The following is a 110,798-nucleotide window of genomic DNA, read 5'->3' as shown; positions in this document are numbered from 1 at the left end:
CGAGGCAATTGGACGGCTTAGCTGGGAGGTGGCTGGCGGCTGCCGGTCTCGCGGTGTGTGCTGTTAGAATCAGCCCAGGAAGACAAGAACAAAACTCTCTTTCTCTCACCCACAAGAACGGCTGGAGGTTGAAGATGAACAGTGGAGTTGCAACGACGAACGCCGCGGAGCCGATGCTCCTGTATCTTGGCTTTATTACTGGACTTAAAACAGAACTGGCCTGAGCAAAGTAACAACGGAGCACTGGGGCTACATATAGGCCACACCTGCGAGGAGCTAACCTCCACGACGTCCGGCCTCTTCGTGCCACGATTCGCACGTCTAGCTCGCAATATCCGAGAGCCTCTCGCTCCTTCCGGATATCACTGCTCCTCCACGCGAACCGGCAACCATGCGCACCACTCCATCTAACTAAGCTAGCTAGCTAACTAACTAACTAACTACGACATGCACGATCACTGCATGCAGCCTACATGCAACACACTTGCATGCAGCCATGCATGCGTACAACCTGCACCTTCACTCGCACGGCAACACTACTGGACGGACCGAGCTAGCTGAAGCAACCGCGGAGCTAACTAGACACTACGACGCGTCGCGGCCGCGACACACACGACGCGACCCATAGACTCACACGCGCACGGCGCGACACACACGCACGGGAGACGCACGGGAGACTCTCCACGGCATGTTTATTCCTAACATGTGCTGGAGCCTGCAGGACACAAACGAGACGTGGGTGTAGTTCGTTACCGCCGACCTCTCCCCGATCCAGTTCGGTTGCTGCAAGCCTCCCATGAGCTGCAATTTCACCTACGGCGATGGCACGCGGTGGACCAAGACGGCCAGGATAGGCTCGATCGGGTGACCCCGACCCGGATTGCGACGAGTGGAGCAACGACGCAGATGAGTTGGAGCTCGTGCACATGAAAACTGAAACAGAAGAAGAAAACATGCTGAAACAGAAACATGCGTCATGCAGCTATGAGCTATCCTACCTATAATTACTTAATTAGTATGTGCAAGTATTACTAACAGTGGTGGCCATGCTCAAGAAGGACTGCAAACGCGTGGCCATCATCAACGTCATCTTCCTGGCTTTCTTCGTCGTCGTCTACTCCGTCGGGTGCTGTGCGTTCAAGAACAGCAAGCGGGACAATGTCTACCGCCGAGCCGGCAGGTAGAAGCAGGCTGGAGCAACGAGATCGAGGGAGAGATCACCGTGGTGATGTGATCCTACACGTGCCTAAAGGCCGCCGCCGGCGCGGACGACCCGAGGCTAAACCCGCTGGCGCCGGCGAGCCGGCGATGGAGAAGCTCCCGTGCGAGAGGATGCTGGTGTACCGTGTGTTATATCATAAAGAACTAGAACCACAATCAATTCCAAGTTGGCTCTTGTTGCTTCATGTGTAGCATTCTGTATTGCATGCTGACAAGCAAGAGGCGCTTGCGAGGCTCATCGCCGACGAGGAGTTCATGGGCGCCACGAAGGCCACCGCCGGCGAGGTCATGGACAAGGGGCTAGGGTGGACGGCGTGGCTGCTGAACCGTGTCGTGGTGTCGGTCGACGAGTCGAGCGTGAGGGGCATGCTGGCTGCGTGGCCGCATGGCAGCCTGCCACCGCACATCGTTGCCGGCCGTGCCGGTCCGTCCGGGTCGCCGCAAGCCACCGCCTACGCGGCCGAAGCCCGCACCGACTATCGGCCGCCGTCGCTGCCAACCCGGCCACCACAGCCCCCGCCACCGCCGGCCGCGCTTTGGAGAAGCAGGGAGAAGAGACGAAGAAGAGAGAGAGGAGAGCAAGGGAGAGAAAAAAATTGAAAAATATAACACGTGGAACCCACCGGACGCCACGTCAGCGAAACCAACGAAAAAATGAGTCAAAACTGCTAGGGACATTTTTTTTAAACGGATTATACGAGTTTAGGGTACATATTTCTGGTATTCCGGTTAAAGGACGAAAAACAAACTCACCTTCGATTAGGGACCTATAGTGGACTTTTTCCTTGCCTGATTATTTCATTTGGGCCAAGTCCAGGCCCTTATAAGAAACGAGCACTTGTCTCAGTGTGATTTTCACCCCACAAATGGAAGAAGTCCATATGGCCTCCCCCAACTATCGGTAGAGTATGTTTTACCTCCCTGAAATGTAAAACCGGGTATTTCTCCTCCCTCGGTGGTTTGCACAGTTATTTTCGTCACACGTGGCAGTTGACCTGGTCAAGCTGGGAGCCTGGGACATAGAAATATGTGTACATATGCAATCGTGGTTACTCCCAATTCTCCATTCTAAGAACCCTAGATCCAGTGATATTCAAGAGGGCAGCAACGGCGGGAGCGACCACGGCCGGAGCGGCAACAACGCGAGTGGTGGGAGCAGCAACGGTGGGAGCGATGACGGCGGAGCAGCCACGGCGGCGGAAGCGGCCATGGCGGCGTGAGCAACAATGACGAAAGTGGTGGGAGCAGCGACGAGTCATCTACAGCGGGTGAGCGTAGTGGGTGGTTTTGTCATGTGTTTATTTGGATTTTGGGATGGGAATCGCAAGCTGGGTGGCTGCAATTTTTTTTGCTTGGTATGATGGGCCAATGACTAGCTTTGTGAGAAATTTGTTGAATGATTTACGGAATTGTGTGTGGTCGCTGAGAAGGGAGAAGGAAGAACTAGCAGCAGGGATCGAAGAAGTGAACTTGAAGTTACATGAGCAAACAATCAAGCTTGATGCAGTCCAAAAGGTTGCAAGTGACAAAGAAACAGAGATTGTTGAACTAAAAGACAAAGTTAGTAGGTTAGAGAATGAGGGATATGTGCTTTTTGTAGTGGTACTCACATGTGCTTCTGTTGCCTTTGGCATGGTATTAGGCAAATGATTTCATTGTTAGAAAACATGCAGCTGGTTATGTGTATGTATGTATCTATAAATCAAGTTGTCTTTCTCTGAATGAATGAGCTTTTAGCTATCTGGATGAATGATTAAGCTTGTGTCATATCCATTGTATATGTATGTATCAATGTTGTTCCGCTCCTTCCTAGCCGCTGCGCTCAGTCTCGTCCTCACCGTCGCCTACCTTGCTATCCTCCTAAATTTTAGGGTTTGGTAACGGAGAAATGGCGAAAGAAGAAATGAGCTTGCCTTATATTTTTAACTGGATGGCTGACTCAGCAAGATTACAAGGTCAACTGGCCATGTGAGCGTCAGACGAAAATAACTTTGCAAACCGTCATGGGAGTATATACGTACTTGTATAGACAGTTGAGGGATGAGAAATACCCGGTTTTGCATTTCAGGGAGGTAAAACATACTCTACCGATAGTTGGGGGAGGCAATATGGACTTCTTCCCCCCACAAATCTATGGAATAAAAACTGGGCCTTTGTTTAGGGCAGGGCAGCGCATGGTGGTGGTAACAAAGGCCGAGACAACCGGCGGCCCGGCGAGATAGCCCTCCTGAATCTGCATGGAAATCGCTAAACACCGGGATGTTCCCTGGCTTTGCTCGATACTGTCTGTAGGATCAGTCTCGATTAGGGCCGTGTTTGGCAGCACCCACAAGTTAACTTAACACTCTCATTTTCCGTATGCACGTTTCTCGAACTGTTAAACGGTATATTTTTTGTAAAACTTTTCTATACAAAAGTTTTTTTAAAAAATCATATTAATCTATTTAATAATTTTTAATAATTAACAATTAATTAATTATGTATTAATTTATTACTATGTTTTTCGTGCTGAATAAGTTAACTTATTACCCTATCAACTGAACGCGGCCTAGGTATAGGGAGTTTAGTGGTACTGCACGGATGGCTGCACGCGCACCACATACTCGCACACATAAGAGATTGGAAGTTTACGTGTGTTCTTTAGATGTGTTCTTTTTACCGTGGAAGGATAAAAGATAAAAGATTATATGATTTTTATAGCTATTTAACGGTGTAAATGATAAATTTAGCTACTAGAAAGTTAAAAATCTATCTTAGAGGATACAATGAACTTGTATTTAGAAACTTAAAAAACACCGTTTAGAAACTCAAAAAGCATGCGCGTAAAAGTTAAAAAAAATCTAAGAATAATATGTGTAAAAGAATGCAATCTTTGGTTGTACCTCACAAAAAGTTAGCTTAAGTCTGATTATGGTCCCACCCCACCACTACAAAAGTAGTTAAATCACCTACTTCAAGTATTAAAACCAGGTTTGTGTCCCTCCTTGGCTAGTTTAAAGGGTGTTTTTCTCCCGGTGTGACACCTAAGTGACATTAAGTTGGACATCGAGGCAGCAAAAGCACTTAAATTTGGTGACCCTCACTTGTCAGTGTGTATCTTAGCTTCACCTTGCCCACATGTTCTCCACCTCTCCCATTTATCTCCTCTGGCAACATGCACCAATGCGTCATCCTAGATCCTTGCAGCACAACTCCATCCTATTGTATTAGTTGATCACCGAATCCGTTCCCCTCCCTCCCATAGAAGTAGAGGCATGAGAAACTCTAGATCATTGTTATCTTTGTGATTATTGTCTAATGTTTTGAGGAAAAGGGACACGACTGATCTATAATATCTTGAGCATCTACTTCTGTAGGAGGGAAGAAAACATATCTAGTGATTCATTATTATGCTAATAAATGTTGGTTTGCAGCACATCCAACGGTGGACTTAGACCCCTATGAGGTTAGAGAATTCTTTTGTGAGCCTTCCCCAGAGGCGTCTCTCTCAATTCCTATGCGGTCCACTACATGAGAAGGCTGGAATTGTACATGGAGACCTCCTTTAGTGGGCAACCAAATGATATTACTTGTGAATGTAGTGGGATAAAACACGTTGGCCTAGACCATGATTTTGACGAATGTATTGGGCTGGAGTTGGAACGATATTGTATGATGTTCGCTAGGTTGGAACACGATTGTTAGGGATGTGGTGGGCTAGAATGGCTACTCCATGTGGCCCATATCAAAACGGTTGAGGCCAAATCTATCTTCCGTTCTTCCTATTAGGCCCTATTTGATTTGAGGGGAAAATATAAGATTTTTTTCACATGTCTCGTTACAACAATGTGTTGATTGTATGAATGCCTCAATTAATATAAGTTTGGGAGGAATTTTAATACAATGTCTAACCTCAAGGAAAGTTTCCTATAAATTTCTATCATTTCTCAAACTACTGTGTTTTTACTGGAGGCCAATCAAATTGTCATTCCCGTATCTTTTCTGTATTTTGTAATATTATATATTACTCATGCATTTCTCATCAAAATCCCCCCTCTCAAAGGAGCTGTTAATTATGCCTTCTATTTTTACTAATATATGCTTTTGCACTCCTCCATCTCAAACCAAAGGAAGAATTATAATATAAACGAGTTGCTTTATTTATGTACATTTTTACTAATACAAAATGCCCGCATGTTCACCGCGCGGTATTACATACGTGCAACTGGTCTTGTGGAAGGGAATAATGATAGCTACTGTACATTCAGAGCATCACTGCACTGTGCTCCTGTCCTATGCATGCTCCCAGAGACGTATGTCATGCCATATATTTTTTGTTTTTTTATTCATGTTTATCATAGGCATATATTTTAAAAAACTTGCCTTATTTCTGTCAAAGAATTTCTTTGTCACAAAATTATGACATGTCATGACTTAGCTATAAAAAATAGCAATATGAAATGAGCAACCAAACAACCCCTTATCCATATCATGGCAAGACTAAGGAAAGTTTGTCACACGTTTCTGAGTTATTGACATGTAAGACCTAGTTTGCTAGAAGATAACCTTATTATAAATATTATTGCTATAACCTTATTATAAATATTATTGCAAATAAAAGGCTATCAAGTTGATCAAACTTGCCTACTCTTAGGTATGATAGTGTACCTGGCAACCAAACAACTCTTGTGTATTCTACATGGTTATAGACACCCTCTAATAGTTGAGCAAATAATTGTACTGTATTACTTGATTTTGACAAAACCATATTAGGCCATGTTGTTTATTTTAGCTATCTCAAAATTTATTTTTTTCCTTTTCGGTCAGAAGTTTGTAAATTAGGTTTTCAGCAATAAAATGATAGTGTTCAATCAGTAGCTATTATTAATTGATCTCCTTTTCACATCGGCTAATTGTAATACAAACTTGAAGGTTACAGTTACTTTACGAAATAAATTCAGGGCAATGTAGCCGATTTGGAAGATCAAACCGGCCATCTTAAGATAAATAGAAGCCCATCGATTCTAAAGTTAAACACAAGACAAACATAGGTGTTGGTCGAAATAGAGAAATCCACTCATGCTTGCCTAATGTGACGCCTCGGTGGAGAAATTGGAGCTCTGGGCTAGAACATGAAGATACCACGGGATAGGAGGAAAGGCGACATCTACTAATCCTTCAAGGATCTGGACAATCTCTCCCATCGTTGGCCTTATGTTCTCGTTATCTTGGACGCACCAACAAGCCACCTTGCAAGCCCTCTCCACCTCTTCTAAGTTAGCATCTGGAGTTAGGTCTGGACCTAGCAAGTCCTGGATCTTTCCTTCATGCAGTCTCATCGCCACTAGAACAGGGAAGAACGTGTCTGTACCTTGCTGATGCCAATCTGTATTTCGATTTCCTGATATGATCTCAAAAAGCATCATCCCATAGCTGAAAACATCTGCCTTTACAGTGATAGCCACACCGCTTATCCATTCAGGAGCAAGATAACCTATGGTGCCTCTCATGGTCGTCAGAACTCTGCTAAAATCCCTTCCAACGAGCTTAGCAAGCCCAAAATCCGCGATCTTTGGCATGAAGGCGTCATCCAGGAGTACATTCTCTGGCTTTATATCACAGTGTATGATGAGACTCCTGCATTTCTCATGAAGGTAAGCTAATCCCTTGGCAATTCCAAGAGCAATCTGATATCTAGTCTTCCAGCTCAAAGTCATCGGAGTGCTTCCAAAGAGGCAACGGTCCAACGACCTGTTTGGCATGAACTCATACACTAGCATCTTCATTGATCGCTCTGAGCAAAATCCCAGCAACCGGATTAAATTCACATGCTGAATAGTGCCAATTGTGCTAACCTCAGCTCGAAACTGCTTGTCTCCCTGAAAAACACCATCAAGCTTCTTTACAGCAACAAGTGTCCCATCAGGTAAAATTCCCTTACATACAGAACCAAAAGATCCTTTGCCCAACATCTCAGAGAAGTTTTTGGTCGCATTCTGCAGAAACCTGTATCTGAATACGACCAACGAACCCTCCACTTTGTTCACTTCACTGAAGCTCCTCCTCTTGAGAATCACGAGTATGCCGATAATCACAATGAGGGTGAGAAGGATAGCTCCGACGGTTGAAGCCCAAATCATAGCTGCCTGAGTTTTTGCTGAGCTAGAGAACTCTGAGGCAGCGAGCCGGATATAGATGCTTTGCCCAGTTGAACCATCCGGAGCCACTATATTGATTAGATCTCCATACCACAAAGAACAACTACCAGAGTAGGAATAAGCGGTACAAGAGCAATTATTCAGACAAGCCTTCTCACATTTATCTGCACTAACAGTTGCCAAAACCCAGGCTTTGTCAGGCAACTTGGCAACAGCTAGTGCATAGAATCCATCAGCTTTTGCCTGCCTAGAGCTATTGCCATCACACTGTAGTTTGGCATTTCTCGTGCAGCCTCCACTGGGATTACCATACCTCCACTCGCCATTGTACTGCTTGCTGAAGCCCCTAAGACAACTGCAGAAGGTGACATCATCCTCAGTGCACATGGCGAAAGAACCACAAACAAAGTACACGGTGCATTGTGCTTTTGGCATTGCCAAGAAGGGCACCCAGTCTTTCCTTCCCTCCATCCATTGCACTGTCTTGACCTGGCCTGAAATCTCCATAATGAGCATCCATGTGACTACGGATGCATTAGTGTGATACATAAGGTAAGTCTCTTGGTTGTTAACAACAAATTCATAGCTTAGATGATCTTTAGGATACATTGCAGTCTCAGGAACTCCACTAAACATATGGCCAGTCCATAAGCCCGTTTCCCAGTAGATGGCAGAATTGTTCCATCGATGGATGCACTGATTGCTACCATCTGGATCAATCTCTAGCGTATAATACCCAGGTGATGGATCAACAGAGCTCTGCCATGAGATGAATCTTGCGGTATGTCCAGTAATTTTGTTCCGTCCAAGTTTGGCCCCAGGGAGCCACACATTGGTCGGTTCATCAAAACTCTGCCATTTGAAATTGGAGGTATTAGATGTAGGAGCTAACACAAAGTTGCCTGAATCAAGGATAACACCAACTGTGGAGTTGGTATTACTAGTGATATTGGTAGACCAGATCAAAGACTTTGCTTGATCGAGCAGCACCAAATTGCCATCTTCCGATACTGTCAACTTTGATGAGTTTGGATCAGAGATTGGAGTCGCCCGATTTGCTATCCAGACAGGTGTGGTCTTTGAGATCTTGTTGTACCAAATGGCAAGATACCATCTGTTAGGCGCTCCGTTATCTGAATGAAAAAAATGTTTGTCGACCACTCAAATTATAATAATCTTCAAAACAAATAGTTTTCGGGAGTGCTACTAGTAAAAGGAATTGTCCTTGTGGAGCTTAGGCTAATATATGAATCGAGTAAGAAATAGTGAAAATATGGTCTTGGTCAACGTTATTTCTCGGCTTTTATACTCATGCTAACCGAACGGCTAAACGTTGTACTTTTTGCAAAAAGTTTCTATGCAGAATTTGATCATCTGATATTTGTAAAGTAGGATTTTAATTTTGTAGTAGCTAGTTCTATTGATTATACCATGAAATATATATATATATTCTACTTGCATCACTGTTATATATATTAAATTCAAAGATTTGGACAAGTAAAAGAGGTAAATGATTTTACCATTAAATGAGCATGCTCCCTCTATTTCATATTATAACTTGTTTGTAATCTTGTTCTTAACACAGTCAAACTTCTTTAACTAGTATGACAGTGTAGAGAAAGATACACTATTATCTAAAATATGGTAGGTGGTAATATATTTTTTGGTGTAAATTTTGATACCTCGGTTACCTAATAGCTAAAGGTACTAAAGTTTTATATGTTTCCTGGAATTGGAAAACTGCTTTTTTTTTCTTTAAATAAACTAGTATGATGACCCGCACGTGTTGGAGAGCTAGCACAAATTGTATCTATACATTTTTTTATCTTAACATAAATTATTTTTTTATTTTTAATTTGAATTTCATATATTTTTCTAAATTTTATTTCTATGTGGCACCTTAATTTAGTTTTCTTTATTTTTCAATTCCAAAATTTGTATTATATTCATATTCTAAAATTGTACCTGTACATAAGCTCTTTTCTGTATAATATTTATTTTTTATGCAAATTTTAGATACTTCTAAATTATATTTATACGTCAACTCTTTCTCTTAATATTAATTGCTTTTATCTTAGAATTTTAGATGTTTCAAACTTATATGTATAGATGTTCTCTTCACTCAATATTACTTTTTTGAAATTTTTATTCCGGATTTTGGATTTTTCTAAACTGTATTTACACCTAGACTTAATTTTTAGTTTTCTTTATTAGTAATTCCGAAACTGTATTTCTAATCATATTTCATTTTTGGTTTTTCAATTAATGTAGAATTTTGTAACCCGTGAGTTCGAACCTGGTGGCTTATTTTCCTATTATTCTCTATATATAATAGATTTAGTCAAAATTAAAGAAACATTTCCTAAGTCCATTATATCCAATGCAAAAATTCACCTATTTCTTTGTCCTCACAAATATGTGCTTAGTAGCTTTTCACTTCCATCCGATACTAAGAGGTTTTTATCATGCTTAAAATGGTAACATCAAGTAACATATTTTATAAGGAGGGATTGCTTGACTTTTTTAGAAAAATAAAGCCAAACAACATATTTGTAAATAAAAATAGTTTATAGATAAAAGTTTATATACATGCTCTTAACAATCTAAAAGCAAATGTTGAAAAAAAAACATAAAATCAACTCTAAATTTAAGATTGAAAATTCAAATTTTAGCTTATAAGTAGAAGTAGAAGAAGAAAAAGGATAATAATGTAAAAATTTGTTTCTCGAGACATCAAAATTTTACGTTAGAAATTTAGTAACATACTTTCTCAAGGGCTGAAAATTTTCCCTAGAAAAGAAAGTTTTGACGACCTACAATCTGTCGCTTACATCCAAGATAAACAGCTGAATTTTACAATATTTGTCTCTACTATCTCTACGTCACTTGATCTCGACAGGAGTAAATATTACCATTAAATAAAACCCAAAACATAGTTATAGTTGATACTTGCTACAAGATCAAATTAAAATAAGTGGAAGTTTATTAAGTAAGTTTTACTTCCATCCTTTCTTTTGTACCTCAAGGTACCGGTACCTCGAGGTACTAAATCGTTTCTCATCATTGGATTAGTTAATTAGGATGTGCACTGTGAATCAACGATCCTAAACGATTTAGTATCGCGAGGTACCGGTACCTCGAGATACAAAAGAAAAAAAAGATGAAAGTAAAACTACGAGGAGGCTCATCCACTTTACCTGGGCGGAAGAATCCCAGCGCGAAATAGCCGCCCGAGGAGACAAGCCTTTGGCCGCCGGAGAGTGGCCGGTCCCGGGAGACGGTGTCGGCCGCTCGCGCGAGCGCGTGATGGGCGCAAAGGCAAAGCAGCAGCAGAAGAAAGCACGGCAACATCGACGCGCCCTCCGTGAACGAATGACCCCGAGGTAGTAGCTTGTTTGCCGGGCCGGTGGGAATGCGAATATATGGTTCAATTCATCCTTGGCCTTGGCAACTTCAGGTTTGACTGGTGCCACGCCTGTCTTCGTAAAACCTGTGGTGGGGTGGTCAGCCTTCTGCAAACTCCCGTTTTGACCGCCTGTGTGATGATCTTGAGCTCTTGATCGCTGTAGTGCAGAGACAGTGAGAGAAGAGTGTTGACTGCAAGTTTGGGGAGTGCTCCTGTAGGCTGTAGCTGTAACCCTGTGTGCTCTAAACCTCCTCTATAAGTACCGGCTTCATTTTATATTATATATTACTTTAGTTTTTGTTCCAAGTTAAACCTCTCTATAAGTTTGATCAAAATATAATAATATTATTAACACAGAATAAATATACTGTAAAAATATATTGGATAATGGATTTAATAAAACTAATTTGATGTTATAAATATTATATTTTTTTCTATAAAGTCGATCAAATTTAAAGATGTTTAACTTAAGAGAAATTTAAAGTGATTTATAATATGATATAGAGGGAGTAATATAAACATAGCAGTTTCTTTGTCCTGCTTATTGGTTTCTGTTGAGTAGATAGCAAGGAGCTGGTTAAGCTGGTTCGTCAGTCTCATACTGAGCTGAGTTTTCATTGTCTAAAAGTTTGTCAGCTTGTGTTTTGTGTTTAGGAGAGCGTATTTTTATTTCTGCTGCGGTTTTGTAAGCCTGTCATCTTAAACTGGTTTCCCCGGTAACTCTGTTTTGCTATGTTGGTTGGCTTTATAAAAGTAGGGCTTGTTGAGTCTTTTTTTTATAAAAAAATATAGAGAGAGTAATACATAAAAAAATATACAGAGAGTAATACATCGTGCAATATTTCTCAACTCGGATAAATGTGATTGATCCAAGCCTTATTAAATTCGACCAGAATTTATCGCTGTGACGAGTCATCCCCGGCAGTAACTTCTATTGTCAAACTTTTATCACATTCTGTTAGTGCGTGGTCAGTTTTCACCGTAGAAGGACCGTCTTTTGTCAACTGCTGGACTGGTAGGTTTGGTTGCTATCAAGCACAGGCTCGGGCCCATGTTTATCAATCACGACGCGCACTTTCGCTTCTTGATCAAGAGGGCATGAATTCCCAGGGATCATCCAAAGAAAAAGGGAGAGAAAGCATGTACTATCCTACCCATGTTTATCTTATAGAAACTTTCCAAGAATTTTATGGAAAATAGCTCAGTTACTATAGAACTAGAGTGGTCGTGTATTTTGCACGGCTAAATTTATTTGAGTATCATCTCATATAAAAAAGGCTTTCGATATACCTAACATATGGACCCAATAAGGGTTTTATTTTTCCTTTTTTTCTAGTGTCACGTAAGACTGGTTTCTATGGAGGAGGGAGCCAGCAATGGAGGTGAATAGACTCGGATCATAGTTGAGGAATGCCAACTGGACTTTTTCCACCAAACAAAGTTACATTTGGCCCAATAAATTGGATCGCTACCTGTGGGTTGGGGAAGGAGCCCAATTTCATGAGATGCCTCGGGCACTGGGCTGGCACTGTCGGTTTGCAATCGCATCTAGGCTCGACGTACGGGTGATAGAAGTCTACTACAAGGGGCATGCATCCGTTTGAATTTTAAATTTAAATTTTAAACATAATTTGGATCGATATATACACGTATATAAAAGTTTTACTCATAAATTATTTTATACCAAAACGTGATTTCACTTTTTCTTCGTTCGCCTTGTCTTTTTTTACCAGCGTTCAAGAAGTTATAAATTTATAAATCGCCGGTGATATCATCACACACAGTGACGAGATATTCCAATAAGTTGATTTTATTCATTCATGCGAAAGCACTAACGACACAGTAAATACAGAGTACAGTTCATAGGACTCGTACAAACCATGACAGACAAAGCAGCGGTAGCACACACCAAAGCATGCAGTTCACAGCGAAACACGACATGCCTCGACCGACGAACGTATTCACCATTTCATTGGCTTAATTAGCCGGAGATCTCGATGGCCTTCACCTCGGGTTTCTTCACCTCGGCCTTGGGCACGGTGACGGTGAGCACGCCATTCTCCAGGCCGGCCTTCACCTGGTCCACCTTGGCGTTCTCCGGCAGCCGGAACCGCCGCATGAACTGCCCGCTGCTGCGCTCCACGCGGTGCCACTTGTCGTTCTTGTCCTCCTTCTCCTTGCTGCGCTGCCCGCTGATCACCAGCACGTTGCCCTCCTCGACCTCCACCTTCACCTCCTCCTTCTTGACGCCGGGGAGGTCGGCCTGGAAGACGTGCGACTCCGGCGTCTCCTTCCAGTCGATGCGTGCGTTGGCGAAGGGGGCGGTGTCGTTGTCGGAGGTGGCCGGGACGACGGAGCGGAACACGCTGTCGATGGGGTCCCAGAGGTCGAGGGAGAAGGGGTCGAACACGCTGCTGCGCCTCACGAGAGACATGGTTGCTCAGTCTTGCGCTAGTTGTGATGGGAGCTTGGGACGTATGCAAGTCTGGTTTGTTGCGTCTTCCTTCCTCGGTGGATTTCAGCTCAAGCGTGTGGTGCAGGTATTTATAGGATTATTACGCGCGGCGGGACGTGCCGCTGCACTGCACGTTCTTGAGGCGTCTCGATTCCTCTGCTTCTGTTCGGTGCTCCCGAGGGTCCTGATTTCATCCGTTCCCTTCTAGAAAAGACTCGTCTCTTTCCGTCCAGACTAGTCTCCACCCTCCAAAATGCTGATCTGGATGAAATTAATGATCGTTTACTTCAAATAGAGAGTAGTTAACGGAAATGGTCTCTAGGCCCATCTTTTCGCTAATTGCTTATAAGCCAAAATTTAAATTTTAAAACTTAATATTGGACTTGATTTTATGGTCTTTTTCATCGTGGTTTATTTTACACATTTCGCTTTTAAGTCACTATAGACACATATATAAAAGTTTTACCTATAAATTATTTTTCGTTTACAAAAACGCATTTTCGCTTATTTCTCAAAAAAAAAAACGAAACGATAGCCTCTAACTCTATTTAGGTGTATCATTTAGGCTGCGTTATTTATTCTCCCTGATTATTTTCGATTTTTCCGCACATGTTTAACGTGAGCAGAAAATCGAGAAATAATCATTTATTTTATTTTATTATTTGTACTGTTAAATAGCTACAAAATTAGTTTATCTTTCACATTTCATTTTGAAACCGAACGCAACCTTAGGTTATAAATACTTTTAAAGTGTATATATATAGATTAAGAAAAGAGTGAAGTGCACCAGCGGTCTTTAAACTTGTCTGCATGTGTCATCTAGGTCGCTAAACTTTCAAAATATATTTTTGGATCCTCAAACTTGTTCGGAGGTGTCATAGAGGTCCAATCGGGCTCCGACCTGCTCCATCCGCTGATGTGGCATGTCGCTCGTGAGGCGCGGCAACGTGTTCGACCCCTTCTCCCTCGACCTCTGGGACCCCATCGACAGCATGTTCCGCTCCGTCGTCCCGGCCAAGAGAGTTCTTTAGATTGTTTGCTTGATTTCCAACTGCGAGTTTGTGATGTGATCACTAGCTCTGGCTTGAGTGGGGAGATGCGGTGCAAGGTAGGACTATTTATAGGTTCATCATAAGCTGGTCTTGAAGCATCTGGAGTGATCTCCACTCTCTAGCTGATGTTTTTTTTTCAAAAAAAATTTCCAGATCAGATTGTTTCCTTGTCTTTGTCATTGTCCACGAAGGGCCCACTCTTCTCTAGATTAGTCTACCGCTTGTTGGAGCCTGCAGCTCTCTACCTTTCTCTTTTTCTTCTTTCCAGTAAAGGTTTGCATGCAGTGAGTCACTGATTAATCCTTTGTTGTGGAGAATGTTGCAGCTACCTGATTATTATGTGACTAATACTAGAGGAATAGAAAAATTAAGTCCGACTGCTCTTCTAAATAGGGAGGGTGATACCTGTGAAAAGACATATACTCATTGGTTCTTATGGGTTACCGTCACCTAAGTATTACCGTAAAGTGATCTGAGTAGCGTTAAGGTGCTTAGAGTATGTTTGGATCGCCATACTTTTTTAGTCCCTGAATGTTGGGACACTAATTAGAAATATTAAATATAGATTATTAATAAAACTCATCTCACACTCTAGACTATTTTGCGAGACGAATCTATTGAGCCTAATTGGTCCATGATTAGCGAATGTGATGCTACAGTAAATATTTGCTAATCGTGGATTAATTAGGCTTTAAAAATTTATCTAATGAAATAGCATTTATTTATGCAATTAGTTTTATTATCAGTCTATATTTAATACTCCTAATTAACGTCAAACATTCGATGTGACAAGTGACAAAAAAAATCCCTAGATCCAAACAGTCCCTTAGTTTAAATCTCTAACTTAGGGCTAAGTTCCTGCATCTACCAGGTTGGATACAGAGAAAAAAACTGCATATTTGGTAGGATGTAGAGAAAAAAGAGAGGGTGCCAGCGCTTCGCTTTTGCATAAAAAAAGTCAAACAATATATTTATAAACGAAAAATAATCTTAAATAAAACTTTCACATGTTTCCATAGTGATCCAAACACTAAGATCGAAAAATAATACGATAAAACCCTAAAATTAACTCTAATTTAATATAAAACATAATCAAAATTTAACTTATAAATATAAGCTAAAGAAAAAAACTTTGAGATTAATGTACACCGAAATCAATGACCTTGTAGATTTCTATACCATCACAATATATCCGGGTGATTGTTGTTTGGTTTCTATGGAAGAAACCAACCGACATATTTACAAATAAAAAATAGTATATAAATATTTTTTATGCGTATTCTTTGCTATCTACAAGGTCCCAAAACTTGAAACGTGCCATTTCAATCCTAAATTGCCACCGCCGGTTTGTAAATTCACAGTACGCTAGCGTGGCATCCCCTAATCATAATTTTTACACTCTTTTGTTTTTACGGTTCTTCTTTCTTCTCTCATTTCCCCCTTATTTTCTTTTCTCGTTTTATATTCTTCTACATGAGCGTCAAAAAAAGAAAAGGTGGCAAGTTGTTTGGCTGGCCAAATTTAGCTAGTTCAGAGACTGGTTTGGCCAGCGGGATGGTTTGGCCATCCGGTTGCCCAGTCTATTGGAGTGCTCATTTTGCAGAGTCTACTAGCCATGTTGTTGGAGAAGCCCTTACCATGTCAATTACCATGTCAATGTCACGTGGAATTTTAGAGAGCCTATAGCGGGTTAGAACCAGAATGATATACCGCCAGTATTTTTTTAAGAGTGAAGTGCACCAGCGGTCTCTAAACTTGTGTGCATGTGTCATCTAGGTCGCTGAACTTTCAAAATGCATTTTTGGGTCTCCGAGCTTGTCCGGAGTGTCATATAGGTCCAAACGGGCTTCGACCCGCTCCATCCACTGACGTGTCATGTCACGGTGGCGCCTACGAGAAGGAAGAGAAAAGAATAAGGAGAAGAGAGATACTGACATGTGGAACCCATATGGCACCACCAACACGTAGGCACCACCGTGGCATGCCACATCAGCGGATGGAGCAGGTCGGAGCCCGATTGGACCTCTATGACACCTCCGAACAAGTTTGAGGATCCAAAAATATATTTTGAAAGTTTAGCGACCTAGATGACACATGCAGACAAGTTTAAAGACCGCTGGTGCACTTCACTCTTTTCTTAATCTATATATATACACTTTAAAAGTATTTATAACCTAAGGTTGCGTTCGGTTTCAAAATGAAATGTGAAAGATAAACTAATTTTGTAGCTATTTAACAGTATAAATAATAAAATAAAATAAATGATTATTTCTCGATTTTCTGCTCACGTTAAACATGTGCGGAAAAATCGAAAATAATCAGGGAGAATAAATAACGCAGCCTAAATGATACACCTAAATAGAGTTAGAGGCTATCGTTTCGTTTTTTTTTTTGAGAAATAAGCGAAAATGCGTTTTTGTAAACGAAAAATAATTTATAGGTAAAACTTTTATATATGTGTCTATAGTGACTTAAAAGCGAAATGTGTAAAATAAACCACGATGAAAAAGACCATAAAATCAAGTCCAATATTAAGTTTTAAAATTTAAATTTTGGCTTATAAGCAATTAGCGAAAAGATGGGCCTAGAGACCATTTCCGTTAACTACTCTCTATTTGAAGTAAACGATCATTAATTTCATCCAGATCAGCATTTTGGAGGGTGGAGACTAGTCTGGACGGAAAGAGACGAGTCTTTTCTAGAAGGGAACGGACGAAATCAGGACCCTCGGGAGCACCGAACAGAAGCAGAGGAATCGAGACGCCTCAAGAACGTGCAGTGCAGCGGCACGTCCCGCCGCGCGTAATAATCCTATAAATACCTGCACCACACGCTTGAGCTGAAATCCACCGAGGAAGGAAGACGCAACAAACCAGACTTGCATACGTCCCAAGCTCCCATCACAACTAGCGCAAGACTGAGCAACCATGTCTCTCGTGAGGCGCAGCAGCGTGTTCGACCCCTTCTCCCTCGACCTCTGGGACCCCATCGACAGCGTGTTCCGCTCCGTCGTCCCGGCCACCTCCGACAACGACACCGCCCCCTTCGCCAACGCACGCATCGACTGGAAGGAGACGCCGGAGTCGCACGTCTTCCAGGCCGACCTCCCCGGCGTCAAGAAGGAGGAGGTGAAGGTGGAGGTCGAGGAGGGCAACGTGCTGGTGATCAGCGGGCAGCGCAGCAAGGAGAAGGAGGACAAGAACGACAAGTGGCACCGCGTGGAGCGCAGCAGCGGGCAGTTCATGCGGCGGTTCCGGCTACCGGAGAACGCCAAGGTGGACCAGGTGAAGGCCGGCCTGGAGAATGGCGTGCTCACCGTCACCGTGCCCAAGGCCGAGGTGAAGAAACCCGAGGTGAAGGCCATCGAGATCTCCGGCTAAGCGCCGGCGGATGAGGTCGAGGGATCACGGTGGTCGGTGTTGGAAGTCGTGTTTGGTCAGTAGTTCAGTGATGTGCTTGGGAGGTCTTGCGTGCATGTATGGTCAGATGCTCGTGTGTCGTGGTCGCGTGAGTCTGTCGATTGCATGTATTCCTCTGTGGGTACTTGTGTAATCGCCTTCTTGGAATATAAATAAAGAGCTTTTCAGGTTGCAAACAGCTTGTAAACATTTTGAATTTCGATGTGATTCACATAGGTAGCTAACCTTTCAGATTTCTCCCTTTTTTGAGAAACCAGATCACACCGACTATGATAATCTTGTATTAACTATTAAGATCAACGAGATATTTTGCTTTAGAATCTCTCTTTTCTAATGAACGCATTTTTCAGCATTTTTCAGTTAGGTACAATATTTTTTAAAGTTCTTAGATATAATATTTGGCTCTCATCTTATTAAAAAATTTATAATTAATATTTTTATTTTTAAGTAGATGATAAAATTAATATTTTTATTTTAATAGATGATAAAATACTTTACGTGTAATTTATCTTTTGTAAAAAATTTAAATAAAATGGATGGTCAAACTCTGGAAAAAAATAGAATTATTATTTTTGGAACGGAGTATCATTAGGCCATCCCTTAACCTGCAACCCAACAGGAAAACGTCCATGGGTGTTCATGTTTTCAAACAAAATGTTTTTACTTAGAAGGAGTTTATGTTTTCGAATGAACTTTTTCGAGTTGAAATTGGTCTTCCTTTAAAGAGAGAATCGCTCTATTGGTCATATTTTCGATCCTAAGTTCCTAACTAACGAAATGACCGGCCTAAAAAAAAACTAACGAAATGACCTAATTTGCTTATTTGATCCTCAATTTCAAAAATAAATTAGCCATTTGACCCAAATCCGTTAATGCTTGTTGACTGAATTAATATAGAAAAAAAATGTCACTAATGTCCTTACTCATTTTATTTTCAATCCTAAGTTCCTAACTAACGAAATGACCTACTTTGCTTATTTGATCCCAGTTTTCAGAAACGAATTAGTCATCTGGCCCAATTCCGTTAATACTTGCTGACTGAATTAATATAGAAAAAATGTCACTAATGCCCTTACTCATTTGATCTTGCTTTATACGTTGATTCAGATAGGATTTGTTCATTTGTAAACATGTGCATAAAATTGAGTTGTTTGGAATATAGGTGATACATTATGAAAAAAATGAATTATATTTGAGATATTTTCGATATGTATTGCACAAATTTGAATTACATTTTTGATAACTCAAATTCTTGCAAAACATATCAAATTTAAATAATTAAAATTTTATCATGATGTATTACATATATTTCAAACATTTTAATTTTATACACATACCAGTGAACAAATCATATCTCAATTAACATAATAAAGCAGGGTCAAATTAGCAAGCGCGTTACTGTCATTTTTTTGGTTATTTTATAGGATCGAATCAGAGTTAAACAGACCTACCAGAGGAGGGTGAATGGTGGAGAAAACCAAAAGCCAAAAATCTTTCGTGGAATAAAAGATTACCTCTGTCGAAAAATATCTTAATCGCCTCGCTCCAGTGCCACCGCTACCTTATCACACCGCTCCTGTGCCGCCGATCAGATCGTCGAAATCCAGAAAATCACCAGCGCCGATCAGATTGTCAGAATCCAGAAAATCACTAGCAAATAAAAGCCGAAGACGTAGATCGAATGAACTTGACTTTATTGCATCAACTAGAATTTTCAAAGCGCACCAATAACGCTACTCTCAAAATTGTTGATCTAGAATCAACGACTAAATCTCAAAAAAGCACACCAGGGACATGCCCCTCGATAACTATTTATATCAACAAAATCTATCTCTGACTAGGAATCAGACTCTTTGTCCCAGTAGGACTCATCTCAAAAGTTATCTCTGATTAGAATCCAAAACCAAACCTCGGTCCTACAGAACCCGCGTGCTACAGTGTCCGAACATGAACAGTGCACGGTCGCTACAGTAATCCGACTCTAACCTCCCGGGTACTGTAGCGTCTCTTTTTTTTCATTTTACCTGCATCGGTTTCCTTCCAATTTTCTTAGCAATTTCCACCGTATTTTTCCGGCGCTCACAAACACAACATGTTAAGCCCATTACGATTCCATCCCACACGGTGTTCTTCCACCATGTGTCACCTCGTATTCAATATCGTCACCCGGCATGCTCGATCGTCCGGACCTCAGCTCCTTCCTGAGCTTAGTCACGATCACACCGTCGTTGACCGATATTGATCTCCGAGAATCACGACTCTAGTCCAACCATGTCACATGGCATCCTGACCATTCAGACCTCGGTTCCTCCCTGAACTTAGTCATGGTCCTCGCCATTGACCACAGTTGACCTCAAGTCACCTGCACAAATAGAGACAAACAAACCGTTTCCGGGCACAGATATCGTAACATGACCCACATTAGTCACACACACTCCCACCAACACCATAACATGACCCACATTAGTCACACACACTCACACCAACACCATAACTGTTTTCAAACCAAATTCTATCAATTTACAAGCTAATTGTTTATCACATAATACAGATCATAACTATGATCTTACAATCTCCCCCTTGATGAACACATTGGCAACAACTCCAAAATGCACATTTGTTTTTTAAAAATAAGACAAATAAATATGTCAAAAAGCATAAAATCGACTATACTAAAAATCGAAACAAATTTTTCCTCCCCCTTTCAAGATGCATTTTGTATATTTCTCCCCCTTTGACAATGATTCATCAAGAATTTCAAAAGGAAAAATATCAAAACATGAAAGTGTATATGTCATGCAATATTTAAAACTTGTCACAATTTAATTTTGAATTTTTTCTGAGAGTATTTGCAATATACAAAAGTAATTCAAGAGCATGTATTGCAATAACAAGTTAGATAAAATGACTAGTTAGCTATCAAGCATGCATTCAAGTTTAAACATGAATCATATCTATTACAATTAAGATCAAATCAACATTAAAGATTCATGATTTCAATGATTTATAATACAACATATCTACTAGTCTAACAAGGAAAGAATGACAATCACATATAGACCAGAAGATTAAAACACTCTTTCTCAAATTGACGTGCTCATTCTCAAGACAAACATATTTCGGGTACGTCCTTGTCGTAAAAACTGTTTCCAAGGATTCGGCACCCATTATTTTTTCACACTGAATACGTCCTTGTCGTCAAGACTGTCCAAAGATTCGGTATTCATTTTTTTCTTTTCTTTCTTTTCTTTTTTTTTTCACCACTTGAGACATTAAAGAGCATATGAGGAATGCAAAAATCATTAAGCATATATATGAACGCCAATCATCCAAATTAGTGCTAGTATCAACATTGCATGTTTACTTAATTCAATTCAAGTAAAAGAATTATATGTCATGTATCATATCACTTAAATGTAAAAGCAATGACTCATATCAAAAAAAAAAACATACAAGCTAAGCCAGTAGCCACAAAACCTAACAAGTATTGCTACCAAGCACAATAATATACTTAAAGCATATAACAAAGCTCTCTTTTTAATTTTTTAATTTTTTTTATCACACCATGTATGCAAAAACGAAATCAAAAGAAGAAACAATATACACACTACAAGGAACCAAAAAACCCCCCCCAATTGATGTCAAAAGGACGAATAACTCCAAATTCTCCATGAAAATAGGCAACTGAAAAGCCTACTACAAAAGCAGATGTCGAAGCCTAAGTACTTGGGTTAGACAATAAAAACTTAGGAACACAGTACTAAGACACACGACCAGAACCAACAGAAGCAAAACCAGTAGAAAATTCAACACGTTTTCCATTGGAAGAAACTGCCTGAAGCCGGTCTAACCGTTTATTTGGTCTAACCGCTAGTCGGTCTGATCGCTGGTACAAAGTCGGTCTGACCGTCCTCCGAGAAGAAAAACTTGATTTTTGCCACTTTGATTTTGCAAAAGCAAGTTCTCTTGCTTTTTTCTGTTTTCGAGCCAGTCTAAAACAAAAACCAACCAAGTGTCCATCTTTTCTACAAAAAGTGCATGTATATTTCTGACGATGAGCATAAGGTGAAACAACAGATTTAGCACTAACAATAGATTTAGCACTAAAGAACAGGTTTAGTATTCACAACATGTTTGGCATTCGTAACTTTTGATGAAGATGCACTCGATGAAGACATGATGCTAGCAGATTTAAAAATTGTTTTTTCACTACTTGTTTTTGTCAAAGTTTTGAAACCAACACCGCTATTGCAACTAGTCACTTTAGATTGATCCAAAATCATGTTAAGTTGTTTCTTACCATCAGAAAATCTTTTTAAAGAATTTTTCAAATAAGAAACCTCTTTTTCAAGACTAGCACAGTTTTTACAATCAACCTTGACACTTTTGCTATTACGACATTTGGGGCAAGAAAGCACTTCATCAGATTTCACAATATTTTCCATGTACTCAACATGACCCAAAACAATGTTTAACTTCATTTTGTTTACGGAACATGTTGAGCAATTTTTAGACTTTAGAACACCATGTTGTTGTTTTAACCTTTTAACACAAAGTGTGTTAAACATCAAACTAGCATAAAAAGCAATTTGATATTTTTTCAACATCTTTCTAGTTAAAAACAGCTCATCACAAGTGTGTGTAAGTAAAGCAAAACCAAGAGCAAGAGAAGATCTATTTTTCAAATCATGTGAAACATTGACATCTCTAATTTTTGAAATTTCATGCATCAAAACCTCACAATTTTTGCAATCATCATCATTAGGAATAAGAGATTTTAATCTAGCAATTTCAGCATTAAGAGATTCAATTACAACTCCTGTTTCTTATACATCTTCTCACATTTTTTATTTTTTGCACTTAAAATAAGAATAGCTTGTTCAAGAGAACTTACCTCATTGTCCTCACCCTCTGAATCCGATTCATCACGCGACATGAGGCAAACACCGGAGATGTGCCTTCCTTTATTTTCATCTTCTTCACTATCTCCATCTACATCGCTTAGTGGCTCATAGGCGGCGCAGACTTGATCCAACATCTTCTTGAGAGATTCCTTTGACCTCCTTCCTCTGAATGAACTCCTCGGCTTATCATCCTTGAACTTGTCTCCATTGTCGTCCTTCTTCGCTCTCCCTAGCTTGGGACAATGAGATTGGATGTGATCTAGCCCTCCACATGCAAAGCAACGAACTGAACCTCCTCTTTTCTTGAATCTGATATTATTCATACCTCGAGACAACTTGTTAATAAGCGCAGCCAAGTCCTCCTCCTCGAGTTGCTCGAGTTGATCATCGGACATGGCATTAATCAAATCAAGAACGGAAGGATTCGATGATGAAGCACCAACTTGCAATGAAGTTCAACGAGAAATCAAAGCACTAGATTTAGAATCAATTTTACGAGAGAGGATATTCATCTCGTGTGTTTTGAGTTTTGTGTAAAGAGAATCCAAAGTCAAAGTAGACATGTCTACAGACTCCTGAATAGATGTAACTTTCATCTCTCAAATAGACATATCAATACCATTCAAAAAGTGTCGAGAAACTTCAGATTCAGAATAATTTGTTTCAAAAGAAGCATCAACAGATCGAAGATTGCTTAAAACTTTATTGAAACGAGCAAGATAATCATCCAAGGACTCTCCAGATTTCATCTCAAATTTTATGTACTTTTTTTTAAAAACATCTTTGCGAAGTTCCTTAATATTGGAAGTCCCTTGATGAAAAATATTTAGGGCTGTCCAAATCTCATTCGCAGTTTCAAGATGAGAAACACGATCAAAATCAGAACGAGATATTCCATTAAGTAAAATATTATGAGCTTTGCAATTATTTTCAAATTGAGTTTTTCGAGCAGCAGTATTAATCTGATCAGGAATTTAATAGGGATTTTCAACTTTTAACCAAATATCATAATCCTCAGCCATAATATAAGATTTCATCTTTTTGCACCAATAGGGAAAATCAGTACCATCGAACACATGTGGCTTAGTTGAAAATTTATTAGCCATAGCAACTGAAGATCAAATAATCCAAAACGATGCAAACAAGGCTCTGATACCACTTGTAGGATCGAATTAGAGTTAAACAGACCTACCAGAGGGGATGAATGTAGAGAAACCAAAACCCAAAAATCTTTCGTGGAATAAAAGATTACCTCTGTCGAAAAATATCTTGATCGCCTCGCTCCAGTGCCACTGCTACCTTGATCACGCTGCTCCTGTGCCGCCGATCAGATCGTCGAAATCCAGAAAGTCACCAGCTCCGATTAGATTGTCAGAATCTAGAAAATCACTAGTAGATGAAAGCCGAAGACGTAGATCGAATGAACTTGACTTTATTCCATCAACTAGAATTTTCAAAGCGCACCAACAACGCTCCTCTCAAAATTATTGATCTAGAATCAACAACTAAATCTCAAAAAAGCACACCAGGGACACACCCCTCGGTACCTATTTATATCAATAAAATCTATCTCTGACTAGGAATTAGACTCCTTATCCTAGTAGGACTCATCTCCAAAAGTTATCTCTAATTAGAATCCAAAACCAAACCTCGGTACTACAATACCCGCGTGCTACAGTGTCCGAACATGAACAGTGCACGGTCGCTACGGTATCCTCCTAGGTACTGTAGCGTCTCTTTTTTTTTCCTTTTACCTGCATCGGTTTCCTTCGAATTTTCTTAGCAATTTCCACCATATTTTTTCGGCGCTCACAAACAAACATGTTAAGCCCGTTACGATTCCATCCCACACGGTGTTCTTCCATCATGTGTCACCTCGTATTCAACATCGTCACCCGGCATCCTCGATCGTTCGGACCTCAGCTCCTCTCTGAGCTTAGTCACGATCACACCGTCGTTGACCGATATTGATCTCTGAGAATCACGACTCTAGTCCAACCATGTCACATGGCATCCTGACCATCTAGACCTCGGTTTCTCCCTGAACCTAGTCATGGTCCTCGCCATTGACCACAGTTGACCTCAAGTCACCTGCACAAATAGAGACAAACAAACCGTTTCCAGACACAGATATCATAACCTGACCCACATTAGTCACACACACTCACACCAACACCATAACTGTTTCTAAACCACATTCTATTAATTTACAAGTCAATTGTTCATCACAAAGTATAGATCATGACTATGATCTTACAATTTTAACATCATTACCAAAGGTTAACTGAATAGGTTAGACGTCTTATTCTCTTTTTATAAAGAAAAGTGTCAAATCAAAGTAAAAATATATGGTCATTTTTTTAAATTAGGCTTTAAAACAAGACCAATGGAGCAATTGTCCTTCCTTTAAATTTTTCAGAATGATCTTTTGATGCATTCATCGGCTAAACATGTGAGAGAATTTGAGGGGGGTGGGGGGAATTAAGGAGAGGTAGTTTTTAGTTGAAGAAGAAAATAAGAATATGCAGTTTCGATGGATAAATGTGGGACACGGTCAAATTCATGGGACAAATATATTTTCCTCTTTTATTATATATTGTATTTTCTTAGCAATTATATAAAAATTTTATTCATATTACCTATTAATCGCTAATAAGTGGATGCGTTTGCAACAATAATATAAACAAAGCCATGCTGCAAAGAACAAAATGCACGAGATCACTCTAGAGCAAGTCGAGGGACCCGCTTTCTAGAGGCTGGTGGAGAGATGGAAGCGCAGGAGCAGAGTTGTGCTGTAAAGCAGAACACGCGAAAAAACCAGATAAGTCGAGATGGTTCAGGACAGGTTCGTGGTGAACCTATAAATATCCCGCGTCACTCCCAACCTCCATCCACCGAGGCATAAGCAAAGCATTCGATCGAGCTCGCAACGAACACTCGTCCCAATCCACTCTCCAAGAAAAAACCCAACCAGCTAGCGATCGTCAGCGACAATGTCGCTCGTGAGGCGCGGCAACGTGTTCGACCCCTTCGCCGACTTCTGGGACCCCTTCGACGGCGTCTTCCGCTCCCTTGTCCCGGCGACCTCCGACCGCGACACCGCCGCCTTCGCCAGCGCCCGCATCGACTGGAAGGAGACGCCGGAGGCGCACGTCTTCAAGGCCGACCTCCCCGGCGTCAAGAAGGAGGAGGTGAAGGTGGAGGTCGAGGATGGCAACGTGCTGGTGATCAGCGGGCAGCGCAGCAAGGAGAAGGAGGACAAGAACGACAAGTGGCACCGCGTGGAGCGCAGCAGCGGGCAGTTCACGCGGCGGTTCCGGCTGCCGGAGAACGCCAAGGTGGACCAGGTGAAGGCCGGCCTGGAGAACGGCGTGCTCACCGTCACCGTGCCCAAGGCCGAGGTGAAGAAGCCTGAGGTGAAGGCCATCGAGATCTCTGGCTGAGAGGGAGAGCGCCAAACGGAGGTGAAATATGGCGTGCTGTGCTCGGGTCAGGTCGTGTTGGTGATTGTGTGGCCTATGTGTGTCTGTGTCAGTCGTGTTGTGGCCAATGTAGTGTTCTCTGGTCCTAGACTAGAGCACGATATTGGTCTACTTTGATGTTTGGTCCTTGGAATTGTCCATGCCCCCATGGCGTCTACATGAATGGGTAAATAAAGTGTTTGACCATTTGAACTTGAGTAAACTCCTTTCGCTGAGATGTGCAGATTCTGAACAACTTCCTTCCGGAAAAGAAGGCTTAGGTGGTGATCGTTTTCACTTTTCTTTTTCTTTATCGTTATATTTATAAATGAGAATACTCCTAAATAACATGTTTATAGCGATGTATTTAAAAATAACCTAGATTAGCATCATGTATCTTGTTAGAATATGATTATTAAGATTACCTATTAAAAGTTGGAAGTTAAAAAATGAATTTATTTTATTTTAAAAACGTTTATATGAAAATGTTATTACAAAACTCATCTTTTTTTTTCCAAAACTAGCTAACAAATAGTATCAAGGGAGGGGATATTGGGTAGAAAAGAACGTGTTGGGTACAGACTTCAGGCTTGGACAAAACCCAGTATGTATAGCCTTTTGGTTTCTCTAGCCCAGTTACCGTCGGACGGAAAAAAGAATTATCTTAAGCCCACTATCACGTCACACATCCTTAAGCGGAAGCCTCCCTCCCTCCTTCCCACATTAGACAGAATGCGGCCCTCGTTTAAACGGGCTTCAACGTTTCAGCCGTACCAAATAACGTGCATCCCGTCTCGTGCCGTCGTGCGAGCAGCCGGCAGCGCGTGCAAAAAGTTGTTGCCGCCACCACGACACCCACGTGCACCCGCACCCGGTCGGTCAACCCACAATCGTCTCCATCTTTTGTGTGTGTGCGCGCGCTTCAACTCGTTCCCAAGTCCTCAATTTGCTCCATTGTCTGGATTGATTAATCGATTGACCGACCGACCCCACGACGATCCGATCGGCACGTCCGCTCGCAGTAGAGAGAGATTTTCGTGGGAGCAACGCTGGCGTGCGTCCCCCGACAATCCGTGCTAGCTTCCCGGTTGGTGTAATGGTGCTCTGCAACTGTGCGTCGCTACCTCGCCCATTAATTCCAACTTATATTAGCGCGACGCAAATTGGTGCCGGCTGGAGTACTTGCTGCGAGGCCATTCACCGAGGTCACGGGACAGGGCCCTATCACCCAACTACTAGTGCTTTTCACGAAACAGTCCACCTGATGCACACGCTTCAGATCTTTTTTGGCTCCAGGTCTATTTGTTCCGGATCGCTTACCCCCGGTTGATTAGTAATCCATTCCGTTTGATTATTCTTATAGTTTTAAACAACACTATAATCTTCTAAATATATATTTGGACATGGTTTTCTATTAAAATATATACAATAAATAAATAATGTTTATTTTAAAGTATACTTTATGACTCATCTATATATGTTGTTCTAGTAATTTCAAAGCACATATATTAAAAGTTTTTAATAGTTTAAACATATTTTTATCTAAAACAATAATAATTATGAAATTAGAAGGAGTACTAACCGAAATAGATGTTATTTTTCCTGATTGCTGACTCCAGTAGATTAGTAACATAGTACTGTCCAAATATATAACGTTGGTCGGTTTAAAATTAGTTGCAGGAGGAACCGAGGGAGTATTACTACTGACCTGTGATCATGGGCAAATCTACATCAGGAAATTAGGGAGAGTTAATTGTCTTCTTACTCTTTTAGCCCTCTACTCTGTACATTTTTCTTCCCTTCCTCTCTTTTGTTTTTCATGGTTATCCAACAGGTAGGTAGGGGGCTTGAGCTCCCATATTTTTTTTATTTTTCTTCACTTCCTCTGTTTTATTTTCCATGGATATCCAGCAGGTAGGGGGCTTGAGCCCCTAGCACCTACGTTAAATCCGCCCCTTAATCATACATACTGATTGATAATATTCATACCGGAGCATATATTTCAGAAGGAAAGTTAGTGGAGCATGTATTGCATTAAGCAAATATGGCTTCTTCTTTTTTGCTTTCTTGTCTTACATCGAGAAAGCTTTCACACCAAGGTAATTAACCCAAAGCACAGCAAGCACCTTACTCGCAAGCACTTTAACTTATCGAGAACAACGTACACGTACGTACGGATCGTTGAGTACTGGAAAGAGTCCAAGACGAAGCTGACTGTGTGCACCGTCCTCACTACGGGCTGGCCTCGATGGCCTTCGCCTCGGCAGCGGGTGCGACGGCGGGGGCGGCGGCGATGGCTGGCTTGTCGGCGACCACCTTGGGCACGGTGACGATGAGCATGCCGCCGTCCATGGACGCCCTGACGAGGTCGACGACGGCGTCGTCGGGGAGGTGGAACCTGCCGAAGAAGGTGGCGCAGCTGCGCTCGATGTGGTGCGACCTCTGGCTCTTCTCCTCCCGCCGAATGCTGCGCTCGCCGGTGATCACCAGCACGTTGCCCTCGTCCACCTCCACCCGCACCTCCTCCTTCTTCACCCCCGCCGGCAGGTCCGCCCGGAACACGTACGCCTCGGCCGTCTCCCGGCTCTCGATGTACGTGTTGGCGAACGCCGACGTGTCGCTCGCCAGCCACGCGTCCGCCGCCACCGTTGTGCCGAAGATGCTGAACGGGTTCCAGGCGTCGAACGCCAGCGTATCAAACAGCTTTACCAGAGACATTCTCACGCTGATATATACTCTCTGATCACTACGACTACTACTCTTCAAAATCAAAATTTTCTCTGGTAATACTGCTGCAGCTAGCTTCTAGCTTGCGTTTAGAAGCTTTGACGCTTGGATCCCGAGCTGCTGCTGCTGCTGGGCTAATGGCGAGGGAGCGGTTTATATAAAGGAGAGCACCGTGCGGCACCGTACAAATTGCCTGTAGCTGGAGCCGCAGTGGTGTGAACGGTCAAAACTGTAGCTTTCCAAGTGGACTAAAAGGGGAGACCGCGAAAGCTCCGGCACGGCTCACCTCCCTCCGGCCGATCGACGGCGGCGATCGGCGCACGTCGCCTTCTTCTTCGTCAGTGTGTGAACGAAACGGCGACCCCACGCACGTCGTGAAGTCACTGTACGCACCTAAATACTACCTTTTGGACCCTTCCGACCGCGACGTTTATTTAAGCTTTTTTGTTCATATTTCTGCGTCATCTAGCCCTCTCGATGAATCGGTCGGGACGTGGCCGTACACGTCGCAACGCCGCATGGCTCGATCCATCCATCCATCCATCCATCGGTCTCCACTGCAGCTCATCTAGCTGCAGGTACATAGCTTGATTGCCTTGGGGATAGGTGTGCCCATCGTGTCCACGGACAGTAGTAGCACTCATCACTCATGCAAAACTGCAGCCAAGGGGTGATGTGGTGTTGCACGGTCGCTCTCCATTAGTTAAGGGTTTTGATGAGCTGATGTGCAATCCGTTCACACTTTTCTCCGGCGTCTTATGCAAGCTCCGGTCACCACGTGCGTGTCTGGATCTTGCGTCGTCAATCCCGTCCTTACTACCACTAATTTATAGGGCTAATGCTGTTTGAGCTTATCTTATTTTGAGTATTACCCGGAGCTTTTCTTTCAGAAAAATCTTGTTACCGGAGCGGTAGGTGCATCATCAATTTTGTGTTAGGCAGAAAGCAGTAAATGGCTTGTAATCACCTGCGTCACCGGCTTTGCTTTTTCGTTTTCAAACCCCTCCGTTTCAGTAGCTTGCTCTTGCAGTTACTTACTGACCGCTGCAAAAGTATTGTTCAGCCGCTGAGTTTTGACTGCCACGTACAAACTGCGACTTGTTCGCTGAACTGGAGGAGCGAGCTCATTGAAATGGTGCGAATCAAATACTCCTATCAAGTTGAAGAGGAGATCAGGAGAGAAAGACACGTACTGGTCCATGCCACGAGTAGAACAAGTAGCATGTGTTTTTCACGATCCTCCTCTCGGTCTCAGGAGAAAGTTCTAAAGAAAACAAGGTCTCAGGAAGAAGCTGAGTACTAGTGGTAGAAGGCTCCAAGAAAGAACAGGGAAACAGGCAGGCCGGCCAGGCAATAATTCAGCCAAAACGATAGGTTTCAGACAGCCATGTTTTTCCACCATGCCCGGTCCGAATTGTCCATTCTTTGATCAGATGGCACGTACGTTAGTACGTTCCTGATTCACCAAAGTTTGTAATGGACACAGAAGTCAGTACAAAGATCACAGATTCCCGGTGCCGGGAAAACATTTTGGGCCACGCAAAATCTCTGATGAAACTATGTGCAAATAGACCCATTGCTCACTGACGGCCTGACGGGTACCGATCAACAGCACGTCGAGCCCTCAATTTTCTTCCTTAATTAATGCACTAAGAGTTTTGCAGGTAAAGACCTCGCTTTCAGTTCTTTGGTTGGGGTTTAGTCTCAGGAATGCTTGGTGGCCATTAGACAGACAGATCAAATGTGCCATCCTGGATTTAATTTTGATGGAAGGAAACGTACGTACTTCATATTCGACTTTTCAGTGCTCCCAAGAACTGGATTATTTCATACAAGTCACTTAGCAGCCAAGCTAGGAGATAATTATTACCGCCACATATCAATCCATTTCATTTGTCTGTATGGTGGGTGCCTTAGCACTTAAGAGAACATCTGCAGATTTATGAAACCTTATCCAAGAATTTCGTCGCATCAATTTCCATCGCTTGATGATGTAATCATGACATAATATATCAGCTTTGCCCGCAGAAAACAAACCATCAGATAAGTAGTACGGAGTACTATTGAATACGGCGACTGTAACTTTGCTTGGAAAGAGTTGCCGTAAAATGATTGAAAGAGATTTTTTGGCTGAGGTTGAGTTCAGACAATTGGAAGCATGTCAATCTGGTGAGGCTCTTGGGCAAGTGGATGTATTATCGTCAAGGCAATAGACAATAGTGCTCTTCCTTCTGGACTGCCGAGCAGCGGAACATGCATGATGCTGGATTATTAGCACTCAAGTAGCCAAGCGCCTCCTTTACCTTTAAATCACAAAATATCCTCCTATATGTCAACCTCTGTGCCAAAATAATCAGATTTTCAGCACCACAAGTTCATTGATCGGGAAAAGAAACAAGTGATTACCAGATCATATATAGAAAAAGGTTGATGTAGTGATGCACGTACTGATGCATAGCTTCGGCATGCTAGTCGTGGAAATCATCAGTTGAAAATTGAACTTCGATGCCTCTGGGGTCTGCACAGAGCATCAATTTTATTACCTAATTGCACGGAAACGTGAAAGTTTCATGGAGAAAAAACGGAAAAGATGGTACGAGTGGTCGGTCGAGTAGATTTGATTGACAAGCACACGGTGATCGATGACACTTGGCCGCAACCTTTGGCAACCTGCGGCTGATCTCGAACGCGAGCTGCCGGGAGGAGAACGTCGTCGTCGGTGCGCAGTACGGCGAGTAGACGCGTTTGCGTGGCTATCTTTTCGCTCAAATTTATTTGCTAAATTTTTAATTTTTTATTTTAAATTTAAAAGTTGGTTTTAGAGTTTTTTAAATCAAAGTTTACTCTTGATTTTTAGTCGTTAAAAATATATATATAAATTTTATTTATATATTATTTTTATTTGTAAATATATAATTGAACTGTTTTCATGAAAAAAATCAGACAATCACCCTAAATGAACTGGTGGCTAAACCCAAAGGAAAGGCCCACGCAGACACGGCTCAGAGCCACGGAAAGGCCGTACCGGCTGTTTAATCAGCTGTATATACGGATATGAGGTGGATCATTATTTTTGATAAAAATGTTTCATTAATATGGTACTTCTACTCTACAATTTTACATGTTATAATTGTGGTTCGTCAATGTCAAAACTTCATTTTTAGCGGTTGTCGGCCTTTTCTTAATCCTTTCTAATTGTACTTGACGATGATTCGGACGATGGATTTATCTCTACGATCTTGTATCTTGGTTAGCATCGTTGAAGCTTTGTACATCTTTTTAATGATTTATTTATTCAATATCTCTAATACTTAAAAGTGGAGTCATACTTCATCTTTCCCACCCCTAATGTTTCGCAAAAGTCCCCTCTTCCTCCTAACCCATATCATGCAAAAAAAACATCATTTAGAAAAAAATAAAATGTTGTTTCTTTTTTTAAAAAAAGAATGAAACCTTACTTAGACGGTTACCCACACCTAAATTGAACGGAACACGGAAACCTCTACTTAAAGCATTTATTTCATCTTTACACATTTAACCAACTCCTTAATCATTTTATTTTAATACAGATATTAAGTGATATGTTAGTTTATTAAACCATAAAGTAAAATATCTACTCTAATTCGATAATACGATAGTTAAAAATCGCAAGATAAAACTTTGTAATGGAGTAATGGACTAATACCGTTACGACCCAACAAGTTCGTTCCGGCCCACCTAAGGCCTCATGCAAACATGAGGCAGCTTGCCCAGAAGGATACCCCGACGGCCCGACCACGGTGTAAAGATCGGCCTTCTCTCTCTATATATTTACATTTGATGTCGTTAATTTTTATATTTAACCATACCATATTTTTTATTTAAAAATACATGTAATTATTACTATTTTATTTTGATTTGATTTATTACTAAAAACTTTTAAACATGATTTATAATTTTGTATACTGGCGCGTATATTTGTAAAAGAAAATTAAATAAGATGATCACAGGGGTGATTGTTTAGGTTTTCATAGAAAAAACAAACATTATATTTGCAAAAAAAATAATTTATGAATAAAAATTTTATATACGTATTCATAACAATCAATTTTAGCGAAAAAAACTAAATTCAATAAAAATTTGCATAAGTATAACTGAAAAGATAATCGAAAAGATGGGGTGTAAAAGTTTAATAACGTTAAATAAAAAATCCAAAGAAAGTACATCTCTTTAGTGCGCTGGAGCAGTGCACATTTGTACTCTTTCAAATGGCGAAGACAAGAAAAAAATATGTTTACTATTTGTCAATTGCTTGAAAGTTTTTAATCTATCAATTTTTTCATTAAATTTGCTTGAAGATTTGTGCTTGTTGCCTATACATAATTGTTTTGTTCCGTTTTGTTACCGTTTGATTTCAATCCAACGTTTCATAAAATTAATCGATGGATTCAGTTTTTTTCAAGATTGACTAATGGATGGCCCCCAAAAATATATCAATCACGCTATGGCTGGATTAACTAGCGGGAAAGTATTATAGACTCTCGAGGACATTCCCTCATCTATTGCATGCTATCTAAATAGTCATTAAAAAATTTTAAAAAAATTATAAAGATGGATTAATATAAGATATATCACTACACAAACATGCAAGTTCAAATATAACTTCTACAATCCATGACAAATAATAAATTAAACTCTGAATAGTATACGTTATATTTGTTATTTTTGTTATGGATTGTTATTTTTGTTATGGGTTATAAAAGTCATACTTTAACTTGCATATTTATGTAGTGTTATATCTTATATTAATCTATCTTCACAATTTATTTCAAAACTTTTAATGATGAATAGCATACAATAAAAAGGGACATCCCTCCAGAGTTTAAATCCAAGCTCGCTGCCAACTTATTGCATGTTCCCATTGTTTCGCTTCTTTCTGTTTATAAACTAGATTTTAAAATTTTAGAAAAAAACTTTAAATTTTATTATGTGATTTTTGTCCTAGTTTATTTTTTAATCCCTATATATAGAGAATAAAATTTTTATCTAAATTATTTTTAGGCAATAAACTGTTTTTTATTTTTTCTTTATAAAAGTCGCTACAGTCGTAAGACTAACAACACACGTTTTATTCCTATACATTTGTAGACTGATGTATACATATTTGTAGACTGATGTATACATGGCACGTCTAACGAAGAACCGAACGACAAACCAGCATGCTTCATACATAACACGTACGTGCTGTGCACTGCACACACAAAACCGACCTACACATGACAGTTATTTTTTCCTTACTTCAGCGCATCTTATTATTAGCACCTTGCTTATGAACCTTGAGAGAACTCACAACATCCTTTTGATCTTGCCAAATGCCAACGCCTGCAACGAACGGAGAGCGACGCGCGGTGTGATAGATTGATCAACCCGAGATCTGGACAGCCTTCACCTGCGGCTTCTTGGCCTGCTCCTTGGGCACGGTCACCGTGAGCACGCCGTCGTCCATGGACGCACTCACCTGGTCCACCCGTGCCCCGCGCGGCAGGCGGAACCGCCTCTGGAACTTGCCGCTGCTCCGCTCCACGTGGTGCCACCGTTCGTTCTTGCCGTCGTCGGCCAGCTCGTCCCGGGCGCGCTCGCCGCTGATGACGAGCACGTCGCCGTCCTCCACCTCCACCTTGGCCTGATCCTTCCGGACGCCGGGGAGGTCGGCCTTGAAGACGTGCGCCGCCGGCGTCTCCTTCCAGTCGACGCGGACGTTGGTGAGCACGGGGCACCGCTCGGCGAGGGAGCGCACGGTGCCGAACGGGTCGGCGTCCGCCCAGAACTCCACCGACAGCGGGTCGAACACGTTGGCGCCGCTCCGCACCAGCGCCATTGCGCTTGGGTTTTTGTCTCTCGGTTGTTTCGCCGGTTTCGAACTCTCGATGGCTCACGGGCTTCAGAGATGGCTTTCAAGCAGATTTGTGGGATTAATTTATGACGATCTCTGTCCGTTGCTCCAAGGGGGTATATATATGACAATCAATTGGCGAGGAGTTAGATGGGTCGCGAAGGATCGAGGAGTGTGTGAATCATGAGGTTTCCTGCTTGTTCTGGAGACTGGAAACTGGAGGTGATTTCTAGAGTTGCTTCACGGGGGGTCCGTTTGTGGCAATGGATTGGATCAGCATTTCAACAACTGGCTATCGGCCCATGTGCGAATTGCTGAACGGGCTGGATTGGTAGCAATGTAATTGGCCTGTTAGGATCGCAGAATGGAGAGGCTAATATGGGCCGATTCTCCCCCGAGATGGATAATTTGATGTAGGCTGGATTTCTGAAGGAGTTCACTTTTGATTTTTTTTGTTAGTTGAAATGTCAAACTCGATACGACGATGATCTCCCGTTCTGTTCTCTACGTGGACACGTGTACGGTTCATCTCGATTGACTCCGATTCCAAACTCCAAAGTCCAAACTTGAGGCCAAACGAGTACGCCATACTAGTCCAGATTACTAAATTTCACTGTCCAGGACACATAAGTGGGCCATGTGGCCGGTGATTCGGACTGTCGACACATGCACGCGCCCTTCGACGAAACGGGCGGCTGCTTGCTTGCTGCTGCGAGAGTGGAAAACTTGCATCCGTGCTCCGAGATCCGCACCCCTCAGCCGACAACGTGTCATGTCCCCGAGGGCAACTCGTGGCAGACGCGCCGCCCGGTGCAACGCGAAAAGCCCAGACAAAGACCCCTCCATGCTTTTCTTTATCCACGGCCATGAAAAGTCGGTGCGCGTCAATGGCGCGTTCACCACCGCAGCGTCCACCTGACCCGACTCGCCCTATTTAAAGCTCTCCCCTTCCATTATTGCAAGCTCACCGCCATCGCCACTCTTCTGAGTTTTGATCAATTCGTCTTCGGCGCTCACTCCCGCTAAGCTCCAGCTTTGCCAACAGCAGCCATGTCGAGCACCAGCGAGAAGAAGACGCAGCAGCAGCAGAAGGCTGAGAAGCCGACGGCGTTGGCGCCGGACGCGGAGATCGAGAGGGTCTTCACCCGCTTCGACGCCGACGGGGACGGCAGGATCTCCCCCTCGGAGCTGGCCGCGGTGACGCGCGCCATCGCGCCGCCGTCCAGCGAGTCCGCGGCCGGCCGCGAGGTGGCGGCCATGATGAGCGAGCTCGACACCGACCGCGACGGCTTCGTCGACCTCGGCGAGTTCGCGGCGTTCCACGGCCGTGGCCGCGGGGACGCCGAGCAGGAGGCCGAGCTGCGCGCAGCCTTCGACGTGTACGACGTCGACGGAGACGGGCGCATCACGGCGGCCGAGCTCGGGAAGGTCCTCGGCCGTATCGGCGAGGGCTGCAGCACCGAGGAGTGCGAGAGGATGATTGCCTCCGTCGACGTCGACGGCGATGGCTGCGTCGGGTTCGAGGAATTCAAGAAGATGATGTGCCGTGATGGCGCTGAAACCGGGGTCGCTGACAAGGCCAAGACAGAGTAAATCAATTTAGCCGGTGCAATCTGTAATGAGGGACAAGTGCAGTGTCAAACTGTCGGGTCATCTAGATGTGCTTACTTCTGTTTATCATTATTTTGACCTAGAAACGTTGTAATAAAAGTGTAATATCAATCCGAGTCTATGACTCCATGTGTAATTTAGCAGCGCCAGATTTATTATTCTGATACGCGATGATATATGCACCGATCTGCTGATGTGGGTGGGTCTCGGCCAGCTAGATTTGACCCATTTCTTTTTAATAACAGCAAGTGCTGGTCGCCTTCTCTTTCACAAACCTTTGTGTTTGTGTTTTAGTGCTTCCTCTGTTCTATTGATGGATTTTGATCTTGACGGCCATTGTGAAGCCACAAAGATTCAAAAGTAAGCAAAGCATCAACGCTAGTAGTAAACTAGTAATAACACTAGTTTTTCAGCACAGAGAAAATGTTGAGACAATTTCCCCTGAACGAAGTGGCAAGCAACAAGTGCCACTACTAGAAGGCGAGACTGAATAGGCAAGTAGGCAGCCATGGACACTTGCACACAGATTAGAGCTTTTGTTAACTCCTCCTCCATGGCACCGAGGACGCCTATAACGCTGTAGCTTTCCTCCACCATCCACACGGGATTCATAGCGGTAACAAACAGTGGCAACTACGAACTCATTTGTGAATTAAGCAGAGTTTATTTGCGAATTCAGGAATAAGCTCTGTGCACATGCAGTACCTCTGGTTTTAAAAGGAAGCACCGACAGAGTTGTACTAATATAAGTCTATAAGCTCAGCTAACACGGGAGCTTATACAGTTTACAATTTACAGAATACCTTTTCTGTTACACGGTATCTCTGTTGGATCGCCGTCATCCGACAATTTTCGGACCAACTGGCTTTCATGATCTAGAAAAAGGACACCATGAACGTAGCCAAATTCCTTATGTCTGAAAATCCATTAACTCTCTTAAACCTTAGTGTTCAGTCCAACTCAGGCGGCAAATTTGGTGATCGTTGTTTAGATGTTCTTTTTTTAAAAAAAAATCAAATGACTTGCAAATAAAAATAATTTATGAATAAAATTTTGATATATATGTGTTATTATGAATTTAAAAGCACAAATTAAAAAAACTCTAAAATTAACTCTAAATTTACGGTGGTAAAATTAAATTTTATCTTATAAGTATAAATAGACGTGAGAAGACGAGGCTAAAAGCCAATTGCATGCTTACGCTGCTACATCAACGGAACTTTTATTCTTCACATCCACTGCTTTAACCACAGTTTTGTACCTTGGTCAATTATATGCACTAATCATCATGCAGTCTAGGCAGCATAAATGTCATTAATCCTCGTTGTGAAATGCTTTCACGTGTCGATTAAATTCGGTGTATGCTTTTCTGTTCGCTAAAATGCTTCTTGGGCTATTAGTATTGGGCCGGATCCGTACGCGAGTCAAATTTGAGCATAAGAAACAGGGAAAGCCTGGCCCAGACTAGCCTCCACCCGCGGGCCACTCTCACAATAGACGAAACGCACGGTGTGAAACGTAGACCTTAGCCCAATAATATGTTGGTCATGTGGATGGGCCAAGCCATCAAGTTCCTTCCAAAGAGAAAAAAAGTTCACTAGAGGTCTATAAACTTAAAAACAAGTTTTGCTTTCGTCCCTTAACTACGATAACAGAAATGTGTACTCCTAAATTCATATAGAATTTGTTTAAAAAAGTTCCCTCGACAGTATTAACCTTTTTTTTTTACCGGTTCAGCTGACGTGGCGTCCGGTGGATCCCACGTGTCAGATTTTTTTTCCCCTCTCTTTCTCCTTCTCCCCCTTCCTCTTCTCTCTCTCTCCCTTCCATGTTGAGTATGGGGTGGGCTGGGCCTTACAATTCCATCGTTTCCATACATCTGTAACGTACTAATGTGTTATGTAGAAATGAACATTGCGTATTTTCGTAGCGAAGAGAGCATCATGGGATCGACCCAGACAAAGATTCGAGAAGGATCCATGTTCATACGGACGGCCTGATTCTACGTACGCAGCTTGCTATTCCTGTATCACTTCTACATTCGATCGACAGCCACACGATCCGATCCGTCACACCAAACCTCACGTTTTAGTAGCCGATGTTTGTGTCTTGAAGCTTTGTACTTCCCCTCCCTACGCCTAATTGATCCTCCATTATCTTCGTCGTCGTCGTCGTAGTCATGTCGTGGGGCGGCTGCCTGCCGGCAAGTTGGGTACGCCGGCCGGCCGGCCGGCCGGCCGCCGCACTGATCTCCTCCCTGCCATGAGAATTAAGCTGTCCCAGCTCCAGCTCTCTGCTTTAATTAATTATCGGTGAATTAATTAGCAACACAGTAGCATAATGAGATTAGGAGTTAATGACGAGTCCAGTCCACCGAACAGTGCTAAAAATCGGGAGATTATCATGGACAGAAAAGTCCATGTCGAATCTAATCTCCGATTGGTCTGTGCACTGATGGTTCCATGTTTGGCGTCACCGGCGACTAAACAAAGCGCTTTTAGTTGTCTCTTCCCAAAGCCAAGAAAAGCACGGCCCCGGCCTCCCTTGTCACACATGCTTGGTGATGCCGGTAATGATGCTTACTAAAAAAGAACACCTTATCTCAAAGCAGCCCCCGCAATTCTCCCTCTGCCATGTGGGGCCATGTCGCTGGTGGGGCCCAGTCGCCAGTTGAGGCCCAGCGAGATGGCCACGCAGGCGTTGCTTGCCTAAGCTTTACTGTTACTCAAAACGCAGCAAAGCCAGCGAGAGATGAGAGAAGCAGAGGTCGTCGTCTTCAATTCTTCGCTGTGGTGGTTGCTTCGAGTTTGCACAATATTTTTGGCGGTCGGTACGCTTTAGAACTATGTCGCAATGATTTTGACGGCCGACCGATCGGTCCTTTATATACGGTCTCGCGCCATCCGCCGGTGACTCACCACCGCAAACACCAATCCACGGCGAACAAGTCGCTCGCTCGATCGATCCTTCTCTCCGGTCTCCGGCGTTCACCTGCTCCAGCTAGCTAGCTGCCTCGGTCGACCATGGCCTGCATCAAGGTATGTGTCACTTTGCCAGCTACGGTGGTTCGTACTCATTTCCAAAAGCAGCATTATTTGCAGTGATCATGCTTGAGCTTTCGTGTGTGCAGGAGGTGGTTTTCGACGTGAACCTGCTCGAGAACAGCACGCTGGAGGACGGGCTCGCCGGATGGTCGCCCGTCGGCGAGTGCACGGCGCTGTCCGTGCACAATGAGGCGCCGTCGGAGGTACCGACCGAGACCATCAACACGGTGGCCGACGACTACAAGCCGAGCGGCCGGTACATCCTCGCGGCGGGCCGCGGCGACGAGGAGGACGGGCTGTGCCGGGCGGTGTCCGGCGCGCTCAGGCCCCGCGTCACGTACCGTGTGGCCGGGTGGATCAGCCTCGGGGACGGCGCCGAGGGGAGCCACCCGGTGCGCGTCAACCTGCGCCTCGACGGCGACGGCGACGACTGCGTCGTCGAAGGCGGCGCGGTGTGCGCGAAGGCCGGCAGGTGGACGGAGATCAAGGGCGCGTTCCGGCTCAAGGCGAGCCCGTGCGGCGCGACGGTGTTCGTCCAGGGCGCGCCCGCCGGCGTCGACGTGAAGGTGATGGATCTCCAAATCTTCGCCACGGACCGCAAGGCACGGTTCAGGAAGCTCAGGAAGAAGACTGACAAGGTGAGCACTCACATCACCCGATGTTCACCGAATTAAAAACCATTTATTCATGAGAACGATCAGTAGCTAGGCGATTGATTTCATCTCCATTTTTTTTATGGTTTATTAAGAGTAATCACCGTTGCATCAGCACGTACAATCTCTCCATCTATATCTATATATTAACTAGACACTCTGAGAAAACTCTCACGTTAGCTAGAAACATTTCGTCATTGACGAGCTTGATCGTACTATGAATCATGACTTTACATTATTTCCTCTGTAACGTGAAACTCTTTTGGTCGCCGGTAGATGCCGCTGCCTTCGATATATTCATCAATTTGTTTGCTTGCTTGCCGTGCTTAACTCTAACTTTATGAATTCTCTCTCTAATTAACTTACTACCTTACTATTAACTAACCCGGTGGTCTACGTCGCTAAGGCATTAACCACCACGTACTGACGTACAAGATTTGAAATCCATACCTACGAGGCGTATACCACGTTATTCATTTTCTTTTTGTGTACTCTGAAGCCATGTGTATATACTACGTAGTTCATAGTAGTATAGTTCAAATTAACCACTAAATGTTTGAAAATTTAACAATTCTAAAAATCAGAATTAATAAATATGAAGCTTTGTATCACCTTAAGACTGAGAGTTTAATTCCGAAATTCGTAATTAGTAAGTTGTAACCAGCATTCTTTTAATCTAGACAGTTACAATTTTTTTTAAAAAAACGTACGAACATTTATAATTAAATTTTGGATGATGCGTGGACTATCCATGTATGACTAGGCGCGACCAACATACTTGACGTGGCACGAGAGATGATCCGCCAACACAGTTCAAGTGTTCAACACAATAAACGTATTGTACGACGTCCAAATATTCAAGTGAGTAGATCAACGGCCACAAATGGACAGCTTCCTGTGTAAGATGGTGACACAAATGGGCTAAATTAATAACGCAAGATTAGTCATGCATGGATTAATTTATAGAGTAATTTTACAGTCCTTGAGAAGATACCATGAGGTATTAAAATTTTAGTGTAAAATTTTAGTACCTCTTAGTACCTAGGTACTAAAATTTTAGTGTAAAATTTTAGTACCTCATAGTACCTACTTAAGCACTATAAAATTGCTCTAATTTATATGATTTTCTTGATTGTTAGTTCACGTTTGATCATTCTCGTCTTATTCAAAATTTATATCCAAATATACAAAATTATAAGGTATATATATTTAAAGTTCCTATAATAATAAATTATATTATAATAAAATAACTAATAATGATATTTTTTTAAAAAACAAAATGAATGATTAAATCTGACATAAAAATCGATAACGTTATATAAAAAAAATGATGGAGGGAGTAGGTGCGAGTTGATGGGAATGGAGGTTTTATTGTACTGTATTTGGCGGACTGATTGCAGGTGCGCAAGAGGGACGTCGTTCTCAAGTTCGGCGGGGCGGGAAGCATCTCCGGCGCGTCGGTCCGCGTCATGCAGATGGACAGCAGCTTCCCGTTCGGGGCGTGCATCAATGGCGGGGTGATCCAGAACCCGGCGTTCGTCGACTTCTTCACCAAGCACTTCGACTGGGCGGTGTTCGAGAACGAGCTCAAGTGGTACTGGACGGAGGCGCAGGAAGGGCAGCTCAACTACAACGACGCCGACGCGCTGCTGGACTTCTGTGACCGCTACGGCAAGCCGGTGCGCGGCCACTGCATCTTCTGGGCCGTCGACAACGTGGTGCAGCAGTGGCTCAAGGGCCTCGACCACGACCAGCTCATGGCCGCCGTGCAGGGGCGGCTCCAGGGCCTCCTCACGCGCTACGCCGGCAGGTTCCCGCACTACGACGTCAACAACGAGATGCTGCATGGGAGCTTCTACCAGGACCGCCTCGGCGACGACATCAACGCCTTCATGTTCCGCGAGACCGCGCGGCTGGACCCGGGCGCCACGCTCTTCGTCAACGACTACAACGTCGAGTCCGGCAACGACCCCAGCGCCACGCCGGAGAAGTACATCGAGCAGATCAGCGCGCTGCAGCAGAAGGGCGCGGCCGTCGGCGGCATTGGCCTGCAGGGGCACGTCACCAACCCCGTCGGCGAGGTCATCTGCGACGCGCTCGACAAGCTCGCCACCACCGACCTGCCCGTCTGGCTCACCGAGCTCGACGTCTGCGAGTCCGACGTCGACCTCCGCGCCGAGGACCTCGAGGTGGTGCTCCGCGAGGCGTACGCACACCCGGCCGTCGAGGGCGTCATGTTCTGGGGGTTCATGCAGGGACACATGTGGCGCCAGGACGCCTGCCTCGTCAACTCCGACGGCTCCGTCAACGACGCCGGCGAAAGGTCAGTCATCAAGAACGCCGGAGTACCACACTGTTTCTTGATTTGGCACAGCGATCGATGTTCACGCCTCTGCTCTGCAAACACAGGTTCATAGATCTCCGGCGGGAGTGGACGTCGCACGCGCGCGGGCACATCGACAGCGATGGCCAATTCAAGTTCAGGGGATTCCACGGCACGTACGTCGTGCAGCTCTCGACGACGACGGGGAAGATGCACAAGACGTTCACCATCGAGAAAGGGGACACCCCTCTTGTTCTGGATATGAGCGTCTGACGATTACTTCTTATTTTATTATTATATATAGTTATACTGATGATTATTTGCTCGAACGGATCGAGGGAAAAAGAATTGTACCACACACATACATTTTTACACTTTCAACAATTGGGTATTGTACACGAAAAGCAAGGTATTGTAATGGGGAAAATTAATGAAGAAATAAAGTAAGAACGGGCTATTCCTCGTTCTACATAACAGGATTATTAGGGGGCTGCTATTGTGTGTTATCTCATTTTGGAACGAAATGATCCCTACGAATTCGGAACATAATACCTCTCACCAGTATCAGATCTGATATCATACCGGTATCAACTGATCACTCGGATGATACTAACTTATATTAGAGTGTTATCAACTAATGAACTATACGCAATACTTATAAAAACATAAAAATAAAAATAAAAAGCATTTGGGTGACTATATGACAGACCACACAATGCTACTTACTACATTTCGATGGAAACTAAGGGTGTCCTATTCCAAATTGTAAGGACGGGACACCGTTCTATAGTTTTCCTAATTATTACGTGCGCAACACTGTTCAAGAGAAATTCTACAAATATGGGAAGGAACCACATTTACTTTTTACCTTGCGTGAGATGTGTCTAAGGTATCACCTCTATGAAATATGACATCTTTCTATAATATAATTACTTAACAAATAAAATAAGTTACTAGTTGTTTCATAAATATTTTGGTCCATTTTAGTACTTTAGATATTCATTAACGCTATAGTATAACATGCCCCATACAACGGACTTTGGTGGTCATGTAGTACGGAGAAAGGAAATGCATTGGCTCATGTAATCTTGGAGGAAGGAAGATCAAATCCCTAACCCTAATCGCTGACCATCAACCTTTCATGAAGCCGGCAATCTAGACCTATAGATATATTGTCTTCTTTTTATGGATGATGATGAATATGAAAGATTTTATGAATTTTGTGATATCTATTTAATGATATAAATGATAGGATTAACATATAGAAAGTTGAAAAAAAATCTATTTTAGAATATAAGATGATAAACTTGTATATAACTTTTACCGTTTAGGGAAGCACGCGTGAAAACCAAGAAGAAATCTAGAAAAATCTCAATAAACGAACGCATACGTGATTAACTTTATTTATAGCATAGGTTGTTAACGTATGAGGGAGAAAAAAAAAACTAAAACAATGACCTGTTTTGGCCTTTCGGACCAATGGCTGAATAGGCCCAAATTGAATTGGCGTACTAAGCAGCTGGTCAGCCCATTGCAGTTTAATTTGGCTAAAGCCTATGGATTAACTTGTTGACAAATACTGTATGCTTGTCAACTTGTGTTCTCGCAAAAATTTAAAATCAACCACACTAGGTAGCACGGCGCATTTTCTTATGAGTTATGACTAGTTCGGGGAGTGGATGTCCCCTCGTTTATTGCATGTTATTTAAATAGTCATAAAAAAATTTTTAAAAAAATTATGAAGATAGATTAATATAAGATATATCACCACACAGTCCATAGCAAAAATAACAAATATGACTGTGAGTATACGTATACTATTTAGAGTTTAATTTGTTATTTTTGTTATGGATTGTATAAGTTATATTTGAACTTGCATATTTATGTAGTGATATATTTTATATTAATCTATCTTCATAATTTTTTTAATTTTTTATAACTATTTGGATAGCATGCAATAGACGAGAGGACATCCCTGAGGGATTAGAATATTTTCCTCATCATTTAGATCTACCGGTACGTCTTCTAGACTATCCATTACAATAGTAGGTTCTGTTTAAATGTCCTTTGAGATATGAAGATATGTGTTGGATGTTGCAAGGAAAATATTTATTAAGCTAGATATGCATGCAGTAGCATATGCAAGTTCGTTAGGCATTAACTTCTCCTTTAATTTGGTGTGATCAGTTCTGTGGACATGCTTCGATGCTTTCTAAGCAAGGATTTGCAGGCAAAAATGCATCAGAATTATTCACAACGTTTGCTTGGTCGGCAGCTCTGTTTGTGCCGTCAAGATTCAACCGTTGAATTCGATCGTTCGATATATCGACATGAGGACAGGCTAGTTCAAGTGCGCAAGTCTCGAACACGATGCAGGCATGCATATGCTGTATTCTGATATTCTCCTTCTGGACGTGTGACGATCTTGCGTCGGCCAATTCTCGTAGCTTGACGCCACGGCTATGTCTTGCGACTTCGTTCACCGAAAACGAAAAGCTGGGCAGGCAGGCAGATCCAGTTGGGACGGCAGCAAGTAGCACTACTCCAATGGTGAACACATGCAGTTCACATCTCTATCAGAAAGCTAGCATTCTGCTGCAGTTCACATCTTCGTCGATCTAGTACGACTCGTACTAGCAGATATCAGAGATCATGTGTTGAAAGTACATATATATATGTAAACGGGTCCATCAGGATAGATTGTATCTGTTCTTCCGTGGACAGGCTTGCGATTTAGCTTTAGGTTCGTAATCCATGCAAAATTAAAATGCAATTGTCCCACCAACGACCGAAGGATTGATCAATTTTTACTCCTCCCAAAGCCAAGAAAAGTGTCAGGGTTCGAAGACGCTTGGATGTTGCTAGCGATCATTACAGTGACAGATTGAGAGAAGCTAATATAATATAAACAGAGTGACCGAATTACCTAAAGCTAGCTTCTCGACTAATCGTCATGAGACAGCCGGGCCCACACGTCAGCGACTAGTACGGTCTCGTGTGACTAATCAGCATTGCCCAATCTTCAGTTTTGTACAAAAGATAGGAGAAAGATATGAGTTAGGTAGCTAAGCCTGGCCTAGGAGTCTCTGCTGTATGAAACACCGGTTTTTGGCTAGTGACTCTGACTTTCTGCTGCGTAGCGATGGATGTGATTGCCGACCGAACCGGCCACAAAGCCTTATAAATTGCCCGCCTGCATGCCTCTCATCTCTCACACAGTCTCTCACTCGCCACAGAAACCCAGCATCCATAGCCCATAAACACAAAACGCTAGCTGAGACCTGCGAGTTGCAGATTCAGAGCTTTCTCCTCGCACCCATATGGCGTTCACTGAGGTACGTGATGCTTTCCAACTTTGCATGTTGTCATGTTTCAGCTTACCATGTGTGACTGCTAGAGATGGCAATATGAAAATTGATAAGCAGGTTTAAAATGCAAACTTCAACAGCAGTGTGAAATTACGGCAGAAAAGTAGGTTGAGAATTCAGATTAGCTAGTGATGTCCTTCTAGGTGCATTCCAATTCTCTGCTTTAAAGCCAAGCAAAACTACACAAGCTGGCTTGTTACAGATGTCTTACATTAGCTGTCTGAATGTCTGATCCCTGACAAGTGACAACAAGCTAGCCAGTGCATCACCCATATCGAATTGTTACGATATCGTCTTCAACCACACCCATTTCGCGCCAGCGATCTGCCGATCTCTGACGACGTTGCAAGCCTACATGGTGTTCGCGACTGTGTCTTTCTCTGACACCACTGTGCCCCCGTGTGTTGTTGCGCTGCATGCAGGAGACGACGCACTTGGTCCTGAACCATGTCGAGCACTGCGATTCGGAGGATGGCGGTCTGGCCGGCTGGACGCCGTCTGGCTCCTGCAAACTGTCCGTGCACGATGACCCGGCGCCGGAGACGACGACGACTCATCCTCCTTTGTCTGCTACAGAAGACGCCGACGAGCCTAGGCCGAAGCCCAGCGGCCGGTATGTGCTGGCGGCGCACCGCGCCGGCGAGAGGGACGGCCTCTGCCGGGAGCTCTCGCGCGCGCCGGCGTCCAAAGTCACGTACCGCGTAGCCGGGTGGGTCGGGCTGCAGGGGGCGGGGGCCGCGGGCGGTTGCTGCCACGCCGTGCACGTCGAGGTTTGCGCGGACGACGGCCGGCCAATCGGCGGCGGCGTGGTCGTGGCGGAAGCGGGCAAATGGGGCGAGATCATGGGCTCGTTCCGGGTGGACGAGCCACCGCGCTGCGCCAAGGTGTACGTTCATGGACCGCCGACCGGTGTGGATCTCAAGGTGATGGACCTGCAGGTGTTCGCCGTGAACAAGATCGCGAGGCTGAGGCATCTGAGGAAGAAGACTGACAAGGTATGAAACTTAATTTCTTCCGTTAGTATGATCTTGTCGAACAACACTATAATTTATATACTTTTTAATTAAGAAACTAGCACCACGCAATGTGATAACATGAATGACATAAGCAACATGACGACCAATAAACTGCCTGAACAAAAAGTGAGTAGTACGTTGCACTCAAGCGCATGCAAAAGCAATGGTCCACTTGACGATGCACGTACATGATCATTGCGGTGAGCAAGTGACCATAAAATTTGCATATGAGCATTGTAAAATATCATTGCACTTTGCTTCATTTGCTTCACACTCACTCAAGCACACAAATTTTCAACCATCTAATCCAAGATTCACCCAATCATACATGAAAATATATTGCCACGTTTTTTTCTAAAATATAAGCATTTGTTGTATTTAGTATAGACAAATGATATGACAAAAGATTTACTTTTATTCACTTTCCTGGTTAATTTTTGAATCTTGATTTGATTGTATTTTCTTTTCTAAGTATCTTGTTGGCTTCAGAATTATTGAAATAATTAACATTATGGAAATCAGTGTACAAATGTTATAATATGATACAAAACTTGCATCCTATAAATGTTTATAATTTCGGACCGAACGAGTAAATGCAGTACTGTCACTGAGAATATGGCCATTTTTACCTGTACAACGTAGGTGCGCAAGCGTGACGTGGTCCTGAAGTTGGGCCGGCAGACGGGCGGCGCGGCCATCCGCGTGGTGCAGGTGGAGAACAGCTTCCCCATCGGCGCATGCATCAACAAGACGGCGATCCAGAACCCGGCGTTCGTCGACTTCTTCACCAAGCACTTCGACTGGGCCGTGCTCGAGAACGAGCTAAAGTGGTACTACACCGAGGCGGTGCAGGGGCAGGTCAGCTACTCCGACGCCGACGAGCTCATCGCCTTCTGCGACCGCCACGGCAAGCCCGTCCGCGGCCACTGCATCTTCTGGGCCGTCGAGAACGCCGTGCAGCCGTGGGTCCGCGCTCTCAACGGCGACCAGCTCCGCGCCGCCGTGGAAGGCCGCCTCCGCAGCCTCGTGTCACGCTACGGCGGCAAGTTCCCGCAGTACGAGGTGAACAACGAGATGCTCCATGGCGCCTTCTTCCAGCAGAGGCTGGGCGACGACATCAACGCGCACATGTTCCGCGAGACGGCGCGGATGGACCCGTCGCCGGCGCTGTTCGTGAACGACTACAACGTGGAGAGCGCCAACGACCCGAATGCGACGCCGGAGCGGTACGTGGAGCTGATCACGGACCTGCAGAAGCGCGGCGCGGCGGTGGGCGGCATCGGCGTGCAGGGGCACGTGACGCACCCGGTGGGCGACGTGATCTGCGACGCGCTGGACAAGCTGGCGGTGACGGGGCTCCCCGTGTGGATCACGGAGCTGGACGCGTCGGCGGCGGACGAGGCGGTGCGCGCCGACGACCTGGAGATCGTGCTCCGGGAGGCGTTCGCGCACCCGGCCGTGGAGGGCATCATGCTGTGGGGGTTCATGCAGGGCAACATGTGGCGCTCCCATGCCCACCTCGTCGACGCCGACGGGAAGCTCAACCAGGCCGGCCACCGCTACGTGGGTCTCCGGCAGGAGTGGACGTCGCACGCGCGTGGCCAAGTCGACGGCAGCGGCCACTTCAAGTTCAGGGGCTTCCACGGCAAGTACGTGGTGCAGCTCACGACCGGCGCCGGCGAGATGAAGCACCAGCAGTTCGACGTCGGCAAGGGGGACGGCACACTCGTGCTCGACATGGACCTCTAGCCAGCCAACTCCATCATCGGTGATTCATACATAGAACGGTACGTGCAGTGTATTGCATATACGGATTGGGATTGGGATTATTCTTAGATCAGATATATGATGTCATTTTTATGTTGTGATTAGACCGGGCGTGTGGTAATCAAGATCGTAAAAAATGTATTGGATTTGTTAACTATATGGATTTGCAGTAAATAAACAACCAATTTATAGTAGTATTATGTGGGCAGATTTTTTTGTGGGCTTTGATGTGCCATATTGAACTGGGCTGCATACGAGTGGCCCATTGTAACGAAGATATTGGATGTTGATGCCTTTACGGGGGAATAAGTTCACAGCAGGTCGCTCAACTTAACAACGAATATGTCTAAGGTCCCTAAACTCCAAAACCAGAAATGTATAACCATAATCTTATGAAAACCGTTCAAAGAACGTCCCATGGTAGTATCGAGCCCGGTTTCGCTCACGTGGCATATCAGTGGACCCTACATGTTAGCGGCTCAAGTTTTTCTTTATCTTTTTTCCCTGTTTTCTTCTCGTCGTGCACTCCCCTCTCTCTCTCTTCTTCCTCTCTTCTACTTCAATCTCCCTCTCCTATGGGCGCCAGCAGTTGGTCGCGCAGGAGAGACAGCATCCTAGCCCAAGGCGAGTGGCAACACGGGAGCTAGCTTCTGAGCACCGGCCGTGGCCGTGGATCGCCGTCGACGGCCGGTGAGGTTGCCACCAAGGAACCGATCTTGCCGCAGAAAGCGATGGGCACGTCGTCGCACTTGAGCCCCCGACGCGTGCGCCAGCTGCCCCAATCTCAGACGGCGACCGCAGTGAGCCTAACCCGAGTGAGCAAAAATCTACGAGAAGCTCATCTTTGGTCTATACCTCGACGAGATCGTCAGGAGGGTTCTTCTCAAGGTATCATCCCAGTGCACGTAGGGCAAGCAGTATACCTGTCGACGGTGACTTGTTTGAACACTATGCCAAGTTCCGGCGGCGCATGGAGAGCACGTTGAAAGAGATGCTTGGAGAGGTGGCGACGGTGAGGGTGCTTGTCAAGATCGCCAGTGACCGGTGAGTGAAAACAAAGTTTGTAGCTATGTGAATTGTAGTTACAGGGAGCGGTGGTAGCAAAAACGAAGATTGCATCTATTGCTCTTTCCAACTGACATGTGCTGGTGCGTGTGTTCTCGCTGGAAGCCCAATAAGCATGCAAGAGGTTTCGTACACGTCGTCCGCTACAAAAGAAAAATCATAACAACATCACTAAGGATTATAAATACTTCAATGCAGTATGTTGGTAGGTTCTCCGCGTCCTCGCTGGAGAACACGATATATGGAGTTGGCGCGACACGATTTTCTCACCAAGCTCGGGTTCATCGTGCTGATGTGCAACTCAGCACTGGTGATCTACAGATCACGGTGATCACCAGATCATGGGGAGAGGCCAGCGGACTGGCACCGTCGTTGGCGGAGCATACACTACCATTGTGCTGCTCGGAGGTTCGATTGCGTGGAGCAGCCTGCGGATCGAGGCTGGATCAAGGTTGCGGTTTAGCTTCCCGCGACGCTTCTCATGGCTATGTTCGCACGAGGGTCGCTCCGCTCTGCCATCGCTCATCGCCGTCGTCATCTGGTCCGTGGTCGCCGCTATTGTCGCCGGAGGGTTCTTTGTCTTCTTTCTTGGCCATTGATTGCACGGTCAATCGATTCGCACACAGAGGAGAGCACGGGAGGGAGAGGACGAAGAGAAAGGTAAATAGGAAAAAAACTATTAACATATGGAGCCCACCGTGTGCCACGTCAGTAAAACCAGGCAAGAATTGAAATGATACTGCCAGGGACCTTCCTTGAACGGTTTTTGTGAGATTAGGGGTATACATTTCTGATTTTGGGGTTAAGAGATCTCAGACAGATTCGACGTTAAGTTAAGGGATCTTAGGTGAATTTTTTCCCTTTATGGGAGATAGATAGCTTCTCTATGGGCCTTCACGTCCCGTCAAACCAAAGTGACCTGATGGATCCGGCCCAGTAAGGAAAATAGAACTTCCAAAACGTAATGCGCCACTTTGAGCGAAATCCCAGTCAACGTTTTTCACCATTTGATTGAAAATTTGGCATCGAAGATTACCATCGAGAAAGCCAGTAAGCTCCTGGACTGGCGATGTGTGACGTAGACTGGGGCTCCCATCATTTCATTTGTCGAAAGAATAAACTGTACGACTTATTAACAACCTAAAAATTATTTCTAGGTAAAGCTTATATATTTTGTTCTAAGTGATTTAGAAACATAAGGTGTAAAAAATGCAAAGAAAAAATCATAAAATAAACTCTGAAATTTAATTTAAAATTTAAGATTTGATTTATAAGTATAAGAAAAAGCAAAACTATGAGATATAGGTTGGCAAGGCAACAGATCTAGGATGTGTTCTTTTTCTAGACAAAGATGGAACATTATCTTATTTGCTAATAACTATTTAATAATATAAATAACATAATTAATTATTTTAGAGTTGAAAATATACTTGAGAAATATGATGATGACCTTCAAAATAGAAAATTTTTTGTAAAAATGTATTAGGAAAACATGCTAGCAAAAGATAAGAAAAAAAACAGTTGAACTGCTTGAGATATAGAACGACCGCAGGAAGCATAGTCGCGGACACCTATGTCCAATAGTCAAAAATCGACTACGATAGATGGCGAAAATAATAGGAGTAAGATATATTTAATGGTAAAAACGATTGACTTGTGCTACTTATCGTCATTTAATGCAAAGTCAAGCACAAAAATAAAAAGAAAAACGGGTTTGCAACGCGGTTTTTGCTTTGTTGAATCTTGGGGGTTGGAAGAGATCCCGGATGCCTCTGCTTTCCCTAGGGTTGCTTGTCGCGGCACAGTTTTGCGCCTACTTGATCTTTCACGCGCAAACTCTCTCTCTCTCTCTCTCTCGCTGTCTTGACTTGACTTCTCTCGAGTCCAGGTCCAGCCACGTCGCCTGCCACGCCCACATGCCCGTACCTTCGTTTGTTGCTCGAAAGTGTTTGTTTCAGGAGGAGGAGATGGTCCCTCAACAACAGTAGATCGATGTGGATCATAGTTATAAATTTTAGTTTTCAGGTGAAAAACTAATTTTAATTGTCATTCTATCTCGTATTAAAATTGCAATCCTTAGTCCGAAGATCTCGCTCTCTATGGGTCGGTAAGACGTTTCCATCCTAATATACCGCATGAAAAAAAAAAAGACAGCAACTCGTGAAAAAGGGAGTTACTTTTTATTTGTGGATCCATTACTTCTTATTATTGTGAGTCAATTTAAGTTACATGTTAAAAACATCATATCCATCACAAAACTAAAATTCTGATTGGAGAACCAAAAAGATGAATTTTGGGGATGGATTGTTGAACAACCGTTGGTGCTCTGCTCTTTGCACAGCATCCAAATGGGATTAGTAATTATGTTTTTTAAAAGAACAAATATTAATGCCAATAATTTGTTACTTTTTCAACTTGTGCATACAAAATTCAAACTTAGGCCTTTTTTAGTTCCCATTTTTTCCAAAAACATCACATCAAATTTTTAGACACTTAAATAAAGCATTAAACATAGATGAACCAAAAAACTAACTGCACAATTATGAAAGAAATCTTGAGACGAATCTTTTAAGCCTAATTAGTCCATAATTAGCCATAAGCGCTACAGTAACCAACATGTGCTAATGACGAATTAATTAGGCTCAAAAGATTCGTCCCGCGGTTTCTAGCCGTGAAATTCGTTTTTTCATTCGTGTCCGAAAACCCCTTCCGACATTTAGTCAAACATTTAACGTGACACTTCTCTCAAAAATTTTCTTAATCTAAACACCCCCTTACATGTATGCATAGTGATATATCATATATTGATCTATGAAATTTTATAGAAAAAACTAAAATTATTTTCTGAAAGGATAAAATGATTTTCCCTCCCGAAGAGGAATAAAGTGGGGACAGATCACAATAGGAACAAAAAAAACTCAAGACAAAATTGACTGTGTGTACAAAAAGGTTATTTATGTACTCCATTTACTGGGACTCTGATGTTACAGACACAAAACTTCAACAAAATGTTAAAAAGAGCAGAACTGCCGGTTTGTTAGCACAAGTTCTGCAGGTATCACACAAGTTCTCTTCCCCCATGTCGCGACAGCCCAACATTACAATGCAACCCTTGGGAGCAGAACACTACTACTACTTGACTAAGCACAAAAAGGAAAAATTACAACGAAGGATACCAATTAAACCAAAGAATTTCTTGAACTTGTTCGCCTCTTCTTGCTCTCGCCGATGCTGGCCAAAAATGGCCACATTCTCTGCGAGGCAGTGAGGGCCGCTCAAGCTGTTGTTCACCTAACCTTAATCTTGGTGTCACTTGAACACAAGTTATACAGACGCAGACTTGCATAAACATGGACATAATGGACATAGTAGTACGTGTTGGATAATGTACACCCCTATTGCTGAAACCCTTTTTCATGTCATGTTTGCCCTGCTTTAGTTGCTGTTCATCAGTGACTGCTCTTAGCCTGAAATGTTGTACATTTGGCCAGTCCACTGAAGCGCAAATTCGGCTTGGGGGATCTCGACCTGGAAGTCGATGTCTTGGCTGTTCTGAATCCACACCGGAGTTTCTATCGGCGGGAGCACGATCTGTGTTGCATCTGCACAGGTTGTTCAAGCACAAGAAGTGATCAGAACACGGGGACTACGAGCCGAAACGCTTGATGTTTCGCGAGCAAATTTGCAGCTCAGATACTTACCCTGCAGCAGCGGAACGTCGTTGCAGGGAAGCGTTGCCATGGCGTCGGCCTCGTGGAGGTTGTTCCTCTGCTCGTACGCCTCAAGCAGCAGCTGCTGGACGTATATCTGCACGCGACGGTGGAATCGTCAGGGGAAAAAATAAGAAAGATCTTGCACGGCACCATTGATGATTGATCCAGGCGAGCTGAGCTCACCTTCTGAACCCTGTTCAGCTGGTGCAGCGGGCACTCCGCGCCGGCGAGCTCGACCTTCATGAGCTGGAAGATGGAGTTCACATAGATGGTGCCGTGCTGCGTGCTGTACACGTACACCTTGTCACCGGGGACGCACGTCTTGGCGTGGCCCGTCGTCACGTCCCACATGCGATCGGTCATGCCGTCGCCCATAATCTGATCATGCCAAAAGCAGAGCGGCGATCAGAATTGTAGCAGAGAGCTTGCAAAGCATTGTAGTAGTAGAGAGATCGAATGCCATGGAGGCTTACCGCGCGCAGCTCGTCCGGCTTCACCGAGAGCATTCTGAGGAACTCCTGCACGTTCTTGATATGGTGTTGCGCCAGCTTCCGGTGGAAAGCTCCCTCCTTGCCGATCTTCTCCAGCCTCCAGACGTCGTCGCCAAGAACGGGAGGGTAGTGCTTCCTGTACACTGCAAATCACAGACCAAATCATTAGGGGAACAGTTCAGAGCAGGAGAGAGTTGTCGTGAATCGTGATGGAGACGAGAGCTGCAGAAACTTACGTTCGCCGCGGTGGTCTCTGACGACGAAGGGCTCGGTCATGGCCTCGCCGATTCTTGGGCCATCGTAGCTGCCCGGCACGATGCGGACGCCGATGCGGAACTTGCGGCACCGGACCCAGGAGGAGTTGTCCGTGAACTGGAGCTCGTTCACGGCGACGCACCCGTCACGCATGGTGAGGCTGACGTCGCCGGTGAGGAGCGGGCGCTTCCCGGAGCGCTCCTTCACGATGCCCCTCTGCTGGAACTCCTCCGCCGTCCAGTGCTCGCGGTCTTCCGGCGGGAAGTCACCCAAGACCGGGACGACCTCGATGCGCAGTGTCTGCGGGAACGTCGCCGGCGCGCCGGTGTCCGCGTCGACGAGGATGATCTCCAGTGGGTTGCCGTTCACGTCCTCGATCTTGCTCCCGGTGAAGATTGGGAGCTGTGGCTTGTACCGGAACGCCAGCTTCCACAACGGCTGCTCAGCCGCCGGCGTCTCAGGCGAAGACCTGAGCATTACAGATCAACCAATGTTATGCATCATTCGGATTTCATGCGAGTGTTCGACGGTGTTCTTGAAGATTTCGCCGTAAATTCTCACCTCTCTATGTAACGCGGACTGCGGTCGAGACCAGCCTGGAGTTCCTCCTGCACCTGAAAATTACCAAGAAACAGAGCAATTAGGACACTCGAATGCAAGAACAGCTCATCCAACATTTGGCAACTGCTAATCTCATGCTTACCACTCTACGGAAAAGCGGCTCCAGAACGACGAACAGATTCTGCAGCTGCTTCACCATCATGGCTTCGCGGATCACCCTGGAATCGAAACATCAAACACCTTAGAACCATTGAACCAGCCTCCGCTTGAACAAACAAGCAGAGCAACCAAGGAAGGAGACGAAAGCTCACGTCGAGAAGGACGGCAGGCGGCGGACACGCTTGTCGTTGGGCTGGTCAGGGTCCTGCCCGTAGCCGTCATGAAGCCGCTTCGCTGCCATTGTTACCCGCCCCAAGCTCAAGTGATCTTCGCTCTTTTCTTCTTCCTTCTTGATCCTCGAATGCTTTCTCTCGCGATTTTCTCGAGAGTTTGAGATTTGGGTTCAGCGATGAGAAGGTTGTGCAGGTTGGGGTGGTTTGCGTAGGGGTTGGCACAGCCTTCGGCACGGCTATTTATACTTGCGGCCGCAATGGCGGTTCGCACAGTGAGAGGATGGAAGTTGGGAGGAAGATTCCGGGAAGGCGAGAGGAAGGAGGTTGCTTCAGTTCGACTCGAGTAGCCGATGGAGAGCGAGAGAGAGAGAGTGATGTAATGTTGCCATGTCATGAGTTCGCAGGGGTCAACTCGCTCTTCCGTCGTCGTCTCGCTGCTCTCCGGCGCCGAAAGATATGTGCCAACCGGCCAGCAGCCGCCATGTACAAGGTACAGAAAAACAGAATTTGTAATGTACTATTGGTGGATGATTATAGGAAAAGCAAAAAATTGTCTCTGGATCAGTATTTGTTCGTAGCTTTGTTGCTTCTCTGACAACTGTCTGGAGAATGATCCAAGACTGGAGGAGGATACAAGAACAACGGAATATTGGTGTGGAATATGACAACAAACCATTGTGATGATGCGTAAAAAATGTTCCTCGAGATATCAAATCGTTTTTCACTATTGGATTTAACTGAGTAGGATGTGCATGGTTAGATCTAACGATCAGAAATGATTTGTTACTGCAAGGTACCGGTACCTCGAGATATTTTTTATTGGACTGAAGCAAATCTCTTTTTCGTAACCTATTCACTGTCTGCATCGTACATTTGTACATCTAAAGATGAGAATTCATGGACAAGAAATTCTATAATCCTAGAGAGGTATCTAAAGATGAGAAATTTTGCTGTACTTGAGATAATAACCAGAGGGGTCCCTCCCCGGTGTATCCGGTGTATTTTACTGGTAGTATTTTATTTCTAGTAGAATTAATCCAAGTCATTTATTAAAAAGAGTAATTTAGTACTTTTTTAATTAATTGATTAGTAGTAGTTTGTAATTTAGATATTTTTTATCAATTAAAAATATATTATGTACGTGTTTTACGTACGAGAGGTTGGATGCCTGACAGAGCAGATCGTTTCTGCATCACTCGTCACGACGGCGTTCGCTTCAACATCCCGCGACCGTGTTTGATTCGTCTATGTGCGCATCTGCCAAAATATCTTAGGTTATTTAGGAATTAGGGCTAACACTGAAAATTTAGGATTTTCAGTTCTTCGATTCGTTAGATCATAGCGCTACCTAGCACATATTTATCGATACATGCATTTGCATGGGAGGTGTATGATTTTACCCCGCCCCCTCCGTCCCATATTTTTTTGGGCCATTAAACTCCTCTATGTTTCTACTACCACCATGTGAAATGACGATAAAAATAAATTTGAAATCTCGGATAAAATGAGATCAATGGTTCAAGTTTATTTCAACTACTAGTAGAGAACACAATAGCATGGCTCTATCTATAGTTATCAAATTTTTACACTAGAAAATATGATATCTCTAAGTGTCTTTTCAAATTGATAAAAAAAACTCTTCAAAAATACCAAAATTTTAGTGTAAATATTGATATCTGATATACTAGGAGGTACTTAATTTTAAAAATTTTACAATAGAAAATAGTAACCCTCCAGGGACAGTACAACCACTCTTCGCGAATGCACATAATTCTCGGAGGCTAGGACCAGATGCATTCAACTTTTTTTATTTTGCATGAAGATCTATTAAACGTTTAATATGGACAATAACCAACATGAGTCTTGATAAAACAACAAAAAACCAGTAGTAAATTGTCAAGAAGGTGTCCAAGCAAGAAAACTCTTGAATTAGGAGGTGGAATTTCGCCTAGCGCAGTTGACGAAAAACTGCTGCTCCTGAAGCAGGGTCCATTTCCTGGTAAATTAGTGAGTGTTTTCAATTAGAGGGTACATAGCATATTCTGAATCTGCTACTACCGATTAAGGTAACTAAACTAACTGATGGTCTTGTCAACGGACAAAGATGGAGTAACTAACAGTCTGACACTACCACACTATCATAAAAGTCTGTTCCATCTTCATGCAACTACTACTACCAGTGGTATGGTATGCTATGCTAAATTGCTACTACTAGTAATATGCTTGAACTGTTGAATCACAAATGAGTATTAAAAATCAGCATGTTTTAAGCAATAACATGGTATCTATTGAAGCATGTTAGCATTCATTTCTTGTACAAACACTGAATTATGAATATTCCATAATCTCATCATTGCTGTGTTCCTGTGTCAACTAGAGTACTGAAGAGGGATATTAATCAAATACTGAGATTTGGTTTTGAGTTTCTGAAATCTAAAATAAGCATCTAAGTAGACATCCTCCTCATACTCTGGGGTGCAAGTGGCGCATGAAAGACGCGTTTTAACCGCCATTCGGTATCTTCTTCAGTCTAGATCTCTCATTAATTTTGTCTTTGTTAATGCAACTAGCCCATTACAAGTACAAACCCGAAAAATAACACTTCAGTCTACGCTACAGTTGGAAGCATGACTAGACCTGAAGCCCTGACCATCGCAGAGAGAGAGAGAGAGAGATGAACATCTCTGAAGATGGGTTTAACTAAACAACAATGCTTTATTATTTTAGTTTGCTGCTAATATAAAACACAGGTCCTCGAGAAAGACTAGAAATAAAACAAAATTTAGTACAAGTAGTAACCTGCATGGTGGGCCACGCGGTTACTTGCCACGGCGCATCGGCGGCTCATTGGCGCAAGAGGCCAGTATTGAAATGGAGTACGCGTTACACGTAGGAAAAGACCTTGACTTTGAGCGGATGCTCCCAAATCTCAAGATAGTTAGTAGCACGCAGTCACGCTGTGAAGCTAGAAACCCCACCTCTGTGGCCCGCCGTGTGGCCATCAGCTGTCTAATCTCATGATCAGTTTGGTGATCAGATAAAAGACTAATCCTGCTGAAAATGGCAGCTGGAAATTATCCTGTGAAATTTGTTAATTTTTTGGTTTATTTCTATGTATGAATCGTGTTCAGGTTGGGTTGTTTTTCCCTATCTATCTGTATGTTAGGCCTTGTTTAGTTCCCAAAATTTTTCTCCAAAAACATCACATCGAATTTTTGGACACCTAAATAAAACATTAAACGTAGATGAACCAAAAAACTAATTGCAAAGTTATGAAAGAAATCTTGAGACGAATCTTTTGAACCTAATAAGTCCATGATTAGCCATAAGTGCTACAGTAACCAACATGTGCTAATGACAGATTAATTAGGCTCAAAAGATTCGTCTTGCGGTTTCTAGGCTAGCCGTGAAATTCGCTTTTTCGTTCGTGTCCGAAAACTTCTTCCGACGTGCGGTCAAACATTTGACGTGACACTTCTTCCAAAAGATTTTCTCAATCTAAATACCACCTGCCACGGAGTCACGGGCATAATCCGTGAATCGTGTGGTGTGTGTTTTATAGTCTTTGCTCTCATCTATTAATGGAATGACATAGCCCTCGTGAGTTGAGAGAAAAAATAACTAATCAAGTTTATATTTGAAATTTTGCAGAGGAATGGAGGGCAGCAAATACGGAGTACAGTGCTACACTACTATATGAAATATTCGTTTTTCTTCTTCGGGACAATTTTGATATGTATGTGTGATGTGTTAATGGCAGGACACTGAGCGGTTGGCAATGTTGAGCAAACCGACTCATTTTGTTAATGAACAGAAGATCTAAGAGCCACAGAGCTTTTGTCACGAAAACGCGTAACGAGACTTGTATTATCCTTCCCTTCTAGTCAAGATCTGAAAAACGATCACATATATAAATGCATCGCCCCCAAATTTTAAACAAATTCTTGCTTAAATTAATGTTTGGATGCATAGCGAACATATCTGCGGTTTGGATTTATTCATGTGGCAAGGTCGTTTTCATCGCTGGGGGTAGTTGAACTTGCAGCCAAGCTCATACGCCTATCACTGTCTTGCTCAGAATCTCCATGTAAGTCTTACGACGCGTGTAGACTTGATGAGCATCTATCAATTCATTGATGTGCACATCTTCCCTCTTGTTTGATTGATCAGGTTGGTAAATCCAAAAGAAGAAAAAAATAATCAACAAGGGAGAGCCCCATGAAAAGAGCATCAGAAGATTTCCAAGTTTTAAGGTTCATTAGGCGTTTTAGCATCTCTCTCTAGAACTAATTGAGGTGAAATTCAAGGTTCTCCTTGCCGTTTTTGATAAGAGGTTACTGCTATCCGATGGTATAGTAATTACCACAAAAATCATGAGGTTACTCCAAAACTGGGAGGTTTCTATAATTGAAAGAGTTATGTTGTAAATATGTATGAAGCATGACCATTTGGCAGTAAACACTGAAAATAATGCACTAGGTATCTCAAAGGTGCGCATCCATCCAAAGGAAATGCCAACATAAAGGCCGCAGAATCATTCAAACTCTCATACTCTATGGTCAATTTAAACAAGTATAGGAATTCAGGAATCAGGATACTTCAGGGTATGCTAAGGTCTTCTTAAGCTAAAATTAACAATTAGTCAGGGACACAAAGTTGTTAGCACTAATAAATTATGAAGCCTAAAGGCTAAAGCAGGCAACTCTGTACTTGTAGTCCCTGTCCCCTTGGTCTGAAGCTAGTGTTGAGTGGCCCTTCTGTTTGCCAAGAGCCTAAGAAAAGTCATCATTGAATATGATTAGGGCTAAAACAAGCCACTAATATTAACTTATACTACTATTTAGTTCCCGAGAACTGACATTCTCCCTTTAATGTGATTTGCAAATTAAGTTTTCACTACTGAAAAATACAGAGAAGGACAATCATAACCTGCACTACTTGCAGATTCTCTAAATCAACAAAAATACTGCAAGTACTTTCACAACCATTTTTCTGATGCCTTTGTTGTGAGCTTTACAGGTAGCCAAAAATGCCAGATGATAATTTGATGTACTGTTAGTACTGCTTGATTCCCCCAGTACGATTGAGCTCAATATTCAGCATAGTCGTCAGTAGTAAAGCAAACAATACTTTGGTCGACTGTGGAAACTCCTACTAAGCTATGATTAGGACTTATGAAGGGTTAAACTTTTTCTAATGGCCTGTGGTGAATACTGCAGATAAGTTTCTCCCACTCAGTCCAAACACAGTACTGAGCGACAGAGACTCTCCTACGGCGATCAAAACCAGCACAAGATGTCGCCATTGCTGTCCATGCAGCAATCACCACCTCAGTCCCACGCAAGTACCGACACATTCAGACGCAGGCGCCGGGAGGAACGCTGTGCTGCTCTGGCTTAATTCTGAATTTTAAAGCTTAATTTTAAAACTATTTTTCTAGAGATTTATCATTTTCGTTAAAATGGCTTTTCATTACATCGGTCAGGTTACATAAACTAAACCTTATAAAACAGGCCAATAGGCTATGTCTGCCTAATGCTACCTTATGACTTAACTGTCGTTTTCTACATGAACATATAATACTGTACAGATTACTCCATATGATGCCATTGGCAAGCAATTCAGAAGTACACAGTTTTTCAATTGGGAAGATAACTGCCTAGCAGCCACGGCAGTGATGAGCAACTAAAACAAGCTGCAGACTGCAGGTACTTTCAGTAGTACACCTGTACTCTAATGACAGCGAAAGAAGGATATAAAGTTGGGAGCTTTTGGGACCGTAAAGTGCGTGAATTAACCTACTATCTCAGAGACTCAGATTGTCCAAATCATGTGTAGGATCGACGGCGACATGTGTAACCAAACGCTCTGCATGACTGCATGCCTGACGGCTCCAGCCGGCGTGCTGTACAAGCAAGGGACGCCTGCTACGTATAATCTACGTGTAAACGGATTAAACTTTGTTTCTTTGGTTTGACCGTATTATACAACGACAGGTATACAACTCAGGCCTTGTTTAGTTGCCAAAATTTTTTGGCAAAAGAGTCACGTCAAACGTTTAACCGAATGTCGAAAGGGGTTTTCGTACATAAATGAAGAAAACAAATTTCAGATTCCGCCTGAAAATCATGAGAAGAATCTTTTGAGTCTAATTAATCAGTCATTAGCACATATTGGTTACTGTAGCACTTATAGCTAATCATGTCCTAATTAGGCTCAAGATTCGTCTCACGATTTTCCCCACAACTGTATAATTAGTTTTAATGTTTACGTATATTTAATGTTTCATTTAGATGTCCAAAGATTCGAGTTTTTAGGAAGTAAACAGGGTCTCACTTGAATTGAATTGATATGTCCGTAGATTAAAATTGTCGCCGTCATCTTTTTGACTATGTTTATGTTTATAAGTGAAAAATCGAATTTTTATCTTTAAATTTAGTGTTGATTTTTGGAGGGTTTTATCGTACTTTATTTTTCAACTTTCGCTTTTAGATCGATAAGATCAAGTGTATAAAAATTTTATTTATAAATTATTTTTTATTTGTAAATACGCTATTTGGTTTTCCCCATAAAAAGTCAAAGAACCACCCCTGTTTTGTTATTTACCAATCGTCTGATTCTTTTTTTCATTGGTTAGTCAAATAAATGGATATAAAATGTATCTTGAACATCCATAGTACATAAGGCAAAAAATTACAGTCCTTTGAGTAACGTATGATAAACTGTTGAAACATGAACAAAGCATCTATAAATAATTTATAGAAAACCTTGTGTGCATGGGTGGAGCTATAACAAAATAGAGATGGGTGCCTCTTTTAGTGCTTTAAACTAGATTTAGGCTACTACGAGTGCCTGAATTTGGATTGAGAGGGTGTATATATGGGGAAAATAAATAAATTCTGGTTAAAAAATTTTCTGACCTGGGTGCCTGGAACCCCTTAGTCTCTATTTAGCTCCACCCCTCCTTGTGTGTGTGTCTATATATGTATTATTAGTGGTTTAAACTAAAAGACAATGTTAGAAAATAGATTGCGATGAAAAAACCTTCAAATCAACTCCCAAATCAGGTTTCAAAATTTAAATTTCAGTTGTACTAGGTAACAACAAGCAAAATTGAGAACACATATCTTTTAATGTAAACTAGCATGGTGGTCCGCACATATTGCATGACTAACATTGTTGTAAATTACATATATATGATCTCTTATCTTAATAATAACTATTTTTAATTGTTAATTCGAATTTAGATTATTCTAAATTATATTTTTACCTAGAACCTCATTTATATATTCTAAATTGTACTTATAAATAAACTCTTTTCTGCATAACATTTAATTTGTAATTCAAAGTTCAGATACTTCTAAATTGTATTTATATGTTGACTTTTTCTCTTAATTTTACTTATTTTTAACCAGAATTTTAGATGTTTTCAAATTGTATTTATAGATGGATTCTTCCCTTGATATCAATTATTTTAAAATTTTTAATCTGAGATTTGGATTGGATTTTTCTAAATTGTATTTATACATAGACACTTTTTTATTTTGTATTCTAAAATTGTATTTCTAATCAGATTCTTTTTTTCAATTAATGTGGGATTTCTAGCCTATAAGAGTACACGTAGTGGCTTTTTTTGTCCCCGTATTAATTTTTATGTGGTGGCTAAGATGTTAATTTTTACGTAAAAATACCTTTTATCCAGTAACTTCTGAAGGGCCATAAAATCACTAGTAACAAAAACTACAAATTTGTACGCGTATACACACACATGACTTTTAGTTTGCCTTTTTTTTATTTCCTCCACTACCATAGGAGTGTTTTATGCTTACCAAAGATATACTCTGTTGATAAAAAAGTCAATCATTTGATAAATAAAACCCACAAATCTCTTTTTATCCTATTAAGTGTTTGTTTGGAACACATGATAAAAAAACACACACAATAAATATAATAGGATTGCAGGTATAAAACAGATAAATAAGGTCGTAGTGGATGTTTGGAATTTCATAGAATTCTTGTGTTTCGGGGAAATGCTACAACATCCCTCCAAAATTCCTTCAAGCGGTTCTTTCTATCCAAACGAGTGAACAGTAACAAATACAAAGGAATCGTGAATGCTACAAAAACCATGTGAAAACAATTTATTCCGATGTGCCTAAACGTGATAACGTCAAGGAATAGAGAGCAAACGTGGAAAATTATCCATGTGGTTCCTCAAATCTAGGCCACGTTCGGAGGTTGGTATGGGGTAGGTTAGTTATCCGACGCGCGGAAAACGTAGTAATAGATTAGTACGTGCTTAGTTAACTATTAATTATTAAAAATATATAAAATAGATTAATATGATTTTTTAAAACAACTTTTCTATAGAAAATCTTTTATAAAAAGTATACCGTTTAGTAGTTCGGAAAGCGTGCGCGTGAAAAACGATGTGTATTAGATAACTAGCTGGATGTATCGAACACGGCCCTAGTAGGTCGTGTAGACTTAGACAAGATACATGATCCAAGCAATGCAAAATAATTTTACTATGACTTTTGAGCTCCACTTTTATCAATTCAAAAGGCCAAGGGCTAAAAAAACAGAAAGCCATAAAAACACATAAAGAAATCATAAATTTAAGTTCAAAAATATAAATTTGGATGTAATTTATAAGATGACGAGCTGACAAAAAGCCCAGAGTGGAGAAAAAGATTAAAATAGGATCAAGAAACATTGAAAGAATATGTCACCAAATATAACATACTTAAAATATTTTTCGATTACAAAATTTCATGAATAGCAAATAAAATGTCCATGTAACACCCTAACTTGTTTGTAGCCTCTAGTGTGGTGTGGAGTTTAATCACATATATGGCCGGTTGATGTGATGGTTTAAGAGTAAGATCCTCTACTATTATGTCTGCTATTATAACCACTGACACGTAGATCGAGAGGATATGACTCATATGTCAGTGGTTGTAGTGCCACTGCTATAATGATAGAGATGTGAATCTAACGGTTTAGTGCTGTCTTAGAAGTTTAGCCATAAGGTTTGGGACTAACTGTATTACTCAAGGAAGTTTTTATATAAATCTTGATGAATTTATAAACCGGTTGGCGAATGTTGGGCCTGCGCTCCCCATAAGATAGATTTGTTTCCAATAGTGAAAATTGGAATGCTTGATCTTTACGCATTAAGAACTTTCTTTCCTGAAATTTACGCATTAAGAACTTGATATGGATATTCATGTAGAAGTCTATTTTCCCCTCGGCAACTTAAATCAGCCATGGTCAGTTATCACCCGACTTTTCGTAATTCAAACCAAACTTTGTAGTACAAGGTAGTTGCAGTGACTTGTACGGTGAAAACAGATTAAGCTATCTGCACGGACGGATCTGCATTCTACAAGATCGGTCGTCCACTTGCGGAGTACTTGTCCTTCCCAGAACGTACGGCGCAGCAGTCGTTCGTTCATCGAACGAAGAATGAAGCTTTCTTCGCTGGCTCGCAAATTCTCCCATTGCAATACGACCGATGTGCCTAGCTTGGATTATTGGACCATTTACACGAAGGCAGTAAATGATTGATGCATACTTTTATCTTTTAAAAATAAATACCGTCCTTGTCCCATTATAAATATAGGCCTGAAATAATTTACATGATTATAATTATTATGAGACGAAAATAATATATTTTAAGATAAATATAGTACCGAGTTAACCAATGTTCTCTTTTTTTTCATTTCTATAAATAGTTATAAACTAAAATTTGAATTTTTAAAATTAAATTAAGAATTGAATCTAAGGGTTTTTTTATCACATTTTATTGCGTAGCCTTTACACGTAGAACTCTAACATATATAAAAGTTTTATTTATTAATTATTCTTCACTTACAAATAACCCTTTTGGTTTTTTCTCTAAAAAAAAGACCAAACAATAACCCCAAATCATAATGCAAAACTGAACAAGATCGATGCCAATCCATAAAGGAGAAGCTAATAAATTGTGGGCGAATGTATTGCCGTTCTATTGTTCTATGAGCACCAAGCTAGGTGGCCATTCAAAAGCACTCAAAAGCGTGTACTTAGCCGTAATTAGCAGCGCTGGAATATTACCGGAACAATCCGTGTGTTACAAGATCCCACCGTACCGTACAAAAAAGCCAAACCACAAACAGCGCTGGTTTTTTCTCCCCAACATGTCGGTCGCACGCACGCACGCACGCAGCAAAAGCTTTCGGCGATACGCTGGTCATTCCATCGGCTCAAGTCGTTATTTTTCAGCGTAAAAAAGTGCAGACAGGAGGATTCATGTCCTTGTCAGACCACGCCAAATCAAGGCACGCACCCAGCGATTCTTCTCACAAGTCGGTGTCAGTCCCTGCATCTCCGCGTGTAGACTTGCCATGGATTTTTAGCTCTATGTTTAATAGTTTATTATTTAAATTTTTTATTTAAATATATAATATTATAGGTTATACTTAGTTTTTGTAATAATAAAGAAAATTATAATAACATAATTAATGATTAACAATTTTTAGACGAATTATAAAACGTAGATTTAAAAGTTAACTTCATTAAATAAAAAAAATTGCAGGACGTACTGCACGTGAAAAAATTAAAAAGCGTTAATTCTTTAGTGAGACCTACCAAATCAGCCACGTCGGATCGAGAGGTGGCTGCATGAACAAAGATGCACGGAATATACTGGCGGTAACCAACAAAACAGGAGGAGAAACGGATGCTACTTTTTAAGCTTGTAAACAATAGTATCTTTTTTAGCGACCAATGATCACTACTAGTTCATGCCAATTTTTCTTTTTTTCTTTTTTTTTGGTTACAAGAAGCAGAAACAAAAGAGATTAGCTCTTGTACTGGAAACCTAGCTAGTAGGCAGTAGCCATTGGATGTGCATCTCTTTCCTTTCTTTCGTCAGGACGAGCAGGCAGATCCATCCTAATCCTATACTACATGACACGCCACAAACCGTGTTGATTTTGGCACATACACGAGACTGACCTGGACATGTGTGGCTTGGTCTGTCCACTGGTATCACGCATTCAGATGCTCACACTGTCACACACCCCTCTGCAATCTTGCAATCTCCAACAATTTAATCATATTTAGAGGTTCCTGATTCAGCCGATTATTCTGCATCAATTATATTGATGGTAGATTTAGCAATAGGTGGTTATCTGTGTCTTTGGGCTGGTATTTCAGTTAGTTCTTGTTTTCCATCAAAACTGAATTCCTTTTAATTTGCTGTCATTTTAAACTGTAACTCTGTGATAATTGGCTATAGCTTATTTGAATGAAAGAACAGAATGGATATCATCATGCAAAAATCATGCGTTCATATGCAACATACACTCACCCCTCTCTAATCTAGCAATCACCGATAATTTAATCATATTTAGTAGTTCCTGATCCAGCGGACTCGGCAGCAATTAAATTACTGGGAGTGAGAGTGCTACTGAATTTAACAGAGAACGCTTCAGCTGTAGACATGCCACTGTCAAGCGTGCAATTGCAAGAAAGGCAGATCTTTTACCAAATATAATGCATGACATGATGACTCATTAACCTGTATTTAATTTTGACTGTCGGATCGTAAGTTGTAACAACCTAATTAACGAGATTTTGGTGTGCACGTAACTGGACCGGCCAAGCAGCAACTGGCCAAAAGCATGTCACTTCGCCGTCGTGCTGGTAGATTTCATTTTCGAAAGAGATATTGTGATGGATATACATCAATCGACAGCAATATCTTTATCCAAATTTTCAATTTGTTGTATACGCGACTTACACAAGCAGCGCGACTCGACGTGATTTGATTATATAGCTGCTGTTTAGTTTGAACAACTGAACAAGGTCGCCTAGGATTAATGGTTTGAACTTTAGAAAGTTTCACACGTTTCGATCGGAAATTGCACTGCTCATGACAAGGTGAGTTTTTTTGTCTGGACTCTGGAGGATGATCTGGGCTTCTTTTGTCAGTGCTGTGCTTGAGTTCATCGTCTGGTTGAAACAGGCAGACAACCCATCATACTGTTTGGGCCACAAGCCCTCAATTTAAGAGCCAGTTGGGCCCTAATTTGACCCAGCACAAAAACTTCTCTAACTCTATAAGCCCAATAGAACTATATATGCAAATAATTTTTTATTTATACAAAATTGTTTATTTAACAGTAACAAAAAAGTACACTTTTGTTTCAAAAGTTTTACAGATCTGGACCCCCAACGTCTTCCAGAGTTTTTTCTTTTGGAAAAATATGCCCCCCTAAAGAGCGTTTATACAAAACGATGATAATTTTACATATAACCCCTTGTCACCCTTACCAAGGGCAGTTCTTAGGTTGGCATTTTGCAGGCGGCTTCCTTGCTGCCTCAGCAAGGATATTTTTTTTATCCACAAATGAAATAAATTTGGCGGTGTCAAAATACGACTAATTTGCTAAGTTGCTGGCCTAAAAACACCCTCTACAAGGGAGCCACATGCCTTATGACATGTCACATAAAACGTCCTCCCAAAGGGCATTGGTGGTATATAACTGTTTTGGAGTGAAAAATATACTTTCGTAAATCTTTTAAAAAATAAATATATAAACAAAAAAAATCTATAGCAAAGAGGGTTTCAAGAGTTTTTGCTATCTGACATAAAAATTCATGGTGCCAAGAATATAGTTTGAGAGGCCAATACTTTCAACCGATGGCGGCATTTAGAAACGGTATTGCTGTACAAAAGCTGGCCACAACTGTTCATCACGTTCATTGACACACAAGACAGTACAGAGAAATGCAGGAATGATACAGACACCTGGATCCTACCATCGCATTCCAGGGATGAACTCACTAAAGTTCACTTTATGTTCACCTAGCATACTGAAACAGCACAATGGTACATGAAACATAACAGATAGCACCGAGCAGGATAGATACATTAGAACCCTTCTTCAGAGTGCTACAAAGACGAAAGACAAGCATCGTACTGAACAATTCGATCCTAATCCTTCTTTAAGATATCTTCTGGCTCTCGAATGGTGCCAAACATCCAATCCATCCACACGGTGTAGTGGCCATAGTTGTGCCGGTAAGTTGTATGGTGAATAGTGTGATAGCCAGCGCCCATGACCGGCCAAACCTTGCCGTGAATGCAATCATGAATGTTGGTTGTCCACACGGCCTCTATGAATAAGAGAGCAATGTGTGTCCTGAAGTGTGTTGGGATAAGGAAGAGCGCAAACACATGTGGTATGGCTTGCAAAATCCCATCCACTGGATGGAATGCTAGTCCTGGGAAGCATGTAAAACATAAATCAGAAGGTTGGTGGAAGATTACACGATTCTCGGCACCAAAGAAGTTTAACTTAAATAAACAATCAGAAGTAGAACATTGTATTGTTTAAAAAACAAGACATTGGAGCACCATATCTTGGCTACAGGTAACAACCAAGCAGGTTCAGGAGCCTTAAATAAGGTATCCTAACGTTTATGTACATTAGGAGGAATAGATATGAATGATATACAGAAATATACCGACAATGCTGGAAGCATGGTTAGAATAAGCATTCTGCATATGGAATCAGTTCTCAATATTTCACAATATCAAAGGAAAAAATATCTTTTTTTCACATAACACCAGCTGTCAAGGAAACCTTACCCATCACTGTAACTTTTATACATCTAGCACAACAAAACACAAAAGGTAAATTTGCAATATTAGCATCGAAAACTTACCTGCAAATGGTGATAGGGTATTCTCCTTGTTGTAAATATGGTGGTATGTATGCAGGTACTTGTACAATGGCTTTATGTCATGCAACTCTCTGTGCATCCAATAAATTCCAAACTCGATAAAGATAAGATATGAAGCCACATAAATCAGGTACATCGGCCAACCAACTTCACTGATATTAACGAAACACCTTGTCCATCCAGTCTCAACCATGTGCTCAGATACGGTTGGAAGGGCACAATAGAGAGGCATAGCTTTTGATGCAACAATTATTTGCTTCTTCATAGCTTCGATTGTTGGGACAGAATCTGCATCAGGTGCCATAAGATTTCAGCATCACCATCCACCAAACCATATCACATATTACATGGACATAACTACACAGAATTTCCCGGTTGCTCTTAATTAATACATAGGTTGTCTGGAAGAGGAAAATGAGCAGTGATGTGCAGCTGTTTAATGTGCTCATCATCGTGGACTAGCTCATTTCAATAACAATTCTAAGCAACATTGCTAGTATTAAGAAACAGGAGATGTCTATTAGGAAGGATCAGAGTCTCCGGTGCAAGTACGTAAGAGTATGCAACATTTATATACATGATTAAATTAGTACAACATAGTTTGTATGAGGAAAACAATAATCTAGCTATAGTTGCTGTACTGCCCAGGTAATCATTTAGTTTTACCAAATGGCCAATAGCCAAAACAATGGCCACTGAGGAAGTAAGGCTACAGCACAGTGAATGATATTGGAATACATCAATGATGATGAGAAATTGGATAGCGATCATTCGTGTGTAATAGCTATCATGCATCAACATGAAATTTAATCCCAAAACAAGCAAAAAAATAATCCATCTCAAAAGGTCCCATCCCACTTGTGCAACTGCTCTGAGTCATAAGGAACAAATTAGAAGGCATCTTGGTCCCACAGGACAGGCTAGTCAACAATCACTAATTCAAAGTTCACAAAGGGAGACAGACTAGACACTATTCAAGCTTTCCAGGAAATCCATCTTACAGCATGCCCTCGATATTTATTACACAGTTGTCCGTGCATGTGCATTTTGGAAAATTGTTAATATCTAGTGCCTGAAGTTGTATGGCGTGCCTATGTTACATCATAGAAAGAACAAATGGTGTGTGGATATATGCATAAGCAAAATAAATTGTGACCACTTGACAAGAATAAAGAGGTAAATGGAAGGATGACAAAGAAGGCCATCCAAGTCCAATTGCTGGATTCTGGTCAAATGGTTTTGTAATAGAGCTATTGCAGGGATGCAGAATGCTGGTTGATTTACTTATGATTTCAAGCTTATGTCTGGAAGTGTCCAGTTGTGGGATGATGCTCCTGTTGTGAACCTATCATGGTTAAATTAAGGCTCTTAAAAAACTTCACAAAACGTCCAACTAATAACATGTGTTGCTGTCAGAAGCCAGCCAAATTAGTCAATTAACTATGCTGCTACCCTTACAAGGCATTGGAACAGATCTAAATACCTGAGTAACATGCAGTTGTGCTCGTTTTCTTTTATTTATTAGCACAACTGATGGTTTAATTTTTCAGAGTTCATCCAGCCATTTTATTATTTTTTGCCTGTGGTAGTAGGTAAGCTTGGTTGTCAAAGCACTTTGGTAGGATCGCTAAGGTCATGATACGCTTCAACTAAACTGGCGTACCAAGTTGCTGTCACCAACTCACAATACTTCGAACAATATGATGGCACGAACTTAAAATCCTTGCGAAAAGAATCAGTATACAATTATGCAAATTTTAACAGGCAGAATGGCGCACACATCTGCACAACAATGGAATATTTGCCATAACCTGCTACTTAGCATCAAGTCCCGAGATATTTCTGCACTATGTATGGTCCAAAGCGAAACACAATCCCCAAAGTGAAAACGATATTCTCAACCAAAATAGGAAGGCGTAGAAGAGCCCACGGATAGTACGGAGTGAAAAATTGCCACAGCTGCATTGCACATATAGATCATGTGCCATGTACAGCCATTGCTCCACAGTCCACCGAAAAATCCAACCGTAGGACGGACATCTGGAAGCAAAAACTGGCGCCTGCCATTCTCCCCGCTAGCTACAAATCTATCGCCGTCGTCATCCCTCTGAAGGACCGAAACCACTCAAATCAAATCAAGTCCAAATCCCTTACACCTCAATTAATGAAAGCAGCCGCCCGCCCGAACTCACATCACATTCTTCTTCTTTTTCAGGGAAAAAAAATCGACATTTTTGTTTTACCATTCCACTAAATTCGCTTCTGCAATACGGAGGGGAGAACACCCCCGGGGTGAAATTCTCCTTAATCCACGAATCTAAGAAGCAGTAGATGAAAAGGGTGACCTTTGGGGATGTAGGCATGGCGCTTCCAGTAGTAGATGACGAAGCACCAGAGGAAACCGCAGGCGAAGTAGAGGAGGTAGCCGCCGAGGCAGTTGCGCAGCCACGACTGGAGCGGGTGCGGGAGGCCGCGCCACCAGCTGCCGGGCACCACATGGCTGAGGAAGATCTCGTTGTACCAGGCCGTCTCCTCGGCGAACTGGCGCAGGTAGTCGCCGCCGCCGCCGAACGCCGCCGCCATTGCCCCCGGCGCGCGCCGCCGCCCCCTGGGATTCTGCGCGGTGGTGCGGGTTGAGTTGTAAAGCGTGGAGAGAGACGACCACGAGTCCTTCGGGTTTTAAAGGGGAGTGAGGGCTTGTGCGCTGCTGTTGGGCGTGCAGCCGCGCAGGTGGCCAGGTGGAAAATTAAGGGCTTTAGACCCACTGAATCCCGGCCCGGCTAAAGCCCGTTTCTTCGTCGTGGGTAGGGACGACAATCCGAATACCTGTTTACCCGTGGATAAAAACTCTATTAGCATCAGATAGGTTCTTTATTTTATATTAGTGGTATGCTATTGGGTTAAAACTTTTGTCCGATAGGTAAATAGGCATGGTGTGGGTAGCCATTTCCTATGTCCGGTTCGTTGGTTTACTTGCCAAATCTAATTGACATGTGAGTTTTATTAATTCATAAATATTTTAATATATAATTAAGTTAAAATTAGTTTATATTTTACACTACGGTATAATCATTTTAAGTTAAATTTACGTCTAAATTGTTTATTGGTTGATAGGTAATCTAGAAGTACATTATTTATTATATAATTTTTTCTATTGTTCGTATCATGTATATACAGTGATGAGTAATGGGTAAACCCATAGATATGTGGCCCCTGCAGCCTGCGGATAATGGACATGGATAAGGTTTCATATCCGTCATAGGTAATATGTATACTATGGACACAATGATTTCGTAGGTATAGGTATATAATACCAGTGCCCAATATACCTGAGTGTCATCCCTAACCGTGGGTAGGACTAGAGAGCCCATTGCAGTTCTATGGCAAAATAGTGTATTATTTAAAAACTACACGTATAAAATAATTTAAAATATCACATAAATTAAAATTTAAAGTTTATTAAAATTTAAAGTTTACAGTAGCTAATATTTAGTCCACTCTCTTAAAAAAATTATCTTTCTTATCAGACAAATATATTGAAACTAGATAAATTAAGAAACATGTATTGGTATTTGAGAGAGCAAAGAGAATCATCAGAGTTAAGAGAGAATTATGTTACAAATATGACTATGAATCAAACATGTTACTAACTTAGGTAAACGTGTCTAATATAACGCAGGGGCGTGGAGTTATCGTAGACAATATTTAACATTGAACCAAACAATACCATAATCATACTGCATGCGAAGATGGTACATTTCGCTCAAACTAGCGAATATTTTAGGATATATAGAGCATGTATCTTTAGCTGGATATGATTTTGCACACATCCAATGGAGTATAGGCGGGTCTGCCACGAGAATAGTGCAGTGGAGGCTTGAATCCTTACTATCCCGTTTAGAATTATTAGTCATCATAAAAACTTTTCTAAATTTTATGTTAAAAGTCGATGAACTAAATCTCTATCTAATTTATCTAGTCCCTCCAGTATCGTTAACTGGATCGGTCGATACCATCCGGTGGTTACGAAGAGAATGTATCTCCTAACTGAAGCCTTCTCCACGGCGATGATGAGCAGTTTGGGGCATTGGGCGGTGCCACTCACACGCAGCAGATTGCAGGCAGAGAGAGAGTGTCACCACACGTGGGAGGGTCCCCAGCCAGATCACCAGGTCAAGTAGTGCGAATCCATACGACACCTGCCTCCGGTTGTACGTACGCCTGACTACCGGTCCACGGGGGTGCACTGCCATGTGGGGCCCGTCGACTAGAAATACACCGGAAAACGTTGTGCGCCGTAGGTTTTGCACTACAGAAGTGACTGAATATACACGCACGTCCACCTGCCCATGTCCAAAAACATTCTGTATTTCCCCGTCCAAGTGGTGGCTAACCTCTGCAACAGGCAATATACTTCTGCTTTAGTAATAACCGGACGATGTTTTGGTGTCACAAAATGCGAGTGGGCCCGTTCATGGTTGAGAGCAGAAATCAGCCAGGTGGCTAACCTGTTTATCTTTTCGTTTATATAATTTATAATTTAATTTTTTAACCTTAAATTGAAGTTGATTTTCAAATATTTCTATTGTAACTTATTTTTTAGTATTTGTTTTAAATAGCTATGAGAATATATATATATATATAAAGTTTATTTATAAATTATCTTTCATTTGCTGTTTGACTTGTTCCTTTAAATTAAGGTTAAGAATAAATTTTGGTGAAAAACTCGTTAAAAATATAATTTTTAGCTTATAAATATAAATATGAGCCAAAGATGGAGTGAGAGTCATTGTTTTTTGGTTGGCATTCGATCTCTACTACTGGAGACAATTTGTAACCGAGCCACGAAGACATGACTCTTCGTATCATGATTTAAATCTTAGCATCCACGGTTAAATGATCGTGTATTTATAGGCGGCGCAAATGCCAAATGTTGTCATTTTATTTTGAAATGTAAATTAGAGTATTTCTGTTGGCGTGGATTTCGTCGGGGTTTAAATTGATACCTGACCTACGGTTGAAATTGATGTCTAACCTAATAGTAGTACTAAACTACTAGTAGAAGGAAGGACCACAGTCAGAAAAGGAGAAAAAAATAAGATATCAACAGACCCGTTAGTTTAACTTCGATCACCAAGCTGACCACTATAATAACTAAGCTGGTATACACAAAACTACGGGCATATTGTGCCTAGCCTCGACTTGATTTGCACGCTAAAGGCCGTAAAAAGATTACAATAAATAAATGCAGTTAAAGCTCGCGACGTTTGGCAGGAACATTAAGAATTTTTTGAGAATTAATATTATTTTAATAAAAAATCGTAAAAATAGAGACCATCCGGGAAAAATTATGAATTTAGCGGTCTATCAAACGGTGCACGTTTGCCTGGATCCTATCAAACGGAGGGAGTTCGACAGGGCCCACCACCCATTCAACTGCTAAGCCAACTGGGCCTGTCGAACTGTCGTAGTTAGATAGGCTCCTGTCTAAACTGCGACAGTTAGACATGCCCCCCTGTCGAACATGGGCAGTTCGACAGGCCCTGTCAAATTGCAACGCTAGCGTCTAGTCCGATCTAGGGATGGCAATCCGGGTATGGGTACTGATACCCGCCGGGTACCCAACCTGATGGGTACAGGTATGGGTATGAATATTTTACCGCCGGTAGTACCCGTACGTGACCCGAATCAACACGGGTATGGGCATGGGTATTGTTCCCTACCCGTAGGTAATCCGCTGGGTACCCGAATGTAGCCCCATATATTGAATTTTGGCTAAAAACTTATTATGTTATTTATGTAATAATATTTGTGATGTACTCCCTTGTGACCTATGTCTTGAAACTTTTGATATGTGATATAATATTAAATGGTTGAATCAAAACATCAGATAATGTGTTATGTGTTATTATTATTATTATTATTAGTTTGTTGTATTTGTTGGAATATTTTATTATAAGCAATATATTGTATTTATTGGACTTTTAATGTGTGATACAATATTGTATTATGAGTGGTATGTTTAGTTTGTTATATTCATTGAAATGGTTATTTTGATGTGTTTTTGACATATTAAACGGTAGACCTGACAGGTACCCAATACCCTCCCGCTAACCGATGGGTACGGGTACGGGTATCAAATTTTACCCGTGGTCATGGGTATGGGTAGAAAATTCTACCTGTGGCCTTCAAGTTGGCGGGCGGGTAATTGCTCTGTCCACTCCGAACCCGACCCGTTGTCATCCCTAGTCTGATCTCCTCCCCAGTCGACTGTTGGTCATTCGATAGGGTCCTATCGAACTACGGTAGTTCGATGGGACCCTAAATTTGTGATTTTCACGGATGGACTCTAATTTTACAATTTTTTATTAAAATAGTGTTAATTCTTAAAAAAAATCGGAACATCAAGCCAACTATCTAGGCTTACAAAACCTGAGATATCACTCGAAAACTCTGAGCTCCTTGCTGCCTGTGTACCAACAAAATACCTCAGTAATTATAAAGAATGGGTGGTCTATAAGCTTTTGGCATAACAGATGGTTACAAATTAAAAATGGGCAGACAAATACCTAGTCGTATACTCTCACCGCAAGAACAAAAATAGCTCATTTCAGGACATGTCACATGGTCACACGCCACGAAGAGCCCTTTCAACCTTGTTTTTTTTGTCCAAGCTTTGTCAGAATTTGAACAACTCATATGTACAGTTCAATAGATAACTCTCACAAATCAGAAAGACCAGAGAATTACATCTTCCCGAGACAAAGAAGGGACGCTAATTTGCTCAAGGCTCTATCCATCTATTAAATCAGATAGACCACCCTAGGCTTATCATACTATCATATGTAAAAGCTCTGCTCTCAAAAGGTAAAATTTTTGGCCTGGCTTTTGGTTAAAAGTAGACTTTCGATGAGATCAAACCGGCTCAAGAAGCGGAATGTGAGATTTGCAAGACTCATATAGAAGACATGGATCATATCTTCGTAAACTGTCAATTTGTGAAAGATTTCTATACAAAACTCAAGATAAATATAAGTTCATCAATTCTTGCCCTGGATCAACTCCCTCCACCAGCTTTTATCCCAAGAAAACAGTTCTTATGCCTAAGGTGACTAAGGAACCACAGAAACAACGTTATTTTCATATCCATGCCGCCGTATCATCAATGTCTATCATCAGACTGCATCCATGAAGTTGAACTCTGCTCTATCGCCTCAAGTCTTCACAAAGATATCTAATTGATGATTGGATAAATCTCTTTTAGGAAATTTACAAACGTGTCATAATTTTGTAAAGTTAGAGACGTGTCATTGGTATCATACTGACATGTGGGATCAATGACATGCGGGTCAGGATGACATATCTTCAATTTTATAGAATTGGCATTCTTACAATTTTCTTTTTTTTGCTAGCTTAATGCCCCCCCCCCCTTTCTTTACCTCATCAAATTTGTATTGCCACTCTTAAGATTCTTAATATAATTCAGGTAGGGCTTCTCTCACTTAAAAAAAAAGCTTGTGATGTTTAAAATATTAAAATGGAAGAAGCCAACACGCCAAATAAAAGCACATACAGGATGAAGGAAAGAATGGACAGTTACAGGCGCAGGTCAACTTCTCCGTTGATCACTATAACACTAGTCGCCATCGGCAGCAGCGGGGGTGTGGAATGTACGTTGGGATTTATGGGCTCTAGGATATAAATATATTTAGATTGTTTTAAAAAGGATTAAGATCAAAAAGTATATGCTAGCTAAGCTATGGGGGTGTTGTCCTATCAAATATTTAGACACTTATTATAAATAGTAAACATAGACTATTAATAAAACCCACCCATAATCTTGGACTAATTTGCGAGATGAATCTATTGAGCCTAATTAATTTATGATTAGCCTATGTGATGCTACAATAAACATACTCTAATTATGGATTAATTAGGCTTAAAAAACTCATCTCGCGGATTACTACTCATTTATGAAATTAGTTTTGTTATTAGTCTATGTTTAATACTTCATTCAAATTAGTGTCCAAACATCTGATGTGACATGGGGCTAAAAAGTTTAGCCCCATCTAAATAACCCCTAAATAAGGAATAAATAAATACGTAATAGTATGTCGGTGAGGAGAAAAATGACAATAGTTTTCAATGGAATATGATTGATGGGATAAGTTATTTCGAATGACATCAGAAAATATCTATCACGTGGGTTAAAGATCATGATTTTGGAAATTTACGTTTTAAAAATGATGGATTATTTTGGAGGGTGGCCGCCGGCTGGGCGACGTGCCCGACTCGCCCGCTTCTCACGTCGATCAACAGGCTCCAGCACATCGAAACAGTGCACGCACGCCGCGCATGCACGCCCAAACTACGCCTCCGCGTTGGCACGTTGCGCAGACGTGCTGATATTTTGTGAAGAAAATTGCCGTCATGACCCATACCCACGCAGCGTACAGTACAGTACAGTGGACTGCCGTCAACATCTGATGTGTATTTGACTATCTGTGGCTTGACGCCAGCATCAGGATTAGGCGATTAGGCCGTACTGTACTGTGCTAGGGTTGCGACAGAACCAGTGATGACTTCATGAGCAATTGAGCTAATGTTTAGTTTTTTTCCTAAAAACATCACATTAAATTTTTGGATATTTAACTGAAGCATTGAATATAAATAAAATAAAAAATTAATTGTATAGTTACGGGAGAAAAAAAATCTTAAGACGAATCTTTTGAGTCTAATTAGTCGATAATTAGTCATAAGTAATATAGTAATCAACATGTGCTAATGACGGCTAATTCAAAAAATCCGTCTCACGGTTTCCACCGGGTTGGGTTGTGAAATTCGTTTTTTCATTCGTGTCCGAAAACTTCTTCCAACGTCTAGTCAAACGTTCAATGTAACCCATCTCCCAAAATTTTTTTCGAAACTATGAGAATCAAACCCGTACGCCACTAAAATAGGATGCATCAGCATCAGCATCATCTTCGCAATCGATCTACAATGTATTCCGTATCCGAATTTGCCGATAATATATTTCAAACTGGCGTTGGCCAACGACTTGTATTAGAGAGTATATAAATAAACAGATGATTGATACGCTCGTCACGAGATCCCATCCCTCACGTGCTTCTTGACCAATACAGGCTACGGTACAGTACAGCTAGCTTTCGTTTGGCCAGGCGTAGCAAAGATTCTAGCGGTCGCTTCAGCACCAGCACCACTGTGATTTGGCATTTGGGCTTTTGGTTTATGCCCGTCGGTAGGGTTAAAAATGGTTTGACTCTTTTTCCTGAGTTCCGGACCTATTTATGAAACAGATCATTGGTCCAAATTATTTTTGAAAATTATTGAAACTAGAAACGAATTCGGGATTTTTTTTTCCCTCGAGAAACAAAAACAAATATAGTAAGGACATTGTTCATCGAAAATCGAAATCATCATAAACTTCCTACAAAATTATTCAGAATTTCCAAAGGCCCATGTACCACAAATGATAAATCAGCCCTATTAGCCTAACTCACTTGATCAAAGAGCCAAGAGAGTCAAAACACACATGGTTTAGAGTTATTCCACATTTCAAGACCAAGGCATCTCCCTCTCCCATCCAGATCGAGTGCCTGTGGGGGCTAGGGCTGGTTGATTGGGGTATAAGGCGACGCGTCACGTGCGCCCCTGCCATCTCCTGCCGCCGGCCATCGACATCTACCCCACCGCCCCTCGCTGTCTCCTACCACCACCCCTCATCGTCTCCCGCTTGCTCTCGCGTTATCCTAGTCTAGTGTCGTTGTTCATCACTGTAGGATCGTAAAGGGTCTTTCTTACCCTAAAAGTTAGTCGTTGAAATGAGAGTTTCCCTACTTATATCTTAGGTTCTTTGTCCTAACATAACCAATATGAGACTATTCAACAATCTCCCCCTTCACATATTGGTGTCCATCAGCCCTTCATCGCCCCTTCACCGTATACGGTCCCCACCGGCCCACGGTCCATCAAGTATACATGTCCTGCAGGCACTCACAGTCCATCAGGCCTTCACACACCGTGTCTATCGGGCCAGAGATGTTAAACTAGCTAGGCTCTAATACCAATTGTAGGGTCGTATATTTCCCACCCCAAAAGCTAGCCATTGAGGTGAGGAGTTCTCCTACTTATATCTTAGGTCATTTGTCCTTCCACAACCAACGTGTGACTATTCAACAATCACGATGTAGTGTCATTGTGGCTGTTGACGTAAAATTTGCACCACTGTTATGCGAAAATTACGATGACACATGAAGGTCTGCTTAACGTTGTAGTGACACATGAAAATCACGAAAATCCAGTGTAGGTCCTATTAAAATGGGTTCAGGGCATGTCCGGCAATTAGACCTTGTAATTGACATAGAGAATAAAAATAATTAAATCAAATAGTCATCGGACGGTGGACCGATATGACATGTTAAGACCAGCTGATTGGCCTATGAACCCTATAGTAAGACAATCGACCATATTATTCATATAAATAACATTGAACTGGCATGGATCATCAACTACAGCCATCTAGAGCCAACTAGGTAGACGATCAACCAAAGTTGATGGCTGATAATTTATCACCTAAAGCTCCGATAAAACAATGATCAAGATAAATCAACTTAATATTTACTATTTAATAATAAAATTTGATAGATCGAATGTAACCGAGACAGTATAAGATTGTAAATATCAAACAACAAAAATCACTTAAAGTGGTCGATCAGATCAATTGAAGATATAAGAATAACTTACAATTGACCTGATACAATCACTAACAATAGTATATGTTTTGATCAAAATGTTGAGCATAACCAAGAAAGTCTCAATCTAGCCGATAAATTTACCAGCCGACTAAACAAAACGATTAAAGATAAAAAATAACTTAAACTAAACCTAATATGATAACTAGCAACATACACGTTCAATCGAAATATTGAACTTAACCAAGAAAATCTTAATCTAGACAATACAATTACCGGGATGAATTATAAGAACTCACTCAAGTACCGGAGATCAAGTTCAATCGATATAGCCCAACCGAGATCTCGCTTCATTGAAAACTACTCTAAAGGTGGCGAAGCACCAAGGCCCAATACTCGTTTGCCATGTCAAAAAAAAAAACACCCCACTAGGAGGGCATTATATTTTTTACTAAATTCATATGAATATTAATCAATCTTGGCATATACATAAACATATTTTTTTATTCAGATAAATATAAGGAAATGCAAACCATCTCATAACCTGAGAGGAGGTAATACATGCCATTCCCGTAAGTGGGCTGGTATTTCAGTTTAAAAGAATATCGGCCTATGTATGTACTCAGATGTGCCTCATATTGTGGGTCTCTAAAGAAGCTTCAAGGTTGGGCTGCTTGCTGGGTCAGGCTGCTATGTGCCTACGTCGATATGGCCCTATATGGTCTGAGTTAAAAGACCATGATTTCTCACCCAAAAGCCTCTGTCATATGGCTTGCAAAGTAGAGTGCGTGCATACCCTACTTGCCTCATGGGCCTGGAGCCCGTAATGCCATGAGAAACCGCCGGTTTTCCACTTCTCCTTGGGGACCAGTAAATTCCATGTTTCCATAGTTCTACTGTTTCCTTCATCCACGTTATAATAGATTTGACTATATTCATATATGCGCTAATAAATATAGATGTATATAAAAAAACATATATATATTAATACATGGATAAATCCAGACAAACTCAGAAGGTCTTATAATATAAAACAGATAGAATATATGGTAATGTTAAGGAGCACGAATTGGATAGAACTATGCGTTTAGGACACATATCAGAGGCGCCATGCACCGCTATACACCAATAACTTTACAAAGAGGCTATTTGGTTACTTGCTAACTTTGCCAGATTATATTTCAAGTAAGTTATGTCTGAGATAAAAAAATATATGGTTAAAAGTTACTGGCCACAAGTTGGCCAATACTATCCTAGCACATAAAACATAACATGTGCTCATAGAGAGAGAAAAGTCATGAATAGCTATGATTGTGGCATGATCCATACGATCACCTAAGAAACTGTGATCGTCTAAATTTCGGGATTTATATCCTCTATTATTATGTCAGTAACATTACATTATCACGCCATCTTATAAGCTAACATGCTAGTGATGGTAATGTAATATCAGTGTGATATAATGGTAGAGGACATCAATTCCTAAATTTCGATACGATAAGTCGAGTGATCCAACCAAAAGTTCAAATTAATATCTCCAAGTTCTAGCGAGAAACGGTGATTGCCTGCAGCTCTCGTCACTCCGGCAGTGTACCGTTTTGCGTAAAGAAATACGTAGTACACCGCACCGCGGGCCGTGGCTGGCTGAACCGACTGAACAATCGCCATCGCTGTAGATTTGCGCAGCCAAATCGGAATCCGCGCGCCTCTCGCCTCTCGGACTCACCGGGGCCGGCGCTGCCTTTAGCTGCGTGTACACCTGCCAACAAACAACGTGCACTCTCTTACACATACAGCGGCCGGCGCCCCCGCGGGGACCGATCGATCACAACTCGCAACGCCAAACCGCAAGCGGAGGCTGGATTCTCATCGACATCGCCCGACCGGCTACTACGCTAGGGGATCTGCTCTGCTTACCCTCCCTCATGTCATGTGGAGGAACAGGAGCGCACATCATTACACTCAGTCACCTTACTCACCAAACACTGTTACTGCTATACCCATAATCCCATATGCATATCCTTGCTTACATAATGCATATGCTTCGTCCGTCGTGAATTCGCCATCGATCTCGGATGTTCTTGCTTGCACTTGCTTGTACATGCATATACTACTTACGAACATGCACTGCTGCTGTATCGACTAGTACAGACATGTAGACAAAGTGCGGTCTAGTTGGTAGTTATAGGCAACTTAAACCGATCTTAAAATTTCAAGCGAAAGGCGAGATGCATAGCCTAGCAAGCATCATCTGGGACTGAAGTTGCAATAACGAAGGGCAAACAGAGGAGCGGCCCTGTGTTGGCCATAGCTGCGGCCCGTCAGGTCTCCCAACTCGTAACCACTTCACTGTATATATCCTCATCCTGTGACGCTTTCCAGTTCGTGTGTACCACCACCACAGCACAGCGAACTCATCCATCGATCGAATCATCGAACGCGATGGAGCCGTTGCGCTGCTGGAGCTGGACTGCTGCCATGGACCACTTAAGAGGGGCGGCGAACTGGCAATGCCAAGTAGCCCATGTACTCCATAGTCCATACCTCCAAAGACTGTAGTTTTAGCCTACAAATCAATAGAAAGCTATAAAAAATAGAATTGTCTTTATTTTTTAAAAAAATCTTAATGCATTTGTTTGTTGCTTTCCAAATTCTAATTTATTTTTTTTTTATTTTACTAAACACCAATGCAGTAATTATTTATAAAGTCTTTCCGAAATTGACGAGAAAAAGATAGAAATGAAGTCTTCGTAGCACATTATTACGTACCACGCTGATCTACATCTACTGCGCTACAGTCTAGTTACTGTTTGGTCCACACAACTGCTCCATCGATCTACCGGCTACCGGCCGGTAGGTTGTACTGTACACGTATAACGACCCAAGCGACCCCTCCATGTACAGAGACTTGCAAATTGCTGTACACAACACTGACCCCATGACTTTACTGCAGTCTTTGTGATGTACATTGCCTCCTGCCATAATTTATAATCTCTCTTTCCGAAGAGACTTTATTTTTAACATATCTCACATATATCCATATAAGATTGCAGAGATTATAAAGTCCATTAATGTTTTCAACCCTAATATATTTAGCTCCAAACTTTTTAAATCTACATGCATTTATCTTACAATTTAACAAACTCAATGTAATATTTGTTAAAAATTAAGGGCCCCTTTGAATCATAGGAATAAAAAAACAGAGAAATAGGAAAAACATAGGATTTTGACAGGAATGTAAGTGTAAAACAGAGTATTGCAAAACACAGAAAAAACGTAGGAATAACCGTTTGATTGGACTACAGGAAAAACACAGTAATTTAAAGAGAGAGAAAGACTCGTAGGATTATTTCCATGAGGTTCCACCTCTTGTTATATTTCCTCCAAAACTTGCATAGGAAGAGACAAACCATAGGAATTTTATAGGATTCGTTCATTTGATTCAAATGGATTTGTAGGAGAAATTCCTATAGGAATAAAATCCTCTAAAATTCCTATAAATTTTCTTTGAATCAAAGGGACCTATGTGTTTGTGGATAAATAAGAAAACTAAAAATATATAATTTTTAGGATGGAGGCGGTAACAAAGATCGTGTGAGTAACTCGAGTACACTACGATTACATAGTGATGATTAGCACTAGTACTAATGGATGAAGGCATTCGCAACCGAGAACATGCCCGGCCACCGGAACCATTTATTGTGCTGAGGTGAATTGGATTTGGGCACATCCAGTCCGGGACATCAAACTCATCAATGCGTTAAATGGACAACAGGCAGCCATGCCATTTTCCCTTTGCTGGATCAGAGAAAGTGCAGGCTCTCGCAGCTTGTTCAGTTCAGGAATTCAGGGGCCACTTCTCAATTTATTCCCAGTTTTACGGTGGGACAGCGGTAGCCACGTGATACGTTTGCACGAGTGCAAACTCAATTTAGCCCGTTCAAAGAGGTTCCATTCTTTTCTCTCGACCCAAATTAAGAGTGGTGGTCTAGAATAACTCTTTCCACTAATCCTAATAAGCTGAAACACGTGAGCGTGTGTGTGTTTTGACGCAACGCTAGAGCGAGCGGAGTGTGGGGGTGAGGCTAGCTGCAAAGGACAAACTGCTCCGTGCACGGTGACAAGCTAGAAAAGCGAGTAGTAGTGTAGTAGTAGTACTAGTACTAGTACTCGTTTAGTCAGCGTGGAACAGCATCGAGCTATAATCCAATGGCGCCAGGACCACGCCGTGCAGCATGAAGGCGGGAGAACTTTTCCCCAGGCGACACAGAGCCTCGCTGCATCTCCATCTCTGGCTGGACTGGCACAGCATGAGACGAGACACCGGTGTAGAGACAGACAGGCTCGCTGGCTCATCGATCGGTGGTGCCTTCCGGCGCGGCGAGAGCGAGCCAACGCCGGAGCAGATGCGGCCATCGGGCATGGGGTTCGGCGCCGGAGAGGAGATTACCCCGTTGCCAAATGATGCCCATGGCACGGGGCGGCCCCCCTGCGCGCGCTGCCGCCGCGACAGGACGTCGCGGAAACGGTCGCTGCGGCCCCTGACCCGCCGCGCTCGCCCCACTCCTGTGCCGTGCCGCGTGCCGTGCCCTCATCACGGCCCCGAGCCAGCCAACGGTCTCTACCGCGGCCACGCCTCCTCCCATTGACATCTCATGATTTTCCTCTGTTAGGAGTACCAATCAACAGTCATATGTTGGTAGTAGTACTGACCACAGCTAATAACTCACTCACATCAGTGCTGCCATTTGCACCGGAAGTCCATCCAAATACAGACAAGATTCATTCGAAGAATGACCTTTTTTTTTTTGCTTTCACAGGTAGTACTACCGGCTATGCAGAATCCCTAATCATGATTCTAAAACGGGTTGCTACAAAAACAGCAAAATGAATCAGGACCAGAGCAATCATTCATGCATGTACACAAGTAACACCATCCAACGTCCGACGCTAATCAGCTGCACACCAAAAGCAAATCTCAAGTAGTAAAACCAAAGTGGGAATCACAAGGCACGAACAATTTAATTAAATTAATCACTGGCTAACGGCGCCCCCTTCTGACACGGCGGGCGAGTCGGACACGCCGGAGGACTCGTCCATCGACTCGTGCGACGGCGACGCCTCCCCGCAAGTGCGGATCTCGTCGATCATCTTCACCACGTACCCGATCTTGGGCCGCTGGTCGGGCGCCGCCGACGCGCAGCTCAGAGCTAGCTGCAGCATCGCCACCATCTCCTCCTCGATGCCCTTGTCCTTCATCAGCTCAAGGTCGAACACCTCGGACGTCCACTCCTCCCTCACCACCGACTGCACCCACCGCGGCAGCTCCACCACCACGCCGCCGTTGGGCAGCTCGCTGCCCGGGCACCGCCCCGTCAGAAGCTCCAGGAGCACCACGCCGAACGCGTACACGTCGCCCTTCTGCGACGCCCACGGCCGCGGCGGCGGGGGAGCCTCGGGGGCGCGGTACCCCGCCGAGCGCGATGCGGCGGCCGCAGGGGACGAGCCCAGCTGTGCCAGGCCGCAGTCCGCGAGCCGCGCGACGCCGGTCTTGTCGAGCAGTATGTTTGTGCTCTTGATGTTGCCGTGAGCGAGCCTGGGCGTCCCGCTGCCCCGGCGGCTCGCGTGGTGGATGTACGCCAGGCCACGCGCGGCGGCGGAGGCAATGCGCATGCGCGCCGCCCAGTCCAGCGGCGTGCGCCCAGGGCCACGGTTACCTGTAATGAGATGCCTCAGCAACAAGTGTTCGACGAAATCAATGAGGAGACGCCAGAATTAGAGAACTTGCCGTGGAGGAGGGAGAAGAGGCTGCCGTTGGGCATGAACTCGTAGACGAGCAGCTTCTCGTCGCGGGCGTAGTAGTAGGCGTTGAGTGGCACGATGTTCGGGTGACGGACACGGCCAAGCACGGCCATGTGGTGCTCGAAATCCTTCTTGGACGCCGCCGCCGCCGTGGCGTCGCGCAGCCGCTTCACGGCCACGACGCTGCCGTCGCCAAGCACGGCCTTGTACGCCGTGCCGCACCCGCCTTTGCCCAGCATCTCCGCTGACGCGCGCAGCAGGTCGTCCAGCTCGAATCGCTTCCCGCCGCTGGTGCTGAGGTCCTCCAAAAAGACCATTTTTCCCCGCTCAAACGTGCCGCCAGCCGCCGTGACCACTCCAGCGGCGCCGTACGGGCTGGAGGAGTAGACGATCTTCTCCCCCTCGCGGAGACGCCTGGCGCTTCGCCGGCCGGAGAGGCGTGGCCAGAAGTAGCAGAACAGCAGACCGGCCACCAGCCCAACAACCGCGAAATCCCCGGCCACAATTGCCACCACTGCCGCGCGGCTCATCTTTCCCTTGCCGCTGGCCGCTGCGCCCGCTGGCTTCGCCGAGGGCGATGACGCAACCATGGCTGCAGCCGGTGGGCACGGCGGGGTGGCGGACGCGTTGGCAGCCGCCGACGCGTTCGGCTGCTGCGTCTCGTCCTTGCACGGCGGCAGCGGCGCGCTGCAGAGACCGACATTCCCGCCGAACGACCCTGCCGGAAACCTCGCCATCGCCACCGGAATCCTCCCAGTCAAAAGATTGTTGGACACATTGAAATCTTGCAGCACTGGGAGCGCAATGCCATCAATCCCGCCACTGAACCTGTTGGAGTCCAGCCGAAGCGTCAGCAACCTGTCGAGTCGGTTCAGCTCCGGTGGCACGACGCCGGACAAGTTGTTGAACGACAGGTCGAGGCGATACAGCCGGTACAGCGCCCCAAGCGACGGCGGAATCGGGCCGGACAGCGAGTTGCCGGCGAGAAACAGCAGCTTGAGCCCATTGAGCGGCGAGAGGTCAGGAATGGCACCGGAGAGGCCATTTCCCTTGAGACTAAGCACGCGGAGGCCGTCAAGCCTCGCAAGCGCCGGGAGCGCCGCGTCGCCGGACAGGCCGACACCCTCGAGCACCAGCCTCGTCACCCGCCCTCCCGAGCAGGCGACGCCCTGCCACGTCCCGCACGGGGAAGGGTTGGTGGACAGGTTCCAGCTCTCCAGCGCGCCGGACCGGCCGGCGGCCAGCCGGAAGTCCGACAGCGCCGCGACGTCGGCGTCCAGCGAGCCCGCGGCTGCGTCGCCATAGCAGACGAGGCATTGCACCAGCAGTCTCGACAAGAAGAGCGGCAGGAGCGTGGCGCCGCCGCCGCCGACGCCGCTGTTACGAGGCATGCTCCCCCTACTCTTTTTCTGTTCGAGCTTGACCTCGCGTTTGGCTTGTGCGCGCCCCCGGTCGTGACAGCGGCGAGACGAAGGGGGTTCTTGTCTGATGCTCCCCTCCCACTCCGCGCTCCCTCCCCAGCTTCACAGCTTGACCGCAGCGCACAGTGACACACTCGCCTCGCCGGCCCACCGCTCAGTGACAGTGACAGTCACTGGAGTAAAGCAGCTCAGGTGACGAGCTCACGAGGACGACGAGGGTGTGTTCGCGGCAGCGCAGGCGCAGCGCAGCGAACGTTACGTACGGAGAAGGGGGGGCGACGTGTGGCGCCATGGATGGATGGATGGGAGCAGGTGAAGGTGCGGATGACAGGTGGGGCCATGCGGCGGGTTGATGGTGACATGTCAGGGGTAAAAGGAGAGGGTGGCGCGGAAATGCGGAATTGTTTGGGCATCATGTCCGGTCGGAATTGCGTGGGCCCCACTCCTCGGTGGGCTTTTGCTCGGTGTAATTATTGTTGCATGGATTGGCGAGACTCTTGGGATGTGAGCAATTGGAAGGGAAATTTTTTAGGATTAAGCCTGCGATTATGTGCAATCTGGGCTTCATTATGGCGCCAAGAATAGGCGCGCTAAACGCAACCCAGCTAGCTGTGCACGCGCACGTGAGTGTCAGACCAGAGTGCAGGGATTAATCTTTTGCTGCGTGTACTTCATTTGCCGGGACGATGAAGGGCGTGATTGATCGTTATTTTCGGGAAAAGCCAAAATGCCATATATGTTTTTAGTGATTTATGAATCTAGGCTAAAAAGTAAATTATCATAAAAAGTCTTAAATTCACTTTAAATTTAGAATTAAGTTTTTAAATTTTAATTTGTAAATCCAAGCAAAAAAATAGGGCTACGAAAAATTTGTGGCATTATGAGCTGCATAAGGTCTAAAGGTGGCTCCAATTGGGAGATGTTCACGACGACTATCGATTTATCTTTGTGGGTTTCGTTTGCAACAGTATACTGTTCGTATATGCAGTGTACTACATTTAGCTGTTGGTGAAAGTGCGCAAGAGAGACAAGTATGAGAGGTTGTCAGCCTTGCAGAGTCTCAGAGCTGATGAGTGCGCCAAATCCACCGTACGGACTACAGAGTGACAGTGCTTTCAGGGGATCGTACGGAGCACACGAGAGTTGGGCCTTTTTTAGGTTTGTCTGAAGAATTCAAGAAAAAAAACGGGAAGATGTCATCCATGGGCCGAATCGCAGAAGAACCAGCAACTTCGCGCAGCCCACGAAACGAACGAACGAACGATTTGTCTCAACGGAAGCCCATGACCTTGGGAGCCAGGTCGAGCAGCGGGGCCAGCGCGTCCGGCGAGAACTTGCGGGCGAACACGAAGCACATGTTGTTGGCCGCGCCGTTGTACGTGCAGTTGGCGGCGGCGCTCCTCATCTTCGCGAACAGCTCGTCGGTGACGTCCCCGGTGCCGTGGGTCCTCGGGTGCGGCGACCTCGGCCGCCACTCCGTGTATGTGAGCGTCCGGTCGGCGTTGTGTTAGCCACTAGACTGGGCCGCACATGGGCTAGGATCATCACATTCCAAACCAAGCCCAGGCAAGCAGATACTTAAGCAGCAGCAACACTTGGAGGAGGTATCGAATAGAAGAGAAGACGTGAGCAGAGCTCTCGGCGGCGGCGACCTGGGCGGCCGGTGTCACCCTTGTCGATTTCTCCCTCTTTACCCTTCCCTTCCTCTTCCTCTTCCTAGTATAGAAGCTTCTAGAATCTTCCACTGCTTGTATTTCCCTAGCTCAACATTCCTTTCTCTTTTCCTTTACTGGAGACGATGATTTTGTACTGGATGTTGGTTATTGAGTTGGTGTTAAGGATCTGAGAACTAGGTTGCTAACACGTTGCGGCGCCACCGGAGCAGGGCCACCAGCGTCGGGAAGTAGTGCTCGTCGATGAGGCAGCCCCTGCGGCCGGCGCAGGAGGCGCGGAACGCCGGGACGTAGGCCTCGTCGGAGACGACCTCCACGGCGAGGGCGCGGTCCATCTCGAAGAACTGCGACTCTGCGAGCCCTTGCGCCACTGCGCCGCTGTGATGTTGTGTGGCGCGAACAGGGCCGGCCTGTAGCGCGCCAGGGCGCCGGCGTTGCGGAAGCAGTCGACGAAGCTGTCGTTGGAGTCGGTCAGGTGAGCGTGCACGGTCGGGAAGTCGAAGATCGGGATGCACGATTCGGAGAGGAGCGCGAAACGCTCGTTTGACAGGTCGAGTAGCGCGTTCGCCAGTAGCCGCCGCTCCGCTTCCACCATGTTTGCGTCGCCCCAGCTCGTCTTCTGCGTGCATGCCAAATCTCAATTTAAACGCACGCACACATGCACCGTTCGACAGATTATCTTCGCATCATCTACCTGCTGCTAATAACTCAAGGTTAATCCAAATCGTATACATTAAGCTGGGATAGCTTTCCTAGGACATTAAGCAGGTTAATCCAAATCGTAAACATTAAGCTGGGATAGCTTTCTTGGGACATTAAGCGGGGATAGCTCAGTTGGGAGAGCGTCAGACTGAAGATCTGAAGGTCGCGTGTTCGATCCACGCTCACCGCAAACACTTTTTTTTCAATGCAAACTTTGAAATTACAGTGTTACAAACCTGGCTTGGAATCATGCGGCCGTAGAAGACGGAGTCCGTCGGCATCGGGGCGGCGTACGGGGGATCGGAGTGCACGTAGATGGAGTAGAGCTCCTTCCGGTGCCCCGCGAAGAACCTCTCCCACAGTGGCCGCAGCGGCAGCTGCGCTCTCACCAGGAACAGGAATGCAACCTTCGGCGCCATGGACGCCCTCCACAGCAGCTCCTCGTCGGTCATGTTGTGCATCAACCCCGTAATTGGCGGCGATGAAGCCGGAGTTTGAGTAGACGACGGCAGCGGCGGCCACCCGTGCGCACGGTGTCTCCGGCGATGGCGACGGCGGCACTGGCGGTGACGATGGCGCAAGGGAGTAGTGTGACTGTAATGTTGGTGACAGCGAGAAGACGAGTCGTGGAATTTAGGGACGTTGGCAATGGAGATCATGCCCAGGAAAAATCCTGAAGAGAAGACGAGCAGCGTTGGCACAGCTTTGAGGAGGCTGCTGCTTGAATGAGTGGCAGCCATGGGATTGTTCATGCTGTTCGTGGCGATGGAGAAATGCAGCTGTCTGTTACACTTGTAGTTCTAGCTACCTTAGTCGAACTAAAATAAGAAGCGACCTTCACAAGACAACTGTGGGCTCAATAGCGATGATCGAGCCTAATGGCCATATCTTGTGTCTTCCTTGTGAGTAGTAGACAAATGATTCGTTGCATGGCCCTAAGTTTCTCTAAACTGAAGATGTTCTTGTCCCTATATCTGTTCTTGCAAGTTGCAACAACTCTAGATACTAGAGTTTCCAAGTTAAATTAAAATAGTTTCAAGTTTTATGCTTCATCTAAAACTGGAATAAAATGATTCACCCAATTGTTATCGATGTAACCATAGCTTTCCATGGATTTTTAGAACAAAAAAAACATGACTTTCTTGGATCTGGAGCTGTGCTAATTAATTGAGAGCTTATATTCTTAAGAGTAATTTTACGGTTCTTGAGAAGGTATTAGGAGGTACCAAAATTTTACCTCCATATGAATTTCATGACATTGTTAGATTGATTAGTTACTCCCTGTAATACCGTATATAGGGTTAGTTTGAAACCAAAATATTCCCCCACCAAAATATTGTGACCGAGTAGTATATATTTTGATATAGTTTTGCTTGCTAGTAAAACTAGATGATATCCCACTTATTGTTGCGGAAATCTGTATGAATATAACGTAAGCAAATTATTTGCTTGCATGTATAGTTAGTATTTTGATTACTGTTACTGAAATACATTTATTGTTAAGTATAAAGACATATGTTTTTTATTTGCTTATGCATACCAAATCGAATTTGATAAATAAAATGGTAACTCTCATCCAAAATTTATAGCATTATTGGCTAATTAACTATTAGATTAACTACTCTAAGTACATTGTTAAGGTATATGATATTTTGATGGTTGTGATCATGAGATATATCCTAAGGCTATTATTCTAGATGATGTGACTAAGTGCAGGTTGAACTTTTGGCGATAACTATACAGGATATATAGATATATCAACCACACCCGTGTTGCCAAAATGTTGGCAATACCAAAACTATCCTTGGTTTGATAACATCGTAGTAAACCAAATTAACTCATACTCTTTATAATTTTAATTAGATTTGTATCTAAAGAAAATAAGATTTGCTCCTGTCCAACAAAAAGTATCTCGAGGTACCAAATCGTTTCTCACTGTTGAATCTAGTTGGTACCAAATCGTTTCTCACTGTTGAATCTAGTTGAGTATGATATGCACTGTTAGATCCAACGATCAGAAATGATTTGATATCACTGGGTATCAGTACCTCAAGTTACTTTTTGTTGGACCGAAGCAAATCTCAAAGAAAATAGAAAAATTCTATGTATATTCTAATTTTCAATTATGCATGTTCAAAGGTTCAACTCCGAGAGACAATAGCGTGGTTTCGTCATTCTAGCAGAACCTTTTCGGCTTACGTAGCTCAAGCCATGTGCTGTCCTTGTCAACTTTGGAAACTTAAGATACAACGTAGAACTGGAGAACAGTAGAAGCGCACAGTAACGAGGACAGATAACTCGCTGCGATTGTTCGCCTCCGGTTTATTAATACCCCATACCGATCATAATCCGGGTCAAAATATTCCAAGAAATAGCCAAATGGGTAATAAAATAGAGTATATGTCCGTAAAACTGCCCCGACCAATGCTCTGTCATCTAGTTCGATCGAGTTCGACCCAGTATCAACTAAACAGTAGTATATTGAGAATTATTCGGTGCAAAATTCTTCTCCCGGTCACTGCCCAAATACAGGTGGGAGATGCATTTTATACTTTAGAGATACGATTTTCACCTAAATGGCTACATCTAATATACCACTGGTCCTTAGACTCTGTCATGCGACAATTTTGAGAAGACCATTTTTCTCATCCTTGAGGAGATGTCATGAGGTGTCACTGTTTTCAATACAAAATTTAGTATCTTCTAGTAACTAAGATACCAATAGATACCAAATTTTATGTAGAAAATAGTGGTACCTTATAATACCTCTTCAAGAATGAAAAAATTGCTCTTTTGAGAAATATTCCGACTGGTAACTCGCTACTTCCTCCGTTTTTTTATATGACGGCATTCATTTTTATATTTATATTTGACCATTCGTCTTATTTTAAAAATTTATCTAATTATATAAATTATAAGTCCACTTAAAGTTCTCATAGTAATAAATTAAATTAAAACAAAATAATTATATGATTTTTTCAATAAAACGAATGATCAAATATAAACATAAAAATTAGCATATCATGTAAAAACATGGAGAAGTAGAATTGACTAGCATGTACCTGACTGAACATGCATGCATCCATGACGACCGATGGATCTCTGCGTCTCAGCCGAAACCCATAACTTTGGGAGCCAGTTCGAGCAGCGGGGCCAGCGCGTCCGGCGAGAACTTGCGGGCGAACACGAAGCACATGTTGGTGGCCGCGCCGTTGTACGTGCAGTTGGCGGCGCCGGTCCTCATCTTCCTGAGCAGTTCCTCCGTGACGTCCCCGGCTTCGTGGGTCCTCGGGTGCGACGTCCCCCGCCGCCACTCCATGTACGTGAGCGTCCGGTTGGTGTTGCGGCGCCACCCGAGGATGTTCACCAGCGTGGGGATGTAGTGCTCGTCGATGATGCAGCGGGTGCAGGCGCGGAACGCCGGGAAGTAGGAGCCGTCGGCGACGACCTCGACGGCGAGGGCGCGGTCCATCTCGAACCACTGGGAGCCCTTGCGCCAGTGCGCCTGCGTGATGTTGTGGCGCCCGAACACGTCCGGCTTGTACCGCGCCCGGGCGCCGGCGTTGTCGAAGCAGTCGACGAAGCTGTCGTTGGAGCCGGTCAGGTGCGCGTACACGGCCGGGAAGTCGAAGATCGGGATGCACGACTCCGACAGCAGCGCGAACCGCTCGTTCGACAGGTCCAGCAGCGCGTTCGCCAGCAGCCGCCGCTCCGCCTCCACCAGGTTCGCGTCGCCCCAGCTCGTCCTCTGCGTTGCACACACGCGCGATTCCAGCGTCAGATCGTGTGACACAAACATCTACTCCCAGACGGCATTGTGTACCTGGCTTGGAATCATACGGCCGTAGAAGACGGAGTCCGTGGGCAACGACGCGGCGAAAGGAGGATGCGAGTGCACGTAAATGGAGTAGAGGCTTCGGTTGTGCCCCGCGAAGAACTTCTCCCACAGAGGGCGCAGCGGCAGCCGGTTCGTCACCAAGAACATGAACGCCACCTTCGGGACGCGGCTGTACGGCGTGCGGGACACCTTCGGCGCCATGGACGCCCTCCACAGGAGCTCCTCGTCGGTCATGGCGTGCACCACGCCGCTCGGCGCAAGAAACGCCGCCAGTCCCGCCGGCGCCGCCGGTCTTTCCACTGGTGGCGGTGGCGCCGACGGCGGAGGAGGGCTGGGCGACGACGGTGGCCACGCGCACGGTGTCTCCGGCGACGGTGCTGGCGCCGTCGGCGTTGATGATGGCGCAAGGGAGGAGAACAGCATTGGTGACAATAAAGGCGAGTCGTAGAATTTAGGGAAGTTGGCCATGGAGACCATGCCCATGATGAATCCTAACGAGAAGATGAGCAGGAAAAGCACAGCTTTGAGGAGCTTGCTGCCTGAATGAGAGGCAGCCATGGGCTTGTTCGTGCTGTTCATGACCTAGCTTGCACAAGCTAGTGAGAGAGAAATGCAGCTCCTCGTAGAACACTGGCCCATGACGGCCATGCATAACAAGCTACAAAGGCATGTATGCAGCTCTAGCGCTTTGGTTTCTACTTAAAATAACGTGGCTTGTTAGTGCAAAAGTTTGCACCTGTTGACTAATCTCATCATCAGTGGAGACTAGGAACTGTAGTAAGGAAGCAATCTGCTATGTCTTAGGTTCTTCTATTTTTTCCGTTTAAGATTACCCAAGTGGGTATGTACCGTGAAAAATACTAGGTAAATTAATACGAATCAAATGCCACATGTACGTATGGATCTTACAAAAATACTGGAGCATGATCCAAGAGACCAAGAATCAATGCTCTCTCGAGAAGCGAGAAGACAAATTGAGAGGCACATTGGGTGCTTGTAAACATTAACGTCTTTTATGATTTATCCATATATTTAGCAAAGATAGAAAGTATTAACGCTGTTATTTCAGTAACAATGAACTGGTGCGTCCTACACTCACCTAGAAATCAAATGACATACTCCCTCCCAACTTTTTTATTTGACAACCTTTTTATTTGACGTAACGTCAAACATTTTCGTATGGAGGAGTACCATCTTTGTCATAAAATATAAGAGATTTTCACAAAACAAATATTTAACCAAGATTTCTTATATTTTAGAGCATGTGTAGTATATGCAGATATGCAAATTGTGTGTACTGTGCTGAGCTAAGGAAAACACGTCAGATTTTTTACGGCATCAAAACCGAGGTCACAGTGTGTGGTTTGGTCAGTTTAAAGTTTCTGCATTCGACTCAAGGCATGCATGTGGTATACTGGTCAACTGGAGTGCAGTGGAAACATAGTAACAATGACAATTAACTTGCGGAAACTGTTCGCCTCCGGTTTTATGCACCAGGATCAGAAATCATAATCGGTCAAAATATTTCGAGGAAATAGTTAACTTTAGTAGATTTTAAACGAAAGTGGCAAAGAAACTCTAAAATTCAAAACTATGCCATGCGAAAAGCCCTAAAATTCTGATCCTATAAATCAAAATATCGCCTACATCGTGTTTGCCACCATTGGACTGTCATGCGAGATGCGACAGGTTTAATGTATATTCATTTTTTTTTTCTTATGAACTACATTCTTCATGAACGTGTCCTAAAGATATCTAAGTGTTTTGAAGTAGGCAATCGTAAAGGTTTGACCTCACCACTCCACGTAGTAACGCAGGTGTGAGGTTCAAGGATCAAGAACTCGAAGGCCCTAATCTGCACCTGTATCATACGTTGACTCAAAGTACTTATTTTTTTTTACCCCAATCTTGTGTATAGATGGGGGAAAGCTCACGAACTCGGAAGTCCCTATATCAATTTGGAAGTTGCAAGTTGACCCGTATGCCGGAGACATAAGGTTAAGAGAGAAAAAAAAATGGGTGGATGCGAATGGTGATTACCGTATGGGAGAATCCTACAGCTCGTTGCCGCTTTTCCTTTTGAAGGCGTAAGCAATTGCCAGACCACCGGCAAGGGCAGTTGCCGCAAGGGTAGCTGGTGAGCTCCTGGCTTGCACATACGCCACCGCCCACCGCAGCATGAAGTCCATTCCGCAGCTCGCTTCGAACTTCTCCATCGAAAAGCTCTGCACACAGTAAATGAGGCTGATAATCTGAGGAATATCTTCTGAAATAATAGAAAGTTGTTACCTTGGTGTAATACGATTATACAAATATATAAAAGCCAGACGTAATGATAAATTATCTGGGTGAAAAGGCCCAAAAGGGTATTTCACTTGTGTTCATTTTGAGAGTCAGGTGGTAAAATTCCAAGCATTGCAGACTGGCAAGAGTTTTCAATATGCATATCTGATAGATTACAACATTTGTCAAATCAATTATGAATAACTCATGACTGCTTTTAACTTCATGCTAAACATGCTAAAACATTGATCACACCCACACCTAAATTGAATCCGAACTCAAAGCAGCATTTGACGGGCCTTTTCTCACTCATGGTTATTATAGGGTAGGAACAAATTCATCACAACTTCGGTTGAACATTTGTAAGGAGAAATCCTGCAAGATGATTCCCAAGAAACTTATATTAAACTAATCTTCGCTATTAGAGAATAAATGGCTCTAACAAGATCATAGTTTTCCACAAAAAAGGACAAAAATGAAACACAACTCAGCACCAACTATTAGCAATGCCCTTATGTCATGATGGAAATTTATCTGCTTTTTGGAGAAACTTGTAAAGAATAGATCAGGCAAAATTTAAGTTAAGAACTGCAAATCAGTTACACCAAATAATCTATTTAGGTTAGAACCTGAACATCAGTGTCACCTAGAAAATATAAGCATCAGATTTGATCGGTGTATCTGTTTTTATCAAGGTTCAGTATCCTTATTATTGAAAGCAACTGACGCAAGAATCCTACAACAAGAAGTATTGTCATCTCATCTTATTATCCTATGTCCAAGACAGAAAGCAAGCTCCCTTCCTTTAGCCCAATTATGCAAATATTCATCTGTGTCTGTGTATATTGTGTTTTCTACTTGGTCAATATTCATCCAGCAAAACTTTGCTACACTAATATAGTTCATGTAAATTTCTACAAGACCAACGAGACTACATTACCTGAATGTATAAGGGCACCTCCAATGCAGGGTGCTTAGTGAGGTGCTTAGCAACATAATTAAGCTAAGCACTAAGCACTCTGTATTGGAGGTGCCCTAATATGTCCTTTAGATTCTATTAAGTTTAAAGGGAGAATACTCTCAGAATTATTCAAAAAACTCTCACCTTAGGTAGTTTATGTTGAGAGTTAAGGTGATCAACATGAAGGCGAACATTGAAAGAAGCAGGAATCCATAATTTTCTGTCTACATCAGCATATGTCTTTGAAACTATGTCAAACAGAGTTCGAGCCCCATTCTCTATAGACTGCAGAATGGAGGCTTCTCTTGCCCTTCGGTGCCTGAAAAGTAGAACAAAATTAGAATCATCAATCATGTCTTCAGTGCCCCCAAAAGGGGTAAATCATATGCAGAAACAAAACAAAGTAGTTTAGTCACATGTTGGCATCTATGGTATTGAAGCGGGACCGTGAAAATGCAAACAAACGGAAGATGTTTTCAAGGAATAGTTAACAAAGAATCAAAGAAATGGCTTGAATGGCTGAATTTATTTCTATTTTTGGCAAGAAATAAATAGCATTGTCTATTACTGAGTAAACAATTATAATCCTGAGGTGCAGATTCCATCTTCTACGAATGAGCACTCTATTGACCATATAATCTGTAATGTATAGATAGTTTACAGAAATAATTAGTTCCATACCTAAGGTATCCACAAAGCATATGCTTGGGCCATAGGTTGATTCTTCCATGCATTGGAATTAGCACATGTGGTGACATGTCCAAGAATTTGTATGTAGTTTGAAAGTAGTCCTGCATATGTCAGAACTCAGAACAACATTTCGCTAATACAACTCAGGTTTAGACATTTTTCTCTGGACGCATGAGCATGAATAAAAAAATTTAAAGACAGAAATACAAGAGGATGAGAAAATATACACAGAAAAAGGTATATCACCGAAACAAAGTGAAAAGAAAAAAAAGATGGGAATTTCCTTGTAGATTACAGTCTTGGTGGTGCATTAGTGCAATGCTCTGTGTTCTTTGAAACAAAAGAAATGGCCTACCATCATGTTGCCACCAGCTCTATTATCCAATGTTGCACTTCCTTGCCTGAGAAGAGTAAAGCAAACTTGTCTTAGGCCGTTCTACTGAGTACTGACATATGTACTTGTTTTAAGCAAAATACTGAAAACAGTTTGTAGTTTTGCATCACAGTGTACCAAAGTTAAAAGACTCCTTGTAAGACCTGTTGAAGTGGAAAAACGACTACAGAATATAAATATGAATGTTTCTTCAAAAAAAGAAAGTATCTTTCGACCACAATCTAATCGGGTTCAGGAAGCTAAATCAAGGACGCCGGAGTACCAATTAAATACAAAAGTCTAAAATTCCATCGCTTTAATCACTAAATAACTGACCCAGGCATATTACTCTTCAAAGATCCAACACTCCATAGTACAATTACGCTAATAATTTAACACTACAGTGTTGCATAACTTCATACCAGAAGGTCATGAAGTACCTGATAATGCTACAACTAATATGTTGAAGAATGCTTACCCTACACAGTGATCACCAACAATGAGTGCATTGGTATTAACATGTAACACCCCCATGTGACCATCTGTATGACCCTATGATACAAAAAAAAATTGAAAAATTAAATGAGACTAACTAAGAATATAATGAATGAACCTACACAAAATAAACCTGTGTCATATTTATGATGGTATAAAATATTTCTTACATTTCTCCAAAGAGAGTTTCAATTGAATTTGTCCAACATGTTCAATCTAGTTTTAAGAAAAGCTAAACTAAATTCATAGATGTAGTTCATTTGCTATTATTTCACATGACTAAATAGCTTTGTTCAGTATGAGATAGATGGCATGGCAGTATCAGACAGCATTGCCCTTAAGATCATAACAGGAAATGGATGAATACACAAAATCTGAAATCTAACAATGACATGTTTCTGCTATCATGACTTTACATGGAAGATTCTACATAGCTAGCAGAAACACAGCCTTCTTCAAATGAAAACCTACACTTGCAGTATGAAATAAAAAGAATTCTAGATAGCATAGAGAGGTCATGCACATCTTACAGGGGCAAAAACAACTTGCAGTTGTTGATCTCCTATGCATATAATTTCGCCCCCAGCTACAGCAGTATAGCCAATCGACCAATTTCCTGTACATTTGCAGATAAAATAATAAGGTGGTTGTGGAATATTTAAAACAATTCATACAAATATTGTGATCTTCCAAAAAAACAATGAAATTATGAACTAATGTGCTGGTGTAAACCAGTTGAAGATAGTATTGAATAGTAGTAGTCCAAATTAATGGTGTAAGACTACCAGAACTAACATGAACTACTAATATGGCGATTCTGACAAAAGATATATGAGTGTTAGCTTTTATGTTCAATGCATCAAGCCTTTTTTATTTGGAAACTCTGAACGATTTGCATGCAAGCTGCAGATTAGGAACTCTTAAAATTTTCCCAATATTTAAAAAAAGATATTAAGGAAAATGTGGCAGAGGTGATCCTCAAGGAGTCAAGGTGTATTTTAGCTGAGGTTACAGGTTTTTTTACTTGATTTTAAACTTGGGTTAGACATGTTTTGACAGTTTGACTTGCTTAGTACATATCACATTTCCCAACTGATTTCAGTACTTCCTCCGTTTCACGATGTAGACTTTCTAGGCTTGCCTAAATTCATATGTATACTAATGAATCTAAACATATATATAAATTATATACATTTATCAATTGTTGAATTTAGATCAGGCTAGAAAGTCTTACGATATGAAATGGAGGTAGTACTTATTAACTTCTTAAAAAAGAGAAGATGAATAATTTACAGTTTACACGCCAAGAAAAGAGAGACAGGTCATAACCTTTCCCTATGCGGTTCATTGTATTTTCATGTGTCAAAAGAGCAGCGTCAGGGTTGCATCTCTGAACAACTGAGAGACCTGAAATATTTCAGGAAATGAAGTCAGGTTACTTGTGATGGTCCTTGAACAAATCAGTATGATAGTAATTATCCCAAACGCCTACTACAATGCGACACATGTTTCCAGCTTTCAAGGAATCTCAATCACTGCATAAGAACATAAAACAATTGAAGAAGTGCTGAAGGAAATATTTGTAACCATACCATCAACATGATCATTGTGATGATGTGTGACAAGGACCACTAACTTCTTTGGAAGAGAATCGACGAGTTCTGCAAGCTGAACATGGTAATAATTAAGGATGCAGACATTCTCACGAGTTAATAAATCGGTAAATGTAAAACACACAGTTCTGTGTGAACTAGCATTCGAAAAAAAGCACACTTTGCAAGTGCAAAATTCTCAAAATAAGTCTTGCAACATTTTGCCCCCTGGTGCCATTCTTTGGTAGAGTTTGCTATATTCATGTACGGGTTGTTTTCTAGGTAAGTTTAGAGGCCTTCTGGACAAAGTCACATATGACGAAGATCTTAATAACACTGGTCTAGTGGAAGGAACCATGATTTGAATGAATAAGATAAGAGGAAGGAACTTCTCTGGAAATCTATGGCAGTGCATTACAATATTTTAAATAAGAAATCAATGACAGAAATTGTGTTCCACAAGAAGTGAAATTAGAGCACACAATTTGGAGAATAAGTTAATACCTTTCCATGAACCTGTGAGCAGCACCCAGGATCTATTAGTAGGGCATCTCCAGAAGCAACACAATCAGAGCATGCTGATCCGCCAGCAGCATTGGCTGCTAGTACTACGACAAGATTAGTTGTACGGAAGGGCTGTAACGTTCTACTCTTCATCGGCACAAGCGTTATTCCAGGAGGGTACTCCTAACAAATTATACGTCTCAGGAAAGTAAGATAGTCTGTCATAGTGGCATGATAGTAAACTCTACACTGGGCTTTATTTTTGTGGTAGTGGAAAATGTAGAGACCTGGGAGGGCAATGCAGAGCCAATTGTCCAGTTTGATGGTAGCTCTGTCTTCACAAGTCCAACATACGCATACGGCCCTATGCGAGTACCACCAGGCTTGGCTTCAGAGAGCAATCCCAAAGCACATTCTTTGGTCATCCACTTACAGGACTCTGCAGTGAGCAACATAGGATGGTAAAAATTAAATGATATACACGGAATCTGAGAAAACAAAGCATTAGACCTTGCAACGCCTCCAGTTTTGACTCCAATGAACCAATGATGAGCACCGTGTTGAGCCCAGCGTCTGGGCCAAACTCTGCTTCCTCCACATACTTCAGGAACCTCCACTCCCCACATACCCCACTCGGCAAGCCGAATTGATCGCAAATCTAGTGAGACGCCGTCGTTTAGAAGAGTTAAGTTCATCCAACTGATGCTACTCCAAGTAGGTACTAGTAAACTCCCCAAATTTATCAATCGAATGGAGGGCAAATGCTAAGCAACGTCTAGTAAGTGCTAATGGATTTACCTGAGCGAGGGCGGCGGACACGTCGAGGCGCGAGATATCGAGTCGGCCGGCGATGGAGTCGGCGCCGCGGATGGTCACATCCGACCGGAGCTCACCCGCAAGGGGCCGCAGGGGAGCCGACGGGAGGTCGTAGAGTTCGCTGTCGACGTAGCCCCGGTACTCCTCCTCCTCCTCCGACGCGGGCGCTGGGGACGGCGGAGGCGGCTGGCGGACGACGAGGAACTCGTCGGTGGAGGGGATCGTGATCGCCGCCGCGAGCCGGTAGGACGGGGAGCCCATCTGCACTCCGGCGACGCTGTACCGACACCGAGAGGTTGCCGCTGGATACTGTACTGTCTAGGCGGGTAGTTGCAGAAGGGAACAACCAATTTATGCTGCTCATAATAGTAGCATAGCATACACAAATTTTTCAGCGAATTAATTCAGAGGGGGACAGCCTATTTATGCTGCATCGCTACTTTTGACATTTTTTTTAAGAGTTAGGTTTGAAATGAGAAATATTTATCAGTTGAGATGAAAATATAAGCGAAGAATGACTAGAATTATGATAGGTTAAGGTGAGAAAGTAGGCACACGACATTTCTGGAGGCAATTAAGGTTAAATTCAGAAATAGTTACGCTCGATTGAGATAAGTAAATATGCGAATAAATTAAATAGAGGATTTGACTTTAAATGGTAATAGGTTGATGTGAGAAAGTATATGGAGAAATATTATTAGTATTTTTTAACAAATTTTGAAAGAAACGTAGTACAGTATGAACAAAAACATCACCATGTGCAACGAAATAAAAATAGTTTTATCTTTTCGTTTCTGCTTACAAGTCAAAGTGTAAATTTTTTAATCTTAAATTTGAGTTAATTTTAGAGTTTTTTGTCGTAGTTTATTTTTAAGCTATGGTTAAAAAACATAAATTATTTTTTATTTAAAATATACTGTTTGGATTTTTTTTTATGGAAACACAACAAGCATAAGGTGAGACAGGCATCCCCTGAATGTTTGTTGGAATTAGAATTGAGAATCAGAGCAGATGCATCACGAAATGATCTCTTGCTAATGTGTGTTTATCCAGTTGAGATCAAATGCATCACATAAGCTCTTCGACTGGTTCGATACTCGGTCTAGATATGACAAATACACTAATCACACCAATGGTAAGTAGGAATAACAACATAAAATGAATTGCTGCAAATTCGACGAGCTGCTTTTATTTCCAACAAAAGGAAGAAAAGGTCATCTATACACTAGAAACGGTGGCATGTAAGAACTACAGTATGAACATCTTTGATTCTGACAAATGTCAGAATTTACAACCCTCTAAGCCACAACCAATTCACAGAATATACCGAGCTCACTTGCCACTCCAGTTCATAAAAATTCACTTGCCACTCCAGTTCATAAAAATTCACTTGCCACTCGTTTATTTCAAAACTACTAGAAAGAGCATCTCCAGGACCTAAGCCACAGGATGTTTTCTTGAATACCCATTCAGTCACCAGAGTGACTAGCAGATCAACTTGCTGAACTTAGAGCCCGCTCAATCTCCTCCAAAGAACGCCCCTTGGTCTCAACCACATTTCCAGCTATGTAAAGAACAGCAAGAGCGCAAACAGATGCAAAACCCAAATACACAGTACTGATACCGAATTTGTTGACGACACTCAAGAAGTAAAGGCCAATAAAGAAGTTAGAAACCTGCAAAGGAAAAAATAAGCAGCCGATGAAGTGACAGCAGTAAGGCAATAAAATAAAAGTGCAGTTATCCTACAACAATGATCACCATACCTAGATGAAAGGATTCTATACATCCAAAACTTATTTGTTAATTGCAATCTTTGAACAGTTATTAGTTCTGTTCACTTTCACAGAAGTTAAAAGATTTTCAATTATATAGGAAAGCAGTCAAACTACATTACAGATACCACAAATCTGTCAAACTTCATCCAACACACCAAGCATAACTTACCCAGTGCATGCCCAGAGATAATGCAACAGCTTTAGCCCTTATTCTGGAGGCAAATATTTCAGGAAGGAGCAATGCTGGAACTGGGCCAGCTCCAAGAGCAAAAGACAGCACATACCTGAATAAAATTATATTCAAGTTATTAAAAATTAACAAGGACAACCAGCAAAAACCCTGACTAAGGGTAGGAAAATCCACTTACAAAACAGTGCCAGCAACAGCAAGAGGGCCTGCATAAGGTGCCAAAGCCTTCCAGGTGAAGGACAATGATAGAAGCAACATTGAGGCAGCCTTCAAGAGGAAAAGCAGTGAATTTTTATTTATAAGCAAACTTTCATTTCAATATTTAGAAAGATCAAAACATGGTTCATCCTAGACAATGGTATACCATGCCAGAAAAGCTTGTTATCAGAAGGCTTTTCCTTCCTTGCTTGTCCATCAGAGAAGATGCAACCATTGTGCCTAACAGAAATATATATACCATCAGAAAGGTCATTTCAAAGTTGATTGTAAAATACTTTCTAAGCATGAACTAACCAAAAACATTGGCTGCTCCAACAAGAGCACTCGCTGCAACATCAGATGCAATGCCTGCACTGCGAAACACTGATGTAGAGTAATATACAACAGCATTTATGCCAGCAAGCTGTTGGAACAAGAACAGTGCCGCACCCACGCTAACAACTGTGGTAGGAAAAATAATGTAAGCACAAATCACCAAATTGATCTCATGTGCAATTTGAGGAAACAAAAGTCAGATCTGAAACAGCCAAACAAAAATACCTTTCCAATAGCGTTTGCTGAAAAGATCAAACCAGCTAGCATCTGGCTCAGAAGAACCTTGGCCAGCAGCTTTTAGGTCATACATAACTTCGGCAACCTTTTCTCTTCCATATAGCTTTTTAATAGCTGTTTCCGCCTGAGAAAGCTTTCCTTGCTGCGGTTAATCACAAAATAATCAGTAAGTGTTAGGCTTAAGTTTGGAGTGGAAACATGGATAAGGGGTTTTCCACATACAAACCTGGAATAGCCAGCGAGGGCTTTCAGGTGAAACGGCCATTCCAAGAGCAAGCAAAATGGATGGAACTACTGAAATTCCGAACATTGTCCTCCACCTTATTACAAACAGACACATACATATGAAAACAATGTGAATATGACTGGCATGCCATACAAAGTTTGCGCGATATTTTTTCAGCACAGTGCTGTTCTGGACTTCTGGTATGCATGCCCAGATCTTTCCTTATCTATTAAATGCATTGACACTTGAGAGAACATGTTTGTTGCTGTTATCCTTCTCCAATGTAATTTAACTGTGTGCACAGATACCAAAGAAATAGAATACCCCCATCTAATCTGGCATGCCATAGCTCCAAAATACAATTGTGGTTTGAGAAGATGATAAACCAATATGATTGTTTGTGCGACCAGATAAGAATGTAAAAGGCACTGAATGGAGCAGGAGCAAGAGAAATGGAACTAGGAAAAACTCACCAAGCAGGGTTTCCTGCCAAAGGCAATCCAGCTACCAGAGCAGCAAGAATACCAATGCAGATAAAAAGCTGATTAACAGAACCAAGAGCTCCACGTATTTCAGTCGGTGAAATCTGCAGGTTCAAGTGTACATAGCTGAGTGGTTGGGCATGTTCAAGAACACAGCCAGTAGTCGTTGAACAATCATTTCAATAATTTGTATTCATCAGTTATCACAACCTCAGATATGTAAAGGGGCACAAGAGCAGAAGAGATGCCAATACCAATCCCAGCAAGTAATCGACCAATAATCATTGTCCGAACATCTTGAGCTGTTGCACTGCAAATGCATCATGAGTTAAGCTTTTGTTGGATGATAATAGCTGTTTTCTTAAGAAAATTTGTATTCCTAGTCAAACTCAGTTGATTGAATCTAGACACACACCTCAGGAGTGCACCTACAGCAAGAGGGATTGCATCCAGGATGAACGTCCGTGTTCGTCCAAATTTATCAGCTAAAGCACCTCCGGTAAAAGAACCCGCTGTCGCACCAGCCAGGGTTGTGCTAACCACCCATCCTAAGTGACAAACAAAATGCATTGTGAAATGCTGACAAAAGAACCTCTCACAGAACCATGCAGTCAACTTTCAATGTTTAAGAAAGCCCTTGTTCTTAGACCTTTGATCCTTCAAAAAAATAATATTTAGATAATCCTTGGCAAAGAAATGGTTTGTATATGATTGAACTAAAATGTGAGATGTGCCTTTTACGGAGACCAAGAAAAGAATGCATACAAAAAATAAAACATGGATTTTATATTGACCAAGTAAAAGGATGCCCCACCTTGTAACACAGCATTTTCAGCAATTCCAAGGTCCTTTGCAAGATATTCAAGAGCACCATTGACCACCCTGTAGAACGTAAATTTAGAATGAGATATTCAGATTTGACAAATATGTTATTCATCAATTTAAATTCAGATTATAAGGAATGTGTGGGTGGTGATGAAAAACTAAGCAATTATGGAACAGCAACGAAATACATACCCAAGATGATAACCAAATAAAATAGCCCCCAAACAAGCAACGCCCACATATGGCAGAACACTTCCAGAAGATTTAGATTGAACCTTCTCCAATGGAATATCCTCAGGGTCAACTGGAAAGACATAGTATACAGATCAAGATTAGCAGAAATAGTCAAACTACAATACAGTTTTGACTTGCAAAACCAAACGCATGAGCACATCTAGTTGCAAATATATAACAAGCATCATAGATAATGTTACTATGGAGGTTTCAAGATGTATCTAGCAGCTCCTGCTTCTTTTTTACTAACCATTTGCCCCCTCCTTTTTTGGCACTCTCTCTATACTCCCTTGCAATTGAAGCTCATATTACTACCATGAAATATCGCCGAAGTACAAAGCAAACAACTCTAACGTTACTGTTTGCACATGCTTGAGCTATGAAAGCATATATGAAGATTAGATTCAGACATTTGAACACACACAGCATGCGCATCTAAAACTGCTTTGATATTCGTTATGTACCCAATCAACACATAATCCTTTGGGCTATCTTTTCAACAATATTAGCCCAACAGAAAGACAAGTAATTAGCCGAAGGAAGTGCACTACATGCTTGTAACTGACCAAAAATGTCTGGAATTATATGTACGCATGATAAGTTGTTCCATACTGAATACTCTTAGTCTTATAAGACCTCAAAATGCCAGCTTGAGACACCCACCACAGATATCTAGATGCGCAGTTAAGTGTTTGAGGGTATATAGCAACATTTGTTCACAATTCCTGCACTTGAGCTGTCAAGGAACCAAAAAGGAAAAGACACAACCTACACTCAAGAAGTTATTCCAAAGCCAACAGCAAGTTAACAACAAAACCAATCGATAACACAAAAAAAAAGAAGCTTAGAACGGCACACAAAATGACAGAACTATAAGCTATCATGGATTCATGGTCATCTGGTACAGCTAGTCGTCTGGCAAAAGAGAGCTAGCTCTTCACCACTACCCTTACATTTTGAAGCTAATAATGTGACGCAAGGACCACATCACACTCATATATATTATGATGTTTTTGGCCAGATAAATCTAATAATAAGACTCACAAGTCTTCAGGCAATGACCAACGAGCACATTCATACAAAATGCATCTAATTTCCATCAGTAGCGGATGTAATTCACAACAAAAGGTGCTCTGGAACACAACATTCTTCGCCAAATCCACAATAATTTCTACCGAATCCCAAGAATCCCTAACAAAAACACACCCTCTCACACAAAATCTAGTGGTAGTAACAAAAACACACCCTCTCGGTTAGTAGTTACAGTGCCCCACTGACCCTCTCTGCTAAAACCGAATCACCCTACCACGCCAACCCCAACGGCCAAAAGGCACTGGCCCGAATCAATCTGTGACCAGGGGAGAGAACGCACCTGAGGCCGTGGCGCGCACGCGGGCGTAGCGCGGGCTCGAGCGCGCGCGGAAGAGCCCCGTGACGCCGCCGCCCTGCGGCCCCGCCATCTCGACGCCGGCGAGATCCGCCCCGCGCGACCTCATGCCGCAGCAGAGCACGCGGTCCGGCATCCGTGCGGTGGTGGGTGGTGGCGCGATCGCCGGCGACCTCCGATCACCGCGCGCAGCAGCGACGACGACGTTCCCGCCGCACTTTACAGCGCATCGCATCATCTTAACGGCAGCTCCCGTCCCTGCCTGCCATCGCACACCACCACACAAACCACTTGCATTTTTAGGGCAAGAGGGAAAAAGAAAAAGCGAAAGACGGAAAGAAGAAGAAGAAAAATGTCGTCATAATTCGGCGTTGACTACCCGCGACTGAGCGATTGGGAAAACGATTTTAGTAATAAATCCGAGAGCGAGAGCTCGGCACTGTACCTTCGAGTGGAAGCTTCGATTGGAAAAATCTCCCCTCGAGGAGGTCACGATCCGTGCTGCTTCTAGTCTATGGCGGATGGGGGAGAGGAGGAAGAAGATGAAGAGGAAGACGCCTTCACGAGATCCGATAGTTTCGAGAGAGAGAGAGAGCAAGCGGATGGGATCGAATTTCTAGTTGGAATTCTTCGCCTTTTTTTCACATTTTTCTTCGGGCTTCTGGCGCTGCGGATACGTCCACGCAAGGTGCTGCGCTGGCGTGACGTGTCAACGGATAGGAGGCGGCCAAAAGAGCTAACAACCTTTGTCAGTGACTGTGAGGCCGCACAATAGATCGAAATGCCGTCTGGGCCTAACTAAAATGGGCCGCACGTGAGTCGATATGGGCCCCCATACGTAAGCCGCAATCCCGTTATTGGGCCGCACGTGATTGAAATCCCGAAATGGTCCAACAAAAATGGGCCTTAAGTAGATAGATCCAAGTCCATGACGACCCGTTAAGAAAGGAAAGGCCTACCGCACGTAATTCACAATCCCATTATTGGGCCGCACGTGACCGATATCTATCTAAGCCGAAATCCCCATCGGTTATTTTATCTCGTCCTCTATTTTAAAAATAGAGGATAAAAGATAAAGATTAAGTTTCAGAAGAGCATCCATCACCTCCTTTATTTTTAAATGTCATCTATATTTGGAGAGAAATTCTATGTTTAGATATTCTCTCCATCCTCTAAAAAATATAGAATATGTTATATATGAATGATCTGCTAGAGTACGAAGAGATATATAGGATGAAACTGTTTTAGATGATCATCTAAATGAAGATATATATGATAAAATTTAGATAATCTGTTGTTGAGGATGGTCTCTGGCAGTCAGGCTCGCTCACCATTTCATGCCTTCTGCCAGAAATTGCTCAAGCCCAAATTTGAAAACATGACTGTTTTTTTTTCTTCTTCACTTCAACTATTTTTTATGAAAAGAAATACGTACATGCATGTGTGTTGCTAGTAGGACTGTAGGAGCAGTACACCCTGAGATCTTTAATCTCCAGATTGTCAGAGTAAATGGCCTACAGTATCCGTCTCAATCAAGTTAGCAGTACACCTATACTATCACAGTAACATGCGAATTACTCCCAAAAAAATTAATTCTTCGATTCTTGTGTCCAACGTTTGATCATTCGTCTTATTTGAAAAATTTTTAGGAAATTAAAAAAAAATAATCACACGTACAGTACTATTCATGATTTATTATCTAATAAAAATAAAAATATCAATCGTAAAAAAAATCGAATAAGACGAAGAGTCAAAAATTATAGATAAAAAATGAAAAGTTGGTTTATTTTGAGCGGAGGGAGTAAATCACCCCAGCTCAATGACCCTGTCAGCAGTGATGTACTAGTGCCTGAGTTTATAACGAGGGGGCGCAGTAACAGTCTAATTTATGCCGTATTCTATTTTGTGAATATTTGATGGCACATGTATGAATGATGAATCAATGCATGATTCATCAGACCAGACACGCCTGGTGGGAATAAGACGGGAGACTCGGCTATAGCCCTAAATATAAATCATATTTCCTCTGATATAATACAAGTGCATTTCTAGTCTCGTAGAGACAGATTAGCTACAAGAAGAAATAACTTAAATGTCTCACATTTAAGAAAAATGATTGTACAGAGTAATGTGCATTTAGTGGTAAAATTGATAAATATTTAAATGTGAGGTGACTACTACACTCTAATATTTTCGCTTTTATTTATACTTATATGTTAAATTTTGAATTTTTAACAAATAAAAATTATTGTTGATTTTATGATTTTTTACCGAAGTTTTTTTTTCAGCACTGGCTTTTAGATCGCTAGAATATATAAAAATTTTATTCATAAATTATTTTTCGTTTCGTTTGGCTTTTTTTAATGAAAAAGTCAAATAATTAACAGGTATACTCTTCCTCTTATCGTGAGACAGATGGAGTATTACTAGTATCCATGTCGATTAGTGATGGGATTATGTGACTAATAATTTTATGTCTGCCGTTGCGATCCCTCGTATTTCTCCTAGAAATCCTGCTCTTCTGCTTGTCCCTGGTTTGCACACGCATTTGCCTTGGAACGCTGAATTGCTGGTAGTCTGATACGCTGGTCAGAGTGGACAATAGTCAAACAACCATTAGGTCCAATCTTGGAGTACTAAACAAAATTAAATTCTCGTGAAAAGGTAGGAGTATAGTTTTCGTTCGCATGTAGCCAAGCACACTAGATGGGAGAAATCATTGAGAGTTTTTTTGAAAGAAAAACTTAGAAAAGCATTTGAATAAAAAAACACAGGGATAAAATATCACATATTTATTGAATCCTGCATCGAAGAAACCCTCGTAATTTAACAAATCATGTTGCTTGGTACTCCCTTCATATTTTTTTAATAAGACGAATGGTCAAACGTGATTCTAAAAGTCAACGGTGTCATACATATAAAAATACAGAGGGAGTACTATATAAAAGAATTGTAGAAACTCTAAGGCTATGCTCGGAACCAATCTTGAATGCTGGATTTTCGCCGGTACACTTTTCAAAAGCATTTCGGTATGTTTTGTGTAAAAAATCTATATAAAAATTACTCGAATGTTAATTCTAAAACAATATCCATCATTTGTTATGATAAATATTAGTAAATAATTATATAGATTTATTCCCTAATTCCCTTATATTCAGAGATAGTTTACTACAAGCTATTGAGTTTATCCTAGTCCAATAATTCGGTACCGGTATTATCTTTTTCTATAATGTTGATTTTACCAACTATTCTACCATATGTATTTATGGAGCTAGTTATTTTTCTTAAAACACCCAAGGTACTCTTATAGACATATAAGGGGTGATAATTTGATTAGGCTTAATACAATTATAAGAAAAGTATGATTTTTTGTGTAGCTTTAGCATAAATCACGATAATAATCAACCCAAATTACTCTTGCACGACATTGAAGTTGTTGTGTTTCAACATTTTTTATAATTTTTTAAAAGATATTCGTTATGGTATAGAGGAATTAGTTACACAAAAGATATAGCAGATAATAACAAAAAAAGCTATGTAGCATAGGAAATATAATTTGCGTTAATTATAGCAGCATAAAAACTATTAAAGAAAATTTAACAAATATCATTAACAAAAGCTTAATTCTAATAAATGTCATCGACGAGGGTGAGTTCTACAAAACACCGTCATACAAACGAATTTGTCTAAAAAATGTCATCGCCGTTAGGGTTCCGTCAACATTTTCCGTTAAGTGCTATAGTATGAACAATGTATTTAACGACAAAAAATGGACGGAAGCCTAACGGTAATAAAATTTCTCAGACAAATTCGTTTGTACGATGACATTTCTTAGAACCCACATTCGTCAATGTCATTTCTTAGACTTAAACGTTTGTCAATAATATTTTTTAGATTTTTTCAATTATTTTTATAACAGATAAATTATTTTTTTAATACCAATGATAAATCGTTAAATTAGAAAACATCATCGACATAGAGTGAAATTTCTCTTACATTTAACTACGGCAATGAATGACCTCATTGCTTCCATTACTTTATCACCCGACGGTTCGGATAGGAAATGAATGCAGAGTTGCAGACGCATGAGGAGATGAAACCACACATAGACGAGCAGCAGTAATACCTCGAGACTCTGAGTGAGGTCTGAAATAGTTGGCCGCGGCGGCCGCCATCTCAATGTGGATGGGTGCGTACACCCTCGTGCGCAGCGCAACACGAGCCACAATGTGAGTGAGAGGCAGGCCGGGCTCAGCGTGAGACCGTGAGAGGGACGGAATGAGATTTAGTGACATTGTACCGGGATATTTTCGATGACATTTCATCACTGACGTGTGGGTCCAGACATATACGGGTCCCACATGTCAGTGGTAAAATGTCACTGAGAATATTACGGTGTAATGATACTGCATCCAAATTCGAGAGGGACGGGTGGGCGCCAAGTCGCCAACGG

General features: G+C 42.6%; 16 protein-coding genes and 1 non-coding gene across 21 annotated transcripts; 6 read left to right on the top strand and 11 right to left on the bottom strand.

Moving 5' to 3' along the window:
* Window positions 1-6,287: 6,287 nt before the first annotated feature.
* LOC102708294 (G-type lectin S-receptor-like serine/threonine-protein kinase At2g19130) lies at window positions 6,288-7,865 on the bottom strand. Its single transcript, XM_006645411.2, has one exon. The coding sequence runs from the start codon at window positions 7,863-7,865 to the stop codon at window positions 6,288-6,290; it is 1,578 nt and encodes a 525-aa protein (XP_006645474.2).
* Window positions 7,866-12,559: 4,694 nt separating this feature from the next.
* Window positions 12,560-13,297, bottom strand: LOC102716725 (16.9 kDa class I heat shock protein 1). The gene has a single exon (XM_006643616.3). The coding sequence runs from the start codon at window positions 13,196-13,198 to the stop codon at window positions 12,746-12,748; it is 453 nt and encodes a 150-aa protein (XP_006643679.2). The 5' UTR covers window positions 13,199-13,297; the 3' UTR covers window positions 12,560-12,745.
* A 3,812-nt stretch (window positions 13,298-17,109) lies between these two features.
* Window positions 17,110-17,889, top strand: LOC102717006 (16.9 kDa class I heat shock protein 1). The gene has a single exon (XM_006643617.3). The coding sequence runs from the start codon at window positions 17,199-17,201 to the stop codon at window positions 17,649-17,651; it is 453 nt and encodes a 150-aa protein (XP_006643680.1). The 5' UTR covers window positions 17,110-17,198; the 3' UTR covers window positions 17,652-17,889.
* Window positions 17,890-25,503: 7,614 nt separating this feature from the next.
* On the top strand, window positions 25,504-26,269 carry LOC102717284 (16.9 kDa class I heat shock protein 3). Its single transcript, XM_006643618.3, has one exon. The coding sequence runs from the start codon at window positions 25,588-25,590 to the stop codon at window positions 26,035-26,037; it is 450 nt and encodes a 149-aa protein (XP_006643681.2). The 5' UTR covers window positions 25,504-25,587; the 3' UTR covers window positions 26,038-26,269.
* Window positions 26,270-28,055: 1,786 nt separating this feature from the next.
* On the bottom strand, window positions 28,056-28,903 carry LOC102717557 (17.9 kDa heat shock protein 2). Its single transcript, XM_006643619.2, has one exon. It carries the CDS (start codon window positions 28,771-28,773, stop codon window positions 28,288-28,290), a length of 486 nt encoding a protein of 161 aa, XP_006643682.1. The 5' UTR covers window positions 28,774-28,903; the 3' UTR covers window positions 28,056-28,287.
* A 4,920-nt stretch (window positions 28,904-33,823) lies between these two features.
* LOC102717833 (16.6 kDa heat shock protein-like) lies at window positions 33,824-34,762 on the bottom strand. The gene has a single exon (XM_006643620.2). It carries the CDS (start codon window positions 34,637-34,639, stop codon window positions 34,184-34,186), a length of 456 nt encoding a protein of 151 aa, XP_006643683.1. The 5' UTR covers window positions 34,640-34,762; the 3' UTR covers window positions 33,824-34,183.
* Window positions 34,763-35,621: 859 nt separating this feature from the next.
* On the top strand, window positions 35,622-36,376 carry LOC102718115 (probable calcium-binding protein CML16). Its single transcript, XM_006643621.2, has one exon. The coding sequence runs from the start codon at window positions 35,705-35,707 to the stop codon at window positions 36,245-36,247; it is 543 nt and encodes a 180-aa protein (XP_006643684.1). The 5' UTR covers window positions 35,622-35,704; the 3' UTR covers window positions 36,248-36,376.
* A 2,793-nt stretch (window positions 36,377-39,169) lies between these two features.
* On the top strand, window positions 39,170-42,767 carry LOC102707730 (endo-1,4-beta-xylanase 1-like). Its single transcript, XM_006645410.2, has 4 exons — window positions 39,170-39,303; window positions 39,396-39,947; window positions 41,363-42,285; window positions 42,372-42,767. Exons 1-4 carry the CDS (start codon window positions 39,289-39,291, stop codon window positions 42,556-42,558), a joined length of 1,677 nt encoding a protein of 558 aa, XP_006645473.2. The 5' UTR covers window positions 39,170-39,288; the 3' UTR covers window positions 42,559-42,767.
* Window positions 42,768-45,526: 2,759 nt separating this feature from the next.
* On the top strand, window positions 45,527-48,633 carry LOC102707449 (endo-1,4-beta-xylanase 3-like). Its single transcript, XM_040529994.1, has 3 exons — window positions 45,527-45,620; window positions 46,076-46,648; window positions 47,312-48,633. The coding sequence occupies exons 1-3, from the start codon at window positions 45,606-45,608 to the stop codon at window positions 48,416-48,418; spliced, it is 1,695 nt and encodes a 564-aa protein (XP_040385928.1). The 5' UTR covers window positions 45,527-45,605; the 3' UTR covers window positions 48,419-48,633.
* Window positions 48,634-52,436: 3,803 nt separating this feature from the next.
* Window positions 52,437-55,046, bottom strand: LOC102718397 (protein SAR DEFICIENT 1-like). Its single transcript, XM_006643622.3, has 8 exons — window positions 54,833-55,046; window positions 54,664-54,739; window positions 54,522-54,574; window positions 53,942-54,429; window positions 53,688-53,848; window positions 53,398-53,592; window positions 53,203-53,308; window positions 52,437-53,103 (listed from the first exon to the last, which is right to left on the bottom strand). The coding sequence occupies exons 1-8, from the start codon at window positions 54,919-54,921 to the stop codon at window positions 52,964-52,966; spliced, it is 1,308 nt and encodes a 435-aa protein (XP_006643685.1). The 5' UTR covers window positions 54,922-55,046; the 3' UTR covers window positions 52,437-52,963.
* A 12,499-nt stretch (window positions 55,047-67,545) lies between these two features.
* On the bottom strand, window positions 67,546-71,242 carry LOC102707173 (delta(7)-sterol-C5(6)-desaturase-like). Its single transcript, XM_040519814.1, has 3 exons — window positions 70,936-71,242; window positions 68,573-68,878; window positions 67,546-68,128 (listed from the first exon to the last, which is right to left on the bottom strand). The coding sequence occupies exons 1-3, from the start codon at window positions 71,171-71,173 to the stop codon at window positions 67,839-67,841; spliced, it is 834 nt and encodes a 277-aa protein (XP_040375748.1). The 5' UTR covers window positions 71,174-71,242; the 3' UTR covers window positions 67,546-67,838.
* Window positions 71,243-84,021: 12,779 nt separating this feature from the next.
* LOC121055329 (probable leucine-rich repeat receptor-like protein kinase At1g68400) lies at window positions 84,022-86,555 on the bottom strand. The gene is made up of 2 exons (XM_040527570.1): window positions 85,091-86,555; window positions 84,022-85,019 (listed from the first exon to the last, which is right to left on the bottom strand). Exons 1-2 carry the CDS (start codon window positions 86,493-86,495, stop codon window positions 84,337-84,339), a joined length of 2,088 nt encoding a protein of 695 aa, XP_040383504.1. The 5' UTR covers window positions 86,496-86,555; the 3' UTR covers window positions 84,022-84,336.
* Window positions 86,556-87,795: 1,240 nt separating this feature from the next.
* Window positions 87,796-91,237, bottom strand: LOC102706897 (glycosyltransferase BC10). The gene is given in 8 exon segments (XM_040525323.1): window positions 87,796-88,039; window positions 88,388-88,554; window positions 88,557-88,817; window positions 89,137-89,424; window positions 89,426-89,515; window positions 89,518-89,679; window positions 91,100-91,157; window positions 91,233-91,237. Coding segments are annotated over 8 exon segments (1,275 nt in total).
* On the top strand, window positions 89,018-89,090 carry TRNAF-GAA. The gene has a single exon. It is a non-coding gene; the product is annotated as a tRNA-Phe (tRNA).
* Window positions 91,238-91,869: 632 nt separating the features above from the next.
* LOC102718683 (glycosyltransferase BC10-like) lies at window positions 91,870-94,340 on the bottom strand. Its single transcript, XM_040520146.1, has 2 exons — window positions 92,724-94,340; window positions 91,870-92,648 (listed from the first exon to the last, which is right to left on the bottom strand). The coding sequence occupies exons 1-2, from the start codon at window positions 93,315-93,317 to the stop codon at window positions 92,010-92,012; spliced, it is 1,233 nt and encodes a 410-aa protein (XP_040376080.1). The 5' UTR covers window positions 93,318-94,340; the 3' UTR covers window positions 91,870-92,009.
* A 103-nt stretch (window positions 94,341-94,443) lies between these two features.
* LOC102718960 lies at window positions 94,444-100,763 on the bottom strand. Of its 4 annotated transcripts, none has more exons than XM_040520145.1 (13): window positions 100,435-100,763; window positions 100,147-100,294; window positions 99,924-100,075; window positions 99,637-99,819; window positions 99,133-99,208; window positions 98,870-98,947; window positions 98,071-98,156; window positions 97,524-97,597; window positions 97,028-97,073; window positions 96,664-96,773; window positions 96,127-96,301; window positions 94,779-94,963; window positions 94,444-94,686 (listed from the first exon to the last, which is right to left on the bottom strand). In XM_040520145.1, the coding sequence occupies exons 1-12, from the start codon at window positions 100,711-100,713 to the stop codon at window positions 94,793-94,795; spliced, it is 1,578 nt and encodes a 525-aa protein (XP_040376079.1). In that variant the 5' UTR covers window positions 100,714-100,763; the 3' UTR covers window positions 94,444-94,686; window positions 94,779-94,792. The 4 variants fall into 4 exon arrangements, 3 of the variants coding, with proteins under 3 accessions (XP_040376079.1, XP_006643687.1, XP_015698539.1); XR_005811000.1 differs by lacking the exon at window positions 94,444-94,686 and adding an exon at window positions 95,283-95,396 and having other exon boundaries at window positions 94,872-94,963; XM_006643624.2 differs by having other exon boundaries at window positions 94,444-94,963.
* An 848-nt stretch (window positions 100,764-101,611) lies between these two features.
* Window positions 101,612-106,875, bottom strand: LOC102719240 (plastidic glucose transporter 4). Of its 2 annotated transcripts, none has more exons than XM_040520144.1 (14): window positions 106,791-106,875; window positions 106,331-106,607; window positions 104,917-105,028; window positions 104,714-104,781; window positions 104,315-104,447; window positions 104,110-104,209; window positions 103,891-104,003; window positions 103,418-103,511; window positions 103,180-103,333; window positions 102,934-103,080; window positions 102,785-102,858; window positions 102,599-102,687; window positions 102,400-102,514; window positions 101,612-102,128 (listed from the first exon to the last, which is right to left on the bottom strand). In XM_040520144.1, exons 2-14 carry the CDS (start codon window positions 106,581-106,583, stop codon window positions 101,946-101,948), a joined length of 1,635 nt encoding a protein of 544 aa, XP_040376078.1. In that variant the 5' UTR covers window positions 106,584-106,607; window positions 106,791-106,875; the 3' UTR covers window positions 101,612-101,945. The 2 variants fall into 2 exon arrangements, with proteins under 2 accessions (XP_040376078.1, XP_006643688.2); XM_006643625.3 differs by having other exon boundaries at window positions 106,331-106,603; window positions 106,791-106,866.
* Window positions 106,876-110,798: the final 3,923 nt, after the last annotated feature.

This window comes from Oryza brachyantha, chromosome 1, assembly GCF_000231095.2.
Source record: "Oryza brachyantha chromosome 1, ObraRS2, whole genome shotgun sequence".
Lineage (NCBI taxonomy): Eukaryota > Viridiplantae > Streptophyta > Magnoliopsida > Poales > Poaceae > Oryza > Oryza brachyantha.
The sequence above is the reverse complement of the archived record's forward strand: the minus strand, read 5'-3'. Positions and strand labels throughout refer to the sequence as shown.

Excerpts from the sequence above, each read along its gene's own strand:
- LOC102708294 (XM_006645411.2), bottom strand. The coding sequence starts at position 7,865 with ATGGAGATTTCAGGCCAGGTCAAGACAGTGCAATGGATGGAGGGAAGG.
- LOC102716725 (XM_006643616.3), bottom strand. The coding sequence starts at position 13,198 with ATGTCTCTCGTGAGGCGCAGCAGCGTGTTCGACCCCTTCTCCCTCGAC.
- LOC102717006 (XM_006643617.3), top strand. The coding sequence starts at position 17,199 with ATGTCTCTCGTGAGGCGCAGCAGCGTGTTCGACCCCTTCTCCCTCGAC.
- LOC102717284 (XM_006643618.3), top strand. The coding sequence starts at position 25,588 with ATGTCGCTCGTGAGGCGCGGCAACGTGTTCGACCCCTTCGCCGACTTC.
- LOC102717557 (XM_006643619.2), bottom strand. The coding sequence starts at position 28,773 with ATGTCTCTGGTAAAGCTGTTTGATACGCTGGCGTTCGACGCCTGGAAC.
- LOC102717833 (XM_006643620.2), bottom strand. The coding sequence starts at position 34,639 with ATGGCGCTGGTGCGGAGCGGCGCCAACGTGTTCGACCCGCTGTCGGTG.
- LOC102718115 (XM_006643621.2), top strand. The coding sequence starts at position 35,705 with ATGTCGAGCACCAGCGAGAAGAAGACGCAGCAGCAGCAGAAGGCTGAG.
- LOC102707730 (XM_006645410.2), top strand. Across the intron at positions 39,948-41,362 it reads TCAGGAAGAAGACTGACAAG|GTGCGCAAGAGGGACGTCGT; the intron begins GTGAGCACTCAC and ends GACTGATTGCAG. Across the intron at positions 42,286-42,371 it reads GTCAACGACGCCGGCGAAAG|GTTCATAGATCTCCGGCGGG; the intron begins GTCAGTCATCAA and ends CTGCAAACACAG.
- LOC102707449 (XM_040529994.1), top strand. Across the intron at positions 46,649-47,311 it reads TGAGGAAGAAGACTGACAAG|GTGCGCAAGCGTGACGTGGT; the intron begins GTATGAAACTTA and ends TGTACAACGTAG.
- LOC102718397 (XM_006643622.3), bottom strand. The coding sequence starts at position 54,921 with ATGGCAGCGAAGCGGCTTCATGACGGCTACGGGCAGGACCCTGACCAG. Across the intron at positions 53,593-53,687 it reads AGCCGGACGAGCTGCGCGCG|ATTATGGGCGACGGCATGAC; the intron begins GTAAGCCTCCAT and ends TGGCATGATCAG. Across the intron at positions 53,309-53,397 it reads AGCTGAACAGGGTTCAGAAG|ATATACGTCCAGCAGCTGCT; the intron begins GTGAGCTCAGCT and ends CGTCGCGTGCAG.
- LOC102707173 (XM_040519814.1), bottom strand. The coding sequence starts at position 71,173 with ATGGCGGCGGCGTTCGGCGGCGGCGGCGACTACCTGCGCCAGTTCGCC. Across the intron at positions 68,879-70,935 it reads CCATGCCTACATCCCCAAAG|ATTCTGTCCCAACAATCGAA; the intron begins GTCACCCTTTTC and ends CACCTGATGCAG. Across the intron at positions 68,129-68,572 it reads TACCCTATCACCATTTGCAG|GACTAGCATTCCATCCAGTG; the intron begins GTAAGTTTTCGA and ends CATGCTTCCCAG.
- LOC121055329 (XM_040527570.1), bottom strand. The coding sequence starts at position 86,495 with ATGCCTCGTAACAGCGGCGTCGGCGGCGGCGGCGCCACGCTCCTGCCG. Across the intron at positions 85,020-85,090 it reads CCTCTTCTCCCTCCTCCACG|GTAACCGTGGCCCTGGGCGC; the intron begins GCAAGTTCTCTA and ends ATCTCATTACAG.
- LOC102718683 (XM_040520146.1), bottom strand. The coding sequence starts at position 93,317 with ATGAACAGCACGAACAAGCCCATGGCTGCCTCTCATTCAGGCAGCAAG. Across the intron at positions 92,649-92,723 it reads GCCGTATGATTCCAAGCCAG|AGGACGAGCTGGGGCGACGC; the intron begins GTACACAATGCC and ends TGTGCAACGCAG.
- LOC102718960 (XM_006643624.2), bottom strand. The coding sequence starts at position 100,713 with ATGGGCTCCCCGTCCTACCGGCTCGCGGCGGCGATCACGATCCCCTCC. Across the intron at positions 99,820-99,923 it reads GCTCTGCATTGCCCTCCCAG|GAGTACCCTCCTGGAATAAC; the intron begins GTCTCTACATTT and ends ATAATTTGTTAG. Across the intron at positions 98,948-99,132 it reads TCACAATGATCATGTTGATG|GTCTCTCAGTTGTTCAGAGA; the intron begins GTATGGTTACAA and ends GAAATATTTCAG.
- LOC102719240 (XM_040520144.1), bottom strand. The coding sequence starts at position 106,583 with ATGATGCGATGCGCTGTAAAGTGCGGCGGGAACGTCGTCGTCGCTGCT. Across the intron at positions 104,004-104,109 it reads TGCCCCTTTACATATCTGAG|ATTTCACCGACTGAAATACG; the intron begins GTTGTGATAACT and ends TTGAACCTGCAG. Across the intron at positions 103,334-103,417 it reads GCCCTCGCTGGCTATTCCAG|CAAGGAAAGCTTTCTCAGGC; the intron begins GTTTGTATGTGG and ends GATTAACCGCAG.